Source organism: Bactrocera oleae, chromosome 5, assembly GCF_042242935.1.
Source record: "Bactrocera oleae isolate idBacOlea1 chromosome 5, idBacOlea1, whole genome shotgun sequence".
Taxonomy (NCBI): domain Eukaryota; kingdom Metazoa; phylum Arthropoda; class Insecta; order Diptera; family Tephritidae; genus Bactrocera; species Bactrocera oleae.
In genome coordinates this window covers 73,043,126-73,152,916 of record NC_091539.1, presented here as the reverse complement: position 1 = coordinate 73,152,916, position 109,791 = coordinate 73,043,126, and the positions used below count along the sequence as shown (strand labels likewise).

Here is a 109,791-nt window from a genome sequence, read left to right as displayed (position 1 = left end):
AGTAATGTATGACTAGTTGATTTCGCAGCCGGTCAACATCAGAGCGCATTTATATACGTATTATACATATGTATATTTGCTGGTCACCAGGAAACCTGCATACCATGTTGCTATGGTCAACAACAAACATGTAGCGACCAAACGTAAACAAATTTGTGCACAAAAACTAAATTGTTAAGTTCTAAAACAACGTAAGTACATACATATATATACAATTATATGTATTGTATTGTATTTACATATGTAAATAAATATTCAAAAATAAAAGCTGCGACAATTCACTACGCATCCTCGTGGAAGCTTTCAATTGAACAATACTATTTTAGTGATAACTTTTTTCATTTGTGACTTCACCGTGCAGCTCCTAAATCGACAAAGTTGACTGTGGAATAAATCGAAAATAAAATGAAATATTTCAAATATGTATATTTTAAAAACTTTTTGTACACTTTTATCTAAAATAAACATAAATAAAAGGAATAGATTAGCATTTATCCACATATTCTCAAGTCCAGTGCGCAAAATTCGGCCAACTCCGAAAGCTAAACGCCAATGTCCACAGCTGATATCAGTTAGAAGTGTCTAAATAATTTGTGCAAAGATTTAAGTGAAGAATACGTAGTTTTTACTACATAGATACATGCATACATCCTATATTTTTTAAACTGATTTAAGTGCAATTAGCCTCAAAAGGGAAAATTTAACAACGACTATAGGGCAGTGTCCCCAGGCACGTAAACATACGATCAAAAATGTGGTAGCACTTGGTCCGAGCACATAATTATCCACCTGTGCTGTCTCTAAACATCCCTAAACTCCATTTCTAACCATTGCTACATAATCATAATATTGTACTGAAATTGCGGAGAATAGCAACAGTGACACTGTGAGTGATAATTTTTCTTATGTTGACATCAATAGTTATGTTTTACAAAAAATACAAACGGTTTGCATTCGGTGTGTCTAGAAATTTGATTCCGAGTATTTTTGTTAAATGCACCATAAACCTATATATATGTACATGTTTATTTATTATGTTAAAGCTAATGTATACGTATGTTTTATGTGGCTTGACAGAGCCGAATATAACTGCATTTGTATGCACGAAATTGCACTCAACGTCGCATCACTTCATTGATAACCGTTCATAGGACTGACGTTACTATTTCCTTTTCCACTAATATTGCAACGGTCGTATTTTATCATCGATCTAACAAATCCGTTTGAATTCAACATTTAATTGTAACAAATATATGTGTGTATATGTATCTCGGTATATATTGTAGTTTCGGGTTACTTGAGCAACAACACCACAAAAAAAAACAAAAAAAGCCTTTCCAACGCCAACGTAAATACCCTTCCACTAACAACGCGGTGGCACAGTTTTAAAATGTAATCTGTTATGATAACCTTAATTTCGATAAAATAGTAATGTCTTCTGTCTAGTTGCGTATTCTATGAGATCGACAGTTTCAATTGTCCCGTTCAAGCGTGTGCACTTATACTCAAAACGAATTTTATTCAAGTAAAAAGGTAGAGCTTCACAATGACAACCAAATCTAAGACTCAACAGGAGAAGCACAAAATGTCCGAGATTGATGAAAATATTTCGAAAATTTTTGATATAAAAAAGGTAAATCACTATTAATCGATACAAATGATTTGTATATTAATATAGGTATACTTGTATTAATACATAAAACACTAAGGCTTAAACCAAAAATTAACAACTACGTATAATACAATATATGGCTTATGTATATATGCACATTAAACTATTGCATTACACTTTCTTGATAAGATGTAGAATAATTCAAAAATATATATTTGTTTAGCATACATTTTGTCTTTCTTTCTCTTTAACATGCTTATTTTGTCTATATTGAAATATTTCAGTTATTTGATCATATACTTTCAACTCTAAGCCTGCTTAACTCCATTGATTGATACTGATATTATTATAATTCGGTTATCTTACCAATTTCAATAAAAGTTTTTAACAGTTGTGAACTAATGAACTATAACTACTATATACAAACTGATGGTGTTTTTATACTCTTGCAACATGTTGCTAGAGTATAATAGTTTTCTTTACCTAACTGTTACTTGTAACACCAAAAACTAATCGAGATAGATATAGAGTTACGTACATATGTATATAAATGATCAGGATGATGTGGCGAGTGGAAATCCGGATATCTATCTGTCAGTCCGTCCGTGCAAGCTGTAACTTGAGAAAAAATTGAGATATCGTCATGAAACTTTGTACACGTATTTTTTGGTCGAATTGGAATGGCGAGTAGATTGGCGAAATCGGATCACTGCCACGCCCACAAACCACCATCAATCGAAAACTTATAAATTGCCATAACTAATCTGCAAATTAAAATACAAGACTGTAATTTGGTACAACGAATCGTAGTGGCATCTGTGGTTTGGCCTTATCTTATATCCCTTATACAAGTATTATCAATTTCTATCTTCTGGTTGACGTTTTGCACATCAACTAATAACAATATATTAAATTTAGCCTCTTTTGTTAAGCTTATGTCATATATTTATACAAGTATATGTCATTTGAGAATGATTTTAATTAAATTTTCGCTGACGGGAAGTAAAATATAATTTATAACTAATTGAGTCTATCACCTATAATATAACTTATTAAACTTCTGACAACACCTGAAGGTATTTCCCGGCTTTGATCCCGGCAAGTTGCAAGAGTATGAATTGCTCGGTTACACCCGAACTTATCCCTTCCTTACTTGTATATTTTATTATTTTCACCATTAAGTACATATTTGGTCACATTGCGAATTCTACAAACGTGCTGATAGATAAACATATCATAAATTCATACATACATACTTATTTAAATAAAAAACTAAGTCTCTAAAAAATTGTAGCGCTTGGGTAAAGGAGCATATGGCATTGTGTGGAAAGCATTGGATAAGCGTACAAACGAAACGGTAGCAGTTAAGAAAATTTTCGACGCATTTCGCGACGAAACTGATGCGCAACGAACTTTTCGTGAAATTGTTTTTCTGAAGGCATTTCGTAATCATCCCAATGTCATACGATTACTAACTGTATATAGGTTAGTATACAATTCCACTACACACGTCCCCAGGCTTCATATGCCAAAAATAATCTCTTTGTCATCCTTAAATAAATATGCGTAATAGAGCTTCTCAATTACATATGTCTTTAATTGGAACTTTCAGAGCGTCGAATAATTTAGACATATACCTCATTTTTGAATATATGGAAAGTGATTTGCATAACATCATTAAGAAGGGCACTATTTTAAAGGATATTCATAAAAGATATGTGATGTACCAATTAATTAATGCTATTAAGTATATACATTCCGGAAATGTGATACATAGGGACCTGAAGCCAAGCAACGTACTCATAGATAGTAAATGCAGGTGACTGAGACATTTTCACAACTCTAACTATTTCTATATCCCTGTTTGTTATTGTAGATGTAAATTGGCCGATTTCGGGCTAGCGCGCTCTGTTTCGAATCGGCCAATGCGAGACGGTAACGATATGACTAGTGATCACGCCATCGAGCCCATACTCACAGATTATGTCGCTACACGTTGGTATAGAGCTCCAGAAATTCTTGTCGCTAGTAAAAGGTATTTTCTGTTATTTATTTGAAAACTATCGTTCGCACTGGCAGTATATTTTTATTGTAAAAGATATACTAAAGGGATCGATATGTGGAGCTTGGGTTGCATACTTGGTGAAATGATACGAGGAAAGCCATTGTTTCAAGGCAGCAGTACTGTCAATCAAGTAAGTAGCGTATATTTGCATAATAATATAATTTATATATATACGTTTAATAGATAGAAAGGATAGTAACAGCTCTGCCAGAAATAACAGATCACGACGTTAAAGCAGTAGGAGCTGGTTTCGGATCGGTACTTCTTAGCAAACAGATTTCACGTGAAAGGTGCATTTGAAATAAAAAATACACAGTACAAATGTTTATGTACATTGCATATTTTTTTCATTTGACTGTGTGCTTAACAGGAAAACATCATTAAATGAAATGATGTCTGATGCTCCAGAAGATGCTTTAAATATGGTCAAATCATTATTAGTCTTAGATCCCTTGGCTCGGCTTACAGCAAAACAAGCCCTGGGCCATCCATATGTAGAAAAGTAAGGTGGTCTGAAAGACCAATTTATCCTTTAAACCGATTTTTTATAAAACAGGTATCTCTTTTAAAAACACCAAAGATTTCGCAACTCTATACCAGAAATTGAATTGAGTGTGGATATTTTGCCACCATTCCGCGATGATGTGCGTCTAACTGTACCTGAATATCGGTCAAAGTTATATGAAATTGTTCAACATAACAACGAAAAACCAGACAAACGGCAAACGACAACAATTGTTAAGAGTTTCAACATAAATCAAAAGTAAGTAACGCCAAAATTGCTTGAATACATATGTTTACCTAACTAGATATCTCGTTATATGTACAGAGATCACAAGATTTCAACACCCTACGACAAGACTGATACATTAAAGAAACCTCATAAGACTAAGCAAGGCAAAATCTCAGAGGACAAATATATTTCAAAAGATAAGTATTTAACTCGACCGGAAAAACACGAAAGCGAAACACAACCATCTATCAGCGTGCCCAGTATAAACGGTAAACCCACTAAAAAATTAACTACCATATCTCCTAATGCTAAACGCAAGTCCGGCAAAACACATTCTAAATACTTTGCACAGCAAACAGTAGAAGTTGTAAAAGATAAGAAGCACTTAAAAGTACATGGAAGCTATGATGATCATTTTCCCGTAAATGTTATTGACAAACGGCATTCCATAGATGCTGGCTACACTAGTCTCCCAGATGGTAAATTGGGTATAGGAGGACAATTGGGAGATTTAGTAGGTAGACAGACTACATCCCCCAGTGGGGCACTAAAAAAAGTGGATAGCACTCGCCGACAACACCGTAGCTCGTCGTTGATATGTAAAGGTGAACAAAAGAGCAAACCAGAGCAATCAACTCACCTTCTTCAGTATCAACAAAATAAATATTCTAGCCAGCAAAAATTAGAATGCCGGCAGCAAGATAGCAGTTTTGCTTATCCAGATATCGACTATGAACAATCTTACATAGAAGTTCAGGATCCATACAACAATGACAGCGCGCCATTTTTAAAGAAGTCTTCATATGTTCGGAACTCAAAATCGGACGTAACGAATACCATTGTCAGTGGTCTGACGAAGTCTACTGAAAACATAGTCAGAGGAAATGATCGATTATGTTATGAAAAACGATTGAAAAAATTAGAGGAAGAAATAGAAAAATACAAGAAAGAAGTAAAGTCTTTTTGTAAAGAAACATTTAGTTATACGCATCAAAAATCGCCACAAAAGCATAATAAGGGCAATAGTCAGATTCAAAGTCAAATTCGTAATAACCTTCGAAACGCAACTAATAATCAAATACAGCATACTCGTCCCCATACTCTGCAACAGGCATACCTCGAACCAACGAAATCCGATGTCAAAAACAATAGACATCAACAGCAAATACAACAAAATGTGTGCAATACAAAACAAAATCCCTATTATGATCTGCTTGCCAAGGTAACTCGTGATTTTGGAAGTAAAAATGGCATTAATTCAGCGATTTTTAATGGTACTCTCAACGTTGGAGCTGTACCTATAGTTACAGCTGAAAACGAAGGGGAGGAATATATTGTAGACCGATCGACGAAAATGTCGAATAAAGACGTATTGATAGATAACAAACATCCGTCGTTTCAAGTACACTCTAACATATCAAAAATTCATCAGTCGCATCAACAGCCTACACACAATATTCACCGCAACGGCAGACCGATGTCGAAATTCATAGCGCGACCACCCCAAAATAGTAGCCACTTAACGAAGCACACATTAACAAATTGTCAATGATATTGATTTTACTATTCTATGCTAGAATAACTGCCATTTTATCTAAGTTATTAAATGAGAGTTTTTATGTACGTGTAATGGCAACTGCCTATACATACCTATATGTACTAACCTGTATATATCCAATTAAAATATATTTGTATGAGTGTGTATATTCACTGAATATTTTAAAGAACTACATATGTATATTGATCATTTTTTATCTTTTCTTATTAAAGGTCTTATTATCTTTTGATACAGATCATGAGTAAAGTAAACATAACAATTATGTATAAAGATTTTGAAGAATCAAGCAAGGCAGGTGAAAAGGAAGGGTGAATTTGGTTCGGCTTCTAAGAAATTTTACAAACATCATTAAATACTCCTGCGAGTTAAAAAAATTATAGGCAAATGTGATCATCTTCACATAATTTGTTAAGATATTTAAGATAAGTAATGTAGGTATAAAGTCACCTTGAACAACAAACAACATTATATTATGTATGTATGTGTATGGAGCAATGTATTGTAATTCAGGGACCGATTACAATAATTTTTGGTACGGAAATACAGTATGTTCAAGATACTACGATAATTTTTTTTAAAAGGGTTTTATCCTGGTAAATATTGATCTTACAAAATAACCAAATTAACGAAAATGTGGTAATTACATTAGATATGAAGATGCGGAACCGAATTTATGTTTTTTTAGCTCCAGACCACACTGTTATCGTGAAAATGTGTCCCTTAATTTCAGTAAATTTTCGGAATAGTCGGACATATGTACGGAGATTTTCAAATTCGGTATATGGCTTTCTGTAAATTTTAATAATCGGCTTTCTGCAGCATCCTGTTGCCAACTAATTTTCAATTAAAGCATCTAACCATGGCTATTATCCGCTTTCACTTCAAGTCATTTAGTAATACGGTAAAGGTTATGTTCACACGAAATTTTTGTAGTTTTTTAAATTAGTACATAAAACTACACATATCCCTACTTTGAGCATCATTTGTCTGCCGTTAGTTTAACTTAACTATTATATTCTGTGCACAAACACTTTTTCTAATTAAGTTAGTATTTGTTTTTTGAATTTGAAAAGTTTTTATTTTAGAAATAAACGATTAATCCTCGAGAAGTGGGGCCTTTCCCAATGCGGTCTTTAATATTCGGTTGTAACGTCAATATTATTAACATAACACAGACATTGACCGATATATTCGGCATAAAATCTGTTAGATTAACGATACTAATTTTTTGTAGTATATGTGATTTAAAGGTCATACATCCGGAACCCAACTCGTCTCGTCATCCTGATCTTTCTGGTATAAATAACCACTCTTAAACCCCGCTATCTATCGGCCAGAATGAATTTTCACGATTGTGTTTTGGAAAACCCTACTTTATGACAAACAATTATTAGATTGACACAAAGCACTAAATGATGATCGAAGGGTCATCGAAAACTTGCCTCATGCGCGTCGTCTATTCACATCTCTTAATGACGATAACATCGAAAAAGTTAAAGAAACAGTGCTTGAAAATCTTCATGGTGAAGATAGCAGAGATCTCAAAACCTCTTATGGATCGACTGAACATATTTTGTTTAATGTTTTGGGCATGAAACACGTTAATGAAAGACTCGTACCCAGAGACCTGAATCTTTTACAAAATCGACGCTATTTGACGACTGTCCGCAAAAAAAATGATTGGCAACGAAGCTGAGGGCCCTATATTCATCAAACGCCTTGGCCTGATAAAATCCGGGTCCGTTCCGCTTACGTAGACCCGAATGTCGTGGAAACGGTTTATCAAACACATCATTACTGCTGACGAGAAATGGATTTATATATGACGTCGGAGCTATCAACCAATCTAGCAAATGGCGCTCCAAAATTGAGCTGAAACCAAAAAAGCCAAAATCCAAAAAACCGAAAAAACCATACCAGAAGGGTATGGAAAATTAAATTAAGCGTTGGCCGACTTGCGCATTTTTTAATTCAAAAATTTGGAATTAAAAATTACTTTTTCATTTTTTAATCCCGATGTTGGTCCAAGACGTTTGGGATTAAAAATCGAAAATATTACTTTTTGATCTGAATGAACGCGAAAAAATGGTAAATAAAAGCCAAATTTTTTTTAATATTCTCAAGATTAAAATGTTTGTTTTATTTTTCAATAGGGTGGTTGGGATTTATTTGGGATTTATTTTTATTTTTTAATCCGGTATGCGGGATGAAACTTAAATGCTTATTTATTAAAACACACATATAAGTATAAATTTTTCTATATAATATGTAATACATAAAAAATCTTTGGTTATGTAATTAACATTTAATGTTTTTTTATAATACGGCTATAAGAGTAAAAACGCAACTAAAATATAAATGTATTATTCGCGTTTACAAATTAAAATTCGACTTTCAATATTTATCATTTATTTGAAATTGGCTTTGTATCATTTGTAGTTTACTAAAATCTTGCTAAACATACAGGTGTAATTTATGTTTTACGTTTCTGATCCGCTTGTTGTTGAGGTAATTCCTCCTGCAATTGTAAAATATGATCTACTGGCTGTGGTTTGCCATCCTCACCAATACGACATGGTTGTACCACTCCCGTTTTGTGTAATTTGTCCATTAGATTTACAAGCTGCATGGCCTCATATTGCTTCTGCTCCTCAGACATACCTTCGAGAGGACTCTTTTTCGGAGCCTCATAACATCCAATAACCGGATTGATGTTATGTTGTACTTGTTTATACTCCTCTGTATCGCTGTCCTCGCTATCTGAAGAATAATCAGTGTTTTCGACGTGCCGACCCCCTAGGAGACCACGCTTTGCAAATAAGCCAGCAGCGTTACCGTACCCTGTATGTTTTATCATGCGAGATACATTTTCTTTACAGCACACAAAAAGTAACTCTGTAGATAAATCACGCAACATCATTTCTGGTAAAGTTAAAAACCGACATAAGTGATTTCGTAGTTCATTTCCCACTTCGGGTCGTGTATAAACATTCCGTAATGGGGGTAATACTACACTTCTGATATAGTGTCGCAAAATCTTATCACTTCGTGCACACTTGACTAGCAATGTTAGAACTGGAGAAATTAGCTCATTAGATGTTGCAGCTTTTTCCTGTTCATCTAATATCACTTTTAAATACCTCGTAATTATTTCTAATGCACGTACATTGTATCCTTCATAAATTAATATAGAAGATGTGGCTGGACCACCTGATTCACTCTTCATTATCAACTCTGTCAAACAACTACCAGAAATGTTTGTCAAAAGGTTGATGGCGTGCATAATTATGCTACGCTCTCGCTCATTCCTTAGATCACCGAAATTCAATAGCAACTTTCGTAGGACACCAGTTAAATGTCGACTCTGAATTTCATTTTCATTTGGGCTTCTGTCAGAATTTGTAGTAATATTAAACATTACTTTTAGCATCTCACATAATAAATCCATATGCTCATCACTAGCATCTTTTTCTACAAGTTTTTCATCAAGCCATTCAGTCATGTAAGCGACTCCATTTAAATCAATTTGTACACGTGTACGTGTTGCTGGCTCCATTGCTGTTATCAAAAATAACAATTTCATATCAAAATATTCAACTGAAGGTGGATGTTGTACAGATGATGCGATCCGCTTTAGAATAGCATCTGTTATGTTAGATTTTACGCATTGGCGACGGCGATCTGCACATTGGTATACTAAATTACACAGACATTTAAGAGACTCAACTACAACTCGGGTTGTGCTACCACTCCAATGTACATTAACATTTTGAACTGCTAATCCGTCTGAATCAATGTCAATCATACTCGACTCACAACCAGTTGGCTCGGTATCATCAGACACTTCTACAGCTTCAGGATGCTCCAAGTGAGCTAATTTAAGAAGACAAGATACATCTTCTTCTAAATCTTCTGTTTGTAAACTACATTTGTCTCTTGTGAGGATACGGACACTATTTAAAGTTAGATCATGCAAGTCCTGTAAGCTATCATCATTAAGTATGTCGAAGAGTGCACGCCACATAGCATGCCAGCGCCCATCTACATGGAAAGCCGAAAAATTGAAAAGGTCATCATTCTAAACAGTTAAAATAATAATAAAAAAAAATATTGACATGAGAGTTTTGTTTTTGTATGGAATTTAATTTAGATTTTATACTCTATATACATACATATAATCATATCTATCATTATTTGTACTTACTTTTGAATTAAATTCGGTCAATATAGATTTAATCTGACTGAAGTTTTTGCTACGCAATTCCTCTAATTTGTGTTCTTCCATTAAAATTTATTGTTTAACAAGATAAAGGAAAAACTTTAAAACGTTTCCCACTAAAGCCAAACAAATGCATTCACTGTGGCATAGCGATGGCAAACTCGTTTCCGATTCTACTCGATAGTCGAGTTTTCTCATCAAATAATCGGTTTTTCGGAGTCGACCTTCCGAAAACGATCAAGCATCGATTCTTGACACTCGATTTTACGTTTAGGTGACTAGTTTGACCTAGTTCCACGTACCATTAAATATTTATTTATTTCCAGTAGTATATATTTACAATATATTCGTTAAACTTACTTTTAAATTAAATTCAAAATTATTTTTTAACTAGCGGCTAGCGCCGTGTGGACTTATTTTAAAAATATGTGCACAGCAGCTGAAATAGGTTGCTTTAGTTGCGAACTAAATTCGCGGCTGATTATTTGTGAGATCTATTCAAGATTTAATTTATGAAGTTTTTAACCAAAATTATTTATAAAAAATTTTAATTTCTATGTGATATGCTGGGCATATTGTTCGCTTATACAGAAAATTAAGTTGTTCTCAATTATATTTGTGCTTTTTATAATAAATTTGAATTGCGAAAACCCAACTTTATGATCTTCTAATGAATTTTATTATTTCATCGTAGAGAGAAAATATTTACTTTAGGCATTGTTGATATGCATTGTGACACATTTAATACGAGGATATATATACGTAATAATAACAATGTAACGAAAATAAGGAAAGGGGTCGGCTCCGCATAGTAGAATCTTTGCAGAGTTACTTTTTGATAGCAATGCTAATATAATTGAAGATGTAGACATTCTGATATATTTTGAAAACTGCTTGAATGCCTTTGATCTTATATACGAATGTCAATTTCTCTGTGTATGTAAATAATAAATTTGACGTTTCTTTACAAATATTTTCAGCCACATGTTTTTGTCAAATTTTATTTGTGGAAGTTTTTAAAGCATTTAAAAGGCTTTAAATATTTTCTAGTAAACAATACATTTAAGAAGCAAATAAAGAATGGAAGTGGAAAATATAAATGGTGATAATTTTTTACCGCCTTCCATGTCTAAAAGGGCACCAAAGCGATCTGCAGATTATAACACAGCGATACCCGTTGACGAGGAGTCTCCGTTGCAGGAAACAAAGCAAAGACTCCAAGCACCGCGTGTAAAACGACAAAAAAGTGATACTAGGAAAATTTCGGTTCCACCACACAGGTATTATCTCCGTATAATATATTTAATTCGAAACTGACACCGAAATATGTTAGATACTCATCTCTTAAAGAACACTGGATGAAAATTTTCACTCCAGTTGTCGAACATATGAAGTTACAAATAAGATTTAATATGAAAGCGAAACAAGTAAGTATGTTGATCAAACAACGGTTGAAACTTGGTCTAATAAATCCGTTACCATTTTTCAAGAATAATATTTTCAAGCAACTTGAATGTAATGTTTTTTATTCATCCAGGTAGAGTTGAGAATTTCCGAAGAAACACCTGACATATCTAATCTGCAAAAAGGTGCTGATTTTGTTAAAGCATTCCTTTGTGGATTCGAAGTGGATGACGCGTTGGCGTTGCTTCGTTTAGAAGATTTATTTGTAGAAACATTCGAAGTAAAGGATGTAAAAACTCTTCGTGGTGATCATTTGAGTCGTGCAATAGGACGTTTGGCAGGAAAAGGAGGACGTACAAAATTCACTATAGAAAATGTTACAAAAACTCGCATTGTTTTGGCTGACAGCAAAATTCACATCTTAGGGAGCTATCAAAATATTCAACTAGCACGGAGAGCCATTTGTAATCTTATTCTGGGTTCACCCCCAAGTAAAGTATACGGGAACCTCCGCTCAGTGGCTAGTCGGCTGTCTGAACGTATGTGAAACAAAAGTTAATCAATTATTATTACCTTGGTAATACTTATATGATTCATCATTTGCTAAGATATGGAATATCAAATATTTATTTTTATTTCATGTTTATAACTTTGTAAAAATAAGAAGAAGAAGCATAAATAAAGTTACAGATGCCAACACCATAATAATACACATTTTCCGGTTTTTTCTTTGATATATTTCAGCACGTTGCAATTGCCGAAGCCCTTCAGATACCCTTGTCTGCGTTTGCTCGACATTGTAATCAATACGATCCAATATAGTACCCTGTTCTTGTACCATTTGACTAAGATCTTTAAATATATCATTAAGATCATAAATAGATTTTACGATTTTGGTGACTTCTTCGTCGCGATTAATTGCGAAGCGAGTATTTTCTTCTTCAAAAAGCAGGAGTTGCTGTTTAGTCATGCGATTCGATATAGGACGTTGAAAATCTTCATCTATTTGTTGAGAAGAATCATCATCATATAAATAGCTACGTTTGTTACTAGATTTATTATTATTTAATACAGAGGAAACGGGTTGTAGAAAGTTATCAAATGTATCTACGAAATTATCGTGATCATCTGTAGTACCCGGAACTAAGTCAATGTTTGTGAAATCATCATTTTCAAAATATTTTTGTGAACGTTCTTCTCTAGAATTCAGTTGACGTACGTAAATACTTTGACTGTTACGAAATTTAAAGGTCAATTCTTGCAATTGAAGTAGCAAACAAGTTACAACATTTTCTGTTAACCGCTGTTCCATCTTAGTTCCTATACCAAGACTTGATCGAATACATTGTATATGTCGGTGAGTGGATGTGATCAGTTTTGAAATTTCCTGGCTAAGGTTTTCTATTTCTTTTTCTTCCTCAAAATTTTCATCGAAAGCAGGTTGCAACAGGTGTCTTGCATGTAATGAACCTAATTCATCAAGTTTTGGCTTTATTCTAGAAATTGTTGGAAATTAAAATAACTACACCAATAATAAAATATACGTATACGAATACTTAGATAAAGTGTATTGTGCTTCCTCTAGCTTATCAATCCACAAGGGAGGAGTACCGTAGTCATCCCGCATTTCTAAACCTTCCTCTGCATCGCGGATTGAATTATTAATTAAACGTTCTGCATCTTCCGTCGACTATCCATAAAAGAAAATTATTAACACACACTTTAATTTACTATTAAATATACATACTCTGCTTTCAGAATACAAATTTCGATGTTTGGATGCATTATTGCGCATTATCACAAAAACCTCAGTTAGGTTACGCGAAGTCATATTGTTTTTATCAGAATTAAAACATAAATTATTTTAAAAATATGATCGCATATGTATATCCAATATCAATAATTTTGTTTCACTTTCACTAATTTTTCATCCATATGTTAATGTATACGGTTTATTTGCTGTTTCCGCAGGCAATATTTTACATTCTCTGGTATTACTATTAATAGAGTTACTAATATCATTGGAGACGACAATATATAGCAGGCAATACAACCCGATATAATTATTCCGTTAACTTTTTCTGACATTGACTTGTAACTTTGGTAGTTTGATACGTATGTCGTGCACATATGTATACTATATGAATAGCAAAATTTCAAAATTGTAATAATTATTGTCTATGAAGAGGAGGAGTTGGATAAGAAAGTATCGTGTTAATTATTTATATAACCCTGACGTTACACGATCAAGAAATTGCTTTCAAGTTGCAATACACTCACACTTTTCTACTACCGCACTCTCACTTTTCGAACGAGAAGGTCGTCTTGATATCAAATTTCTTAATCAAGTCGAGTGGCAAGTTAACTTAAGTTTGAACAGCTGATCACATAGTTTGCAAACAAATGACATGCAATGTGCAATATTTCATTATATTCATGGATTGATATCAATATATAAGTATATCAATCCATTATATTATAAATTTAGTGCAAAATTTTCAACAATTTTAAGTGGTTACCATGACAATGGTATCTTGAAACTAATATTGATTATCAATTTGCTTGCAGCCTACGTCGCGGCTGTCAGCTTAAATAAAATTTGACTAGTAGTTTGTGTGATCAACTTGAAAGCAAGTTCTAGATCATGTCACGCAGCGTAAGATAATAATCGCAGGCGTGGTCTGCTTATAAGTTATTTCAAAGCTTTCAAAACTGTCCTATTGCAATAAAACGCACCTCTATTCAACCGTTCATTTTATTGATAAATTGGTTGTGGGATTTCGAGTAGCTCGTATAGTACTATTCTTTGTTACTTTAGAACCTTTTTGCAATTAGGTAATTTTTTTTTATTGATTATTCCAAAGTTTTTTATTTTTTATATTTTAACATCTTTTTTCACTTTTTTTTTTTAGCAAAAATGAAAGTTATTTTCGTTGGTTTTTTTTTATTGGCTGTTGTGATCGTAGCATCTGGAGAAAAAGATGCATCTGATCCGCATTTTTTGTCAAATGAATTCATTGAGCTGGTGCGCAATAATGCGAAAACATGGACGGTAACAAATTTAATTTAGGAACTTAGTGGTTTAAAAAAATATAAAATTTTTTTTTAGCCTGGAAGGAATTTTGCCGAATCTATTGGTGAGAAATACATTCGTGGTTTAATGGGAGTACACCCAGATTCGCATAAATTCGCCCTGCCACAATTAATAAAGGAATCTGGTGAGAGCGAAGTTGAATTGCCAGAGGTATTTGATTCAAGAAAGCAATGGTCTCAGTGTCCTACTATTTCGGAAATACGAGATCAAGGGTCTTGCGGATCGTGTTGGGCGTTTGGAGCAGTGGAAGCAATGTCAGATAGGGTAAGTGAGTCTGGGTTTCCAATACTAACGCTATACACATTCAGTACGGTTGATCGATATGCATTTTCCTTTGTTTGTAATTTTTCATACGTATCGTTAACCATCTCGTATGCATACATAAAAATGTGTGTGTGAAGTGCAAAATATATACAAAGAAATATACATACATGCTTTGTTATTAATATTAAACCTTATCGCATTAGTAATTTGTTCGTAATACATATAATCAAAAGAAATTATCATCAATACTGTAGTTTATTTAGCATACAGACATAAATTGACCCCTAAACCAACAATTCTATTAAAATTCAATATTCCATGGATAGTTTTGCATTCATTCCAACGGAACAAAAAATTTTCACTTTTCTGCTGACGACTTAGTATCATGTTGTCATACATGTGGATTTGGATGCAACGGAGGATTTCCAGGAGCTGCCTGGAGCTACTGGACTCGAAAGGGTATAGTTAGTGGTGGCGCTTTTGGTTCTGAACAGGTAAATCCGTTGATTATACGTATTTATTCATATAATCGTTTTGTAAGCAAATTGTTTATATCAGGGTTGCCGTCCATATGAGATTGCACCATGTGAACATCACGTAAATGGCACGCGTCCAGCCTGCGATGGTGAACATGGGAAGACTCCCCGATGCCAACATAAATGTCAAGCTAGTTATAAAGGTGACTACGCTAAGGATAAACATTATGGTGCCAAAGCGTATTCTATCGGCCGCAATCAGCGAGACATCCAAGAAGAAATATATAAGAATGGTCCTGTAGAGGGAGCATTTACGGTTTATGAAGATTTAATACTATACAAAGACGGTGTTTATCAACATGTAGTAGGAAAAGCCCTTGGAGGCCACGCTATTCGTATCTTAGGATGGGGAGTAGAGAAGAATACCCCATACTGGTTAATAGCCAATTCATGGAACACAGATTGGGGAAATAATGGATACTTTAAAATTTTGCGTGGGGAAGATCATTGCGGAATTGAAAGTTCGATATCTGCAGGTATTCCCAGGCTTGAAAATAACTAAATATCTGAAGTAATATTTGGGAGAATATTTATAATTAAGACTCTCAAAAATGTTTATTTGAAATAATTAATACCTATATAATACATTAATATATATATAAAGAGTTTTCCAATAAGAGTGATATTATTAAAAAAATAAAAGCACTTAGGGAAATTCAAATGTTTTTTATTTAATGTGAAGTACAATCGATACAATTAAGTTCTGAATATAACATCATTCAAATGGCCTCCACGACTTTTTTTGCATTCGAATTCGGTGAACCCAATTTTCGAGTACTTTTCCATTAAATTAAGTCGTATCTCATGAATAGCACGTTCAATATTGACTTCTAAAGCTTGACAAGAGTCAGGTTTATTGCCAATGGCTTCAAAAAAACCCACAAAAAGGAGTCTAATGGTGTTAAATCACAACTTCTTGATGACCATTCAATGTCACAATTTCTTTCCAGATGTTGTCAAGATCAACTTCTTATAATTGCGGTCATAAAATGTTGATGATCATCAATCTATACCACTCTCCATTGACAGTAACGGTATCATCAGCTTCATTTCGAAAGAAGTACGGACCGATGATTCCACCAGACCAAAACTCACACCAAACTGTCAATTTAGGTGAATATAATGGTTGTTCATGAATAGTTGGTGGATTTTCTTTGCACCAGAATCGACAGTTTTGTTTGTTTACCGCACCACTGAGATGAAAGTCAGCCTCATGGTAAAGATGATTTTCTTAAAAAAATCGTTATCGTTTTCAAATTGTTCCAAAGCAAAACCAGCAAATTCCCGATGTTTACGATGGTCCAATGGCTGCAGTTCTTGAGTGAGAACAGCTTTATACGGATGCTAGCCCAAATTCTTTCTCCGCCAGGTCGTGGTTTGAGACAGTCCAAATTTTTGAGAACGGCATGGATTCGACAAATTGCGATCTTTCTTACTTCGAGCGGTTTTTTGTCTTATTGGCACTTGAACATTATGTAAAGAAAATGTACGCTCGATATTTTCAACCATTTGACGAATACCGAGCACAGGTGGACGATTATTACGACCATAAAATAACAAAAGCGATAATAAAATATTAATAATTAAATAATTTGTAAACGTTGTTCTTGCGCATATCCTTCCATGATGAATTCCAATGAAAAAAATCACAGATCATGACATTAAAAATGGCGAAACGACACTTAGAAAGCATATCATCTCAATTGAAAATCATATATATATATACATATATACACAATTTTAATATTTCAATTGTTATTTGAGGTGTGTTGCGTTTTATTTGTATATTTTGTGATTATTATATTGATTAAAAGACAAAACAAAATCATTTTAAAGAATATAATATTGCGTTATTGCAACTATTGTATATAATGGATGAAACAAATCAAATGAACTTTTATTATTATTGGTATTGAGTAATGTTGCCACGACAATCGGCTCTATGTAATTGGAACGAAACCGGACTATTTATCCGGCCAAGGACTGTCAACTCGGCAGAATTCTGCCGCTACAACAACAGTAATTATAGAAGAATACATTTCTAATTTAGGTGGACTAATGAAAAATATCACTAACAAGAAAGTATGATTTCATTTAACATTTTGTTGCATTATAATATCACATATATTTCGGAAATATGTACTTCTTATTTTAGATGTAAGGGTTCCAATTGCTCCCATCCTCTGGAAGCAAGTTGTTTGTGATAAGTAGGATAACGTCAATAACCCACCATACTCCAACACCACCAAGTGTCAATAACTTTCCTACGGCTGTGCCAGTTTGACCTAAACAAAATCTATCCATACCTAAGAACCCTAATAGGATACTATATATAAGTGTTGTTACAAAATAATGATCTGTGTAGCGTACACAAGGCACACCATCCCGTAAAAATGTTCGTGGTCCATAACAATCAATATCTGAAAATACTGTACACAGAACTTCAGTATGCTCCACTTCTTCATATGTCGATCCTCCGAAACGTAAACATCCGTAACCTTTTACTGCCTTGGCTGTATTATTGTTATCATGGTCAATTGGATCTTTGCACTCCAAAAAATCACGCGGCAAAAACGAACACATAACCATAGGTCCAAGTGGGTTGAAATCTGAAGATACTGCTGCTGAACCAGTTAAAGAGGATGGAGAAGTAATAGGCACAACCGATTGAACAGCTGTGGTTTGCATTTCTTTTTCACTGCGTGCATGGATTGCACTCACTACTCTCATATGTGAAATTAAATCCAAGGCAATTAACACAGTTAAAGGATTAAATAGAATGTGTTTACTGTGCATTACCATAGTTTCTTTTATGCTATAAATAATTACAATACTTAATTTTACAATTTAATTGACATTACTCCTTACACTATCAGTTATACAAAATGCTGTCATCGTCATCTGGAAAACAATATTGCCAAAATAAAATTTGTTCAAGAAATTACTTTCAAAGAGGTTTTTATCCGGCAATTAAATATACAGCAGTAGATTGATACAAAAAGTTCAAAATTGTGTTTTCTCTTATTATACGGTTTCCATTTTTCATCTCCAGTAAATTTCTAAACGCTTCAAACCGATCATGTAACCCAAATAAAAAAATGGCCTAAATACATTGCCGAAAATTGTATGACAATAACTATTGCCACAGAAGTTGTCAATTCAAACTTTGACAATAAAGCGAAGAAAGCAAAGGCTATGTCAGAATAAAGGCCCATTCACATATAACTTTCCTGCAATAATGATAGAATACTATATATGGTATATATATATACTGTATTTCTATCATTCTTAACTCTCCTGGCTTTGCGTGACAGTTCACATTGAAACAACGAAGCGCAGAAAACAAACACAACGCACGCTTTGCTTTCAGTGCTTCTCTCTTAAAAAATGGGGACGGTTGCTTGGAGCTGTTGTCAAGGATGACATGATGCGAGACTCTCTCATTTTCCCTAATTCATCTGCTGTCGTGTACGTTCACATAACAACAACAGAATTGAATAACGAAATTAGGTACCTATAGCGGTGTTATTATTTCGATATTTTGTATTATATAATAGTGAAAGTTAAGGCTTCCTTAATAAATAATCATGACTTTGAATTCATAGAATTACACGCTTTTATACAAATTTATTTCGAAAACTATAAATTAATTCACTTTAGCATCTTACATGTAATACTAAAACTATTGGTTAGTTAAATAACTAAATAAAGCGCGTATGTAAGCAATACTATCCAATGATTAATAAAATTAACTGTCGACCATACATTTAAATTGTCGGCAATATCATTGTCTTCGTCAGCTATAGATTCCATCATTGCACCTATGTATGCTAAATGGAAAATGGTCACCATTGAAAATAAAAGATTCGTCAGTTTTACCAATATCGCACAATCGCTTCGCCAACCCTGACTGGGACAGTACTTAAAACGACATGGCTTTCGGCAGGGCTCTGCAGTAACACACGCATTAAAAACGTTAGAAATCTTTTTTCGTAGTTGACTTTCAACAAAACCAAATATTGCCAATGAAAATAGCGCCAAATATATTTTTAAATATTGGCCATGCAAAAGTGACGAAACTAGATAAGTTACAAAAATTGCAACAAAATGACTTTTAAAACGTTTATAAATTCCCCGAAATATAAATTCTTTTAGAAATTTATGCATTGGTATGTTCCATGCTCGAACAACTGAACTCAGCGACCTAGGGAATTCGATGTATACAGGCTGTGTAATCATGTAACCCAACCACTTATTTGGTTTATCGTCCTTGTCAAGACAAAGACCACCAGCGCTAATTGAAGCTTGCGACAAAAAACTAACGAAGTAATGGCTACAACGAACTGCCAATGCATCACGAAAAATGCGTACCCAAATTAATCGAGGATCTGAAATCAAATATGGTACAATGCAATTAGACAAATTTATAAATCCAAGCGAAAGCAAACAGCAAAAACCGCACCACATTACTCTGCGCATACGAAATTTCTGTGTTGGATTCAAGCGTATGCTATACAAATAAGAACTGTATGGAACCCATGGTCCAACTATTAAATTTGCAGGTGTGAAAATATAACCAAAAAAGGAAAATACATTAGGAACAATTATCCCGCGCTGACTTTTCAATACTGTTTGCTCCATTTCGAAAGCTATAGAAATAATCTTCATATTCACAACCATGATGGATCCCTTAATCATTTGCCAAGCTATTTGGCGTTTCCATATTTGCTCGAAACAAAGCTGTGTCAAAATTGTACATATTACCATTATGACACCAATATTCTTTCTAAAAGGTGAAAACAAATTTACTAAATGAAAAATCGAATACGAAATAATCGCAAAAAATATAATTAAAAACGAATTAGTGCCCACAGCTACAATTAACATACCGCAACCCGCTGAGGTAGAAATTAGATGCAGAAGCCACTCTTTCTTGTTTGGAAAGTGATAGCAAAATACAAATCCCATGCGACATAAGAGACTAAAACCAATTAAAACTGCCATGTACCAAATAATTTGCATAGTGGATGGTATAATGCAGCTTTCACAAAGGTTTGTCCACGAATTAATTGATAGATTCTCCTCCAATATGGTATCATACTCCTCCTCCGCATAATCAAGTGGCTCATCATAGTTGTAATAAGAGAGGTACATATATTCAGATTTACCTTGTCGAGCTTTAACGGAAATTACTTCGCCTACCTTAAATCTGTAAAAATTGAATTTTAATTTATATAAATATAATCATACTTTTGTAAATGTAAATAACTACAACTATTTACCTTTTAATGGTTTGATACTTTATCAAGGATGACTTTACCTCCTTCACTTACATATATTGAATACTTAAACACCCACCAATTCATACCTATCCCCAATGCCGGTCTTCATTTACGCATATCCCATTGTTGCATTTTATTGAAGACAATAATGAAATCTTAAGGCTGATTTACATAAAAATTTTCTCCTTTTGCTGGACAGATAAAACTTTGATATCGAAGCGGCCCATGCGAATGCTTTGAATTTCCGTGCTTCTTTCTTATATTTAATATTTTATTTTGTTGTGCATTATGTAAACGTACTCATAAAAAGAATATATGAACTTATCTGTTAAAACAAAAGTCTAAAGCAAATCTCATGATCAGCTAAAATCTCTTGTACTTACTTTGAACGATTTAAATAATTTTTTATTTACAATAAATATTACTTTGCAATAATTTGAAAAGCGTTCAATCTTTACCTTCTTACGATGGGAGATGGAATAGTTGTAAGAGAAATTTTATTCAGGACAATAGAAAATTTTAATAAAATTATACTTATACGATAAAATGCAGTAAAAATGATCGTTTTTTTGATATTTAGTACGAAGAAACTAGTGTTTATTTTTTAGTACAATACAATATCTTTTTTTTTACGTGGCATCTCTTTTCAACTGTCAATGGCCGCTGTTGAAATACAAGAAAAATGCAGAGAAACATAAAATTGTAATTTTATGAACACAATTTACTTTTTTACTACACTTACAGGAGTTTGGAGATAAACAACCGAGCATTGTATTGATGCTGCTCCTCAATTGTACAAACGGCCATTTAAAAAAAATTAATAGTGAAAAGATTAGTGACGCTCATTTGTGGTACAAACTTAACAAGATTTTGGATAGTATTATACGCTCAAATAAAACTAAACCCAAGCAAGAATATACCACCTTTTAACAGTGGTGTAGATTATCAACTATTTTGATTAAGGAATAATGGTACGTTAAAAAACTTGTTAATTCATAAAAACATATCAAGCGCCAGTTACAATATTTTTAGTTAAAGGTTATGTTAATTTCTCAAAACATTTTTAACAGGAAATACAACAATTAGAAATACTTTGTAAGCAGCTCTATGAGGCCACCGATTCAGTGATACGATCAGATGCTGAAAAGGCTTTAGTAGCTTTCGTGAGTAGTCAAGATGCGCTTCCCAAATGTCAAATGTTATTAGAACGTGCCGATTCTAGCTATGCACAGTTATTAGCTGCTACGACACTAACAAAATTAATACAAGGACTGAATTTGGAACAACGTATTGATATAAGGTTAAACAAATCTTAAGATCCTTAAAAAATCATATTTATAAATATTGTATTTACCTCTGCAGAAGCTATGTATTGAATTATTTGGCTAATCGTCCCAATTTACAACATTTTGTGGTGCAAGCACTTGTTACACTTCTTGCAAAAATTACAAAATATGGATGGTTCGACATGTACAAGAGCGAATTGATTTTTCAAAATCTTTTCGAAGATGTTAAAAAATTTTTACAGGTAAATACTTTTATCGGTTTAAAAATTAAAGAATGTGAACCACAAAAATAAAAACATAATAATAATATACGATTTTTGTAGGGCTCTGTAGAACATTGCACAATTGGCGTTCAGATTTTATCACAGCTCGTTCTAGAAATGAATTCAATAATTGAGGTTGACGTTAATTTGACTTTTTCGAAAAATAGAAAAATCGCCACTTCGTTCCGCGATCAACAACTTTATGACATTTTTTTACTATCCTGTTCATTATTGGTCACTGCTCGTGATAACAGTAAAAATTTAAATTTTATGGATGAATCCCAACAAGCGTTCGTATAAAAATTTGTAAAAGTGTAATTTTAACAATGACAATTATTCATAATTATATTCCTTACATCTGCAGACTAATATCACACGTTTTGCGATTAACGAAAAACTGTTTAAGCTTTGACTTTATTGGAAGTTCAACGGATGAGTCATCTGACGATATGAACAGTGTTCAAATACCAACATCTTGGCGACCAGCATTTTTGGATTCTAATACATTAAAGTTGTTTTTCGATCTCTATCAGATACTTCCTAATGGTTTAGCGAGCTATTCACTCTCTTGCCTCGTACAAGTATGTTAAAAAATTAAATTAGTTAATTTCACCTTCAACTTATTTTTTTCAATAGATGACCTCAGTACGGCGATCCCTTTTTAATAATTCAGAAAGAACAAAATTTCTTACTCATTTAGTAGAAGGAGTAAAAAATATTCTTATGAATCTACATGTAAGTTTTGTATGTAATGTATGCATTGATTTGCACTTTTTAATAATGAAAAACCATTACAGGGGCTTAGTGATCCCGATAACTATCATGAGTTTTGTCGGCTATTAGCTCGACTCAAGTCTAACTACCAATTAGGTGAACTTATAGCGGTTCCCTGTTATCCGGAAGCAATACAGTTAATTGCTAAATTTACAGTTCAATCGCTACAGGTTCGTAGAATATCCTTTTATATTGCTATATATATATAATTATAGATTGAAGTTCTAAAATTACTGTGTGTCTTTTAGATGTGGCAGTTTGCACCCAACAGTGTACATTATCTGCTCACATTGTGGCAAAGAATGGTGGCATCTGTACCGTATGTTAAATCTCCTGAACCACATTTATTAGGAACCTATACTCCTGAGGTGACAAAGGCTTATATTGAGTCACGTCTAGATGCTGTTCCAGTTATTGTTCGTGATAATATGGAGGATCCTTTGGATGATTTGTGTATGGTTCAACAACAATTAGAGCAATTGTCTGTGATTGAACGTTGTGAATATGACAAAACTTGCACTCTACTTGTTCAGCATTTTGACCAAAAGGCTAGGGAGTATGAAAATTTGCTGCAGACGCCTAACGCCAATCCTATGGATATCACAGTTCATGAACTGCAATTGACATGGCTAGTTTATATAATTGGTTCAGCAATTGTTGGTCGCCTAACAGTTAATTCTAATGATGACCATGATACAATGGATGCGGAATTAGTGATAAGAGTATGTGAGCGTTGCATTTTTTACGTCAAAATTGTATGAGAAAGTAATTTCAGGTTTTGCAATTAATGAGTTTAACGGACGCGCGTTTACCACAAGCAGGCTGTGAGAAACTCGAACTGGCCATTTTAAGTTTTTTGGAACAAGTACGCAAAATGCACATCAGTGACCAAACACAAAAAGCAAATGTTTACAAACGACTGAGTGAAGTTTGTGGTTTAAATGATGAACAAATGCTCTTAAGTTTTATTAATCGCAAAATGTGGGTAAAATATACTAACTCTTTTATATATCTGTCCGTTTAAATCCGATAGGGCAACAACACTAAATTTTATTCGAAACAAAAAATTAATTATAAATATATATAATAATAATATCGTTACTAAATATTTAAAAAGGGTAACTGAGCAATTTAGTATGGTTAACAGATCTTTTTAAGCAATTATCCTCGTGTGTACATGTTTATGTAGTGAATTTTGTAGCTTATATCCATAACCTTTCGTTTTTAAATTCACAAGCCTCAAACTATTGACAAATAAGAAAAAACAGTTAATTTCGGTTGCACGGAAGCTATAATACCCTTCCATACAAAAATTTGATTGCTGCTATAGTTTTCCGAGCTAAACAGTTTCTTTGAAAATTGTACCGTTGCCTTGGAAAATATTCCGTGCCAAATTTTGTTGCTGTAGCGGCAGAATTCTGCCGAGTTGATGTCGAGAATTACGAAAAATTTCGTAAAGATGTCTTGTTAAATAAAAAAGCTTTTAACACAAGAGCTAAATTTTTATCAATCAATTTGTATGACAGCTATATGCTATAGTAGTCCAACAAGCCCACAAGTCGACAATTTCTTCGGAGATTATACCTTTGCTCTAAACAATAATATGTGCCTAGTTTCGCGCAGAGATTTCGTCAAATATAGAAGTTTTTCATACAAGGACATGCTTTTGATCGTTCAGTTTAATTCAGCTATATGCTATAGTAATCCGATATCGGCGGTTCCGACAAATGAGCACCATCTTGGGGAGAAAAGGACGTGTGCAAAGTTTCGAATCGATATCTCATAAACCGAGGGACTAGTTCGCATGTATACAGACAGACGGACATGGCTAAATCGACTCAGTTCGTCCTGCTAATCATTTATATATATACCTCTAATGGTCTCCGACATTACCTTCTTGGTGTTACAAACTTCGTGTTAAATTTAATATACCCTGTTCAGGGTATAAAAAAGGGAAAAAAGAATAAAAAAGATAATGTTTTTTTAACGATTTATAATTAAAATTAAATCGAGACAATTTCCAACTTGCATTGCAGTATAACTAATCTTAAGTTTTGGGGCCACTCTGAACAAATCATAACTAAGACACTAATGTTGCTTTCGGATCTATCAGTGCATTTTAACTCTGTTAGAAAACTAGCAAAACTGGAGGAGGTGCAATTCATGTTAACCCACCACACGGTCAGTAGATGTATCATTTATATTATGCAAGACTTTCTTATAACATTCATTAAACTTAAACATTTGCTAGAGTGAACATTTTCCATTTTTGGGCACCAATTCATCTCTATCGGAAATGCGTTGCCGCACAATGTTCTACACGTCGCTTGGGCGTTTGCTTATGTTCGATTTAGGGGAAGACGAGGAACGTTTCTACAACTTTTTAACGCCTCTAACAAGTAATTGTAAAATAATATATTTATTAACTAAATCGGTGCCAGTGTTGAATTAAATATAACTATTGTGGATAACTATATTGCATTTAATACATATTTTGCGTAAATCAATTCCAATTATTAATTGTTATTGGCGTTATCAAACATTTACAGATCAGTTTGAGTCTCTGGGCACAGTGTTAATGGATTCTAATAGTTTCCCCAACGAGGAAGCTAAGAAGGCAATTATTGGTTTAGCTCGAGATTTGCGCGGTCTAGCTCAACCTTTAAATGCACGTATACCATACACAATGCTTTTTGAATGGCTGTAAGTATCTTATTTACGGTCTCAAGTATTTCAGTATTACCTTATTCAAAATGTAAAGAGAAAATGTGAATAATATTTGTTGTCCTTTCTTTTAAGTTATTACGCCGATTATTTGCCTATCTTAATACGCGCGGTAGAGTTGTGGGCCCATGACCCAGCTGTTACAACTCCAGTACTGAAGTTGTTCGCCGAGCTTGTGCATTGCCGCACTCAACGCCTGCAAGGCAATGTATCCAGTCCAATGGGAATTTTGTTATTCCGGGAAGCGTCTAAACTAATTTGCATTTACGGCAATCGAATATTGCATCTAGATGTCCCTCGAGATCAACAGTATCCGATGCGTTTAAAAGGCATTTCAATTTGTTTTTTAATCCTTAAAAATGCCTTAGGTGGTAATTATGTAAATTTTGGCGTATTTAAACTATACGGTGATGACACACTTGATAATGTCCTAAATATTGCTGCGAAGCTTATTATGTCTATACAGCAAAACGATTTATTGGTTCGTATTTTTATTGTTTACACATTAAATATTTTATTCGACGGTATTTATTATGATTAGGAATACCCAAAATTGTCTTCGGCATATTATGGTCTGCTCAACTGTTTGTCACAGGATCATATAACCTTTTTGGCAGGTTTGGAACCGCGAGCATTCGTTTACATATTAGAAAGCCTTTCGAAAGGGCTTTCCGCTTTGGGTAAGAAGAACCATACAAAATTATTTAAAATATTAGGAGTAACAATTATTATGTATAAATTAGATTCGACAATTTATATCAGCTGTTGTTCCATATTAGACAGTATCGTATCATATATCTTTAAACAATTGCAATTAAAAGGTACGTATGGATTTTGGTTTCAAATAAGAATTTCTAAAATATATTTGTTTCTATTATTAGTTTCAACATTCCCAAACAAGAAGTTACGAAATATAACTCCCGAAAATGTACAGTTCCTTGAGGTACTTGCTAATCCCTGTTAAGAAATTATTTTAGTTTCTATAAAATCTCAACTGTCTTCAGGTAGTGGAGATGAACTCAGATTTATTGCAAAACATGATGTCCACATTGTTGAATAATGTTATGGCGGAAGATTGTAGGAATCAGTGGTCGATGTCACGCCCTCTTTTGGTACTCATTCTCCTATATGAAGACTATTTTAGGTACCTGCCATTCATCTAGTACGCATATTTATCGCTGTAGATTAAATTAATTTTATTACAGATCTTTGAAAGATAACATAATCCGTTCGCAACCATTGGATAAACAACAAACAATGGCACAGTGGTTTGATGATCTTATGGTCGGGATAGAACGCAACGTTTCTAGCAAAAATAAAGAGAAGTGTGTGATTTGTATTTTAATTTTAATATATGTTGTTATTAATTTGTTCGAGTTTTAGATTTACGCAAAATCTTTCTTCTTTCCGTCGTGATGTTGTTAATTTACCGAAATCATCAAGCTATAATACAGGTTCGTATTAAAAGCATTTAACTAATCTAACCCGCTCAATTAGCATGAACACTTAAAACTTGCCATAAAGTTTTTGATAGCTGTAGACGCGCAGACTTTATTTATGTATTTAACAACATTTTTATTTGAAGTTAGTGACTCTTACGCAGTCAGACTACTTAAGATTTAATTTTTCGTAATTCTTAAGTTTAATAATTTTAACGCAATATTTTCTCAACTCTAGCTTCGAATTCAATTTCAAGAAAAAGCAAAGTAGTTACAAATAAAGAAGTACATGCGAAATATTTCCAGGTGAATGCAAAAAAGAAATCATAAACAATAAAAAAAAAAACGTTAATTTCGGTTGTACCAAAGCTTTAATACCCTACACAAATAAAACAAAGTTTACCCTACACAAAATATGGAAAGATTGTTATTAATTTTTGATACTAATTAGCATATTGTAGTCGGGAAAACATGCCGACTTAATATAATTTATCAAATATTTATCGAGGCTAAAGCGGTATGGATTTCGACCAGTATTGTTTCAATGTCTTCATTGATGCTTGATTGATTTATTAAAAAATAAAATAAACTGATGATATTAAAAGCAAGAAAAAACGAAAACTTCAGCTACACCGAAGTTATAATACCCTTCACAGATGCTTTTCTTACAGCAACTATACGTATAACTAAATCTGAAAAGTATCTCTGTGAAGATTATCTTGATTGTGATCGGTCAGTTTGGATGGTAGCTATGAATATTACAGTGCAATAATTTTGAATACTTTAAGGATGAAAGAAATTTAGTGGGAAAGATTTATAACACAAAAATTTCACAAACGTTATATTCTTTGCGGACTTTATATCATTCATCTGTAGTTAGTCATTAAAATCCTTTCATTTGTTTTGCGATCTTGCTTATGATATTTTGTTTATATTTAATACCGTAACATCAGATCACGTGTAAATAATATCTTAGTAGATACAGCATATTTATACCGTACAGATATAGCATACATATATATTAACGCTCTTGGTATTCGACTAACCGGATAGGGCATTATTCGAATAATAATATTCGGTTTGCAGCATTGGATAGTCGTAAGTCGTCGACTCATTTTCGACTATCCGGTTAACCGTTCGTTGTCAACTATTCGAATAGTAGGCGTTCATTCATTTTCTATATAAGTTTATAGAACATTTATTTATTATATATATGTATAAGTTTATAGGAAATTTGGAGTATATACGCGCATAATTAGCATTTTCACATATTTAAAACAAGCAAAAATCAAAGGCTACTTGGATTTCAAACAATTTTCATTTATTCAAATACTCGCAGCAGAGCAACTATTCGAATAGTCGCAATGCCAATATTCATAGAAACTTTTACAAACCGGATTTTCAAATAATCCGTTTTCATGTTATTCAAATTATTTTAACAGCCCTAATATATATCCCTCCTTAAATTAGTAAAAACTATTTGAAAAGCTCAAAAACCAAAATTATTTTACGGCCCAGAATAAAATACAAGGGCTATCACATTGGGCCCAGTGTTAGTAGAGTTCAGCTATTATTACCATTAACTACTCTTTTGAGGTTTGTTCGCGTCGCATTTTGTTTAGTTGTTCATTGACTTGATGTTAATTATACTGTTATTTTTATGGAGGTTTATGTGTCACATGTTTAACAGGATTGATTGGTTTAACAGGCATGGTTGAAAAGTCGGCAGTTGCATTTTCGCAGGTCGGAAGTCGTACGTTGTGGGATTGTATTGATTATATGTTTTTATAAAATGTTCTCGGCTACTCTTTTGGTCTTTGCTCGTTTTAAATACTACGATTAGGTCAAATATGCACCGTTTGCTTATAGTATATACTATACACCTACTGTCTTTAATAGAAAAATATTTTAATTTATTCGTATTATAATTTTTCTTATATTAATTAGCAATAATTGACATAATAGGTCAGAAAGAAACAGCTCATTTCGTAGACCTACCGTTAGATGACTTGTATGACAATTAACTTACTTTTCTGCCAAAAAGGAGGATAACCCCTGCAACAAAAAAATACTAATTAGTTACGGAAACAATTCTTTATATATACATACATACGAGAACGCATCAATACACAGTCCTACAATTCATGTATATATTTATTTATTATTTATTTCAGTTAATGTTATCAGTTCAGTTAGCGATATCAATGATTTTTTGCTCAACGAGCTCGAGAAAGAGTACATGAGGGATGATGACTAAATATTTTCCAGGACCTTTGGGAGGGTAAATTTAAATCACATGTTTATTAACGGTTGAAAGAACTAACAATACCTCTTTATTCCCTAACTATTAAGTTCATATTTTTTGCATAGTATTATTAAAAAAATAAGGCTTTTTGTTCTTTGAAAATGATATATTTTTGCCAATAATATTTTTGTGCTAACAAAACAACCGCTAATGTCATGCTAGGTTAAAATTGAGGTATTGGTACAAATTTGTTAATTTCTTTTTATTGGAATAAAATACTACATTTGAACTGAAACTAATAGATTTTCAAAATATGGGATAACAACAAAATACTACAGGTAAAAATCAATAAAGGAAAACGTTTCTCGAAAACGAGATTTGGATTTGTTTATATGTTTATATATCTGAAAGACGTGGAACCTTTCCAAGCTGACTTAAATAAAAGTGGACAATTTTAGTACTGGAGAATTGAGTTCCGTTACATAGCTCATTTTTTCTACATTTATATTAAGATGACAAAGAGAAGTGCCTTCATGATAAAAAATGAAAGTTATAAATAGAAATAATATTAGAAATAAGAAAGGTAGAAGAGGATCGTTATGATGAATTAATCAGGTTAGGAATAAAATAAAATAATTTAGAATTACGAACGTAAATACACAGCAAAAAAAAAATTGTATGTAAGAGTATTGCTAAGCATTTTTAATGAACTTAGGTGATCATCACTCTGAGAAACGTGTTAAGACTGTCTTGAACTCATATTAGATTTTGATTCCAGGTGAAATAACACAAAAAATATACTGTTAAAATATATTTATGGAAAAAATGTATTTTGTTTATAAACTTTTACACTAATACCGAATACCTGCTAGGAGCAAATATTATTTATTTATTTATTTCACCTACTACTATATACAATGTATAAAGAAAACTAATTGATTTCGTTTCCTTTTATTCATTTATAGATAATGCTTACCAAGTATATTCTGAGACGAATTATTCAGTTTCAGTATAATAATTGTTGGAAGGAAAACCTCTTGTTGACACATTTACTGTCCTGCATTTTTTGGGTTAATTTCGATTGGATAACAACTTATTTATACAGATTTAAAATAGAATATAATAAGGAGAAATTATAAGAAATATATTAAAATGAATACATTATTTTGCTGCACTGGCGGGTGCAGTATAGTAAGTGTATTGTAACTGATGAAGGGGCTTTAATAGTGGCACTGATAATGGCTGACTGTATGCGATGACTCGATTTTATTTTGCTAATAAAAAAGTTTGTAAAATGTTACACGTAACTTGATTATTTTGTACGTGTACAAAGTTAAATTTTAATAAACACAATTCATGTAAATAATGATTTTATTGTTGTGTGCTGCTTTAAAAATCTTTTAGGTACAGTATAAACTGTCGACAATTATGTCGATATACAGTTTGGTTGAAGTGTGCCAGTGGGGTTGACTAGAATATCAGAATTATTACTGGTACCACCAAGCATTTCAGGTTGAACATCATATGCATAATTTAATCAGATATTTTGTACAAATACAATACAAAATTGGAAACAGTAAAAATAAAGTTAAGGGACAGCGCGAAGTGTTTCGAACATAAAGAGTATATACAATCTACTATCTCTAGGAATATACTTCTTGAGTGAAATTATATTTTAGAATCATTTTGCTCCTCTTCAGCCATTTGTGTTTTATCAACTGCGCACAAATACGGTGTTCATAATATTTGAAACCTCCTCAGCAACCATAGATATTAATTGAATTGTTTTGATTTTTCGTTTACAATTTTTCAGCTCTTTAATTATCTATCAATCTTCAGTTTCTCGGTTGGCAGCACCAAGAAAATTTCAGAGATCGTAAATTATACAGAAGGTCCAGAAATATCATGTATATAATATACGTTCTCTGATATAGGATGTGGTCTCTGTGTCATCCTGTGTTTAATTTAAATGTGGTTAAAATATGACGCAGCCGTCATTCTATGACGTCGAGAATGCTGCCAACTCAATGGTTTTACCATTAAAACTAATTGTAATTTTACATCACATAGTCGTCCTTTTAACAGCTCTATTTCAATATAATCAACCGCTTACTATACTGTTTCTCTTCTTCTTTTTAATTATTGGCTTGAAGAGAGCCCTAGTTGTTTTTAGTTGTTTGAGAGTCGGCAATAGTGGTCGGTCTCTGGAAAATATTCTGGTAACGCTGGATGTCTACTTCGTGATAGGTGTTGGCCGAATTGTCATACTTGCAGCTGAAGTAGCAGCGGTAGTGGCAGAGTTAGAGGCAGAAGCAGAGAATTTTGATTAGTGCCGCTCTCTTCCAGCAAGTAGCAAACTTAAATCAGTAGTAGAAGTTGGGTTCGAGTTAGTTGAATGTGAAAATTCATTGTAGTAGGGATTTTTGAAAACTGAATGCAGTGTTATATACTAGGTGACAAAAAGACAAATCTGAATTCAACAGATATTTAAAATACAGTGAATTTCGATTCGCATGTTTTATAGTGCAGTGAAGAGCTAAGGGAAAATGTAAGAAAAAAATTCCATGAAAAATTAGTAATATTGGCTAGTGTTAATGAAAGAAGAAGCACCTCATAGTGTAGAGTAAATGCTCCGCATTAAAAGGAGCAGCGCAATGAATGTGCTGATTCGAGAAAATATCTAAAATTGATTTTTCTTTTCTCAATATTTTCCTCTCTTTTGCACTTTTGCATACGTTGATCCGGACTTCTGAATATAACTGGTATGACTGCGACAACCGTTTACATTCGGATTCGTTAAATTTTCGTTCAACTTATTCGGTGTTTCTGCGACGGCACTATATTGTGCTCTGCTGAACTGCTTCTCGCATTATCGTGCTGTCGTTCGTCCTCTGTGCCAAATACGTATGTATATTGCTGCTTTGTGTCGCTGCTGCTGTCGCTGCCTTCGTTCTCCATAAAGCTCCCCTATTGGTGGTGCGAATTAAAAGCGATTTTGGTGTACCAAAAAAGTAGAGCTAAGCAGAAGAGAACGAAGCGAATAATAAAAATTGTCCAATTTGTCAGTAGAAAAATCGGTTAAAAATTGTAAAAGTGAACTGTAAATAAAGCAGAGGTACGTTCTGGTTAAAGTCGTTTAATTGAAGGTATAAAGTTGTTCTGCGCTCTGATTAATCCGTTTAACTTGTGAAAAAATTATTCACCGCCATACCATTACCCGAATGAAAATTATAGAAGGTTCATATATATATATACATACAGCAGCAAAAATAATCGAGCGTAGGGAAGGCAAAGTATTTGGATAAGAGCGACATAAAAAACCAAAGACCGCAACACGAAATTAATAATTGAAGCACAAGTATTGGAACGCACAAATTTTCATTTAAATCCACATATAATATTGTACCAATAACTATACTACATCAAGGAAAACTGGAATCGCTTTAATTTACACTCGATTAGCAGAGGAGACAAAACCGCACCCTTAATTCATCCTTCTTGTATCGCCAGTGGATAAATTACTTAGGTACATTTTATGACACAGACTTATTAGAAGAGATAAAGAAAAGTATTAACGTTGTTATTTAAAAAAAGAAAAGAAATTTACTGTACATATATGCATATATATTTAATAATTAACATAATTTTATATAAATCTTAATTCTACTATACATACATACATAAAGGAGCTTCAAAATATTAAAAGGTAACAAAATTTTATTGTATCAATTGCAATAGCAACATCGCCGAAATGAATGAATTAGATAGCTTAAGACAAGAAGCCGAATCTCTTAAAAATGCCATACGAGATGCACGTAAGGCTGCATGTGACACAAGTTTAGTGCAAGCCGCTGCCACATTGGAACCAATAGGCCGTATTCAGATGCGCACACGGCGTACTTTGCGAGGTCATTTGGCAAAGATTTACGCTATGCATTGGGGTAGTGATTCGCGCAATTTGGTTTCGGCATCACAGGATGGCAAATTGATCGTCTGGGATTCACACACCACCAATAAGGTGCATGCTATACCTTTGCGGTCCTCTTGGGTGATGACGTGCGCATATGCACCTTCGGGAAGTTATGTCGCCTGTGGAGGCCTTGACAATATGTGTTCAATCTACAACTTGAAGACGCGTGAGGGAAATGTGCGCGTCTCACGTGAGTTACCTGGCCACGGTGGATATTTGTCATGCTGTCGTTTTCTGGATGACAATCAGATTGTTACCAGCTCTGGCGATATGACTTGTGGCCTCTGGGACATCGAGACAGGCCAACAAGTAACCTCATTCTTAGGACATACTGGCGATGTAATGGCGTTATCTCTGGCGCCAGGATGCAAAACATTTGTGTCTGGTGCTTGTGATGCTTCAGCAAAATTATGGGATATCCGTGAAGGTGTATGTAAACAAACATTTCCGGGACACGAATCTGACATCAACGCAGTGACATTTTTCCCTAATGGACAAGCATTTGCAACAGGTTCTGATGATGCCACGTGCCGCCTTTTCGATATTCGCGCAGACCAGGAGTTGGCAATGTATTCGCACGACAACATTATCTGCGGTATCACATCAGTGGCGTTCTCGAAGAGCGGTCGCTTGCTGTTAGCGGGTTACGATGATTTCAATTGCAATGTATGGGATACAATGAAAGCAGAGCGATCCGGAATTTTAGCAGGTCATGATAATCGTGTCTCATGTCTCGGTGTGACCGAAAATGGCATGGCTGTTGCAACGGGATCATGGGATTCGTTTTTGCGTGTGTGGAATTAAAGCGTTTGCGATTGTACGTTACCCCGCCATAAGTGGAAGATTTGTGGATGCAAGTGCGGACGGAGTGGGATAAGAATATGAAGAGAGGAATATAGCGATAGTGAGTTACAGCTTAAATTGCATTCGCTTTCCACAACTCACCTAGTGATCGACTAACGTGCACCATCGTAATACGGCCACTTCCCACGCTGTAACTCCCCATTATCCTCCATTTTCGGCAGTATATTTAAAAATTTACATACAATACACACAACATTCACTAGTATACACGCAAACAAAAATATATAAACACTCGAACTATCGAAAACCCGGGAAAGGGTCACGGGACAGGGGACACTGGACATAAGACGGAAGCATATGCTGACACACACATACGATTTATATACAAGCTTACATTAAACAAATTATTTGTATAAATTATATACATAAAATCATATAAGTTAAAAGTAATGTAAAACTGATATAAAGTAACGAGACCGATAAATTAATGAGAAAAATGAACCAAAAGCAACAAAAACAAAGCCATTAAGTAAAAATTTGCAGAGACAAAACAAAAAAAATTTAAGATTATGATTATGATGTCACAGTAAAATAATACTGAATATATGTATGTAACTGAATATCAGAGAAACAAAGCACAGAAGCCCTGATAAAAGCGAAGGCTTTAACTGAGTTAAATCACAGCGAAATCTGTTGAAAACGCATTTACAAAACCACAGCAAGAAAATTAAGTCGAAATATTATAAGGGGTAAAAAATTGTAGAAGTATAGTAAATAATACTTGGAATGCAACCCAATAAGATATAAACATTTTCTTATTAAGTTTAAGCCCTAATTTATATACAACTCAAAATTATAAAATGATTCAGAAAATAATAAAAAAGTAAACGAATAAATTTTATATATGGCCCTATAAGCTATGTAGCAGCAGCTAAAATCATACTTACATACACAAAACGTAATAATAATGAGAAAGATAGGAGGAAAACTAAATTTAAATTAATGATCGTAAAATAATTTGTATATTAAAATATAAACAGTAGCGGTATCAGCCGTAGAAACATTACGCCGTTCTTACCGCTAAAATAAAATATATGTGTGTCACATAATTGTGCGAGAACAAAATTAATTTAAAGTATTAGAAGAAAAATTATAAAAAATGATGAAGAAGGATAACCGGTAAAAAAAAGCATTATTAACATCGGTAATAAAAAATAATAATAACAAATTAGCACCATAAAAGCATTGATATAAAAAAGAATCAGACTAATATACATGCATACATGTACTGAATACATATATATGACCTCTCTTACATTTCCATTTCATCGCGGTACGAGGGGATATTTAATAAAAATCAGAAGAGAATTGATGTTTAATTGACTATGTTACTCGTACAAAGGGAGAAAACATCTTTTATTAATATAATATGAAGGCAAAGAAAGATGAAAGGAAATGCATTATCGAAAAATATGAATATATATGTATATATAAATTTTTTTTTTTTTTTTGTTTGGGCTTGCTGTGATTTGTAAATGTAGGGGATGCAGAAACGGCAAATATAAAATTGAAAATTGAAGATGAAACATTAAACGTGCGAAACCTTTGTCAAAACAACAGCATGGTCACATGTCAATAATGTAATGTTACCACATCTTTATAAGAAGTTAGGATTTCACTTAACATGAAAAACATTTATATCTACCATATGGAAATGCGTCTTTAAAAAATTTTCAAAATTTTTAGTCCCCGTACTTGTGCTGACATACTTTGATGTGTTCATAAAATTGCTACACTGAACCACATACATACATAAATACAAAACATACATATACGTACAAAGTAGTTGCACTTGGCGCAAGTACCGTATTGCATTTTATTATTTCAAAACTTTAAATATAGGCAAAAGGGTACAGTAGTAATACATACGATTTAGATTTTGTTATGTATCTATTCTCTTTACGTATTTCGTTGCCCAATTCAGTTACTTGACTCGTTTTCAATCATTCATGTATACATATAAAAAACTTTGGTATGAGCTACAAATCGACTTTTAAGCACAAAAAAATTACCTATTTTAAGATATAACATAACAAATTGTACAAACACTGTGGCATAAATGCTAAGCAATTTAATAAATTATTCAACCGATTTTACCAAAAATTTAATACTTACTCAACTTTTACAAACGCACACATAACACTGAAAACAATCGCAAAAAATATATTTAAAATATTGTCAAATAAAACGCACACATTTATTTTTATTCTATCTAATGTTATTTATTTAAAGAAAACATACCTATGAGTTAAAACTGGTTATAATTGCAATTTACATTTTATTGCGTACACTAGCTTGTGTAGAATATATTTCTTTGTATGATAAAATTATAATAAATTTACTTTATATGTTAACTTCTATACATTTATGAACAAAGAATACTTATATATTGAGTGTATCCTATTTAAAGCTCATACAGAATTATTAACGAAGACGAAATAATACAAAAATATATTTAGAAGCATCAGTGACTCCTAAACTTATAATATATAATGTTTTACGTAATCCTATTTTGTCATTTTTATAAAATAATTGAAATATATATTTTCAATTATTGTTTCATACACGTATGTTAATTGTTTTTTTTTTTTTTATTTTGTTTTATTTTTTATTTAAAGTTATACTGTATTAAATTGAGCTTTAAACATTTTTAAACGTATTTTTGTATGTTTTGAAGAAATATTGAGTATTGTGTCGTTCGTATTTACCCACTCGAAAGTACCGCCTACAAAATTTACGCTGTATTTGTTAATTTTCCTTTGGATTCTACAGTGCAGCATATGTACCTATGTAATGCCGCAAACCTGCCGTGGATATATTTTGTAATCCTTTTCCTCCTATTATTATTTTCGGTATTATTTCAAATCTTAGAACTGATTTAATAAAATTTATAATAGAAATAAAAATAGATAAAACGTACTTTATCCTTCCTTCTTCCATTATTGCTATAATGTCATTTTTTTTTACTTTAACTATCATTTGTATTATTACAATCACTCTCTGATACCCTCAATAACGCATTCAAATCATAATATTTCCATATTTTCTAGCATTGAATGCAGAAATAAAATAGAAATACAATTTTAGTTATAATACGGGGATCCTGGACTCAGGAGAGGTGTATGTGTAATGTGTTTTATTTTTACATCTGATTAACAATACGCAATTGTGTTTAGAAGCCAAAATTAAATGTAAAAACAGCTGAATACCTAAATATAATAAATAGTATGAAATCAGAAAAAAATGGGAACGGTGGATGTAACGTAAAAGAAATAAAAATTTAAAACATCTCAACTCATATTTAAATCTGTAATTATAATTAAAATAAACTGAAATTTAAATAAAAAATACATTTGCTTAGTTAGTGTAAATGAAAAATGGTTGTGTTTGGGATGTTGTCCTCGGACACTACTATGATTAATATGCATGCACATATTGCGGAATAGACTATGCAAATTAACTATTGCAACTGATTACTTAGTTGCATTACAGTCTGGAGACTCACAATAAGGCTATTCGTATTTAACTTTGTGATTTTGTGTTGTTATTGCTTAGTTTTATTTTAATAATATGCAATCTTTGATTAATTGTACATATGCTATAGGTTGTTGTTGTAGCATCAGAAAAAATAAATAAATTTACATAAAGTCAATGGAACGATGAGCTGTATGAGATATACTTTGTTCAGCGAATTAAGAGACAGCGGCTACGTTGGCTAGGTCATGTTGTCCGGATGAGAATGATCCCGCTTTGAAAGTATTTGATTCAGTACCCGCCGGTGGAAGCAACTCCGTTGTAGAGATCAGGTGGTAAAGGACCAGGAACTTGATATCTCCAATTGGCGCCGAATAGCGAAGAAAAAAAACGAGTAGCGCGCGGTTGTTAACTCGGCTATACCCGCGTAAGTGCTGTCTACGCCAGTACGGCTATAGGTTATTGTTGTAGTTGTAGCGTCAGAATTCTGCAGAGTTGAAAGTCCTTGGTCGGATAAAAATCAGGGTCCCTTCCGGTTACGTAGACCCGACTGGAGTGGGAACAATAGGTCGTGGCTAGTGATTAGAAGTAGCACCACGGGATATTTTCACGGCCAGTCTTCCTACTTTGGGAAGTCGGAATATGATTTGAATGAAGAATGATTAGTTTATATTATATATTATTCGTGAGTAAAAAGAAGCGATTCTTTTAATTTATGTCAATGCTATACTCATATTTAGCTGCACTTAAATGTGTGTAATTTATTTAGATGAAATGAAATCATTTATCCTATATTATGATCAAAATTAGGAACTCGTAGTCACATCTTAGTATTAACGGAAAATAATCGAGAAAATACTCGACTACCAATTTATTATTGCATCAACATATTCACAAAAGTTGGTAGGCCAGTGTTAATGGAACTATTGATGTCGAAGTGGTAACATAATAAATCGAATATTTGTATTTTAATAAAGATAACTTCATATTAAACGGAACTACGAAGCACAAGCAAGCTATTTAAATTTATTCTATCAAATCTATCTTATTTTAACACCTGTGTGTGAAAAACAAGATACTCATGTTGTAGCGCTAGATAACATTCCGCCAATAATTTTGAAGAATGCTGGCGAGTTAACACTATTTAGCCGGATATATATCCAAGACCGTTTCGGATACGTATGCATGATTGTCATGGGAACGAAATGAAACATACTCACATCTCTGTATACAGTGATTGCTGTTTAACATATTTGCATTAACAAATTTTGCAGATATTATTCGTTTTTAAAACACTACGACACCTAAATAAATAAATACGCATAATTGTGAATTTTGATTTAATATATGACAATTTTTCGAAGTTTTTAACAGGTAATTTTCTTTCTATCATAACTCCAGCAATAGTTCCGCTAGCGTTTCGCTCCAAAGGTTTCATGTTTTTCATTCACTTCTTTTTCCCAATATCTCTACTAGAGATAACAAAATAAGCATTATATTTTGAAGAACGTAATGGAAAAAATTTCTAATGCACATAATTTTTTTATTTGAAGTATTTGAAATATAATTATCGAATTATATCGATTGCTCCCTAAAGCTGTACTTGTATATCGGTTATTGTTATTATTTTATGTCGACCTGAAGTGACATAAAACCTTTTAGACGCATTTCATATTATATATACATATGTACCACATGTTTTATAAAATTTAGTTATATATTTATGTTTATTTCATACATTATTGTGCATATCAGCGTTGATCTTTCATATGTGCCATATTGAGTTAATGCTCAATGCTGTCAACAATTTCCAACTTGAGAATCGGTTTGATTTATCCCATAACTGGGCTAAAAAAAATTGTCACCTGCTCATTGCATCTGCACTTAAACCGTAATTGGAATTTACTTTGGTATTCAACTTACCGCACAGCATATTCTCATCGAATTAAATACGAAATGGATAAGGTATATTTGCGTCATGATGGATCTAGTCAAGATCTTCATATCAACTTTAGGTTTACTAATGACGACGTACGAGTGGATAGAGAGTTTAACTTTTGTCGAAAAATTACTGAAAATATAGAAGATGCACTTTTACGTATACGGAATAATATAGAAAAGGAATTGAGTAAAAAATCGAAAAAGGGCAAAAAGAAAAGCTTGTCCCAGACACAAGAACCAATAACAAACAATTACGATAAGGTATGTTATCATAATTGTTATTAATATAATTTAATATGAATTTCATTCAGATTCTTGTAGAAATTGTTCGTTCTGAATTATGTAAAAAAGTTGAAAATATGACTTTTGAAAAACTACTGGAAACCAAAAGTAATGACTTGAAATTACTTGTGATGGATAAAAGTTATGAAATAGTATACAACTTTCCTTGGGTTTTAAATTTAACTTTACCGACAAATATACTAGCAGGCTTTAGAGTATACCCTAGCAAAGTGGAATTACAGTTTGCGAATCGTAAACACAGTATTGGAAAATGGTATAAAGCAAAAAAGGTAATTTTTGTTTCTTAAATCTAATTTTGACCAAATTAATTTAACATATTTTCTATTGAAACAGCCATCTAGCGGAGATTTACTTCGGGGAGCTGAATGGATAGAGTGCGGTAATGGTTTCCATTATGATACGAGTGTTAAGGATATAGGATACTTTTTAAAGTTTCAGTTAACACCTAGCAACGAAGCTGGTCAATGCGGCCCACAAGTTGAACATATTACTAAAAATGAAGTACAGGCAGGACCGGGCCACTGCCCATTTGAGACAAGGCACTTGTGTACCAAAAATAGATTGAGAGGTGATTATATTCGAGTGGTTTCGTATAATATTTTAGCTGATCTATATGCCGACAGTGATTATACGCGAACGCATCTTTTTCCTTACTGCCCACCATATGCGTTAAAAATCGACTACCGCAAGCAATTATACTTGAAGGAAATAATTGGTTACAATGCTGACATTATTTGTTTGCAGGAAGTAGATTTAAAAATATTTGATTTAGATCTGAAAAATATCTTTGATTCTGAAGAATTTGGTTACCATGGTGTTATTGCTCAGAAAGGCACATGTGGAGAGGGTGTAGCTATATTTTACTTGACATCCCGTTTTAATTTGGTTTATAAATATGAACTAAATATTGGGGAAAATATTCGTACTCTCCCACAGTTTGCGGAATTATGGACACAAATAAAAAATAACACGAAACTTGTGGAGCGAATTTGCGATAGGTCTACAACACTTCAGGTATATACATACATATGAAATTGATTTTGAAATGCAAATTCAATATTTTGTTGAACTATATTTTCTTAAAGTTATTGGTGCTAAAGTGTAAGGAAAGCGGGCGTTATTTGTTAGTTGCGAATACGCACCTTTATTTCCATCCCGATGCGGATCATATTAGACTGTTACAAATGGGTTTTGCAATGTTGTACATCGAACACATATATGAAGATATTATAACTAAGCTAAATTTGTCTGATCGGCGAGAGCTGTCATTACTATTTTGCGGTGATTTCAACAGCGTTCCGGAATGTGGCATTTATAAATTAATGTTGGAAGGAAACGTGGGGAAAGGATGCATGGATTGGATAAGCAGTACTAGAATTCATTTTAATACGAGAGAATGTTGACAATAATGTGTCTGATTCCATTTCATTTCAGATATCGAAGAGGCAGTACAAAATGTGTCCCTTTCTCAACCTTTTCAAATAAAATCTGCATGTGGTACACCTCCTTACACGAACTTTACACATACATTTGCAGCCTGCCTGGATTATATATTTTATCAAAGTGATTGCTTAGATATTCATCAGGTATTTTTAATATCCCCTGACAGTTTTTAAATGCTAAATAATTTGAGTTACAGGTGGTACCTCTGCCTACGGAAGAAGAACTGAAATGTCATACAGCTATACCATCTGTGGTTTTCCCCTCGGACCATGTGGCCCTAGTTGCAGATCTAAAGTTTAAGTCTTTGTAAACTTTTTTAATGTTTAGTTTTTTAAGATGAAAGTGAATAAACTTTGATTTTGCTTATTAGTTTAATTCAAGCAGTTCTGTTATAGCTAATTGGATAGCGTCAGTTAATTTAACAAATATATATATACTTTTAACAGTTTGTTAACGCAATAATGTAAATATTCATAAGTTGAAACTCGGTTTTATTTTTGATATCACACACAAGATTAATTAATATAGTATATATTACGTAGAATTGTACTCATACCACTGCATACATCTTGTGATTTTTCTTAAATATTATGGTCTAGGGTGAAATTTAAGTTACACTGACCTACTTTCTGTACCACATTTGTAACGTTTTCATTCGTTTTACTTTTTTCTGTAACTGAAGAACGCCGTACATAAGAGCCTCAGCAGTTGGTGGACATCCCGGAACATAAATATCCACTGGTATAATACGATCGCAACCTCGCACAACTGAGTACGAATAATGATAGTATCCACCACCGTTAGCACAACTACCCATGGAAATAACCCAACGAGGCTCAGGCATTTGATCATAAACTTTACGGAGAGCAGGTGCCATTTTGTTTGTAAGGGTCCCTGCAACAATTATAACATCTGCTTGCCGCGGTGAAGCACGGAATACAACGCCATATCGATCCATATCATAACGAGGAGCTGCAATATGCATCATTTCTACAGCACAGCAAGCCAATCCAAATGTCAATGGCCAAATGGAACCTTTGCGGCCCCAATTCAAAAGATCATCCAAACGAGCAATCGACCATTCCACCATATTAGGTTGATTTCTACCAAATGGTGACGCACTTTTTTTCGGGAGTGGACTGTTCGAATCTACCACTGGCATTGTTTGCTGTTGCCGCACTGCAATCGTGTTAACAGCAGGTCCGAAAGCTCCATTAACAAATAAAGTACTGGAGTATCCAGAGTTGCATACCAGCACTTTGGATGTTTTGTTTACCAGCGCAGCAACAGAGCGAAGCATTTTTAATTACTACGAGTTCTGCAAGAGATGTGAAATATATGAATGAATCCATAGCGATGATAAATTAAATAATAATATATAAACACAACTAAAAAGATCAAAAGTTTAATAAAAAATGGTTTAATTAAATAAAAATTGCAAAAACCTTTTTTATATAACTAGATTCTTTCACCTTAGGTTGACAGCGAACATACGGTTGGCAATTGTCAAAAGTGACATAAATATTTTATCGATTTTGATTACAAGTGTTCTGCGTCGACTATTTTGACAGGAAAACGGGATGCTTTCTACAATTATGGGAAATTGCTCTAATATAAAAAAAAACATTTTTGAAAATAATAATTTGAAACAATTACATATTAAGAGTTCAAAAACAGAAAAAAAATTACATAGACGATATACTAGTACACTAATACTAGGTAATCAATATCCAATAGTTTAATTCATATTTTTAATAAATTATAAGTATTAATTTTAATTAGAATTATAAACACACTACTAGGAACAAAACAGCATATTATTTTGTAATCCCTACACTTGTTATTTGATTTTCTTTATTTTAGAATTTCCCTCTCCAATGCTATTTTTTTTTATTTCAAGAAAATGTACACTTTATATCGAAATTGCAGCACTGTAGAAATATGTAACATATATCCTCTTCCGTTGGCTTGTCTCAATATAGTACGGTTAGGTTATTTAAAAAATAAAGAAAAATAAAAAGTAACTTTGCTTGCTTCTCATTTTGGAAAAAAATGCAAAATAACGTGGAATTCCTTTCATCAGTCATGGAATGTACACAGGAATTGTCTTCATACGTCACAAGACAAGATATATTAAATTTTCCTTTTCCATACAAATTGTGGTTAGTTGTTCATTTAGATTATTGTGATTTTTTACGTTGGAATCGAGACGGAACGGTGATACTACTTGATTTAATAGCCCTAGAAGATTATTTAAATTCTACTCAGTCTATTTTTAAAATTAAAAATCGTTCCGTCTTTTTGGATCATCTCGAGCAATTTAAATTTGATAGACTTAATGCCATGCCAGAAGCGGATGAAGATTTACTACTTCAGTATAGAAACGAAAATTTCCAACGTCATCGCCTAGACCTTCTGGCGAAAATACGACGACATACTTATCAATTATTAGGAGAAATGGATCAAAAGAGTAACAACGATGTGGAGACTACTAACCAATCGCAGCGTTTGGTTGAAGAAAATAAGAACCGCCAGGTTTCTGACCGTATGTTGGGCGACTTGTGTTTTATGTCACATGGAGGTCTATCAAATATTCAAAAGAGCAGATTACGCTTTCAAACAGTTTTGAGTTTCCAAAATGAAACACGCATTTTGGAAGACAAATTACATGCATCTGATGAATCTGCAGCTATTCAAGCTCAACAACGCCGCATTAAATCTGATGTGACTAGTCGTTCGGGTACCGGACCCGTAGAGGAAGAACAAGTTATAGAGCTACCCGTTGATTTATTTGAGAATCCGCATGATTCGGTATTACATTTAGGAGAAGACTTTCGCCCAGAATATGCAGGCTATTACGGCAACTGCAGTAAAGAACAAGTCCTTCATTTTTTTGGAGATTATTTGCCAATGTATGAAGATGGTTCAATGGAAATAAAAAAAATTGTAGCTGAAATATGGTTCGATTATGTAAATATTTTATTTGTACATTTAATTAACATATATATTTCAGCACTGCTAATCAACAAGCTATTTTATCCACTGAAGAACCATTTGGCGATCAGCTCCATGTTGGTGACCAAGATGGTACTTTAACGTCGTCTACAACGCCCTCATGTATTGCGCAGCAAATTTCACCTACGTTAAATTTATCTTCAACTTTAGAACCAATTTTTAAGAACGACGAAGAGGACGACGTAAATCAAAATTTTTCTAAATCCGAAGATAATTTGAACGTTTGTGCTATAGGAGATACCGAGGCAGAAATTTCCATGGATGAGTTTATTAAATTCAAGGAGAATATCAAAGAAGATATGAAAGTTAGTTACGGCGAAACAAAAGACTTTCCACAAATGCCTACGGCAATAAAAATGGAAATTACAGATGAATCTGATTCTGAGAATGAAGCCAATTTTCGAAATTTTTTTAGTCAGTACCGTGCATCTTTAAATTTACTATATGAACGTCATTAATGATCAGGATGATCAAGTGTACTAGCAAAACTTGTCAATTCAATAATTTATACCTTCTTAGTTTTTTACCTAGTTATAATTTTAATCAAACGTTAACGACCTTTATAATGTTTATCCTCACTTTGTTGGTATTTAGTTTTGAAGAATTATTATGCGTCTTACTAAATAATACAGCCAGAAGATATTCAACAATACATATTAGTTTTTGTTCTAAGGTGTATCGATTAGAAAGTTGCATATTTTCGTATATATTTAACAAGCGGCTTGTCTTTGGGACTCTTCCTTTGCTTCTTCTCCAGATACTTCACGCGCGCATCTAGCCATTGTTGGTGACGCTCGGGAAATCGGGTCCGTCATGAAGTATTCTCGCAATTTCTTTTGTTTTACATCTATTTTTGTATTTTCAATTGACTTGGACTAGAAAAGAAAGTTGTTACCTTCAGAAAATCAGGAAGCTAAAATAAAAAATTTACTGCGGCCAATTGCTCAGTTAAACTGCCGAATGTAGGAGACTCCAACTTTCCAAAACGTACCAAGTGCGGAGCTATATCTTCAATGCGATTTCTCAAATCATCCAAATTATCATAAGGCAAAGGTGTGCCTGAAACATTTAAAATCAAATAATTTCAAGTTTTTAATACATAATAAACATTAAGTCCACCTAAAATTTCTGACAGAGCACGTAGAATCTTCCAGTCCTCACGAGCCATTCCTGGGGGTGATACAGCGGCTAATGTTTGCTGAGCACGACCTTCTGTATTCACATATATTGCCTGCTTTTCGGTATACGCAGCTCCAGGAAGAACAGCATCTGCAATCGAAGCACCATTATCGCCGTGATGTCCTATATAAATAACATAGCAATCTTTAGGCAATTTTTCACGGTCAACTTTTCCACCATCAGCTCCAAGAAGTATTAGAACTTTCGGCTGTACTTTAAGTGCAGCCTGTATTCCCGGCTGATATCCAACATCCAGAGCACCGGTTTGCCCTGCATTATTTTGCAGCACATTAAATGCATTCCAGCCCTGGAATTAAAAAAAAACCCCACAGACACAAATTTAAAATGAAGTAAATAAATAACATCTTGTGATAAATTGAATTTTGCTAAAAGTAAGATATGCCGAAGTCTTTGCATCTTAAATACAGGGAAATTATATTTAAACTTTTCTAGTCATAATAGTTTTCTGGATTGGGTTAAATTTATTTCATCATATAACTTCATTTTTTTGATTCGGAGCATAGTTTTTTACACAAAAAGCGTGTTAGATGAGTTGGTTTCATAGGGTATGAAAAGATGTGGAGACACATTGTGTAGTCTGCCTGAAGAGGAATTCGTTGTGTTCCTTAACTGGAAGTATATGGACCTCACTGTGTAGGTGTTTGATGCGAGACATCAAGAGCATCCTGTTATTGTACGAAGTGTACTGGCTATTCTAAAGCTATATCCAGACGAGCATACTGCTGCTGCGTATTTTCTGCCCGACCGGCCTATTGCCTTGGAAGTAAATCAACGCTTCCTTGTCATAACACTAGGTCGTCCTGGCTAGCGACTTGACATTTTGTTTCGGCCTGTTTGGCAATGATCGCTGCCATATGCGGAGTAAATACCTTAAACCTCTGCAAATGTAATGCCTAAAACCTTAGGCTTTTTAACCGTCGGTTATACAGGGAATGTTTTCTGTTGCTACAACTATATTAAGTATTAATATTAAAAAAAAAGCTTATAATGCCATAAGTTTAAACAAACGACCGTTGATTGCTAATGTTATTCAATGTACCCACCTGTTTGTTGAGTTTCTTACAATACGTAGCTACTGTTGAATGTATTCCAGCTGCATCAGATCTTTCCAATACATCTGCTCCCAGTACAATTGCGGGTTTCTTAGCATTTTCAAGTACTTTTGAAAATGCATGTCCACCATTACAAACTTGATTAATTAAACCAGCATCTTCTCCCAAATTTTGATGATTGTATGAGAGATCTATTTTGGGTCCAATGGAAGCAATATCCATTTCGTTATTGATGTATGATTTACGTAAACGAGTGTTGACTAAGGGAGCTTCATAACGTGGATTGGTACCGATAAGTAAAACAGCATCTGCTTGTTCTAGATCTATAACGGATATCAATCGATTTGTGAATTTATTAAAGTTATAAAAATATAAAATGTCTCACCTGCTATAGTGGTATTGCAAACATAGTTTGATCGCAAATCAGATCCAGAACCCTTAACATTAAAGTTTTGCTCGGTACAGAGAGTTTCCCCCCCATTACGGTTTAGTAAATCTTTAAGAGCCACAAGCGATTCTACATCAACCAGTTGACCAGCTATAGCAGCAACGGCACCTTTTGCGTCTTTTATAGCTTTAGCAACTGATATTAATGCTCCTTCCCATTCTACTGCATGTAATTCACCATTTGGCATGCGAACCATGGGTGCAACCAAACGTTGACGTTTTAAACCATCGCATGCAAAACGGGATTTGTCAGCCAACCATTCTTCATTAACATCCTCATTTTCTCGGGGTACAATACGTAGAACTTCGTTCGTTCGTGTGCTTACGACAATATTGCTACCAACGGCGTCCAAAATATCAATACTATTAACTTTTCGAATTTCCCATGGCCGTGCTACGAAACTATTGGATCATTTTGTTATATTCATTTGAACGATATCAAAATATAAAACAAAAACAGCTACCTGTAAGGTTTGCTAGTCAATGCACCAACAGGACACAAATCTATAACATTTCCGGAAAGTTCAGACAGGAACAGTTTTTCAACATAAGTACCGATTTGCATGTCATTACCACGGCCCGTGGTGCCAAGGTCTTCAACACCGGCCACTTCACAGGCAAATCGAACACAACGAGTACAGTGAATGCAACGAGTCATTATTCCTTTGACTAGTGGTCCAAAATTTTTATCTTCAACGGCTCTGAAATATTACAATCGAATTAATTTATAATTAAAAACATAAATATTAAAACGTACCTTTTTCCAGTATGATTTATATCAGTAAATCTGGATCGATCTGAACCAAACGCCATAGCTTGATCTTGAAGATCACATTCGCCTCCCTGATCACAAATAGGACAATCTAGTGGATGATTCATCAACAAGAATTCCATTACGCCTTCACGAGCTTTTCTGGTCATTTCCGAGTTAGTCTTTATACGCCATCCTTTCATTACAGGCATTGCACATGCTGCTACGGGTTTTGGACTTTTTTCTACTTCTACAAGACACATACGACAATTGCCTGCAACTGACAAACGTTCGTGATAACAAAATCGTGGTATTTCTACCCCAGCCACAGCGCATGCCTGCCAAAACCAAATATTATTTTATAGTAATATTTTCAAAATTATATTAATATATTACCTGTAAAACAGTAGTTCCAGGCAAAACTTTAACAGAGACGTCGTCAACAAAAACTTCTATTTTTTCTGGTGCCTTAGCTGGTGTTTGCGATAACGCAGCGCTGGAACGAATGGCTTTGCTGGTAATCCCATGTGTTGGTGAACCGAATCTTCCTTGTATAACCTTCGTAAGCGGTGCACGAAACATTTTTTTTCTAAAAATCAATACAATCAATTTATAGAAATATTTTATAAGAAAATTAAGTTCAAAACGTATAGTATCTCCTAATTACATAAGTCAAAGACCTTATAAAAAACTAATTGGAAAAGACAAACTAAAAATTTTAAATATTATTAGAAGGGGTTTATTATTTAGGTACGATATGTAATGTTTATCGGAAATATATTTGATAAATACTTACTTTAAAATATTAAAATGTTTTCAGCGACAGCAAAATATTGTAGACTACAAATGTATTTTTTATGTGCAGATAGTATCCAATATGACAGTTGACAACTGATCAATGACATTTCGTATGTATATATGTACGTATATGTATGTCAAAACATCAAGTTTGCATTTAATGGAATGGAAATTTTAAATTAAAAATTATTGTTACACATTAACATTTGTAAATCTTATCGCGAATAAATTTAAAATTCATCGCAAAACAAAAGAATTATACATTTCAGTATATATTGCTACTCCCCAACGACATATGTATATAAATGTGACAGTTATTACGAATAATCAGAAACCGGAAAATAGGAACCAGGGTTTTTTGGTGTGCCCTACATTCGTCGAAAGAGGTGTCAGGTTGTTTCAGTTTTAAAACACAGGTTACTGTAACATATGAAAAGATCGTAACAGTATTAAATGGATGCAGCGTGCACCATAGTTCCAGCAAGTCGCGACTACCCGAAACTCCTATACGTTGAAAGAATTCTGAACGTACACAAGTTGTAATTATAGAATCGCGAGAAATCAGGGGGTGAATATATTTTTGTCAACTCTGCTTTAAGAAATTACATTTCTGGAAGGCGTCTATCCTATATATCTAAAATAAGGCAAATTGGAAGGATAATTTCACTAATGAAATATGGCAAAAGTTACAATCAAAAAGGCTTACAGCGTTTCTGTTTACATAGACATTTGTTAACTCGTTTTTTCCCAATGGTGAGAACTAAGAATGGTATTTTTCGTGAGAACAAATAAAACTTTGTTAATCTATTGAACTACTAAAACTTTGTTATATTACTGAACGCAGTTATATATCAACATGATGTAACTAGTTGCTTCAACCATGTGGTCCCTGTGTAAGTTTTCTCATACCCGACTTATATAAAGCTTTCGATCCAGAAAGGTCATTTGTCCGTTCCGCCGATCTTCGTAACCAAAACAATCTTATCGTTACGGATATATATCTGACTTACTAGAAAACGGATAGCATTTTGGAAGCTAGTATAATAATAGGCAATGTTGTTTTTATAAATATATTTACTTGAACAATACACATAACATATATGTATATAGTTCGTCGGAATAAAAGTTTACATCTAAAGACGCATATATTGTGTTATATGTAAAATTAAGTAAATGACATACATCGGGTTGCATTTCTTCCTTTTTGCAAAAACCTTCCCTAAATATCTTAATTTTTAGATTTTATTTATTTTAAAGAGAGTTAATTTAGCCAAGTTATTTTTCAGATTTTTGAGCTAAAGAATATACCAACTACAATCCCGTATATGCTTTGTATATATATGAACATTGATTAAAACAAATAAGACACAATTTGCGTAATTTCATTTAGGATGTGCATGCAATGAAATGAGAATTTGAAATTGCTTAGATTTGCGATTTTTTTATCTTTCATTTATCTACTGATAAGCATCGTGAAAATGGTCAGCAGAGGGGTTTCAATGTTTTAATTAAACAATTTTAAGTAAACTAAAATTTTTAAAAAATCTATCCATTGGGATCCCAAGAAAATTATAACTACTATTTATTTAACTTCCTCATCGTTTGAGTTAGCGACACGCTTTCGAACACCGACATCATTGTTGCTTGCATTTGTGGTGGGAACAGAAGAAGCCGCGTTGACTTCTGTGACAACCTCATTGGAGTCTTCTTCTTCGTCATCATAATTAGTAGGTTGCTCACCTTTGCGTAGTAATTTGCCCACTAGATCGTATTTTTCTAAAATATAAATATATTTTAAATACAACCCCACTTGATTTTTTAAATCATATTATTACCTTTGAATTGCATTTCCCATTCCCGCACAGAATCCATTTCCATAGCATTTAAGTCACTTAGATCATCATATTCCTCTTTATTATTTGGTTCGACGTTAAAGGTTGCTAAATTGCGTGATGCGTCTCTGCCAGCAAATGACGCATATGGCCCACCTATAGATAACGATAAAAATAGTATTGTTTAAATTAATTGCAAAAAATACGTGTACATTTTGCTTTTTGTGAATCTATGCATGTCGATGCCAATTGCTATATATTTATGAAGTCTGATACCTCGAAAAAAAAAATAAATGTCATGTTCATATGTACTCACAATGAGATTTTATTTTAGAAGTGATCGGCAGATTTTAAGATAAGAATATTTTCAGCACTCTTTTTGACACTCGTTTGCCTATTAACATTAGCTTTCCGTAATTAATCTTATAAGATTATAACAGTATCCCAATGGGGTATGTCTTTATACAAAATGTTAATAAATGTTGGCACTTTTTATTCTTGTTTTGTTAATTCGAACTAAATCCAGTGCATACCAATTAATGCTTAAAATGCAAATTGTTGCGCATAGTAAAATTCTATTTGTAATACAAAAACATAATGTTTGAATTTTAAATAAAAATAAATATGTGGTAGCTATTTTTATTAATACTTTACAAATTATGGTAGTCTTTGAATATTTTTACACCTAATGCGTTGTAAATATTCATCATTGGTTATCCACTGCAGGTAAATATATACATATATATATATATATTTGTTTTCATGTAAATACTGATACATATATTTATATGAATACGTATATCACCTGATAACATTTACACTACCGGCCGGGCGTTATATTATTTTCATCATATAAAAAGTATTTAAAGTTTTTCACAATAAGTTTTTCATAAATTTATACCGAATGTGTATGCAATATTAAAGTTACTGCCATATGGGGATTTTTATTAATAAATAAATAGTATTATCTTACTTACCTGGACCGTAAAAACGTTTTGCTTTTGTGACGTCATATACAGTTCCATTTACTGCTATAAGTATTCTACCATCCGGTCCATTTCCATCATATGCACGCAACTCTTGTATGGTAAAATCTCGTCGTAATTTAGGAAGCTCAGGTATTTGCGAAGCACCTTCACCGGATCTGTCCCTTGGTACTTCATAACGATCCTTTACAATTTTGTAAAAAAGAAACACTATGACAGCTACAAGTGCTAAATTTAAGGGGCTATAGATGATTTCTTCTACGATGCCTAACAAAATGGATGAGGATTCGTTGCCGGCTACATTGCTGTTCGAGTCAGCTGCCCCAGCGGATACTGTCATATTGTAGAAATTTATATGCGAGTTTTTACTTCTCACTACGTCTAACTCGAACTTTGATCTTGAGCCCTTGCACCGCTGAACCTATAGTTGGATACACTGTATTTAAATGTTTGAAAAATTGTTTCAGCTGCTTCGCTTTCGGTGGATTTCGTAGCAAATCGTAAAAGTCGTGTGAAAAATTTGTTCAACGGAAATGATAGAAATTTCAATGCACTCTCCCAAAAAATAAAAATAATGCGCACTGCTGAAAAATTTATGTTGACGTTTAGAACTTACGACGGCTAATATGTGAATTTCACATTAATACCGCTAGGTGACGCAACACATTTCTATCCAGAGTTACCAAATTTTAACAATAAATTGTAATAATAAGTTGTGTGGCAATAAAAAAGTTCGAATTTGTTTTGAGTTAAATGCAAAAAAATGTTAAGGCTGATTCACATCAAACTTCTGTTTCGCTTTGCTACAGACAGCAAATATGCTTTCTGTATGAATAAGTTCACATCGAAGTGAAACCCAGTAAAGCGAAGCAAAATGTTGGGCAACTCTCATCATAAACAAACGACCATTCTGGCATATACCTACTTTACTTTCTCCGCTTTGTTGTTGAATTATCAAGGAAAGCGAGGAAAGTTCTACGGGAATCGGCCATTAGGCGTCGGGTATACTTGCTTTCAAACTTTATATTTCTTATCTTTATAGTAAATTTTGTATGAATTTGTTTTGGAACCGAGATTTATTACTGATAATATAAGATGCATTACTCACAGTGCTTGAACCAAATTTCAATAATTTTAAAGGATTCTTTGAATATTTTATAAAAACATGCAGGGTTACTTCCAAAGCCGTTTTTCAATGTTTGGTTAGCAACCACCTGCCAGTTAAGTTCCGTTTAACTCAACCGAAAGAAGGAGTTTTGGTTAAGTTGGTTGATCAGAACTTAACTGGCAGATGGTTACTAACCAGAAAACGGCTCTAAATATGTTTCTTCAAGTATTCAAAACTTCAAAATATTACCAAGACTTTGAACGGAGTACAACCCTGACTCATGTATGGATTCGAAGTTATAAAAAGTGGGCTTAAGCCCACTTTGGAGCGAATACTCTCACTACTACATATATGTGGTTAAAAACTCTGGGCAACTTTCATATAACGGTTTAGTTCAACACTATTCAAAACACAATAAACATTCTGAACAATGATTTCAGTAAAGTAGAAGAAGAGATAACAAACATTATTAACTATAATATAGTTAATATAGATACATATTACACACCGCTTGCTTCAGTGATAAAGCTTACTAGAGCGGAAGAAATCATTATATTTAGTATGTTGGACCTAGGGCAAGATGTAGACCGCATATGCTATTGACTATCTATTTATAGAACTTTAATGAAGTACTTTTAAATAATATTATTCCCACATGGTAGTTCCATAGTTTATATAACAATATATTTACCTTAAACCTAACCCCACAAAGAGCGATGTCTTCCGACTAAGTTAAACTCAGATTTATTTTTCCATGTGTAGACTAATTTAAAATTACATTAGTATGCATGTAATATGTACATATGTATGTACATGTTTATTCATCACTAAATCAATGAAACCGATGATAAATACTTAGTCGAACGTAGGCGCAGCGAACAAGCAGGTGTTCGGAGAGTGAATGAGCAAAACCCCGTATCTACATACATACATACAAACATACATAGATTTGAATACACATTTGTACGTTAGTGTGCTCGATCAGGTATAACATAGACGTCAAGTCCATGGATTGCTTGAGAGCGTATGCGTAATCGCATGTAAGAGAATGAACCCGGTATGGAGTGGAATGATTACACGTTGGTGGAGTAGAGGTGGTAATTTTGACATAAGTTGATTATTAATTTTGTCTACAGGCCACACAATAGTCAGTATATCAACGGTTGACGTACACTTGAGAAGAGTGCGCATGATGAGGTAGCGATCAGTAGGAAAAGTTCCATTGCTTGGAGTTACGCGATTGGATTAACTCTATTGATCTATATTAGAAAAGTTGGAGAAGGATACGAGTTGGCGCATTCGGCAGCATAAAATAATTATTTGGCAAGACGTTTTTTACCTGTATGACGTCCAAGATCAGTTTATGCCTGACATGGAGGTTAGACGAGAGATTGAACAGCTTGTATGTATAATTGTTTCCACTGAAGAGAGATTCTGTAACTGTCCCGAACCTTTTAAAGGGATTTCAGAAATTATATGGTTGAATATTTCGGACACGTGAAAACCCCAAGTGGCTAGAAATGAATACGTAAAGTTCTGACATTTGCGTTGCTGTTCAAACTGTCGATTAAAGACTAAAATAAAGAGACCTAATAGATTAGGCGAAGCCACAGGTATATATGTATTTGAAGAATTATGCATTCAAATATTTAACGCAATAAATTCCAGTTTGGTTTGATCTTTACCATATATCGTTATAGTGCTCAATGCTGAAATACAAAATAGTGCATATATACATAAACACGTATGTATGTATGCTATATGTTGCGTATCAGTATAAGTATCCGGATGTTGCAAATAATAAATGGCTTCTTATGAGGAACTTCTCTTCGATTGGGTTGGATTATTCCGGCAGACAGATTGTGAACAATGGACACAAGCGGGTAAGTAATAACTGAAGCTTATTCTTTTTTAATTAAACAATATGTGCTCGCTAATTTTTTGATGGCGAATTGTTGTTTCGAGTAAAACTTTAAATATTTTAAGGAAACTCAGTCAATAAAACAATTTAATATTATCATTAAATATTATGATTATTAACATATAACCGAATTGAGCCATAACTGTTAGCACCAGCTCCATAATTCTATGTAACCTTAGTTCTGATCATATATTTTCTTCTTAGACATTCAGAAAAATGGATTTGGTCTATTTACAAGTACTAGCTTAAAAAAAAGAGCACTTTACATCAGCAAAGCCATAGACGTGAGAATAGTTTCACAAGGAGATGAATTGTTTTTCATGCAATAATAATTGAAAAGTTTTGTTAGTCAGATTCCTACTGTGATCAATATAGCCTATTCATATATCGTGAATATGCCTCGATGAATTGGATTCTAGCAACCTATTTAAAATTAGCAGTATACAATACAAAAATAATCGAAATTGAACCATTAACACAACATTTTTCTTCATATCGAAATACATTGACAATAAGGGAAGTTTTCTCGATTATAACCTATTTATATTTAGTAATTACTCTTCACTTCTTATACGTTGTACTACTGAGAACGACACATTACAATGATCTTCCGATTTCCATCAATACATTTTCTGTTAGATTTTAAATTTATACATTTGTATTTTGAAGGTTAGGGCTAACTACAAATCAAATGACTTCAATTCTAGTGACAATACGGTCTATAATAGCATTTAAAATCAACTTTCAGCAAGTATATAGATATAACTGTTAATAGAGGTTCGGATAAAAAGCAAAAGGACTAAAATTAAGATATGTGTTTATATTGTATGTATGTACATATGTATATTATACAATCGATATGAGAACATTAAAAGGGTTATATATAAAGACTAATCTAACAATAACAGACGGATCAGAGATCATAGGTTTAGTTTTGTCGTGATTCTGGTCTATTATGTTATCTACTTTTTCACATCTATATATGTACAAGTATCTCGGATTCTATTTAAACAAACTGCGCTACTGACAATAATAAATTCAAATTTTGTAGAAAAGCAACATTAATGAAAATTATTCCAACAGTAAATTTGGTGTTTCAAGCGATATCAGCCTCGAAGCAACCCTGTGATATAAGGCAATGAAAATAGAAAGAATGATGGAGCATAAACTAAAGAATAAACATACATATTTGTGTGCATAGTGGGGGATACCTACATACATGTGTACAAGTTCATGTACATTGGTATATAAGCATTTATATATAATATATGTACATATATGTATATAAACATACATATATTTGCTCTACTATGTTATGTTCAAGGATTCCAATAAGTCTTGAATTTCGTTTCGGTTTCGTTGCACAACTGTAAATAAATTATGCTCCGCTAGTTTGAAATATGTAAATTCTTTTTAGAAATTTCTTACGATTTCTCAGCTGCTCCTGATCGGTTCGTGTGTTCTTCGCGTTGTGTCCCTTTTGTGTCTGTTATATCTTTAAAATTTAGTGTAGACACTTGTTGAATACAAGTGAAAATAACTTTTGTATAAACAGTGGAACAATCCAATTCTCATTCAAGCATTAAAATATGGACTCGATTATTTTACGCTTCGATACGTTCCGTGTGTTAGATGAAAACATAAAGTTCATGAAGAAGTTTCTCGTGGATCTGAGCGAAAAAGGTAAGGTGAACTTTTAAATAAAATTTTCGCTTTCGAGAATTCATTAGAGTATAAATAAATTAAAAGAAAAAATGCTGTTCCAACGTTAAATTAAAGACACCCATTGTTGTACCATACAAAAAAAAAATTATGGCACCGAAATATAAATGGCCTCCGGAACGGAATTTACATTTATATTTGGGGCGGAATTCCAAGTTAGATTAAATTATGGAAAGGATATGAAGTACATATGTTCAAGAAATTGTAAAAGTAAGTTTGGATGTGAAAGTAAATTATGTAATTCTTTGTTGAAAGTCTTTGGACTGACACCGGAAAATTGGTGTACCCTGATATAAACAAATTTATTATAATTGTAATATGGATGTATCTGCGATGATGGAACACCTCATTCCCCAAGCGAGAAGGCTCGTGTTTCTTTCTAGGCGCTGCCGCTCCAACAGGTAGCTTTCAGCGAGCTAGAAACAAAGTCATATTGATTGTATATACATATTTATGTGGATGTGTAGATCACTGCTAACTGAACAGACGACATTGCTACTTTAGGTTGTGCAATTCAAGTCCGTTCATTTCGGTTGTCGTGCCGGCGTAATGAAATATTGATTTACTGTGTGTTATCTGCTTTGCAGTTATTCAATTCGTTCAAATCTACAAGAAACAATCATTTAAGATTGAAATGAAATTGAAACAACATCAAGGGCAATAGAGTGTACAGGACGCTCCCTAATTCACTTTCTCCAAGTACATATTATCGACCGCAGAAGCACAAGCTCATTGCTTGTTTCTCTATTTGGTTGGCTTCGAGTGAATTGATTGAGCGAAGGCGATATTAACATTCTCCCGAAATTCGTGAATCAACAAACTCACGGCACCGGAAGCTCCTAAACAAAACTCGACACTCCAGTGGTTGTTAATATAAGCACATTTTTCAAGTCTTCGTAGTGGTGAAGCATATTTATAAAGCTGTTTAAAAGACATATTCATCAAAATTCTAAGTTTTCACCAAATTACTCGAATTTTTATTTTTGAATCCAAACTTTAAATATATATATAGCATAAGTAGTACTAGATAGGCCATGGTAAAAAAAAAAAAAAAACATTTAAGGCAATTGTGTAGTTTTAGGAAGGAAGGCCAGGAAGATTCCGAAATCCGTAAGCGTCCCAGCGATTCATTTGTCGGATAACATCAATACTCTCATCAAAGATAGCGAGAAATTTCGGCTAAATGCATAGTAGAGATGTTGACGCCAATTTTCCATATAGTAGTACATTGACATATACATATAATTAGATATATATATATGTATATCGCAAGTAAGGCGCACCTAATGTTACTTATTGCGCTTAATTTTTATAATCAGATTTCGGAATCTTCAAGTCTATGCCACATTTTGGTTCGGAATTGGAATGCTTGCCTGGTGCGGTGTCAATGGCGTTGGTGGCGAATTCACGTTCCCACATAATGTATATCCAACTGAAATTCAAGCTGATTTTTGTTTGAATTAGTTTAGTGTTTGGCACAGTCGTTGCTCCCGATGGCCCAATATACAGTGTTTCGGTAGGGATAAATATGAACATATAATATTGTAATGATGAGGAGTCAATAACATACTAATACTAATTAGAATATATTAAACTTTAGGCTCTGTACACTGTAAAGCCTTATATATTCATTTTTCATCAACGTTTACAAGGCAAACACATTTTTATTTAAAAATGCTGATATTTGAAAACCAATAAAAGTTCATACTTTCACATGACAGATGACATAGGCCCTAAAAACAGCTCATCTATAGAAAGAAATCGTTACTCTGGATAATGTTCAGTTTAAATTTGTCGCCGACAAATATAGGGACACTTTTTCATGTCGCACATTTCAACTCAGCCTTAATCACTGTGTACAGCCAACAGGTTTACCTTGATTCTGCACTCTTGTTATTCGTTGCATGTTGCGAACATTGATATGTCTGTAAATACATAGTTAGATATTGATACATGCAAGTATTTTAGTGACTTTCGGAGTCGTGTCTACCATTTAATTGTGCAGAAAGTGTAAACATGAGATGAAGGTGCGCAAGACACACAAAATCAGTTTAAAATATTTATGTAAATGGGCAAATACTTGTAAACGGATTATACCACCTACTCATTTTTAGAATCTTATCTTTTTATGTATGTTCTTATGTTTACCATATAAAAGGGGTTGGACTCAATATTCACTTGGTTACATCGATGATAGCCGTGGTTTTCGCGAATATTACTTAGCCCATTTTTTAACTTTGCTGCGCCTGTTTCGAAAACGGCACTTTGTCGAGCAATTTTGACATTTTATTGATAATAAGCGCATGTATTTTGTGAAGGGTATTGGGGGAACTGAATGAAAAATATCAACCGTAGTTGGATTTTATATAAATATTGTATATTAGTCCAATTTTTTTTTTTATTCGGGCATTTGACGGCACCAATTTTGAGGAAATTGTGCTTTATTAAAATAACTTAAAATTGGATATGTCGAATTAATTGTAGATATTACAAACCTGTAACAAGTAAAAATAATCTCTTTAATTGTAGTAATGTAGTGATTTTTGGGATCATACGGTGTATCTTATATAAGTGATTATATTATTATTTTAGTTATAAAACTATTTACATATAAAATTATATTGTTACAACTATAAATGTATGGTATATGTAAGTCATTGATACTCATAAAAAATTATCAATTGCTAATGACAAAGGGAATAAAATTTGAATAAATAATGCCCCCAATTATACCAGTAGTAATCAGTGTCGGTAACGGAAGAAAGCAACATTGACGGCTATAAGCCGTTTTCAATAACTACAAGTAACATCAGAAGCTATGAATATAAGGTGTTTGTGTAATACGTTTCAAGTAAAGCTGGGTTTCCGTGTAACTAATTCTTCGAAAGCAACGCTTAAAACATAAGGTTCTGTTGCAAAGTGCAGAGATATTTGTTACACACGTTTTAGCCATTTTATCTTTATATAAACAATGACAATTTGGGCAGATTTGGGCAGATTAGGTGCTCGTTTATCCCGATATGTCCGCTGCCAAGGCTTTCAATCGGAAGGTTTATTATGGCCCATGGCCTATAATTGTCAAATCTCCATGTGCATTTAATATCAGATTATTAAAATTTACTATATACTGAACTATTTACTGAAAATTAAGAGTACACGCCTTATCGTCTATTTCTGACTGAGGAACCTGCAATATACTTTAATGGAGTGCGGCAAGTATTTACTACTGAAATTCGTCATTTTCTAAAGCATACTTAAGAAATCACTTAAAGTTATGTTTGTATATTAGTCTGCAAAAACAAAGGCCTAAACTGCTTTTCATGTTCGTGTTCATTGGTTGGACATTTACTATTATGTTCCTTTTTGCCCCCAAAAATCAATTAAGTACGAGTATTTCGTGAAGGTGCTATATTTTTTTGGTTCACTTGTACTGTTCACTGTAGACAGGTCACCTACGGGTGTGCATTCAGGAATCATTGAGTGTTGACTAAACGAGTGTTGCTTACTTCGTCTTTACTTACTACTGCCACTGGCTACGGCGTCACCACTTGTTGGAGGAAACTTTCCTTTTCAGGCAACACGGCAGCCACAGTCTTTGTATTGGTAAACAGCGAAATTCCATTCTTCAAACTGCACAGTGATCGATGCGATCGACTTAATTCCATTCACAAATCTGGCTGCGCTGACTGGCCGTGAAGCTCTTAACTGGCAGTTCGGCAACGCGTTCAAATTGATGTTATGGCAGCTAGGTAACGGTGGAAGTGCTCATACGGCAATTGATTCAGTTCCCAATTGTATGTACATACAAGTATATACATATGTATGTACTATTTGGCTTTAAAGACAGTAAAGACTGCAATGTCAGATAATCGCTGCGATAAATTTGCATTTGTTGGGGATATCGAATGCATTTTGAATGGAAAGTATATAGTACGCGAAGCCATAACCTGGGCGATTAATTACTTTGAAACGCAATCACCCATCTACTTTAGAGGGCACTGACCAGCAATTTTCACGAATATAAAGAGAAAGTACTTAGAATCCATGTAATTAAATATCTTGATAAGACAATCTTCATAGGTATATATACAAGAATGCTGTTATAGTTTGGGTTAGGACATTACTGCCAATAAAAATGCGCTGTACGTTCAAATAAGTGGTTCTAGAAAATATTCGCACTAACTTTTTGTATTGGTTTAGAGGGAATTTCAGTATCTTTGGAGACATATAATATGTAACTTTAAGTAAGTAATGCACACATTTGTACATACAATACATACATAATATTATAAATAGATTCCATTTAAATTGGAGTTGTCATTTACGGTTATAGCCAACAAATAAAAACTCGACAAAATTATACGTTCTTCTTAGTCCATCACTGTTATCTGCGACTTGGCATTATTGCATAGCGAAAATAATACAAACTCTTAAGATTTAGCTTCAATGGTTTAAATGGCCACTGAACTATCATTGATCATGGCCAGAGTCTTCAATGCATCGCTTAATAGTATTTGCAGCATTTACAGTGTTGTCGATATGGCAGTTGTTTAGTTTAATTAAAACGTTTCCACTACAGCTGTTGTCAGGCGCACTTCCCACATCAAGCGGGCATTGCTTTAACGACGTCTGCTGAGGAAAGTGGCAGAAACTTTGTACAAACAGGAGGCTTTTCACAAATCCATAAATTCATTCAAATGTGTGATGTCAACGAATTGATTTATGATCATGTCCATCTATACGTATATGTAGATGTATATACATATATACGAGTATATACCTACATATGTGCATGCGACTCACTGGCGATTTTCAACAAATGAATTGTTGTTGTAGCCAATTATGGGATAATTGGTTGTGCATGGGTGGAAAAGGTGTTGCACTTTCTCAATGCCCTGGTGGCGTGTGTGTTTTGCAAAGCTGTTATGCCAGTTTGCTCATTTTTAGTTAGCGGGTTTCAGACAATGTTCTCATATTTCTGCATTAGGCCAACAGCCGGGATATATAACATAGTTGAACTATAGTTACGTTTTTTGAAGTCAAATACCTATTTTCAATATTTCAGCATAGTTGCAAAGTTGTTCGATTGCAAACATTTTAAGAATTACCCTCTGCGTCGCAAAAGATAGCCTTAAGAAATTTAAGAGGACAACGTATATATGAGTATTTCTGTGATATACTGATACAAAACCCGTGGCATTAATATATTATTATCCAAAATTTTACATTATATTAGTTTCCTCTGCCTTAAGTTTGCCAAAGTTGTGCGAAATTTTGATATTTAAATGTCTCCATAATATTCATATCACGAATAACCCAGCGATAATATGATTCTTTCAAATTTTTGTGAAAAATGAAAAATGTATTATAAATTGAAATTTTGAAGACTAATAATTTTAAATGCAAAACTTCTTCATAACATCTCTGATACAAATTTTTATTAATTGCTTAAGGAAATTATCAGTTTTGAACTTTGTATAATTAATATTTTAAACTGTTGCAAGATAAAAGAACACATAGATATTAAAAAGACTAAGGCAACCAACCATTTTGAACCTACTTCGTCATCAAATATATGATTTCGAATTTGTTGTAACCTGGTGTTCTATGAACGTTGGATCTATCGTAGCCTTCCTAACTATTTCGTCAGGCACCCGTCTTCTACATTTGCCCACATTATACCAAATAATTGACTCCTCGACAGCGAGTATCCTATCTCTAAGCTTAATTCTAATATGAAAAGGCTTCTCCTAAAAACCATCTATTTGATTGCTATCGTTATGAAGTCGCCCTACACAATTAGGAAAAGTTTATCCAAGCAGTAAAGGCGCAAATGGACCTACACATTTAATTTGAAAGTGGCGGAATCGACTGTATATATGTATGAACAAACAACATGCTCATCAATATACCCATTTCAGCCAGTTGCATTGGCAGCACTGTTTGGCTTTGGCGTTTGTTTACAAAAATGAGCCGGCTTGCTGGAAACCACTTCGATTGCATTTGCAGCGTTATGCCTGATTCACATCACCTTGTTTTCAATGGTCGGGTGGGGGTCTTGCAGCTCGTCTCATGGATCATAGGCTTTGGAAGGGGCTTAGGAAAATTGCAGGCAATCGTTTATCGATTTATCGAGTAATGCACATTGCTGCAGCAACATCTGGACTGCATGAATAAAGTTTAACGGAACTTGAGTGTATAGTTAGCTAATATATATGCTAAGTCAGCTGTTAAGTAGGAAGTGATATGCGATAAGCTCCTAATGAAGTGAGCACGAAATCGTTATGCGTTGTGTGTATTTGGCTTGTGTCACAAGACTTTACCAAAATAGAAATTACTATAACATCGACTACAACAATATACCAAAAATTGTATTTGTATAATTTGAGTATGTGAAAGCAAGTGAGTCTTGGCACTAAGCGCATAAAAGCTAAGCGAGCACCGGTTTTCTTCACATTTGTGTAATGTTTAGCTCCGTTTCGCTTACTTCATTAGTTGACATCCATACATACATATGTAAATATAATACATATACATACAGATGTAATTTTTGTTGTCAACTGTTTCCAATACTTTGCATGTGGCAGGAAGCGGTGCGCTGTTGCGAGCCAAATGCAGCTATGTCCCTTTAGGACACCATGAGTAATCAATGCTACGTCAGTGGGGTATAGGTGAACTCTATGAAACTTGCATTAATAGCTGGTCGGCACGAATGTATAAGGCTCCATGGTGTTGCATGGTGGTTTTGCTCCGAATTATCGGCCCAGTTGCCGGGCACGCGCCCAACAAGTGCAACCCTTTCGGTGCGCATGCGTTGTTCAGTGATATAAAATGAGGGTTCGCGTATTTGTCGGCACTACCATACAGGCGTTTTGAGGGTGGTTGAAGAGAGCATTTAAATGTATAGTCATAAAATGTCTCATGAACGAATTGCGAATACCACTGTGGGTAAGTGTTCATTTATTTTGAAAACTAGTATTTAAAAGAGTGAATAGAATGATGCCAATATTAAATAACACGTAAATATAACTAAAATTTGCCACCTGGAAATCCAAGTATTAAATAAGGAAAAAGTAAAAGTTGTATCTGTTTACAAACTCTTACAAACTCTGAGATTTATTTTCTTCATTTAGCTAAGTCAGCTACTTTAGAGAACTTCGAATTTTCTTATCGTAATGAATTCAACACATTACCACTGTTCATGTAAGAAAAACACCCTTAAGCAATATTATTATTTTAAGCGTTTTTGCTGTGGGGTTGCAAGTATTCGATTGTCCGCAAAGGCTTTTTGGGGTGGGCGTTATTTGCTCGTGCGGTGCAATGGCAAGGCACGATAGTTTCAGTTGCCACTGCGTTCGCTCGTTTTCATTGTTGGTTGATCATTCCGGGACGTTGTAAATACGCCAATCTTTTAAACAATAAAAGTAATATATTTGTGCCCAATTGAAATACATAACATTCTAAAGTTAATACGCGTATACAGAACAATATAAATGCATTCAAAGAAGAAGTTTCTTGTACAAGTGTAGTGAATTCTCGGCAAAATTGATTGAAAATATTTAGTGCTGCATAAAAAAGAAAAAACGAGTCCAGCATCCTGTCCGAGGCTAGAAAAATCAATAGACAGACTGTAATCTCGTGAATGCATATTAGAGTACATATATATAAGTGCAGGTGCATCTATGAGCTTAAGAGAAAATCTCCAACCGCTTGGGAGTAATCGAAATTAATTCGTCGGCGGCGTTTGTGAAAAATCAATATTTTCGGCAAAGACATATGTATGCAAATATCTGCATCACTTCTTAAACTCCACGACTATTGCAGGCGTTGAATTAGATGCGGTCAAATTTGCTCGTCTCCTTTGCGGTCTTATCCTCAAGAGTCAATAATATATAAAACTGTTTGCTAGAAAAATCATAAATATAATTCTATACATGCCAAACATGCACACATAACATATGTACGTAGAATTAACTATTTTACAACTGGTTTGAAGCAAAAAGTCCGAGGAGTGAAACCTTCTTTTTCCGGAAAAACAACTATTTGCCTTTGTTATTGTTGTTGGTTGTCCTATGATATGAATGATCATAGTTTGGCCTGAGATAAACCAGTTTCATACCAGTTCAAAGAATATAGAAAATATTTACTCTGATTGTGGAAGAAAATCACGCAAATAAAATAACTCAATAAAAAACGTTCTAGATTTTAGATAAGTCTGTTGTTTTTTGTATAGTAGTTGGATCTCAGACAGAAATTTCAAGTATAAAGTGCAAAACTTCCTAAATTATTAGTGTACAATTTGTATATATTTGTTTTAACTGTTGGTTTTGTTTTTGTTTGTACATACTTATTATTATTTATAGATAAGTGTTGAGCAGTTAAATATTTCAAAGATACAGAAATGTCCCAACTTTCCGCAAATTTTATTTATTTTAATTAAGTATAATTTTTACCTACTTTGGAACTACTTGTGCATATTGCGCATAATACTTGATATGCTTTTTTTTTCTGCATTGAGACATCTCTGTGGAGAAGTGCGGCGTGTCGCCTCCCTCGTCCACCGCCTGTCTTCTCTTTACACTTACTAAGCAAGTTGTAATGCAATATGCGAGACGGGTGCTGCATAATAAGCGAGAATGCTGAAAGCAAACACAAATTACCAACTCGCTAAGAGCCAAGAACAACAATATTACGGAATTATATTCACACGCATATATAAGCAGTTGAGTAGTAGATACTATAAAATTGAATGTAACAATTTTTGAGTTACATGATATTTCACTTTTACCAATGTAAATATGTATGACATTGTGTACGGATGCGTTACGTTTATTGTTGTTGTACGCTGAAGCAAATGTGACTAAATTTTTGCGTTCGGTTTAGTGCCTTCACGGGCGGCGACAGTTCACAACATTGCCGATCAGTGGCCGCACGGAGTTAAGTGAAGACGTTGGCGTGTTCCTTTGTGTTGTCAATGAAGTGCATAATTGCGCCCGTCTCATTATCAATACAGTGCCAATTGGAGAGCCGCAAACGTATAGCTCGTTTATATTTTTCATTGGTTCTCTTCTAAAACGTTTGTGTTTGTTTAAAATTTGAGTGCTCTTGGACGCCGCTTGCTTTTACCTCCCCTTTCCCTTAACTCTCGTCTAGTAGATTATCAACATCGGACGACGATATGATATTTAGTTGCTTCGCGACAAGCCAAACTTCGACAACCTACTGGCAGACATACATACATTTATACATACATATTGCCCTGCATTATTGTGCGAATTTGTATTTGCATATATACGCATGTTATCAGTTGTGTACCAGCTTGTTGTTTGCCTCTGTTTAGGTCATTTTTATTGTCTTTTTTGTTTACGTCCTTTCGCGGCCGTTCTCTGCTCGCTCGGCGCTGAGCTTAATGTGGAACAGTTACGACTGTCATGTTGTGTCGCCGACATTTTAGCTATCGCGCTATAACAACTACAGTGAGTTTAATTTTAGGCTGTAAAGTTGTGGTTGTTGTGTATTATCGATATCAGCTGTTAGTACATAAATACAATCAAACAAATGTGTCTGTGGTCTTTGTAGTGGGGCGACATCGTCAACTGCTGGAGTTAAACCTTACATAACTAATTGTATAAATATTATACATAATGAGTCATAAACGTATATATGTTCCATAAAATATCACTATCGTTAATGTATATCCAAAATTTATCAAGGAAAGAATCAAATGTGTTTTCAAAATGAAACAGATAATCGAATCGGTACACGAAAGTGGATTCGGCGAAATGAAAACGAAAAATGTGCAAAGTTCATAAACTAAAAGTGCTATGATTGCAAAAGCTCCACAAACAATACGAGTATATAACTCGACGATAATTGCAGTATTCTGCTCGTACTCATTTACTTGCGACTAAAGTTTAGCTTTGTAATTGTTTAATGTAAAAATGCGTGTTTTTTTTGTAATAATTACAGGTATTTTCCCTGAACTTGGGAACACAAGCGCATTCACAAATATTTCGTTTCCATATATGAGATACACTTGTGTGCTTACAGGTTTTCACTACAAGCCGCATAGGTATATGTATGTATTGTACATATACACATCCACGCATACATATTACATGCAAGTATAATAAAAACTATAGTAATGAACTTGTATTTTTCAGTTATTTTCAAAATCATAATTATTCCTGTACGCTCGTCACAAAACAGCTATTTGTCGATTAAAACTCGAACATTTCAACTGACCAGTTCAAGGTTAGCAATATCATTATTATTGTATGTTTTCAAAGCTCACTGAGCTGACAGATATTTAAGTACATACAAATAAAGTTGTTCCGCTATTTATGAAGCAACGATGGTTGGGGCTTTCCTCTTGTGTACCTAGCACTCGGTTTGGAAAAAAAAACAAAAAAAAAACAAGCAATAATTTTAACACATACTCACACGATTTGAAGAAACGTTAGCTACCATTTCAATAACAAATATTATGCTGTGACAATCATCATCAAAATAAAATTTAATAAATTTTAAAATCTTCTGCTCGTGCTAACTCGTGCAATCTCATTGCAAAAGCAAACTTTAAGTATTCAATAGAAACACAGTATTGTAGCCATATGCAATTCGATTGTTCTACGTTTTTAAAAACAACTCGAGTTTGTTATCAATTTTGGCGTTTAGTCGTAAACACGGAGTTTTCTATACAAGAATTTCCATTACAACTGCTTGTTGTGGCCGGACGGCTGACTTGTTTTGACAGTTCATCGTCGTGCATAGCTGTTTCCTGAAGTGCAAAGTCTCATTTTTGAAATCGTCCACAACTGCTGTTCGAAGAACAAGTTTTGTTGTAAATGAATAAATAAGTGTCGCAACTCAACATCAGGAATGAAGTATGCAAATATATAAATAAATTATTCAGGAACTTCCACCGCCGATTCTGCCATTTGATCCATAGCAAACATATGAATTTTGTGGATATTGAAAATGTCTAATTTTGAGTTAAGACTATTTCAGAGCAACACACAAACATAGTGCCATATAGCCATGGAAAAAAGGGAAGAAAGACCAGCTCACCGATGAGTTAGGCTTTGTGTTGTCAGTCAATAACAAGAAACCGTCAACGGCAAATATTTGCATTACAAATATGAGCAACAACATTAACATATTCACGATTGATTCGCATTTCAAATTATTTTGAGAAATTGTTTGTTATACATGTCATATTCCAGTGTGGACAATATGAGTGTGCTTGTGCGTGTTGGGTTTGTAGTCAGCGCACAATGCTGTTGTTTAGCGAAGTGGACATTCGGTTTGCTGAGTAACTATCTGTTGGTTTTGCTGTTGTTGACTCATAAACATCTAACTTATGCCCAAAAGGAGATACAGGCGTATGCAAACACATATGTACTTGCCTTGTGTGCTATGTAGATATATGTGTTGTTGTATGCATGCTGTTGTTGTAATGTATGCAAAAGCGAATTACAAGCGAGCGACGGCAAGAAGCAGTAAAGTTACTATGGTAAAAAAGCACTTTAACCACCGTCTGGCGATTTAGACGACGGGGAGTCATGGTGGCGTAGGTGGGGTGTTCGCATGTTTCGAATTACTTGTGTACATGTGTGCCTGACAACATGCATATCAGCACCTGTACATATGTATGTGTTGGTGTATGAGTGCAATGGCCAGGTTTGTTGGTCTGCTAAAGTGTGTGTGTGAATTGTCAACTTGGCATAGCGTGAGGTGAGTTTGATGGCGTTTGGTGTGTATATTTTTAAGCGTTTATATGTGTGGGGAAGCGTGTAGCAGCCCACCGGTCGGGGAAATGTACAAACTGGAGGCCAATATTCGGTATGTGGCATGCAAAATTCTCTTCACATTTATTGAACATATTTTCACGACGTATTCAGAAATGTGAGTGTGTCATAGCAGTATTCTGCCATTTATGCGTGCATGTCGGTTTGCTTGTTCGTCAGTGTCGGCAGTGCATATCAATGCTTTCGATGCGTGTACATAAATTCAAGTGTTTGGCTTTTTGAAAAGCAAACACCAGAACACGACAGACGCTTGCCGATAACTTGCAAGTGAATAGTGACCTCACCCTATACTGTCGACCAACGGTTTTTAATGCACAATGGGTGGCTAAGTAGCAGTTGCTGCTTGTCATTTCCATTCGAAAGGTTGACAAATTGCGTATACTAATGGCATACGTATAGTCATACAAACAAATAAGTGTTTATATATGTACATGGTGTGCGTGCATATGCTATGATTATAAGTTGTTTTAATCGGCAAATTAGCATGCGATATGAAGTCATTGGGCGGGTCCGACACGTTCGCGATTCGACAGGTTTGTTCTCCATATCACCAATTGAGGTGCGCATTGCGGGTTCGGTTCTTAAGTCTTTTGTTGGCCGTCTAATTCATATTCAAGTTTCTGGCTTTCTCAGTTGCTTTTCACAAACACACATACGCATTCACATGCAAACACACACGAGGTTCTCAAGTATTTGTAAATAGTTGTCACGGAATGTTGCCGTTAGATTCGAAACGCAGTTTTTTTTCTGCGCTCAATTTTCAACCTCGATACACACATACATATGTATATTAATGTATTCTACGAGGCGAGAACCTGATGGCCAATTTGACTTTTAATATTATTGAATGAGACAGCGGCAATAAGCACAGCAACAATAATATATAGAAACAAGTAAGGAAGTTCTAAGTTCGGGTGTAACCGAACATTTTATACTTTCGCAACTTGCAAGGATCAAAGCCCGGGAAATTACTGCAGGTGTTCGCAACATTTTATATTAAAGGATGTATTGATCCGATTCAACCAATTTTTGACACAAAGACATACTATTATCGACAGTTTCATTTATTTATTTTATTATATGAATTTTAACTATATATCTTACACATTGACCGATATTTTCGGTAAAAAGTCAACTATAGGCACTGGGGTCCACATATTCGGTACCTTGGACTTGAACAGTTTTGGCTCGATTTAGACAATTTTTGCTCACAAGGTAGCATACCTTAAACGCATTATTCACCTCGATACAATCAATGTTGCTTGATTTGCATAGTGAAAAGTGAATGAATCAGATGGAATTTAAAATGGTATTATATGGGAAATAGGTGTGGTTGTAATCCGATTTCGCCCGTTTTCGCACTATAACACAGAAATATGAGAAGAATGGTATGTACCACATTTGGTTGAAATCGGTTAAGCAGATTCCAAAATATGGGTTTTCCCCTAAAAGTGGGCGGTGCCACGCCTACTGTCAAATTTTGAAATCGCTTCTTATAAAGTCATCTCATACCATCCCAGACATATAATTTAATGTCTCTGGGTTGTTTAGTGCTCGATTTATCGCGCTTTTAGTAGTTTTTAACAGTACCGTTATATGGAGAGCGGGTGGGGTTGTCTACCCGATTTCACCCATTTTCACACTGGCGATAGAGGTGCTAAAAGCATTTGTTCTCAGTGAATCCGTCTGTTTCAACATGTTGCAAGAGAATAAAAACACAGAATACAAACAAACGCAGCCATTTTATCTTCGCGTCAGCAAAATTTGGGCGTTTTGCATATTTTGTGTATCATTTGAATGTGTCGAATTCCGTTTATTCATTGCATTTCAAGGTGACGCACAAATTAACACAAAATGAAATGTGAGAAAAGCCATTGAATTCAAATAAAGTGAATGAGCCAAGATGAAGTAATCTTCGCAAAGCAAACAAGCGATTACAAGTGAGCATATTAATCGAAAAACAAAAATACAACACAAACAAATGCAAACAAAAATGCATAATTTTTATCTCAAACCTTTTAAATTTTTAAACGAATCGTGAAATCATCTTGAGAAATGTAAATAGTTTCAGCTGTCGCTAAACGAAAAACCAAAAACAACAATAATTATACACAAATGGAAGCGAAATTTGATCAATGCCAAGCAGCGTGGTTGTGCGTGTTTGTGTTTCACGATTCTCAAAGCAATTAACACTGGGTGTTGCAGAAAAAGTGCAAAAAGCGCGTACGAATGTTAACTAATAATTACACATGCATACAAACATACATATTAAAAAGCCAAAATAAACTTAATTAAGTACTAAAAATTAAAATTACAAAGGAAAGGTGGAATAAGTAACGGCCGCAATGGAGGTGTATACCGAGGGACCGCCGAAGAGCGAAGAGGACGCTTCGAAGTACATGCTAGACGGTAAGAAAATCTTTTAACCTTTAATCAAATTCTAAAAATATATGATAATATGCGCCGAGTGTGTACTTATTTTTATAACGAAAAACATTTATTTCTTATTGTACAAAAATAATTTTATGAATTTACTTTGGTTTCATAAAATTCGTTGGGAGCGTCAGTCAAAAGCATTTGGAGAGACTAATAAAGAGTTAATTTCGGTCTTAAAGAGAGAATTTTGGTTCTCATTACTTTTTGTCGTTCATAAAATTTGGATTTTCTAGACAGATTCGATTCCTGCTTTCTCGGTGTTGACGCTGGTTCGCAGTTAGCCGAACATGAGCCAAAGCGCGGTTTAGTTGACTTTTTATTTGATGTGTCGTATGTATGCTACCGCAAATGTTTAGTTCTGCTACTCAAACTATCGCGTCCAACATCAGATAAAAAAAAATCAGAAAACAAATACGAAAAGTGATTTTATTCTTTTGAGATTTGATTTCGTATGGTTGAAGGATATTTATTCACGATTCGTATAAAAAGCTTCTGTTCCTTTACATGACCGGTCGTTTCTTTACACCTTGTCTCTTTCGTAGTACTTTGCTACACCGACTAAATGTAAGAGTAAATCGAAACTTCTCAACACCAATGTGTTTTGCAAAAAATTTACGTACATTTGTTCCTGAAATTTTTTAAGGGAAAATTCATTACTTGAGATACGTTAAATATCCATGACCATTGACATCGTTTGACTTTGTTGTTACACGTGCCTTTTGTACTGCATCGAATTCCAAGACCCCAATTTGCGGAGCGATACAGATGCCATCGACCGCGGAAGGGCTATGGGTAGCTGACACCACAGGCGCAGTTATTGATGTCAGAGCGAGTTATTGATGTAATGCGCTTCGTGAGATTTGTGTGACGTATACTCGTACGTAATCGTATGTAAGTCTGGCGTTGGAAAAAACTTCCGCAAGTTGGACAATTTGGACAATTTTCACCATTGCAAAAGCCACTTGTTTTGCTTGGTGGTACTCCTCTACTGGTGTAATTCAGTATGTTTGCAATTACATATACAAGTATGTGTAAATTTGAAAAATACATAGCTATATTTTTATTTTAAAATTCAAAACTCATTGTAAATGCCAAAGTGGAACGCTAAATGACCGCATCCAACGGCCGGTGAATGCCACTCAACTTGCCGACGTAAGCAAATATGTAAGCGAACATGTAAAGCGCATTTTCACAAGGTTTTTTGCTTTTGCTTTGTGGCTGTGTGTTGTTGGGGTTGTGCCAGATACAGTTACAAATTATTTGGTGATCGTGTTGATCATAAAAATGTGCGATGCCGCCGCTGTTGCTTGGCTTTGCAGTGGCAGCAGTTGCCGCAGTTTCGGTTGTGATCGTTCTCACGCCTCCGCAATAGTTTGCGCCCACGCATTTCATTCTCCGTTCATGCAGTTGCCGCAGCCACGACGGCCATCCAGCTTGCCTCTTTGGCGGCACAGTGTTTTCAGCAGTGAAATGTCACAGGTTGGCAACCGAAAATGTCATTAGAGTAACAACATGCGGCTTTGGTGCAGTTAATGTTGTTGTTGTGATTGGGCAGTGATTGCTTTGCCCGATAGCGAAAATACTTGTTCGCGCTCAAATTAAATAGTAAGGGACTTGGGGTGGTTATGCGAGTAACTGAATGGGCAGGCGAACAGGTCGTTAAATGAATAGCTGAATGTCTGGCGGACTGTCCGACCAGCAATTTGTTTCGGCGCAGAAAACTCTGATAGTGATGCCGCGTCGGAGTCGAGGCTGATAAATGCTGTATTATATATGTGTATGTGTGTAGGTATGTAGGTATCACATGCACACATTTGGGCTTTACCCGATATCTTCTGATGCTTGGCTTTACAAGCATTCAGAGACGCTTAGATATATACATAGACAAGTACAGCATTGCTTACAGATGAAACTCGTAGTATTGGCGACACCACTGTGGCCCACCGTGTTGATGCCATATAGTTGCTTGCGAAATAGTGAAAGGTGTTGGGTGCTATTTGAATGACGTCCAGCGTTTCTATATCGCTGCGCTGACCAACCCAAAACCGAAAACGATATGGTATGCGACGGACGCGATCACATTTACCCATTCCGGTGTGGCACTTCATGCAGCTCGATTTGCCGTCAGCGCAAACAACGTCAAGTGTTTCGGGGAAATTTCAATTGCCGACAAGTGCTACGGCAAACAGCTATGCATTAACGCTACCTGAGCGTGAGCGTGCAAAGTGGTGAGTGCTAGGTGGTGAGTGGTGCAGGGCATGCAATCCGATCCATTCTTCAATTCGCTTGGCTAAATCAGCGTGCAAACGAAGAGAGGGTTTTGGATTTCAGCGAGGGGCATTTTATACACCGCTACACAAACGTAAACAAATACGTAAATGCCGGTGGTGAATGTTGGTGGGGATATTGTTAGGTTGTGGCGCAACAGAATGATGCAGCAATGTCGATGGTATGGAGAAAGCCACGTTGTGTAAAAGTAAGCTGAGTCGCCAAACAAACGCGCGTTGAAGAGAGCCCTTACTTTTACACAAAGTTCCAGGTGGCTGTGCAAAGGTAATTAATACGCTGACGCGAAATGTTGTCCATTAATTTGTGAAGCAGAAAACGCAAGGAACTAGCGTATGAAACTGGGTGGTGAGAGTGATGAAGTGATGGCAAAAATAAACATAGCCTGTAAGACAAGAGAGCATTTCCGACTATAATTTATATGCATCGATATTTATTATAATATGTTTGTATGTGTGACTATGTAATCATTCTAAATGGTGGTGGCGACTGCGGTTATCCACCCTAATCAACAGGAGTGGGAGTCCAGCCTAATTGTTATAAAACACATTTTTTATTGAAAACTCTATTTTATTGAAGCCTTCTATTGACTTTTCAGTTTTTTTTCACTCAAACTACAAGCAGAGTCTATTTTTGTCCTCTCAAGTGAAATACCATATGCTAACTATCTAAACCTAAATCAGCAATCAAGTTAGTTTAAGTCGAACAGTCGGGTTTTCACTGTAAGCGCATATAACAACCCAGCAGGCTGTAATGCTTCATTATTTCATTTGAATTTAATTGCCTTGTGTCCAAAAACTCCGCCTGCAACACCACAACCTCCGCCGACTATAGTCAGTCGTCAACGCATTCACCGCAATCGCTAACAGCGCTACATTATCGTCATCAACATGCCGATCTTCAACAATCAGCGTCGCATTTGCCGCTCTCAATGCCGTGTGTTTATATGGCACTCTTTCCGTTTGTTTTGTTTCTGTTTTTGATTGTTTTTGCAGCATAAATTTGCGCATTTTTAGAAAGGTAGTTTGCGATTTTTTACGCGCTTTTACGAGATTGTCTGCATGACTGTCTCAAAGAGGTGTCCAAATTTTATTTCTTTTCTTTTATTTTTTTCGTAGCTCAAATGGCGCGCCAAACGGTATTAGTTGAAACAATACGCCAGCTGCTTGCGACTAACAGCGCATTCGCTTGGATGGCAATATTCAAGGTGTTCACCTGTTTTGGCATTATTCGGCACTTTTTTCGGTATGGGCTTTTTTCTTTTTTCTTGTTTTGGTTTTCTGTTGATTGCATTGCAATTTTGTGCTTTGACGGTTTTGAATTTTGTTTTTATGTAAATTCGCACAAAATATGATAATTTGCACTTGTGCTTACTCCGTTCCATTTTTGCAATGAGCCACGAGTGGACTTGGGTAGTGTGCAGGTCAGTTGTCGTTTAGGCAAGTTTTGTGTTGATGCTAGTGTGATGACTGTGGGAGGGTAACCGGCAATCTACCCGGTCGACTTTGAGCTGTCAGCCAGCAGTAAAGCGACAATCTTTTGTTGCGGCATAAACTTAATGAAATGAAGGGTTGTTATTGTGGCTGTTGACAGCGGTTCGAACTATTGGCGTTCACTTGCAGTTGACAGGTGGGTGTAGGAGACAGTGACCATCTGCATAGTTTGTTTTTAGGAGTTTAACCGCCCCTGCAGAGGTGTAGCCGGTTGGTGCATGTATCCAGTAAGTTTATTTTTGTGTTGCGTACTGTATTTGCAGCCTTTCGCTTTCGCCAAATCGTGGCCCGATGACTATTGTCACTAACGCATCTATCACTGGTAACCGCAGTAAATCAAGCAATCGGCTATTGGGGACCACCAATTGTTGTTGTTGTTGTTTGTCAGTCAAGTTTGTCTAACTGTCGACAATTTACACGAAAAAAAATTGTGAAAAATCGCAAAAAAAAAATAATCGAACAAGGGTCGACTGTTGGGTCACTTGTTTGCCGCACTCAGTCTCACTTTGTTGCGCTTTTATTCGCCAATTACTTATGTCACGATATTCACCTAGCACGCAGCGTCAATGCCACAACCGGCATTAACAAAATGTCTAAAAATGTACGAAAAGGTAAATAATGAACGAAACTCAGAAACGCAATGTGTGGAGTTGGTTAATAAATTGGTAATTGCAACCACAGATCCACTTGCACACAAATAATTATAAGAATTTGTGCGCTCATGCTCAAACCTTTCGCATAATTAACCAACTGACCAATTTCCGATCGGACGCTGAGTGCCGACTGTTGAGTGCTGACCGCCAATTACTGCAGTCAAGATCACCATCAGTCAAACGCTGCACGCCCCAAATATGCGTCAACATGTAAAATTCAAATGGTAGCAACCGGCAGTGGGTTGTGCAGCTCATTTGCCACAAAATGCAATTACTGCATTCGATATTAACTAAATTGCATGTTAATTGAGCATATAATAAGAAGCATTGCAAACCCTTGGTTTTACTTTGGTGGTTGTATGTGTATATGAATGTGTAAGGAGACAAAAGGAATTGACCAATCTGGTTTCAGCTATTTTGTCACTTCTCGACGCCGTATATATTTACGTGAATACATTAATTTAATTTTCAAATTGAACTTGTTTTACTTACATTAAGTTACTACTTAGAGTTCTGACTTGATTGGAATACATATAATTGCTAATTAATAAAGTTCATCGCGTGTGCACCCTGCACTTAACACAGTACTCGTGGCCTTGTGAACTGTTGCTGACCGTACAAGATGGATAAATTACATGAAGGTGAAAGACTATTTAAACTAAATTTCTACACATGCTGCACATTTCTGTTGTAACAGTACAGCAACAATTTTACCAGATATTTTAAATGCGACGAAATGTAAGTGTGTCATTAACCGAAGTGTCTTTCGCGAATCTAGAAATAAATTCTGATTTCTTAGGTGGTATTACCAATACGTTTTTGAAAGAAGGCGCTGAGTTTCTAGAGGGAGCATCTAGAATGTTCTGACGCTGTTAGGTAGTGCTTTCGAGGGATCGTGAAATATTTATAAGGTCAATGTTCGGAGAAGAAATACTCTTCTGTACAGAACAACTGGTTAACTTTTCATCGGATGGACGTTTACTTCGAGGGGCAGGCTTAGAGGATTCATGAAAAGCATTTAGGCATTATTTGAACATGATTTGTAATACCTAAACTTTTCGGGGTGGACGCAAACATACAAATCAATTACCCAGCGACCTAAAGCCATGACCAACAAATCTTGATATTGGCGTTGTTCGTAGTGGAGAGAAATACCGAAATATAAATTATTTTATAAAACCGTGTTATCTAATTGGTTCTGTTGCATAAAAAGTTGCCACCATAGAATTTTATATACAATACATATAAATACCAACTACAATTATAAGCAAACGGGTAAGGTGCTTGAAATATGAACAAGTAACTAAGTGTCTTCTGTTGAAACAAAGCAACAATTCAAAGTGGCTGTAGCGTTACATAGGGGTGCCTAATATTATATACAAGTATGATCTTGAGCTTGCTAACCTATATAATATTATATCTAATTTTTGTTACATTATTGGCAAACTTAAGCTGGGGGGTTAAGAATTGATTAAGCAACCATCTAAACTTTCTACGATAAATTTAACGAATGCAAATGGGTGAGTATGGTAAGCAGTTCGATGACGGAAGTTCAATATTCTGTGAGCTACTGTGTACTTGTGCATCAAATTTCAGTAAAAAAATGTTGTATGCGCGTTTTTGGATTTCCGTTATTCAAATTTGACGAGTGCACACACACATCTGCGAACAGCCATTTAAGGTTCCATGCAAGCCACATATTTGGTAAATAATCCTTAGAGAAAAGAGTGAACAAGAGCTGTCTTCCCCAGACTTGCAGTCGGTATTTGAGGCGGAGGCCACTGACTGAGGTGCAAACAAACTTGATAACTCGGCATACCTTTTTGGATATGTTGAAGTTGAGTGGATTGTGGAACTGAAGTTTCGCAGGTGTGCAGAGAGCCAAAACATCAGAGCTTGCAGAGACGTCGTGCAGCCGTGGGGTTCGAAAGTGCAAGCGTTGTTTATGAAATTGATGCAGCATATGCTCTGCCGCCTCTGGCGCTGCTTGCAATCGGCGATTAATCTACAGTGCAAAGTTCACATTCGCAGCTCCAGAAAGTCAGTGTGAACATTAGAGATTAATAATAGAGAAAGAAATAAAGAAATAATCTGACACTCAAGAACAGAACCAGTGAGCGAGTCATTGGCGAGTGTTTTGTGGGAGATGGTGGAGTTGGGTCGTCATTGTCAGCGCAAACGAAAGCAGCAATCAACAACGTGGCAGCAACACGTTTTAGCTTTTAGTGCTGCTTCATTGCTCTGTGGCTCTGTTGTTGTCGGCTGCAGGCGAGTGTTTTCGCGTGACTCGGTATACTCGAACCGAACGCTGCGTCAGTCCATTCAGTCGTTGACTGGACGTGCTGCCGACTACAACGTGTGTTGACTGTGTATCGCCATTTCGTGATTCCGCTCAATTGAGTTTTGAGTTTTACCTTTTTAGAGTTCTTTATTTGTTTTCTATATTGTCTTTGCGTGCGCGTCGATTGCGGTTGCATACCTCTAAAATTGTTGTGCTCTTGTGAATGTTAGTAGCGCAGTCGGCAAACCTGTTCGCCTCTGCTTCTAGCGGACGGACATAAATTGGTAGATGAGGAATCAGTGCAGCTGTGAGTGAATGTTGGAAACGCGAAGCGCGTCGAACCGAAAGAATTTATGAGATGTTTGGGCATTATTCTTACTGTTGTTGTTATTGTTTGTTGTTATTGGTAGTGATGATGTTTGTTGCGTGATCGAAATGTGGTTGCCGTTGCACATCTACTACACGTACCTGTGTAATAAATGCAAAAACAAAAACACTTCATTGTGGAAGTTATTCGAAAGAGAAATAACAATTAGAACAAGTGCGAGATAAAGAATACATTTATGATATGCAGATAAAGTGTACTCGAATTCGAGTTGGAATTCTTGTTTTCACATAAAATTCATCTGCGCCCAGATCGCGAAGTACATTTGTGGTGGCCGTTGTTGTTGTTTGCGTATGGTACATTGGTCTTCTGTAGTTTTTGTCGTTGCGTCGAAGTGGATTATCTCCACTGCTGTGTCTAGTATAAACCTGATGTAATAAGAAATACTCGTAAAACAGATTCCGAAACAGAAACCAATAAACAGAAAACAAAAGCAATTTACGGCACTATAAAAATTGAACTTCGGTTGAATAAATCCAGCTGGAAGCTGCATTGTTCTCGTTCTTGATTTATTCGCTTTCCCCCCTAAGTTTGCTGGTTGCTCGCAGTACCTTGAGCTGCAGCCAACGGTCAAGTTGGACAACACTGTCGGTTATCTATAGATTGTTGCCGAACGTTCGACTAATCTGTTAGTTTTCAAGGCAAACGGGCAGTGCGTTGACTTGGAGCTCACATGCTACATCTCGGATCTATATTGGATTCTTGCCTTTCAGCAGTTTTGTTACTGCGCTGTAATTCTATACCTGTCTGCCATTTTCGCACTTGCCACGCTGCACGTACATACCTCGCACGGCACATCTTCCTTACCCTTACCATAGTACTAAGGATAGTGATGCGTTAAAGCTGTTTAACCAGGTGCACCGGAAGAATAACGAAATGAACTTGCTGTACTACAAGCGTCTTAAACATAATTGCCACTTGCCAATAACATCTTCGGTAACAACAACAAAACCTTTGTCTACCAAGTAATAAATTTATAAAATAATAAGTGTTCTTCCGCCAGTATACTTTGTGATATAGATACTAATATATTTGAAATTAACGGCACAATTAATTGAGTTATTTTCGTAAAGATTTCGGGCGTCATTTACGCGCCCAAAATGTGAACGTTTTTTTTTTGCACATTTGCTTCTGTATGTATTAGGCAAAGAAAAATATTGTAAATGAGTGATTATAAATGTGTACAGCGCGCAGCGAGCACTTCCGCTGCCCGCGCTACCTCCGCCACCAAGCCAAGCAAACCGTTTTGTTCGTTGGCCTATCTGGCTAAATCAACAGTCGCCATAAATAGCAGCAGCGATGTTAGAATTCTAAAAGGCTCTGACCAAAAAAGCTTTACCGATCCATCGAGCACACCGAATGTGGCAGCCACGGCGAAAGTGAATGAACGTGGTTCGCCTGGACTACCTACTGGTGCTGCAACGGCAATCAGGGAGCATGCTGATAATAGCCAACAAACTATCGAGGCCTCGTCGACTTCGCGTATTGCCAATGGTCAACCCAATGACAATTTGTCAAACGAGCAGCCGGACGACAACAACCATTCACGCAGTATCGCTGAGGTTTTCGGTGTAATCAACGAGGAGGACGCCACACCCATTACCGATCAGGTGGATGGTACCGATGTGCGTCGTCCATGGGAGCTCGGTGCGCACAATGGCTACGTTCGACGCATTCCTCCTGCACTAATGACACCCGCGAATGCACAAAATGGCTTTCCGCATTGCTCCAATGGCCTGCCTTCACTGTCCAAGTTGAATAGCATGGACTGCTGGGACTACACCATCGAATTGGAGTGTCTTAACGGACCGCAAGGTTAGTAGTAAAGTGGAAATATTCCGTTGGTATATTCGAAAAATGTTAAAGATCAGGAACAATTTACCAAATATTCCAGTGAAACATTACCAATCTGTGAATTGAACAAAATTGCCATTGAGCATCCTCTTCTGAAATAGAAAAAAGCACCCGCTACACTATCAAGAGACATTGTCAAATGTGTGTCAAAAATGTTTATGTTTTTGCCTTCTATAGCTGTTCGATTTCGAAAGTTTGTCTGCTAATTATATTCCCGTCTTTGTTTACTACCATTGGGACAATAATAAGTGGCAAGTGTTACAAAAATAAAAGAAATAAATCAGTTTAGTTAAATATTGCATATAAAATGATTTTGTTGTTTGCAAGACCGGACGAATAAAGCTAAGCGGTGGCCCAGTTTTCGTGGCCTTTTGTGAGGCGCGCAAATTGCCAGCTGGGAGCATGTTGCAAACACCCAATCGTTGCCGCGGCATACCGACATGAAGTGTTCGCATATATTTATATGCTTACTTTCTGCTGGGAGTATCTGGGCGCTTTGTTTTATTTCATGCACATTCCAACAAAATTAACTTATTTTGTTATAATTAAAAAACTGTGGGAATATTTCCAACATGAATTATCGCCACATAAAACTTTTTTTTGTGCTGAGTGTTTCTATGAATTCATGAATAGTCAATGCGGCGTGAAGTGCAAGCATTGCGTTCCTCAAAACGCAATCATTGGCGGCCTGGGCGACATCGTAGCTCCGAAAACATGCATATACATATATACTTGTATATGCAAGTACGTGGGATCGCGGTGAAGCAAAGCGCACGCGTGCAAAGTCGACACCAAGTCTTCCCTCTTAATGTTAATGTTTACCCATGATGTTGCAATAATTATATAATTTTGTATATTTTCGAGCTGATGTTGAAAGTATATTTGTTATATATATTATTTGAATATTACTAGTCGACTATTTTCTAGCTATTACTTAAGATGTTTAAATTTTCCCTTTGGAATTTATTGCGGTAATTACGACTATATGTGGGATGTGATTTAATTAGTTCCACTCACCAGTCGTCTGTAGACTTATAGAAATGTCAATTTGAAGTCTCTATCTGACAATATTGTTGATTACCAACGGAATCGAACTTTTTTACTAAGAACCATTTTATCAGTACGAGTAGCTCTACTTAACTGGCAATAGAGAACGTATTATAGAGAATATGTTAAGAAATACTGAGAAGAAGGGAATTAGTACTTAGTAACTTTTAGCCCAGGATTTGCTAAATCAATAGTTGTAGTGTGTTTGATAGAATAAATTGTAAACCAAAGAATAGTATATTCTGCTAATTAAGCGAATTTGAATAAAGTTTGATATTTTATTTGTAATTCTTAAACTACTTCTTTTAAAATTACTTTTTTTTGGTACTTTTTGTATGAGAAGTATAAAGATTTTTAATGTGGACTTGATGCCTGAGTTATTTCTTTGGTCGGCCCTCTCTTTATATTTTGATTAACAGTGTGGTGAGTTGCGATGCAGATTTTTAATTTACTTCCTTTGCAATCCCACTGCACAGATTCATGCTACCAACCTGTTGTTTATCTATATTTTTAAACTTTAATGGCGCAGTGTTAGAGAATTGAAGCACCTTTTCATTTGAGAATGGCAATTTAAAGGTTATTGACATTGAAAGCAGAATTTTTAAAAAACATTTAATATGTATGCTTTTCTATCTGCATAAACATACACATGCATACATACATACCTATCTATATAAGAGCTTTTGTAGTTAGGTATGAATAGACGGGCGAAGAGTTTAATGAGCAGCAATTATTGGCGAAGTAACCCACGGGCCACACATAACTGCAAATGGAGACGACCATGCGATTATTCGCTTTTGTTGATGAATTTCAATTAGTGGTTCGAACAACAACGTACGTTTAAAGCAAGCAGAGTATGCTGACGATTTCCCGCTATGTAATGCAGACGAAAAAGAAATACATTTCAGAACGAAAAATGAAAAATGGAAAACAATTCACATTAGCAGGAATTCATTGAGCAATTATGGAGCTTGGACTTAGTTTTGGAAATTTATTTATATACATAAACATATATTTATACATATATGCTTGAATTTCATATATGGAACGCTCGTATATTATGGCACATACCAATGTTTCCACATTTCAAAAGTGTATTTCGGACATTTTATTATGGTTTATGGTTAAAATGTGTTTTGTTCAAAAAATTATGATTTACTACTGATTTTATTATCGACAATTCGGTCAAAGTATTGCGCTCTGGAAATCTGGTTCACAGGCGCGAGAGAGTTTAGAAATCTATTATTTGCTTATGTCAATATTTATTTGACGCACTGTACTATGGACGATGAAATTACGTTGTCGCTAATCGGCTGTGGATCGACTGTATGTGTATGTGTTTGTTCATTTATTTTTCTGGCTTCATTTTGATGATAACAATTTTATTCCCAAACAAATAATTTTTTGTGTTCTTTATATGGAGAATCTCTATCTCTTTTCATTTGTCTTAGTTTCAATTACAAATCTAACGGAAAACAACATAGCGACAAAAGCTTCAACCTTATTTAAAATTTGGCATGCTAATAAATTATTTTTAGTTGCGTGGAATCAATTGTAGCTGAAAATGTAGTTTTAATTGAAATGTGACCGCTTTCGGCCTTTATTCTACTTTGTTATGCTTTAAACGTTCGTGTTTATTTATTTTCTCTCATTGATATGCAAAACACAGGGTTGTATTCGAATATACATTTGTACGTACTCACAAATATATAATTTTTTTGGATATTTAGTTTTTCAATTTTCACTCTTAGCAGCTTTTATTTTATTTTTTGTAATTCGTTAGTTGTTGTTGGGTTAAAAAATCAAATATTATAAAAATTGCTGTTACATTAACTGGTTGTCGAAGCTCAATATCGCATATATCCGATTTCTTGCCATTGTTTATTTCATCATTCACCTAAAAAAGTGGTGTGTCTTTAATTATATATAACAAATCAATATATAGCTACTTGGCATTCGGCTAGTAAATAGATAACGCGCCGTCAGTTGGATTTCAGTCAGCGACAAAGGGGTGAGGGGAAGCTGAGGAAATCTGTTCAATACGTGTTAAATCAATTAAGTATGGAACAATAAAAAACAAACGAAAGTGCTCAGTCAAAAAAGTCGTCTACCAACGTCACAGAGCTACTAAATTTATTTGATTTTTACAAAGGAATAATATTAGCGTCGATAGCAGAAGTGATAAGATAAGCAATACAAATCGATGCAGACAATTTTACTAAGCAAATGTCTCGAACGATTCGAAGCGAAGCCTTGTGGGGTCTTTCCAATACCAGCTTAAGTTTAAAGTAGAGCGATCGAAAAATGCTAAAACAAACAAAAACGTAGTGAAGATGACCACAAATGAGGCCAAACAATTACATATATACATTGAATTTTTCCGAATTGTAGCAATGAAGCATTTTGTTGTCAAAATAAACACACAGCCATTAAGTATTCCCCACTCTTGCTTTTATACCTATTCGCATTTTGTGTTCCAAAGCAATTGAGTTGAGGAACCGCTCCGCGTTCCAAAAATATTCCAGCAAGTGAGACCGTTGTAATCGCAATTCACTCATCATATAAACGAGAAACAGTAAAATGTTTTTAGATTACAATCAGCAGTTAGTGATCATATTTTTGCTATTCTTTTGAAGAAACTTTTGTTGGCTTTGAGCCAATTTCGCAACCTTAAAACCTGCTCGCACGTTCATAATGTCACTGTGAAATGAATTTCGTTTTTGTAATCTTCATTTGGTTGCTGCTTACATGATTCAGCTTCTACCTGGAGAGCATACATATGGTATATTGTTTTAACGTTTGAGTGAATGCCAATTTTATTTCCCTTTTTTACTTTTCACCATATAGGTACGATACTGATAACAAAAATTGTGATTGTATTTGTGATATTGACATTTATATATTTGCGACAGGAAAGTCGATAAGTAAGACTAAGTAATATTCTGTCGATAGTGTTTTTGATATTCAATATTGATGTGCAAAATATTATATGTAATACTCTCTCATTTATATTGATATTCTCTCCAAATATTAAACGACAAATATTGCTTTTGACATTGATATAAAGTCGGTTTCAAATTTCCAGCGATTTCGCCGGTTCCAGTTTTTTCACGACCCTAATGTTCTGTAAACAACTTTTGAATATTGGTGGCTTTGCAATGCTATCCAAGTTCAAGCTTCAAAAATAACATGATTGGTTTGCCTGAGAACGCAGCACTATTTAATTTACACATATACACTCTCACACTTGTGTAGTAAATATTTGACCGTCTGCTCAGACTTTTCAATGTATTAAGTGTTTGCATTGCGTGCTATCTCAAACAATATCAACTGTCCGATGAAGTTTGGAATTTGCGCCGCCGTCCGGTTTTATTCTCCACTGACGCGCAGTTGCTGTTGTTGTCTCTTTTAATCAGCTGAGACGTCGTTGGAGTCATACCGTGAACAGTTTAAATAGTTAATAATTACTTAAATAGTGTTGTTAGCCGTTGCTGTTTAATTGACTTGCCTCTATTTGCTTTTACGTAAGTCAACGTTCGCTGCTGACGAAGTGCTTTTTCACATTGTCTGCGCATTGGACGCTCCGATTGCAATATGAGTGACACCGGCCATCCAACGCACAGTTAATCACGTTCACCTGTCCATATGTGCGCGAGTGTGTGCGTTTCGGGTTGAGTGAGACCGTGTGCTAGAGCGCCACCGAAACATCGATTAATAAGAGATGCATCATTGGCTTAAGCGGTGACCTTGAAGATTAATTTTTTTTGAGTTCTATTGCTGTCAAATGATTCTTAGGTAGTAGGTTCGTTTAGTAGCATGCATTTTCTTGCAATTGTAGTTATGACTAACGGTTCTAAAGGATGTAAGTGCACGGCATACGTTTATTATATTGGCTGCTAAATATGCAGTCAAATGTATAAAGAACAAAGAATGGGCAAAGATTTTCAAAAGCGATGTTTTTGTATAGACCAGCTGGCCCAACCAGTACCAGACCAATGATACACGACACGTTGTATCTTATTTTCTCTCCATTTTTGACAGTTGTCGTGACAGTTCAGTGACAAGGTTATCAGGTAATCAGATAATTTTCAATTTATTTCTATTGGTATAGAATGGGTTTAAGACTTGTATTGAATCCTTTTACAATTATTGAAGTTTTAGATTTTTTGTCATTACAAACTGCAGAATAATGAGGAGAATACCAAGATTACAGAGAGAACGCTTTCCATATTTGCTCGTGAGTGAACGCACGACGTGTGTTTGTGAGTCTTTGCGCGTTGGTCAAAAGTCATTTGTTAAGCAGTTGACCCGTCATGTCCGGTACTTCCTCGTATATTCATATGTTTATCCGCGTGCATATAAAACACAACACACTCACAAGCATTGCGGTTATACTGGGTGTTCGCAATTTTCTCCAGAGTGTGTGGAAGTAAGTTCATTTGCCCGTACTTAACTAATTTTAATTAAAAATGTACAAATTAAGCCTAAACATTTTCTTGCATTTAAATGTTCCCACTTACGTAATCGCGATTGCGATTAATGCATTGCCTTGCAGATTTTCCAAATCGCTACCAATGCAACCATTGGCATCTGAATTTCCAAATTGGTTAATTTACGGTGTTGAATTAATTTTCAATTCCTGACTCTATTCAACCGCATCTAATAAGTATTTATAACTGCACGAAGCCGCTGTTGCTGCCGCGGCTGCCGAAGATGATGCTGGGCGTGTTGAGCTCGTCTGTGAGAGCGCATCTGCACCGCGGTTTTATTGCGTGAGGAAACCACTGAATTTACAATTGTATATACACCACAATGCAGCACACGAAAATCGATGTGGCGATTACTATTAAAAATAAGTAAAAATTAAAAATAAATTAAATTAACTTTATTGCAACTATTGCTTTGAATCTTCGGTATTTCCTCGAAGAGTCAAAGGGGTAAGGTTTTGTGGGTCATTGCACGTCTCTGTTGACATCGTGCTGAGTTAAAGCGAAAACTAACTGAACTGACACATCTAGATATTTTCATCTAGATATTTTGTGATGACACATGACGTATTGTCAAAGTAAAGCTGGATCCAATAACAATAATTGAATTAGCTTCAGCACAACAAGAGTTAGACATGCAACTGCTTTATTACTCTTTTGCGGCACAAATTTGCATTTTCGGCAAAACTCACCGAATTCAAATTTCACCGTCACGTTGTTGCGCCGCATTCAGACAGTTGAGTGTTTTGAATATACGATACACTTATATAGTATGTATTGTATAATGGGTCCATCAATATGTGAGTTTAGGATTGAACCTTATGACAGCTTTATCAGTTTTGGAGATTTTCACGGGTTATAGTTTCTTTGGTTCCTCGTCACTGATCGTAAAAATGCCACTGTATGCAACTAGTTTGCGAGATCTAGACCTAACCCAGAGAAATATCGGGAGCCTGCTAATGATTAGTATTTTAGTTAAGGTCTATATTTGTTCGACTCGACTGTTCTCAGCAAAGTTGATTGTAAACTGCCTTATGGAAATATTAAGTTTCTTAAACCAAAGTTTAATTAAGCATTTAACGAAGTTTCTCGGTCGAAAAAATTCCTTTTATCTTCTCAACGAATGTACAAATTGTGAAAACTTACATAAAATGTTAAGTTTCCGCTTTTGTGATGGAAGCTTTCCCAAAGTTGACCCTGTGCCACAAGTGAGTTGGGATCTCTGGTTTATTAAGCGTCGTGCATTGAACCAATGTGTGATGCGAGTAGCGTCTCAGATTCAACTTTCGTAAGGAAATCCAGTTGCAAAGAGACTGCGAATAATGCGTTCACATTGAATGTCATTTGTGTGTTTTGTCTGATTTTGATATATGAGTACATGTTATTATGGTTGTCGCAGCAAAGCCGATGCAACAATGCATGCAGCGAAATGCGGAATGAAATATGACAGCGATTTACATGCTTGCCTCTTTTTTCCGGCTCGCTCATAAGGCTCGCGCTACCATATGGTGAGCTCAATCGTCTCTCCTCAACCGCCACCCCATCCATTTGTCTAATTCGAGGCTGTTATATTAATTCAATTGAAACGTTTTTATTGTCGCATCCGAATGCCATAAAAGTGAAAACGAGGCGTGGAGTCGCGGGAACAATACTTAGTCAGCGGCAGTCGGCGTGTTGCGCATTAGGCTTAAGTTTTCCACTCCAAAATTTGTGTGTCGCTTTGTGGAATGCCACATGATATATGCTTTAAACGGCACTTAAAATTGTTGGCAACTTTTCATTGTGTTTATTTCTCATTTAAAATTTGTTATGCTTGCGTTAATAGACAGACGAAGCATGTGTGTGCATTTTCACCTGTGTCTTATAGCTTTTCACATTGCACTCATTAATGTTATCTTTATCACCTGCATTGCTGTTGTGTCACGTGAAGCTCATTTTTGATGCCGTGATTATACTTGCTGTCGGTTTGGGGAGGGGGAAGTATGCACTCTCAAACTATGTCTCGCAGAGGCTGTATCCACTTGCATATGTGCGTGCGCATGTGTGTATGCGTGTATTATTTTTTTGGCAAATGCATTTTTAATTGAGACATCACTTCTGATTATACCCGCGTTTTTGTTACTGTTATATTGTCCTTATAATACTGATGCTGGCGGCGAGCGGAATGTTGCAGTTGCTGTATTATACTTTCAAAATAAATGCAAATCACTCAGGCAGTGACTGTGACGGTCGAGTAAAAGTGAAACGCTAGGAAATGAATGCAAAAAATGTGCACACGGCCACTTCCATGCACGGCCGTTTTGGCGAGAGTGTTGTCGATGTTTGTTGTGTTCGGTTGCATGCAGCATGCACGGCATTTTAGAAATTGTGTGAGCTGCTTCCTCCAACTGGCGTTTTATTCCACCCACAATAACACGGCGAAAAGTACTTGGGCACAGAGAATCTCCGCAGTGACAGGGCGCACTTTGCCGCCTGCCGCGCTTATACCTGCCCTTTTTTCGGATTGTTAGTTGTTGTGCGCGTTGCATGCGTGTTTCATGTCCAATGTATTACGTAGTTGTTTATGACCGCGTCTGCCACCTCTTCCAAGTGCCTCCTTGCTTTCAATAAACCGCTGCCAGTTATTATCGCCGTTAGTCTGTTAACTTTGATGTTTGGATCTATAGCCGTTATTTTAGTTTCATAATTAATGAAGCTTTGTAAGCGCTAAAGCTATGTGTGAGCATGAGTGTGGTTGCACGTATTTAATTAGTTGAAATTTTCTGTTCGAGTGCAAAAATGATGACACGGCAAAACCATTTTATAAATTATTATCGAAAGTGTTAAGAATTAATTTGCTGGTTCTAATGCAAATTATGTAGAACAACGGTTTTTAATTTGTGAGAAAACGTACCTGTACTTATACTTTTATTTATATTTATATTTATATTTATATTTATATTTATATTTATATTTATATTTATATTTATATTTATATTTATACTTATATTTATATTTATATTTATATTTATATTTATATTTATATTTATATTTATATTTATATTTATATTTATACTTATACTTATATTTATATTTATATTTATATTTATATTTATATTTATATTTATATTTATATTTATACTTATACTTATATTTATATTTGTATTTATACTTATACTTATATTTATATTTATATTTATATTTATATTTATACTTATACTTATATTTATATTTATATTTATATTTATATTTATATTTATATTTATATTTATATTTATATTTATATTTATATTTATATTTATATTTATATTTATATTTATACTTATATTTATATTTATATTTATATTTATATTTATATTTATATTTATATTTATATTTATATTTATACTTATACTTATATTTATATTTATATTTATATTTATATTTATATTTATATTTATATTTATATTTATATTTATATTTATATTTATACTTATACTTATATTTATATTTATATTTATATTTATATTTATATTTATATTTATATTTATACTTATACTTATATTTATATTTATATTTATATTTATATTTATATTTATATTTATATTTATATTTATATTTATATTTATATTTATATTTATATTTATACTTATACTTATATTTATATTTATATTTATATTTATATTTATATTTATATTTATATTTATATTTATATTTATATTTATATTTATACTTATACTTATATTTATATTTATACTTATACTTATATTTATATTTATATTTATATTTATATTTATATTTATATTTATACTTATACTTATATTTATATTTATATTTATATTTATATTTATATTTATATTTATATTTATATTTATATTTATATTTATATTTATATTTATATTTATATTTATATTTATATTTATACTTATACTTATATTTATATTTATATTTATATTTATATTTATATTTATATTTATATTTATATTTATATTTATACTTATACTTATATTTATATTTATATTTATATTTATACTTATACTTATACTTATATTTATATTTATATTTATATTTATATTTATATTTATATTTATATTTATATTTATATTTATATTTATATTTATATTTATATTTATATTTATATTTATATTTATATTTATATTTATATTTATATTTATATTTATATTTATATTTATACTTATACTTATATTTATATTTATATTTATATTTATATTTATATTTATATTTATATTTATACTTATACTTATATTTATATTTATATTTATACTTATACTTATATTTATATTTATATTTATATTTATATTTATATTTATACTTATACTTATATTTATATTTATATTTATATTTATATTTATATTTATATTTATATTTATATTTATATTTATATTTATATTTATATTTATATTTATATTTATATTTATATTTATATTTATATTTATATTTATATTTATATTTATACTTATACTTATATTTATATTTATATTTATATTTATATTTATATTTATATTTATATTTATACTTATACTTATATTTATATTTATATTTATATTTATATTTATATTTATATTTATATTTATATTTATATTTATATTTATATTTATATTTATATTTATATTTATACTTATACTTATATTTATATTTATATTTATATTTATATTTATATTTATATTTATATTTATACTTATACTTATATTTATATTTATATTTATATTTATATTTATATTTATATTTATATTTATATTTATATTTATATTTATATTTATATTTATATTTATATTTATATTTATATTTATATTTATATTTATATTTATATTTATACTTATACTTATATTTATATTTATATTTATACTTATACTTATATTTATATTTATATTTATATTTATATTTATACTTATACTTATATTTATATTTATATTTATATTTATATTTATATTTATATTTATATTTATATTTATATTTATATTTATATTTATATTTATATTTATATTTATATTTATACTTATACTTATACTTATACTTATATTTATATTTATATTTATATTTATATTTATATTTATATTTATATTTATATTTATATTTATATTTATATTTATATTTATATTTATATTTATATTTATACTTATACTTATATTTATATTTATATTTATATTTATATTTATATTTATACTTATACTTATATTTATATTTATATTTATATTTATATTTATATTTATATTTATATTTATATTTATATTTATATTTATATTTATATTTATATTTATATTTATATTTATATTTATACTTATACTTATATTTATATTTATATTTATATTTATATTTATATTTATATTTATATTTATATTTATATTTATATTTATACTTATACTTATATTTATATTTATATTTATATTTATATTTATACTATGAACTCTGGTGACTCTTAATATTTTTCGGTCGTAGCTTAGATGCGAAATAATGGTGAATCGAGTTGCCTGCACTGGCTAACGTCAACGGCGTGATCGTAGAAGTTGCTTTTGTTGCAAAGACGATTTTTATTGCTGTACCTGCCACTTTACATTGAAGCACTACAAATTTGTGTGCAACGGTTCGGTTTATAAGAAATGTGTCGAATCGCTGATAAAAAACTAAAAATAAGCTAAGAAGAAGGCAGATGACTGCAAACTGGGAATTGTGTGGTCGCGATGGCTCCTGAGTTGGTGGCATGCTGCTAAAACTAACAGCGTGGTTCACTGCAGGTGCGTCAGCCCGTACGTGTTTGGCAACTTGGCCACTTGTTGCAAGTCCAGCCAAATGAAAATAGTTTTTTTTTGCGTTTTGGCATTCCCAGAATGACGCTGTCACTCGTGCGCACCTATAAAAGAAGCGCGTCTAATTTGTGTGCCTCTTTTTAGAAAATTCATAAATAGTTTTGGCACAGATTCGAAGAGGTACATCTTTTCCCGACCCCCATCGCTAAACTAAATGCTGCAAATGCTGACACCGTGCCCCCCTTCTCTGCCGTTTGGTGCATCATTCTGACAGTCGAAAATGGTTACGAAGAAAGTTGAATTGACCTTTTTAGCGATGACGGGTGGAAAGCGCGTTTGGCTTGCTTTGCCCACCGACTGACCAACTCCGCTTATGATTAAGCCTTCAGCGTGGGCTTGCCGCGTCCGAAAGTGGTTACTTGACAAGATTAAATATGCTGAAAGCAGTGAAAAGAATATTTGGTAGTGTGTGTAGTAAGCCTTGGTGGCAGCAGCGTTAGGTGGTTGGTTGCGGTTATGCCAATTCTTGGGAAAACTATATCCCCAACTTTGAGGCTAAGCTCATTTCAGTTCTTACGTGCTTAAAGGCTCATACGACTGGTGTGAAAGTGCCAGGCTAATCACTGACGCTCACATAGCCGAGACCTGAAACCTGCTCTTTGCATCTAGTTAACTATATGTTCTTAAGCGCTGCGCAGTTAAGCGACCACTGAGGCCTTTAGTTATTTTCTTGTTTATGGACGAATGATGCGTCTTCGGACAACTTAAAGCATGTTTGAATGCGCGCACATGCGTTGCATTATGTGCGGGAAATTTGTGATGTATGAAATCTACGCTTTTCCTTTCTAAGCTGTCATCGTCAATAGCGAGAAAGTGACATATTTTCTGTTTGCGTAGGCATGGGTGTGGCAATAAATAAAATATCTTTTAATCAATAAATCATTTCTTTTAATTTCTATTTTAAATAATGAACTTAAATTAAATATGTATACAAATAATTTAAACCTGAACGTAGTGGTCTACCAGCTGAACCAACTGGTCTTTTTCTTCTGTACCTCCCGTTGCGCGTACAGTTTGCGTAGGAAACTTTCCACTGTCGGATCGGGATCAGCGCGCTTTGCCTTGAATCGCGTCTTCCGCTGTATCTTGCGCGTTCCCTTGCGTATTTGCTTCATTAGGCGCCTCACGTAGCGATTAAATTTCTTCATACCTATCAATCGCGCCTCATCCATCTCGCTACCGGACATCATTAAATCGTTATCAGCGCGTTGCTTGTTGGCCTTACGCACAGCCAGGTCGCCATCTAACGCTCTTTCGGCTGGTATAATGTCTAGTTTGGTGTAAGTCGGCACAAGTGGTCCATTGATGGGCGAGAATGCAATAATGTAATAGCCGCGTGATTTCAGAGCACGAGATCCCTGTTTGCGGTTAGTTCGTGGCTCCACTACCGCTGGAACGACTTCGTCAACTGTGGCTTGAGAGTTCTTCGCGCTGTGTACTGCCATCGCTTGCGACGGGAAGGATATCATTTGCACCAGCTTATTTATATCCTCATCACTCAACGCGTCACTGTTTGCTTGTGCACTGTTCACCAAACCACGTCCCAAACGTGGCGATGTTGCTCTATCTGCTGTTGCTCTAACATTTAAAGCCTCTTTGTCGATATCATCGTGCAGCATCAATAACTCATTTACCTCATCGTCACTCACTGCCAGCTCCATAATTTCGAATTGAGGTTCTTGTGGTAGCACTGCATTTTTTGCATTTGGTACTGTTTTTTCATGGACTTCAGTTACCTGCTCTTCAATCGGAAGTACCTGAGGTATAATGTGCTGCTCGCCTATATCCATATCGGCCCCGGTGTTTAGATCAGTGGCACTGGTAATGGCAGCTAAGACCACAACCAGCAAGCAGCAGTATGAAACGCAATGCTCTAAATTCATCGCTTGATTTTTTCACGAATATGCTACGATCAATTAACACTTGAACGCTCGATTTGCGGGCGAAATCCAAATTAACTAAACACCGGACAGAAGTCACTCTAACTTTTATACCTTCTTGGCAGCTGCGCTGCAGCAGAGCTTAGTGTGCAAAGGTGCCGGTGGAATTTTTGTCAAACCATCGCGTGAAAGCAGCAAAAGAGACAACGTGCTTGTTGTTGTTTTAAAATTTCACTTTCTTCTGTTTTTTGCGTCTTTTTTGCACTATGCCTGTGTATTTTAACTGCCTTTTGCCATATTTGCTGCCATCCCATTAATTTTAGTGCAAGACGTGCACAGGAACGAATGCGGAAATGGAAAACTTATGTATGAACCACCTCAGTCACAACCAATCAAATCTAAAATCGACAAAAAAAGATTTTGCCATTACCAAATGATTTGTTTTCAGAATATATCCAGCTTCTTTATTATGCAAAGTATAATACACACACCCCACAAATACACAGAGATGAATTAGTCATTCCACTGAATTCCAAATGCAAATTGAGTTGGGGTTTCGAAATTTCTCTTTCCATTTCTTTTCCGTTGCGAGAAACGGAAATCGAACACACTCACATACTAAAGACTGAGGTCATTCTCGGGGAATTCGAAAAAAATTACATTTGCACTCTAATTCGATTTGATATGGCATATTTGTAAAAAATTTATTCATTTGCTATTTTTGTAAGTCAGTTTTGAGCACTTTTGTACCGTAAATCGATGTCCACTGGTGTCGCATCCACGTGAGTGAAATTTGTGATTTTCTCACACACACACATCAGTTTTAAAAACATATCACACCAGTCAGTGGTCGAGGGCAATACCCAACTACTTAACTCACATGAAGCTGAAGTTCAAACCGGTAAATTAGCTCGATGTCTTGGGAGCTTTCGACTGTTGCATAATTGGTGCGTATAAGGTTGAGTGGAATGATGGCGTCTTTAGTACGTTTTATGCCAGTCACTGAACCTTTGCATAATCATATCTAAATGCCCGTTTTCATAAAAGGAAATATAAATTTGTTTCCAATTAGTCGACTTTATTTACTGATAACTATTTAAATGAGCGATTGCGATACACACAGTTCAATTATGGTAACGAAATTTGATTTCTACAACAAATTAATAACATTGGCAGTTTAAGGCAAATACACCGTATATATGTATACTTGAATTTATATAAAAATGGAAAAAGTTTGGATCGTAGTTATCGAATTTTATCGGTGATTTTGTGTGAACCATTGGCTTATTTAGCATCCTCTGTATTTTTAGATATGTCTACATGTGAATCCAATCATAACTGGCCCTTGAAAATTTTAATCGCTGTTAAGAGTTATTTATTCAAATGGTACGTGTTTTGTACCATTTCATTCAATGTGGTTTCCACCACGCCAAGATTCGTCACATGAATGGAATGGTGTATAGTTTATTCGAATAACATTGGCTCTTCTCGATGAATGTGCTCCGATTTTGACTTCCGGTTCTCAGAGTTTAAACAAGGTTTGCAATATGACAAACTCTTTTTGACTGATTTTATTTAAAAGCACGTCTCTGTAAAAAGCGCATTTAATTAGAAGATTGCTAAAACTTTCGCCTCTTCTCTATTGTGTGAATACCAAATAATTACATAACTGCGGTGTGTGACTCAAGTAATTAGGAATAGTAGCAAATTAAATTAATTGCAAGTCGTTACAAAAATATTCATTTCAAACTATACAAGTAATCACCTTATATGGCAAATAAATTACGTTATCGTTTGACCTAAAACTGAAAAGTCATTCCATTACTCGATAAATAAAAATACTTTTATCTATATGCAGACATGATGAAGGTGGTCCTAGAAAACCTCATTATTTTTAACATACGAAATAACATAATAAATTAAATGGACTTTTGGCAAGTCGCGATATTTTCACCTTAAAATGGGCCAAGTGGCTGGGGTCAGCAGAAAAAAAAAGCATATGCTCCGTCTTCGGGTAAAAATATGTTTCATAGCTGAACTAACATAAACAATTCTTCGTATTAAATGTTTTTAATAATTAACTAGTTTTACATAGTCGATGCTTGTGCTACTTTGTAAAACGCTAATTGATTTTTCTTATTCATTTAACTAATTTTAGTTCACTAACTGCAAGTCATTTGAAGAGTGCATATATATTCATATACGCGTGAACGAAATATAATATTTGTCGAAATAAAATATGAAAAATATGTTGAACTTATGTTATTATCTGCATAGTCAGGCACGTTTTCTTGTTAATGAGCGGCAAAAGAATACTCACTAAAATTACATACAATGCTATAGTGTAGTTACATAAGAAATAGACGCCCAAATTATTTGGTTTATTTTGATTGCCTTTTTGTGAGAAAAAAGGCGATGAGAGATAAGGAGATAATTCGACTTTGTAGATAACACCAAAGGTATGGGAGCGGTGCGGCCATTCACCTACATTTTATACAAATATATTTGTCAATACACTGCACTTGCATATTGTAACGGTAGTTAATTGCCACGATAGAAAGTTCTGCCGACATCTATCCATTACAAGTTTATATGAATTCCCATATCTTTTAGCCACGGACCCCATTGGGGAAATATACAAGCGAGTAGCAGTGGATCTGGTGAGTTACCGCTAGATTACAGCGTTATAAAAACGCTTCGTGGCAAAGAAGGAATGGCAAAACAGTGTATAAACCATTTAATGGCATTCGCGCATGCGCGTGTGTGTATGTGCATAATTTGCTAGTTCTGCATAAAAAGCAATGGCGCAGCTCATGTGGACATGCTGCATTATGAGCGCTTCGAATGCGATGGAATGTGGTCTGACTGAGTTTCTTTGTGGGCCGTCGCTCGATTTACCATTTGAATTAGTGAGAATAAACGTGCTTTTGCTAGATTGCCATGATGGTGATATGTGAGGTGTTGCTTGGGAGTTCTTGTGCACAAATGCGCAATACGTGTTGCAAGCTGGCACACGCCCACGAAGCTTGGTATAATCGTTTGGAAATGACAGTTACACTAGGGCGAAGATTATATGTAGCATTGTTGTTTAATGTGGTGTCGGGCCTGCTGTTTATGGGCTGACAGTTATCAGAGCTGGGCAATAAAGTGAACGCCCGCGTGGGACGCACATGTCGCGTACATTGCGCAATTATGGAGATACCGCCACCACCGACGTTGCAGACGGTGAAGTTTTTGCAGTGATTTCGATTTGATTGCGACATGTGACTTAGCCGGGTGAAGTGTGGTGCTTGTGCCTTGCTTACACGCTTGGTTGCTTTATTGTTGGAACCAAGCACGCTTTAGAACGCTATCCAATACACTCTCGCCGATGACTGTTGATAGGTCAGTGGCGAATGTAGGCGATACTCATTGATCGCACCGACCAGATCACTTTGTAAGCATAAGATAAAGAAGCACTTACTCTTGCTGCCAAATTGGCATCTGAAAGATTAGTCTTGCAATGAAAGCTGCTTCATCGGTTAAGCTGCCACCAGTCACCATTTGCGCTGTCGTGTGACCCGCCATTATTACTATAAAAGCAAACTTTATGGCTATTAGACCACAGTGGGTTGGTGAAATTGAAAGGAAAAACTAAAGAAAGGAACGCGACTTTAAGCGTTCATCCCCATATATACATAGTTTGTGTGAATGTTGGCTCCATATGGAAATCCTTTGCCATTCACCGCGTTCAGTGCGTTAACGTGTTTCCTTAATTTGACTTCAATAACAACACAATTGACAGCGGCTCAGCATCTGCGCCTGTGCGAAATATTATGGTGAAAAACACGCACCTTTGGACGCGCCGATTTGTACTTTCACTTTCATATGCGCGCGTATATACAAAAATCTATTAGGTGTAAATATGTGCCCAATGACAAAATAGCGCGTCGCACAGGTGTTCGTGATTGTGTGCATAGCGGAAGATACATACGTTGAGCGGGGAGGGCGATGCGCGACGAGCTTTTGTACGAGCTCTGCAATAAAATCAAAGCGCACCTATTACGTGCGCATTTATGCCTCAATGACAGCATCTATTATGAAATCCGCACATTACGCATAACAGTCGGCGATAAACGGGACGCAACAACCATACCGGTGAAGTAGTAACCACAATGACGGTTTAAGAAAATGCCATAATAATTCAGTAGCTCCTCAAAATGTGCACGACGAGCCGTCGCGTTAAAGCAAATGCAAGTAGCGGCCTGTTGTGGCGAGAGGTGTGGCACGTTAATGTTGCATGCGTAATTGCGGAGACAAGAAAAACCAGATTTATGGTTGCCTCTACCGTTATACACAAATTGCTGGAACTAAACGCTGTCCGCTGCAATCCACCCGCGACCCACGAGCGCTTAGCCGCAGATGCATGTGAAACAACTAAATTGAATGCGGTCTGCTTGACAACTTGACTGCTCAGCTGCAATTGACATAGTGTTGAATTTGCATTTGATTGGCAAGCCGATACGCTTGCAGAGCCCAAATAAGTGATAATGCACTCAATAGTGCGTGTCGCAGTCAAGTTCAACAGATAAAGGCTCTGCAGCTTAACGGGACGCTTTAAGAGCGTTTAGATAGCCGGCAGCTGCTAATAATGTCTTGTTGGCCGCGCCTCATGCGTAAATCTATTGCGTACATGCCTGCGACTGAGCATAACACGGATGGGCTTAATTAAATCGACTTCAATGCACCTTTCGTACACTTCAGATTGCAGTGGCCTGCTGTGTTCCGCTTCAAGCGAGTGTCGAACCGAAGGTGAGCCGATTTTGACTAAATGCATGCTTATCTTTGTTTTTGCGATAGACATTCGGATAGTTCGCAGTTGCTTGAGTCATTTACTCTCCAGCAGAGATCAAACAATAGCTAGCTCATTAGCTATGAGAATTCGAAAAGTGACAGCTGCATTTGCATTTCCTCAATGCACACCTTTGATCAGCGCGCTTCTTTAGGGCGTGTTTCTTCACCCCGGTTCGTTTTACAACTTTCATTAATCATTGTCGGTTAATTGTATCTAATCTGCTTAGCCTTTGGTGGCTGCTTACACTTTCGAGACAAATCAAAAGTCGTATAAATAACAAATAACGGCATCATGTAATATTATGACGTGTAATAAGCCTGAAAGGTCACATACAAAACTGAAGTTTGCGGCTTCTATTGCTGCCATTCACACACACGTACACAAATGCACCTATGCACTCGCGCGCCTCTTTCTTTGCTATCGGTTGTTTTATTTCCTTAGTTTTGCATACACATACATATTCACAACATGCAAGTCTCGTTAATGTCCACAGTGGTTGCCAAGTGTGGCACGATTAAGTGGCAACGCGCGCAGCTCTGATAATAGTGGCCGCTGTTCGGCTTGGTCGGTCGGACCGTGGTCGAGTGCGCTCTATAGCGGTCACCTGCGAACGTCGCTGATGGAAGACGTATTTACTCAACTTTTGTGCAAGTGTGTGTGTCTGTATTTATAATTGATGCAGCAGTCAGTCGTTAGTGGCAAGTGATGATACGCAGGTTAAGAAGTCGCAATAAAATTAAGTTGGAAGTAAATGGAAAATTTAATTGCTGATTGCTTGAATTTCTTTTTATTGTATTCGCTAGATTTACAAGTGTTTAAAGCGTCGCTTCTACACATGTGTACATATATATAAAGAGTAGAGGAAAATATGCAAACACCACACTGATGGGTGGGTTAAAAAATAAAGTATGAAACATTTTCGTGTGTGTTTATGAAAAGTATGTAGAAATGACCAACTGCCCATAGGTACTAAATAATTTTTCATGGCGTTTGCTTATCTCACTTGAGATTTTGCTGGGAAAAGTGTTTTATTGAAGGCAAGAAGAGGTATACCATTGTTATAACCTCTGCAACCGCCAGCGCTGCTGGGCGCTCCTTTACACATTTTTAAATCATTCACTCTCCGGTGTTTGATTTAATGATGGCTTTTCTTTACATTTATTTAGGTTCGCCTTTTTACAGACTTTTATTTAACAGGTGGTTTTGCTCTGTAATATGTCAGCAATCACGTTCCTTCCTACTGGTCACTTCTTTCACAATAGAGGACAATTTGTTTAGCTTTTGAATGAAAGCTTAACGAAAGGCTTGGACTAATTCATAAAATAATGTGCCTCAAAAGTTTGAATCCTTATAATTACCATTTTGCTAAACAGAAAGTACTCCTATAATCCGCACAATATTGAGCCCATAATACGGTTATGGTAAATGATATCTATTTTTCCACCAGCTGAAAAAAATTGAATTGATTTCTTTTGAATACCTTGATTTATGAAGTACGAACTTTTAAGCCGATGCATCGTGAAAACTCACTTTCCGATGGCCAAATCATCCACAATGAAAGAGAATAAAAGAAGAACAAAACTTTAAAGCTCTTTCCAATAAACAAGTATAATACATATATCACAACCACTGCTGTTTTTCTACCTTTAGAAGGAATCAACTTCAAAACCTCGATAATTCGATCTTCAAATGGTTTTAATGCACACATACACGAATAAAAAATAAATGACTTTAGATTCCTTTTTCGTCACATTTAATTAAAATTATACAAACTCAATTAACCCGCATATCTGAGAGTATCGGCTGCGGCGGTTTCTGGGAAAAGTTATGCAGTCTGCCAGTGTGTGGCTCATTGCAGTCACATTTTCGTACCTCGGCTACTCGCCGATTCGGGTCAATTGGAATTCTCGCTTGAATGGATTTAAGAAAACACCGGCATGGGTTGGCAAATTCTGCGGCTGATATTTGGTGCTTTTGGCTTGACGGTGCCGTGATACGTTTTCGTGTGACGTCTCATATTCATGGGCTCGACTGCAGTGTGAAAATTACGAATTTGGGGTTTGGCTGCAGCTATGTTGTCTGATGAAGTATGTTGTTGTTGCATATTAATTGACTGTCTTTATGTTGTACCAAATAAATGGTGTTAATAAATATCGATTTGAGTAATATAAAATGAAATATCTCAGCTATTTTAAAAGCAAATCTCTAATACATACTTACACATATGCAAACTCGTAGATTGCTGCTATGTAACTTTATATCACATTTCTTGCTTGCTGATTCGTGTTATTTTACCTTTTCCGTTGCAGACTTACAGCTTGCCGCGGAGCTAGGAAAGACGCTGCTGGAGCGCAATAAAGAGCTCGAGTCGCTGGTCAAAGAGCTGAAGGGTACTATCGATGAGCAGCAACAGGAAATTGTGGTAAGTTGAGGTAAAAAAAAGTAGTTATGGCAAGCAGTTACCGTCGCACGTAAGTATCTACTCCATTATCCATTATCTGTATGCCGTATGGTGGCGCTACGTCGGCCATTTCAATGCCGGTCCGCAGCCCATAGGCCTTTAGCAATCAAATCATTGACCACCAACCGGGCACTGCACTGAATAGTTGCCTGCCCGGTACACCTTTGGCGCTTTAGTGCGTGGCTTGGGCGCAAGCTGACAGTCGTTTAAAACACACACACCAATATGTGGCACAATAGTGGCAGGAGTATGCAATGTACCCACGAACCGTTCTCATATTGTTTTTGTTGTTATTAGAGCATACTAAAGATAAGATACATAAATACCACTAGATTCTCGTATGCATACTTACATGCTTACCAAATGTACATATGTACATTCATAGATGTAGAGGTATATTGATATGTAGCTTTATACGAGTTTATAGGAAAGCAGCAGTAATCCTTAATGTTGTTGCCACATTATTGTTGCTGTGGTCGCAAATTCTATGCATGCCAACCAGTCATTCGCCAGTCGCCAGCCGCCAGTCAGCAGTTGCAAATTGCACTTGGTCAACCACATTCCAGCACTGGAGGACATGACTGGCAGTTTCCTAGTCGCTTCGTCGTTCGTTTGCTTTAAGTTTTTTTTAATTGGAGCCAATTATGGAGTACGTATAAGCGAGTGTTTGAACATGTGTACATATGCACACAAATGCTCGTCTGTTTAGACAATATTCCTTGCAAGCAATTGCCACATTTTTCTGATAGTTAAATATTTAGTTTAAATTCGGCACACCTTGTTCTCCTTGAAAGGGCATTACATAGAGGTTCGCTCCCTCATTGGCATTTTCCCTAGTCTAAAATTGTTGTTGTCAAAATTGGTGAAGGTCTCTTCTTACGCAAATTCCACATAATTTTCAATTGTAATGAATAAATTTAAAGATTTATCCACAAGCATTGCGAGCATTGAGTGTAAATACTTTTGCGCAAATTGATTTCTGAATTCGATTTCAACTTCGCGATTTCGATCTCGCGATTTCGATTAACGTGTATTTAGGTCGGAAACCGTTTGAGTTGACTGCATAACGGTACCGCACGGTTGCATGGCTGAGGGAATAAAAGTGCCAGGCATCATAGTGCAACGCCGTGGCGACTTAAAGCATCAAACGCTTACATATGTATGTATATAAACAGCTATGTTCCAATTTGGGCATATGTGTGTATGTGTATGTAAGCTTGTCCATTTACGAGAATATGTGCTGTGTCGCTCTGAATACGCCGCGTGAGAGGGTTGCGCTTCATTAAGTTGCCACGACACAAATCCTGAGGCGCCACCGGCTTAAACATTACAAGAAACTGACTTTGCAGCTGCGCCAATAACGACAATAGCTGCAACTCAATCAGGCGTGACTGCTTGGCCGCATTTCGCCGCCGGTTTGCGCGCCACAGATGCTGGAGGTGCTGGAGGCGCTGCTGCCATCTGAAACATTTTAGATTACATGAAATTTCACCTGAAATTAAAATATTCAATTTTGTGTTTTGGTTTTTTCCAAACACTGATTCACTGTTCGAATGTGTGTGTGTTTGACGTGGCTGTGTTCAGTGCTCAAGTGGAAAGTAGTGTGTTATCTTGCAAATTCGCCAAATGTAACTTCTTTGTGGTTGTTGCTCCAATTATTTTGCTTGCTACTTTACTCGTAATTGTAGTTGTTGTTATCGTTGGTTGCAGCTGAAACATATGTAAATGGCTCTTATTTGTTTTCATTATTTGCATTGCCCAAGCAAAATGAATCGAATGCCAAAAGCACAATTAGGAGAAATAAAACAAAGCGCGACTGACCCATTTAACGCACGAACGCCTGTGGATGACGCGAGCGAGGTATGCCACAACTGACGGCTGCAGGCCACGCTATTGGTGCGTGAATGCGCCTTCATGTCTCTACCGCGTCAGCAGAGGGCGACTTCCGCACTCTTAAGCCAAACTGCGCTATGTCGAGATGCAAAAATAGCAAATCCGATTTCACGTATAGCTTTCCGCGTCTAAAAATAAAAGTAAAGAAAATAGTAAGAACAAACTTTTAATTGTCTCTATTTTTGTGCATTCGTTTAGTACTTGAAGAAACACACGACCGCATTGCGCGAGGTCAATGACACGCGTCTGAAAGTGTATGAGCAATTGGATATTGGCATACAGGATCTGGAGCGCGCCAACCAGCGTCTGACCGCTGAGAATACCAGCGACAAGAAGCATATTAAAACGTGAGTTGGATGCTGTTAAACAGGCATAATTATCAAGTTCTAATTTAGTCTCTGCTTTCCATTTCAATTGTCTATCACAGGCTTGTACAAAATATCGAGGCGCTTGAGGCGCGTCAAGATGAGCTCAATAAGCAATTGGAGGAACTTCGTCAAGCGCTTTCAATGGAGCGGCGAAAGAACGAACGTCTCAGTAGTGCCAACGAGAGACGCAATGCCGCCGGTGTGGCCAATGACTCCCATAGGAACAATGGAGCGCTGGATGGTAGTGCGGTGGAAGAGCCTACTTCAACAAGCGAGGTCAACGAAAGCAGCAGTGAAGTGGTAAGTTCAGCGTCCTATAACTGTACCGTTAGTGTGTATATATGGATAATTGTGTGTATTTTTTCCAACAGTGCTTCGAAGCCAACACCACAGCGCCTGAGAACTGTAGTTTTGCATTCCGGTCGACGGTGCGCGTGGATAGCAAGGCTAATTCGACCAGTATCGGTACCAACCAGAGTCATGACAATTCGATGGTATTGAGTGACTTGGTGTGCAGCGCAGATGACAGTGAAGAAATTATAAAGCTTGTCAACGACTTGGAGATGACTAAAAAGGCGTTTTTGGCCGAGCAGCAACGTTGCACCGAGTTGGAAGAGCAACTAGTGGCCATAAGTGAGTAGGTGGCTTAAGTGTTCGTTTATGTAACTAAATGTTTATTCTTTGCAGTTCAAGAGAATCAAATGTTGCAAAGCCGATTGGCGAACAATAGTCCCAACGAGGAAATGCGGTCAATGCAAGAGGAGCTTTCCGTATTGGATGAAGTGCGGTGAGTGGTCATACTGTGACCAAATGAATGTAAAATTATTTACAAATTGGAAAATACATTGTTTTTCGTGTTGCAGGCAAGGGAAGATGTGCAGTCGCTGCATGCGCGTTGTCGAGGAGCGTGGCACCATTGGGGACGAGCAGTCGTCACTAGCTCCCACTGAGGAGTACCACGAGGATGAGGAGCGAAGTCTGCTCGATAATGGTAGCGAATGTTCACAGGCCGCCTACCGTCCCGGTGTATCGATTAAGGTGAGAAATTGTTTCTATTTCAAGACACTGCTCATTGACATAATGCGAGGCTTATGACATTTGCATTGATGCATTTGATGGTGAGGCTGGTTGCGCAAGCGCGCTCTTCAATATTCTTGTGGGGAAGCATTACATTTGTTCTTGTAGCTGAGACATTCGTCCACGAGAAAAGAAAAACACAACACTTCTTTCACTAAACCCAAAAACAAACTCTTTCCAATATCCCAGAACCACCACTTTATACAACCGCGGCCAACTACTCACCCCAAGTGCATTTTTCATTTTTAAACCGTCCCACACCAAAATTGTTATTACCAATATCACCGTTAACGGATGTGTCTTTATTGATACTTAAAAAATCATTCAAATACAGTAAACTAAAAGAATACGAATCATCTTCCATTAACCACACTTAGTTAAAATTGCATTTACACATTTACATTTTTCATAACTTTAATATTTTAGTACACAATTTTCTTGCAATTTTAATATTAAGAAAGTATTTGCACACAATGACAAGCAATCTGCCCTTTTCATGATTACTATTAAGAATTGTGCTACTTACCACACTGAGACGCTACTATTGGTATTACTTTATTTACCTTTGAATATATTCACAAATATACATGTATATTTATTTATTTAGTTTGTAGTTATGCTTTAGTTATCATTAAACGAGAAGCATCTTTCATTTTTTGTGAATAAAACTATATTCGATTTCAAAAACTCACACTTTTCTATTCATTGTCTGTCACAATTCATCCATTTACAGCGCCGCTCGGGCGCTGATGCCACATTCACACTGCCTGCATAGTAAAGAATTAGCGTTTAAAATGTTGGGTATTATTTCGTTATAATTTTTCCATTTTATTTGAATCGGGAAGAGGTGGATAGTCTGTATTTGTCCGTAATAGTTATACTGAATTTTGTAATCCGGTGAACTTTGCAACAGATTTTTTGAAGAATTAGATGAGAAAATATTTTTAAATATATATTCCAGAAATTATATGAACACAAAATGCTGTGTGAACGTGGCATTACGTTTCTTTTCGTTCGAAGTTTGTGTTTCGGTTATTTTATGCTATGTATGTATTTCTGTGTGTATAACAACAACATTTCTTGTGTGTGCTTTTGTGTTAACCTGTATATTCTTTTGAGCGCTCCTAACATTTACTTACTTTGTTTTTGCTAATGTGTACCATATTTAAAGAGTTTGTACAAACAGATTTTTGCGCAAGCCTGCAGCAGCGTCTCCGTATCTTCTATACAAGTAAATTTACATATCATAACCTTTGTGTGTATTTTCACCAACACTTTTGCATTATGACAAAAACAATTTTACTTTCTTTATAATTTCTATATGTGTGTTTTTCGGCTGTTGTTTGTTGTTTTTTTTCTACAAGTTTTTTGTTTCTGTTTTTCTTTAATTTCTAATTTAAGGCTGACAAAACGACGATTTGTCCGATTTGCAGCTCAAATGCCAACACAAAGTACCTGCAAGAACGTTTGCCACTCTCCTTAGACTCAATGCTTCTAAAGCATTGGCAGAAGACCATGAGAAAATTCAATGTTTTATGTTGGATTGCGAAATTTCTGCAATGGCCCGCCTTGTTCATTTGCCGTCTGATTAGTTCCATCCCAGATGATGAAGACTTCGCATTGACCTTTTGAAATGCGAGGCATAGAACGCTGCCACGAAGCTACATACATACTTATACATATGTACATACGAGTACATACCACATGACTTGACTACCACCTACCTGCTATTACATACAAACTTACTTACATACATATGCAACGAGAGCATATGCGATACATATCCTTTGAATATGTACATATCTAAGAGATATATATGTATTATACATACAGATACATATGTATATCAAACTTAAATTACCTGTAATTAATTCTTAATTAAGTAAATATATTGTTAGATAGATAGTTAGAGCAGTGAACCGTTAGACGGTCTTTAGCCTAAGTGATCATTGTTAATATTCGCCATTAGTTTCTTGTTATTAATTTTTGTGTTAACCGACTTTTTAAAAATATTTTACTGTAATTGAGAATAGCAATTTGTAAAAGTATTCACACAATTTATCTATATTTCGTTGGAGTAGAAGTGTATCCACGGTCAAGGAGATACACGGCAAGCAAAAGTTATGGAGTGCCCATACATAATTTCACTAGTGCCAACCATCGTTTTAAGTTTAGTATCCAGCCTAGTTTTAGTTGTAAATTGCAACATTTTCTTTTAACTTGAGATCGGCTCAGTGCCTACATACAAACTTACAAGTATTTATAAGAACGGTAAAACTAATTATTGTATTTATTTATGTTGCTAATAAGCCAGAGAAAGCGAGAACGCAAGACCACACCCGCCCCCGTCTATGCTTTCAATGTTTACTAACACTATTACATCTACAAGTACTTGTACTAAAATCAGAATTACTTATATTTACTTACTAACACCTGCTCATGACTAAGGAGCCACGTTTATTTTGTTTCATTTCGAAACACCGCAATAGGCTAACTAGTCCCCGAAATTGTAAGCTCTTACATCCAATAAAAAGCGCGAGTTCAAGGCGTATCAAAACAGTAAGTTTTAAAATAATTAACTTGAACCGATTTCACCTATCATCCGACAAGAGTAAGAATTAACGACATTTTCTCTAGGTCCAATACACTCGAGCGAGCTATTTTAACGCGTGAATAATGAACGTTTTGACCGCCAATCCCCCGATTAATGATCTAATTAGAAATCTAATTTCAATAAAAGTATTTATAACTTTTCTAACCACAATTCTCATTGGATTTACCTTCTCCAACTCCACATACACGTGCACCTGCCACTCAGTATCGGTCTTGTGTTCAGAACTTCTTTTAATAAAATCAAAAAATATTGTTATTTGTATATGTGAATATAACGCTAATATAATCCAATGGAACGGGTTTGTGATAATTTAATAATTAAAAAATATATAATGATGATAAATATAATATCTGGATGGTTTAATTATTTGATGTACAAACGCATGAGTATTGGGTGAAAACCGTTAGGAATGAACAAAGTAGTAGCAGTTGGATAAGTCGTGTTCGTCCCCATAATCTTAACAAGTTTTGTTTTACTGTATTTTTATGTGTTTATATTTGACTTTAGTTTTGCATGAATTTTGTAAGCTGGTTTCTTCTTCTCTAGTAAATTTCGTTTTGGTTTCGTTAAAACTGTACTTAATTCCTCTTTCCACCACACGTATACATATCTCTTCCCAAGAACGCTATCAGATTTTTCCAACCATCATAATAAACCTTCTAAACCAAACAATGACTAAATAATAATATAATCGAACTAAGCCTTTGTCAAATCAACATGTAATGCCATGCTCACCTATTAACTATAACACAACCCAATTGTCCATCACCGTTTTCCAGGTCTCTCAACGCATTGCTGATACATTGGATCTGAGTATCCCCAGCAGCCCAAACCCGTATCGAGAATTGGTAGAGAAATACGAAGCGTTGCTTGAGGTACAATGTTCGGCTATAGTGCGTAAGAATACTACCATGGGCGGCGCTGTCGGGAGCGGCAGTGGCAGTGGGGGTGACGGGATGTCGCTTGCCGATGAGTTCCAATCGTCAGGTGAATTTAGTCAGTCTCAAAAGTCGCACACACTATCGTCCGTAGCCGATGAAACCGCAGCCGATGTGAGCTGTAGTGTTGGCTCGGCAGTTGGCAGTTCTCCTGCTGCTGAGGTGCAAAATGGCGGTGATTCAACTCTACCTTCATCCAATGACGTCAACACCACTAAAATGGCGAAAAGTACGAAGGATATGCGTGGCCGTACACCTACTGAATACTCAGAGGCGGAAACTTCTTCTTCTGGTTATGCCGATGAGACTAGTAATAAGTCGACGCAGACAGAAAACCGACCTGGTTCTTTTCTTTGCACTATCGGTGATGGCGAGGTGTGTAAGTTTAGCATTTATGATGATGCCAGTCCAATTGAATCGCATTTCCGTAATCGTCCCGAGTACAAGGAGCTATTCAAAGAAATTTTCGCGGTACTGAAGAAAGCGGCTACCAATAAGGAGGAGGGCGAGAGGTTGCCTTTGCTCGACGACACCGAGCCAGCCGCAACTAGTGCGTGTACCGCCGCCAAGGTGCCTCCAGTGACGCCTGCCAATGAGGAGCTGCCAATAGATTTTGGAGACGACGCACAAAGCATTATTTCCTCAGCGGTGTCCGAACAATCGTTTGCCATGTCCGAGTGTATTACAAAGTTGGAACGCAAGACCGCAAAAAAACACATCATCGAGAAGAATCAAGAAAATCAGCCCCCGGCGATGCTGGGCACTTCTATAACAACATTGGTTGTTGGCGGTAAATCGCCAATAGTTGAAAATGGACGGGTTTTGACACCACTGAAACGGGAACCGCTCGAATATCTGTCAGTGGGGGTAGGCATAAAGAAGAAGAACCGTCGCAAAAACCGCAACTTTAGTGGCGATCGCTCCGAGTCTCCAGCTACGCTGCCGTCACCACCACGCTTCTTCATTGCGAGTGGTAAAAAGCGACGTGATGTTCGTCCATATGTCCAATCACCATTGGCGAACACCTCTTCCGATCAACCACGCTCCTCACGCAGTTCTGGCGGCGCACACTATGAATGGAGTGGCAACTCAATGGTCATTTACAATCGCAGTTTGAATTCACCCGGCACGCAGTCGACATTACGTGGACGAGAATTAGATTTGAGCAATCTTGAGTACCGACCAAGCTTCCTCTCCAGGGAGCTAAACCAGCTGAAGAATTTGGAGATGTCGTACGCCGAGGTTCTGCGTAGCGCCGATAGCTGTAAGCACGGCCACTGCCAGTCGGCATCACATCACCACCATCACCATCATACACAGCCACAGCAGCAGCAGCAGCAACATCACTCACAGCAAAAGCAACACAAACAACAAAAACTGCAGCGAAATCGCAAAAACTAAGGAAGTAGAGGCAAATGAACAAGGCAGGTCTTTTTCGGCAATGAAAAGTCCTTTCCGCGATGTCAACACTGCATTTGATTTCCGCTCAATATCCAAAATTGGATCTATGTAACCTAAAAAATACAAAATTAAGAACATAAAAACAATTACATACATACATACATGTATAAGCGTACTAGCCCTAATTAGTATTTGAATAGTTTGAAGAAGTAAACGTTTTGCCCCACCCAACTAGTTAGGATAAGCGGAGATAAACACAGCAGTAACATAGCAACAGAAACAAAAAACAATAAACAGAAACATAAATACATATGTATAACAAATCATAATATTATTACGAATAATTCAATGTGAACTCGTAAAACAGGCATTACAACACACACACATGCACTCTAATGAGAATCAACTGCAACATTTGGAGTCCTAAACAGTATATACACATACACATGGGCTATAACTGTCATAATGTTTCCTATTCAGTGTATTTTCCGAAGAATGTCACAAATGTCAAAGTTTCAATCCAGAAACAATGCGTCCCACTGTGTCTAGGTGTTTTGACTGGACCAAGCAGAGAGTCAAGCAATGAGAGAAGGCAGTTGTAGAGTGCGGTGGGCGTGGTTTACGAATCCAATGCACAAGACGCCATTTTCTATTTTAATTAATTTAGTACCCTTTTGTAAATAGTACGCTTCAAAATTTAAACTAATTTTAACTGCTGTGAAAAGCAACATATATTTACCGGACAAAATTGTTTGCGACACCAAGATATTCAACTCTACTTTGTTTACTACATATATATGCAGATTAATTAGATTTTCTATTAACTGTAGATTAAATTATTTGTCTTTTAAAATTTCAAAAAGAGCATAGACGCTTTAGATACTGATGTAATTCCATCCTAATTTGGTTAGAATTTTTTATTTCCCTACATATTCAAAGTTTGCCAAAAAGAGGAGAATAACACCAAAAATTGTTCTTGCTAAATTTGTATTTAAATACTTTCATTTGATGTACTATAATTTCCACCAGATTTTTAATTGTTTTTAAAAATCTAAAAAATAATTTTGAAAAATAAGCGAAATAAAACTGAGTAAATTGAAAATGTAAAGTAATGTATGCAAAAGAGAAGTCGGGCCGGCAGAACTGAGTAATAAATATGTAATAAGGACTATAACAACAACAATAAAGTAAAAACGTATCCCGACGTGAAAGTATAATAATTAAAAATAATTTGTTTAATTTGTGCCAACAAAGGAAGCGGTAAGTACGAGTATTAGTAGAAATGATATATGGTAAATTATTTTAATAACAAACTCCAAAATGTAATTTACACCAGGGTCCCTGATGGTTTGTGTCATAGTTTTTGAGGACTCGATTACCTTTCGGTAGCGGTCGTTCGAAATCCGATCGAGGAAACGTCTGCAATAAAATATATTCCTCACGCTTGAGAAAGTTTTGATAAAATTCACTAGTGTATCAAAACCC

General features: G+C 35.0%; 15 protein-coding genes and 2 long non-coding RNA genes across 31 annotated transcripts; 8 read left to right on the top strand and 9 right to left on the bottom strand.

Annotated features, from left to right (window-relative positions):
• The first annotated feature begins 354 nt into the window (after positions 1 to 354).
• On the top strand, positions 355 to 6,140 carry Erk7 (Extracellularly regulated kinase 7). 4 transcript variants are annotated; one of them, XM_036365269.2, is made up of 11 exons: positions 355 to 886; positions 1,287 to 1,392; positions 1,447 to 1,633; positions 2,907 to 3,097; positions 3,225 to 3,431; positions 3,489 to 3,647; positions 3,711 to 3,807; positions 3,861 to 3,967; positions 4,048 to 4,179; positions 4,258 to 4,440; positions 4,507 to 6,140. In XM_036365269.2, exons 3-11 carry the CDS (start codon positions 1,547 to 1,549, stop codon positions 5,960 to 5,962), a joined length of 2,619 nt encoding a protein of 872 aa, XP_036221162.2. In that variant the 5' UTR covers positions 355 to 886; positions 1,287 to 1,392; positions 1,447 to 1,546; the 3' UTR covers positions 5,963 to 6,140. The 4 variants fall into 4 exon arrangements, with proteins under 4 accessions (XP_036221162.2, XP_014086079.2, XP_014086080.2 ...); XM_014230604.3 differs by having other exon boundaries at positions 1,078 to 1,392; XM_014230605.3 differs by lacking the exon at positions 1,287 to 1,392.
• Positions 6,141 to 8,360: 2,220 nt separating this feature from the next.
• Positions 8,361 to 10,361, bottom strand: ric8a (ric8 guanine nucleotide exchange factor A). Of its 2 annotated transcripts, none has more exons than XM_014230547.3 (2): positions 10,173 to 10,361; positions 8,361 to 10,046 (listed from the first exon to the last, which is right to left on the bottom strand). In XM_014230547.3, exons 1-2 carry the CDS (start codon positions 10,251 to 10,253, stop codon positions 8,442 to 8,444), a joined length of 1,686 nt encoding a protein of 561 aa, XP_014086022.3. In that variant the 5' UTR covers positions 10,254 to 10,361; the 3' UTR covers positions 8,361 to 8,441. The 2 variants fall into 2 exon arrangements, with proteins under 2 accessions (XP_014086022.3, XP_014086023.3); XM_014230548.3 differs by having other exon boundaries at positions 8,361 to 10,009; positions 10,173 to 10,318.
• Positions 10,362 to 11,267: 906 nt separating this feature from the next.
• l(1)G0004 (lethal (1) G0004) lies at positions 11,268 to 12,303 on the top strand. Its single transcript, XM_014230551.3, has 3 exons — positions 11,268 to 11,467; positions 11,521 to 11,614; positions 11,725 to 12,303. The coding sequence occupies exons 1-3, from the start codon at positions 11,268 to 11,270 to the stop codon at positions 12,136 to 12,138; spliced, it is 708 nt and encodes a 235-aa protein (XP_014086026.1). The 3' UTR covers positions 12,139 to 12,303.
• Positions 12,203 to 13,789, bottom strand: Syx16 (syntaxin 16). Its single transcript, XM_014230549.3, has 3 exons — positions 13,339 to 13,789; positions 13,148 to 13,281; positions 12,203 to 13,087 (listed from the first exon to the last, which is right to left on the bottom strand). Exons 1-3 carry the CDS (start codon positions 13,420 to 13,422, stop codon positions 12,235 to 12,237), a joined length of 1,071 nt encoding a protein of 356 aa, XP_014086024.1. The 5' UTR covers positions 13,423 to 13,789; the 3' UTR covers positions 12,203 to 12,234.
• Positions 13,790 to 14,275: 486 nt separating this feature from the next.
• Positions 14,276 to 16,140, top strand: CtsB (Cathepsin B). Its single transcript, XM_014230550.3, has 5 exons — positions 14,276 to 14,426; positions 14,504 to 14,643; positions 14,701 to 14,949; positions 15,276 to 15,443; positions 15,508 to 16,140. Exons 2-5 carry the CDS (start codon positions 14,509 to 14,511, stop codon positions 15,985 to 15,987), a joined length of 1,032 nt encoding a protein of 343 aa, XP_014086025.1. The 5' UTR covers positions 14,276 to 14,426; positions 14,504 to 14,508; the 3' UTR covers positions 15,988 to 16,140.
• Positions 16,141 to 17,573: 1,433 nt separating this feature from the next.
• Positions 17,574 to 18,649, bottom strand: amrt (TM2 domain-containing protein 2 amaretto). The gene is made up of 2 exons (XM_036365278.2): positions 18,354 to 18,649; positions 17,574 to 18,300 (listed from the first exon to the last, which is right to left on the bottom strand). Exon 2 carries the CDS (start codon positions 18,285 to 18,287, stop codon positions 17,637 to 17,639), a length of 651 nt encoding a protein of 216 aa, XP_036221171.2. The 5' UTR covers positions 18,288 to 18,300; positions 18,354 to 18,649; the 3' UTR covers positions 17,574 to 17,636.
• Positions 18,650 to 19,083: 434 nt separating this feature from the next.
• On the bottom strand, positions 19,084 to 21,267 carry por (Protein-serine O-palmitoleoyltransferase por). Its single transcript, XM_070110148.1, has 2 exons — positions 20,768 to 21,267; positions 19,084 to 20,694 (listed from the first exon to the last, which is right to left on the bottom strand). Exon 2 carries the CDS (start codon positions 20,637 to 20,639, stop codon positions 19,179 to 19,181), a length of 1,461 nt encoding a protein of 486 aa, XP_069966249.1. The 5' UTR covers positions 20,640 to 20,694; positions 20,768 to 21,267; the 3' UTR covers positions 19,084 to 19,178.
• A 149-nt stretch (positions 21,268 to 21,416) lies between these two features.
• Ranbp16 (Ran-binding protein 16) lies at positions 21,417 to 30,867 on the top strand. Of its 5 annotated transcripts, none has more exons than XM_036365272.2 (21): positions 21,418 to 21,738; positions 21,838 to 22,067; positions 22,130 to 22,295; positions 22,377 to 22,606; positions 22,681 to 22,897; positions 22,953 to 23,051; positions 23,114 to 23,260; positions 23,339 to 23,812; positions 23,866 to 24,071; positions 25,127 to 25,271; positions 25,342 to 25,489; positions 25,640 to 25,793; positions 25,890 to 26,295; positions 26,356 to 26,494; positions 26,558 to 26,635; positions 26,696 to 26,757; positions 26,819 to 26,958; positions 27,020 to 27,139; positions 27,198 to 27,268; positions 27,492 to 27,559; positions 30,464 to 30,867. In XM_036365272.2, the coding sequence occupies exons 1-21, from the start codon at positions 21,736 to 21,738 to the stop codon at positions 30,635 to 30,637; spliced, it is 3,477 nt and encodes a 1,158-aa protein (XP_036221165.2). In that variant the 5' UTR covers positions 21,418 to 21,735; the 3' UTR covers positions 30,638 to 30,867. The 5 variants fall into 5 exon arrangements, with proteins under 5 accessions (XP_069966244.1, XP_069966245.1, XP_036221165.2 ...); XM_036365273.2 differs by lacking the exon at positions 27,492 to 27,559 and adding an exon at positions 29,428 to 29,534 and having other exon boundaries at positions 30,464 to 30,693; XM_070110143.1 differs by having other exon boundaries at positions 21,417 to 21,738; positions 26,558 to 26,757.
• On the bottom strand, positions 26,355 to 29,451 carry LOC118681296 (uncharacterized). Its single transcript, XR_004976995.2, has 2 exons — positions 29,367 to 29,451; positions 26,355 to 29,308 (listed from the first exon to the last, which is right to left on the bottom strand). It is a non-coding gene; the product is annotated as an uncharacterized lncRNA (long non-coding RNA).
• Positions 30,868 to 31,829: 962 nt separating the features above from the next.
• Positions 31,830 to 37,682, top strand: Gbeta13F (guanine nucleotide-binding protein subunit beta-1). 2 transcript variants are annotated; one of them, XM_036365282.2, is made up of 3 exons: positions 31,830 to 32,046; positions 32,461 to 33,024; positions 33,185 to 37,682. In XM_036365282.2, the coding sequence occupies exon 3, from the start codon at positions 33,250 to 33,252 to the stop codon at positions 34,270 to 34,272; it is 1,023 nt and encodes a 340-aa protein (XP_036221175.1). In that variant the 5' UTR covers positions 31,830 to 32,046; positions 32,461 to 33,024; positions 33,185 to 33,249; the 3' UTR covers positions 34,273 to 37,682. The 2 variants fall into 2 exon arrangements, with proteins under 2 accessions (XP_036221175.1, XP_036221173.1); XM_036365280.2 differs by having other exon boundaries at positions 31,832 to 32,046; positions 33,237 to 37,682.
• Positions 37,683 to 39,466: 1,784 nt separating this feature from the next.
• On the top strand, positions 39,467 to 41,868 carry LOC118681290 (2',5'-phosphodiesterase 12). Its single transcript, XM_036365276.2, has 6 exons — positions 39,467 to 40,008; positions 40,059 to 40,319; positions 40,384 to 41,064; positions 41,136 to 41,418; positions 41,485 to 41,636; positions 41,690 to 41,868. The coding sequence occupies exons 1-6, from the start codon at positions 39,601 to 39,603 to the stop codon at positions 41,801 to 41,803; spliced, it is 1,899 nt and encodes a 632-aa protein (XP_036221169.2). The 5' UTR covers positions 39,467 to 39,600; the 3' UTR covers positions 41,804 to 41,868.
• Positions 41,869 to 41,967: 99 nt separating this feature from the next.
• On the bottom strand, positions 41,968 to 43,062 carry ND-20 (NADH dehydrogenase (ubiquinone) 20 kDa subunit). 2 transcript variants are annotated; one of them, XM_036365285.2, is made up of 2 exons: positions 42,966 to 43,062; positions 41,968 to 42,811 (listed from the first exon to the last, which is right to left on the bottom strand). In XM_036365285.2, the coding sequence occupies exon 2, from the start codon at positions 42,791 to 42,793 to the stop codon at positions 42,116 to 42,118; it is 678 nt and encodes a 225-aa protein (XP_036221178.2). In that variant the 5' UTR covers positions 42,794 to 42,811; positions 42,966 to 43,062; the 3' UTR covers positions 41,968 to 42,115. The 2 variants fall into 2 exon arrangements, with proteins under 2 accessions (XP_036221178.2, XP_036221177.2); XM_036365284.2 differs by having other exon boundaries at positions 42,939 to 43,049.
• A 387-nt stretch (positions 43,063 to 43,449) lies between these two features.
• comr (cookie monster) lies at positions 43,450 to 45,168 on the top strand. The gene is made up of 2 exons (XM_036365279.2): positions 43,450 to 44,453; positions 44,507 to 45,168. Exons 1-2 carry the CDS (start codon positions 43,546 to 43,548, stop codon positions 44,964 to 44,966), a joined length of 1,368 nt encoding a protein of 455 aa, XP_036221172.1. The 5' UTR covers positions 43,450 to 43,545; the 3' UTR covers positions 44,967 to 45,168.
• On the bottom strand, positions 45,021 to 48,889 carry ND-75 (NADH dehydrogenase (ubiquinone) 75 kDa subunit). The gene is made up of 9 exons (XM_070110147.1): positions 48,755 to 48,889; positions 48,355 to 48,547; positions 47,965 to 48,296; positions 47,672 to 47,908; positions 47,146 to 47,609; positions 46,752 to 47,083; positions 45,628 to 45,994; positions 45,440 to 45,567; positions 45,021 to 45,383 (listed from the first exon to the last, which is right to left on the bottom strand). The coding sequence occupies exons 2-9, from the start codon at positions 48,538 to 48,540 to the stop codon at positions 45,219 to 45,221; spliced, it is 2,211 nt and encodes a 736-aa protein (XP_069966248.1). The 5' UTR covers positions 48,541 to 48,547; positions 48,755 to 48,889; the 3' UTR covers positions 45,021 to 45,218.
• A 923-nt stretch (positions 48,890 to 49,812) lies between these two features.
• Positions 49,813 to 52,209, bottom strand: MSBP (membrane steroid binding protein). Its single transcript, XM_036365283.2, has 3 exons — positions 51,566 to 52,209; positions 50,592 to 50,744; positions 49,813 to 50,532 (listed from the first exon to the last, which is right to left on the bottom strand). The coding sequence occupies exons 1-3, from the start codon at positions 51,912 to 51,914 to the stop codon at positions 50,339 to 50,341; spliced, it is 696 nt and encodes a 231-aa protein (XP_036221176.1). The 5' UTR covers positions 51,915 to 52,209; the 3' UTR covers positions 49,813 to 50,338.
• A 1,664-nt stretch (positions 52,210 to 53,873) lies between these two features.
• On the top strand, positions 53,874 to 109,536 carry Cen (cerebellar degeneration-related protein 2-like). Of its 5 annotated transcripts, XM_036365290.2 has the most exons (10): positions 53,874 to 54,084; positions 54,143 to 54,295; positions 54,383 to 54,565; positions 99,864 to 99,976; positions 102,107 to 102,255; positions 102,336 to 102,576; positions 102,648 to 102,909; positions 102,964 to 103,063; positions 103,140 to 103,314; positions 106,747 to 109,536. In XM_036365290.2, exons 3-10 carry the CDS (start codon positions 54,487 to 54,489, stop codon positions 108,304 to 108,306), a joined length of 2,679 nt encoding a protein of 892 aa, XP_036221183.2. In that variant the 5' UTR covers positions 53,874 to 54,084; positions 54,143 to 54,295; positions 54,383 to 54,486; the 3' UTR covers positions 108,307 to 109,536. The 5 variants fall into 5 exon arrangements, with proteins under 5 accessions (XP_036221183.2, XP_036221181.2, XP_036221188.2 ...); XM_036365286.2 differs by lacking the exons at positions 53,874 to 54,084; positions 54,143 to 54,295; positions 54,383 to 54,565 and adding exons at positions 77,344 to 77,591; positions 78,673 to 79,484; XM_036365288.2 differs by lacking the exons at positions 53,874 to 54,084; positions 54,143 to 54,295; positions 54,383 to 54,565 and adding an exon at positions 55,968 to 56,286.
• On the bottom strand, positions 98,437 to 102,054 carry LOC118681298 (uncharacterized). The gene is made up of 4 exons (XR_004976997.2): positions 100,376 to 102,054; positions 99,775 to 100,318; positions 99,056 to 99,671; positions 98,437 to 99,001 (listed from the first exon to the last, which is right to left on the bottom strand). It is a non-coding gene; the product is annotated as an uncharacterized lncRNA (long non-coding RNA).
• Positions 109,537 to 109,791: the final 255 nt, after the last annotated feature.

Bases quoted from the DNA above. Each gene is read 5' to 3' on its own strand.
- Ranbp16 (XM_070110143.1), top strand. The intron at 23,052-23,113 runs GTAAGTTTTGTA...AAACCATTACAG, and splicing joins ATATTCTTATGAATCTACAT to GGGCTTAGTGATCCCGATAA. The intron at 24,072-25,126 runs GTGGGTAAAATA...CTTGCATTGCAG, and splicing joins AGTTTTATTAATCGCAAAAT to TATAACTAATCTTAAGTTTT.
- por (XM_070110148.1), bottom strand. From the start codon at position 20,639: ATGTACCTCTCTTATTACAACTATGATGAGCCACTTGATTATGCGGAG.
- ND-75 (XM_070110147.1), bottom strand. From the start codon at position 48,540: ATGTTTCGTGCACCGCTTACGAAGGTTATACAAGGAAGATTCGGTTCA. The intron at 47,610-47,671 runs GTAGCTGTTTTT...ATGATCCAATAG, and splicing joins TTGACTAGCAAACCTTACAG to TTTCGTAGCACGGCCATGGG. The intron at 45,995-46,751 runs GTGGGTACATTG...TTTTAATTCCAG, and splicing joins GTAAGAAACTCAACAAACAG to GGCTGGAATGCATTTAATGT.
- MSBP (XM_036365283.2), bottom strand. From the start codon at position 51,914: ATGACAGTATCCGCTGGGGCAGCTGACTCGAACAGCAATGTAGCCGGC. The intron at 50,745-51,565 runs GTAAGTAAGATA...CGTTATCTATAG, and splicing joins AAAACGTTTTTACGGTCCAG to GTGGGCCATATGCGTCATTT. The intron at 50,533-50,591 runs GTAATAATATGA...TTTATATTTTAG, and splicing joins ATGGGAAATGCAATTCAAAG to AAAAATACGATCTAGTGGGC.
- Gbeta13F (XM_036365282.2), top strand. From the start codon at position 33,250: ATGAATGAATTAGATAGCTTAAGACAAGAAGCCGAATCTCTTAAAAAT.
- Syx16 (XM_014230549.3), bottom strand. From the start codon at position 13,422: ATGACTTCGCGTAACCTAACTGAGGTTTTTGTGATAATGCGCAATAAT. The intron at 13,282-13,338 runs GTATGTATATTT...TTTTATGGATAG, and splicing joins ATTTGTATTCTGAAAGCAGA to TCGACGGAAGATGCAGAACG. The intron at 13,088-13,147 runs GTATTCGTATAC...AACAATTTCTAG, and splicing joins GCACAATACACTTTATCTAA to AATAAAGCCAAAACTTGATG.
- ric8a (XM_014230547.3), bottom strand. From the start codon at position 10,253: ATGGAAGAACACAAATTAGAGGAATTGCGTAGCAAAAACTTCAGTCAG. The intron at 10,047-10,172 runs GTAAGTACAAAT...TTAACTGTTTAG, and splicing joins TGACCGAATTTAATTCAAAA to AATGATGACCTTTTCAATTT.
- ND-20 (XM_036365285.2), bottom strand. From the start codon at position 42,793: ATGCTTCGCTCTGTTGCTGCGCTGGTAAACAAAACATCCAAAGTGCTG.
- comr (XM_036365279.2), top strand. From the start codon at position 43,546: ATGCAAAATAACGTGGAATTCCTTTCATCAGTCATGGAATGTACACAG. The intron at 44,454-44,506 runs GTTCGATTATGT...TATATATTTCAG, and splicing joins AAAATTGTAGCTGAAATATG to CACTGCTAATCAACAAGCTA.
- LOC118681290 (XM_036365276.2), top strand. From the start codon at position 39,601: ATGCTGTCAACAATTTCCAACTTGAGAATCGGTTTGATTTATCCCATA. The intron at 40,009-40,058 runs GTATGTTATCAT...AATTTCATTCAG, and splicing joins TAACAAACAATTACGATAAG to ATTCTTGTAGAAATTGTTCG. The intron at 40,320-40,383 runs GTAATTTTTGTT...CTATTGAAACAG, and splicing joins AATGGTATAAAGCAAAAAAG to CCATCTAGCGGAGATTTACT.
- amrt (XM_036365278.2), bottom strand. From the start codon at position 18,287: ATGGTAATGCACAGTAAACACATTCTATTTAATCCTTTAACTGTGTTA.
- CtsB (XM_014230550.3), top strand. From the start codon at position 14,509: ATGAAAGTTATTTTCGTTGGTTTTTTTTTATTGGCTGTTGTGATCGTA. The intron at 14,644-14,700 runs GTAACAAATTTA...ATTTTTTTTTAG, and splicing joins ATAATGCGAAAACATGGACG to CCTGGAAGGAATTTTGCCGA. The intron at 15,444-15,507 runs GTAAATCCGTTG...TGTTTATATCAG, and splicing joins GCGCTTTTGGTTCTGAACAG to GGTTGCCGTCCATATGAGAT.
- Cen (XM_036365286.2), top strand. From the start codon at position 78,833: ATGAGTGATTATAAATGTGTACAGCGCGCAGCGAGCACTTCCGCTGCC. The intron at 102,577-102,647 runs GTAAGTTCAGCG...TTTTTCCAACAG, and splicing joins ACGAAAGCAGCAGTGAAGTG to TGCTTCGAAGCCAACACCAC. The intron at 103,064-103,139 runs GTGAGTGGTCAT...TTCGTGTTGCAG, and splicing joins TCCGTATTGGATGAAGTGCG to GCAAGGGAAGATGTGCAGTC.
- Erk7 (XM_014230605.3), top strand. From the start codon at position 1,547: ATGACAACCAAATCTAAGACTCAACAGGAGAAGCACAAAATGTCCGAG. The intron at 3,968-4,047 runs GTGCATTTGAAA...TGTGCTTAACAG, and splicing joins AAACAGATTTCACGTGAAAG to GAAAACATCATTAAATGAAA. The intron at 4,441-4,506 runs GTAAGTAACGCC...TTATATGTACAG, and splicing joins AGTTTCAACATAAATCAAAA to AGATCACAAGATTTCAACAC.